This window comes from Lithobates pipiens, unplaced genomic scaffold, assembly GCF_037356315.1.
Source record: "Lithobates pipiens isolate NorthernLeopardFrog02 unplaced genomic scaffold, aLitPip1_a1.2 Scaffold_8, whole genome shotgun sequence".
Lineage (NCBI taxonomy): Eukaryota > Metazoa > Chordata > Amphibia > Anura > Ranidae > Lithobates > Lithobates pipiens.
Window position 1 is genome coordinate 109,536,177 of NW_027507903.1, and position 144,179 is coordinate 109,680,355.

The following is a 144,179-nucleotide window of genomic DNA, read 5'->3' on the forward strand; positions in this document are numbered from 1 at the left end:
ATTTTCTTTACACATATTCCAAAAACTTGTAGAAAAAAATGACATGTTCAAAAGACTCGATATGCCTCATAGATTATACATTGGGTTGTTTTCTTTCCAAAATGGGGTCATTTTTGGGGCTTTCCATTGTCCTGGTTCTCCAGGGCCTTCAAAAATGTAAGAGGTAGTCAAGAAATTATATGTGTAATTTATGCTCCAAGAATGCCTGTTGGCGCTCCCTGCATGTTGGGCCTCTATATGTGGCCACGCTATGTAAAAGTCTCACACATGTGGTATTGCCATACTCAGGAGCAGTATTAGAATGTGTTTTGGTGTGTAATTTGTGGAATGCGTATGCTGTGTGTGAGAAATAACCTGCTAATATAACAATTTTGTGAAAAAATAGAAAGAAAAAAAAGAAAATTTTGCAAAGAATTGTGGGAAAAAATTACAACTTCAAAAAACTCACCATGCCTCTTACTAAATACCTTGGAATGTGTACTTTCCAAAAAGGGGTCATTTGTGGGGTATTTGTACTTTCCTGGCTTGTTAGGGTCTCAAGAAATTAGATAGGCCATCAGTACTTCAGGTGTGATCAATTTTCAGAGATTGGCACCATAGCTTGTGGACGCTATAACTTTCACAAAGACCAAATAATATACACTAATTTGGGTTATTTTTACCAAAGATATGTAGTGGTATAAATTGGTCAAAATATATGAAGAAAAAATACTAATTTTCTAAATTTTATAACAGAAACGAAGAAAAATGAATTTTTTACAAAAAATTTCGGTCTTTTTTCTTTTATAGCGCAAAAAATAAAAAACCCAGCGGTGATTAAATACCACCAAAAGAAAGCTCTATTTGTGTGAAAAAAAGGACAAAAATTTCAAATAGGTACAGTGTTGTATGACTGAGTAATTGTCATTCAAAATGTGAGAGCACCAAAAGCTTAAAATTGGTCTGGTTATTAAGGGGGTTTAAGTGCCCAGTGGTCAAGTGGTTAAGCATTATTAAAATCATTGCTCCTGAAAAAACAGCCATTTTTAAAACTTTTTTTTGCATTAATACATGTCCCCTGGGGCAGGACCCGAGTCTCCAAACACTTTTTAGGACAATAACTTGCATATTAGCCTTTAAAATTCGCACTTTTGATTTTTCACGTTCGGGTCCCATAGACTTTAGCGGTGTTCGAATATTCGCGCAAACTTTTGGTCCATTCGCATGTTCTGCCGCAAACCGAACGGTGTTCAGCTAATCCCTAATAGAGAGTCCCACAGGAGAGAAAGCCGCAATTCATGCTCTCTGTGACGTATCCAAGATTACATTGTGCACACGTATCTTATAAACTGAAACAGCATCAGAAACTGCTACATTGTCAACAGTCTCATCAGCCATTCGCTTTCTTTTTCTTACTCTTTTTTTTTTTTTTTTTAGGCAAAATGGTCTGTACTTCTAGGTGGTAACTTTCTTCTTTTTGAATCTTGTCATTTGCCCACTTAACAAACTTATCAGCAGTCATTTGTATGGAATCAAAATCTTGTGTAATTGTTTTAAGTTTTTCATAAGTTCCCTGTACCATTTGACTAGCGTTTGAGATATCCATCTGAGTTGTTTGCAGATATTTAGACAATGGTGTGGTCAATTCAAATATTATCAGAAAAATTTGAGCTGTGATAATGGTTTCATATTTGAGTAAGGATTCTGCATAACATTTTGCTCTAACACACACCTCAGGTTTCGATGACACGCTCTCTTAGATTCTGCTCAAAGTGTTCAGTAGACTGAGAAACAAAGCAGAATCAGGATTTGAAAATTCCCCAAACACTTTTCTTAAAGCAACATCTTCTGACCACCAGCGTGTTTCCCCAATTACTGAAATTCTTCGATGGTGAGGGTCCTGGCTAACTTGTTCCCAGGTATTCATGCACTGATAAGAATCACGCATAAAGACAGCAATGTCATTCAACAAACTGAACAGTGATGAACTTTCCACTACAACCTTTGTTGTATCTGCAAGTACTAAATTCAGAATGTGTGCATAGCACCAGATGTGAATTTGCCCTGGTGATTCAGTTGACAGCCAGGAAGAGAAACAATTCTATTGGCCTTGCATATTTGCTGCTCTATCCGTTAAATTACCAATACAATTTGTAATATTAAGTTTGCATGATTTTAAGATTTCCATTAGCAACTTAAAAAGGTTTTGCCATGTTGAAGATTTACATTCAACAACTACAAGAAGCTTTTCATTGATACAATTAGTCATATAGCAAACAATTATGGAGCATTGATCTTTGGAAGTGATGTCTTGAGTATCAATCTGAACTGAAAACATCCAGGCTTCTCTTCATGGACGTCTGCGGGTGGGGGCAAGGGGGGCTAGTGCCCCCCCCTGGAGCAAGGTGTCCACACATGGGGCCAGGCTGATCCTGGACGGATGCACAGCCGGCGCTAGCATAGGGGAGGAAAGGCAGCCGCTTTAAGGTACCAGGAGAGGGGGACACTAAAGCCACGGGGTCCCTCAAGAAAAGCTGATGCTGATGCCAGTGCCTCTCACACTTTTACCCAGCTCAGCACAGGTCACACAGCGCACACCGTGACATGCAGCACCGCGCTGTGATTCTGTGAACATCAGCCGCTGCCTCCAGTTAACACTAGCTTCCATTTGCTCCTCACTCCAGGCATTTACTGCCCCTCCTCTCTCCGAGTCCCGGGTGAAGGGCAAAACAACCACGTTTCTCTCTCCAGGCTCCAGCCCCGCACTGAACAATTCCTGCAGAAATGCCTCCAGTCCAGTACAACAATCGCCGCTAAACTGGAGGCGGCAGATGAGGGGAAGGAGTCCAGTGAGACTAGGGGTAGGAGTCATCAAGCACAGGAGTGGAGGGATGAAAGGTAAATCTTACTGCTTTGCTTTGCATAAGACAGCCCACTGACATGTACACCATGGGGACCATCTAGAGATGAGGATTACATGGGAACATAGGGACAGAGTGCAAGGGAAAAAGAGAAAAGGGGACAGAAAGGGGCATGGGGGTAAGATAGAACATTACATGGGGACAGAGGGACAGAATCTGCTCTACTTGCTCAGCTTGGAATCTGTGTGCTGGTCCTCTGCTGAGCAGATCCCACACAGCCCACTCTGCTCTGTGGGTGGTGGGGCATAATCAGACTTGTGTGTTTACACCCAACTGCCCTCCAATCCCATCTGCCCAGACAGAGGGGAACAGATCCCCTTCATTTGTTTTTGGCAGATTGGATTGGATGTAGGCAGGTGTAAATGGACACAAGTCTTTTTATATCTACCACTCCATAAAGGACAATGGAGGGTCTGATCGGGTCCTTCTGAAAAACTGACAGGCAGACCCGATCAGACCAATCTGTGCCAATATTGGGGGAGGGGAGGTGATGGTAAAATCTGAATCCCCAGCCACTTTCTGGAGCTTCGGATTTTTAATGTGCTGCAGACATGTTCTTTTAACACACTCCTGGCTGCAATAGCAGCCAGAAGTATGTGTACTTTTGTAAATCCAAATGTTGGATGATCACTTCCACAACCGCTATGAGGTGTCACCCCCCCGCCACCTCGTCACCTATATGCCATCCCATAGGGGCTATTGGTTCTCTATATGATAACAATAAAGTCAGGAAAAAAAATAATAAATATATTTTAAAAAGTTTTAACTGTTTAAATAGACACATAAACAATAATAAATTTTTTAGAGGCCCCCCCCCCCCCATCACACACACATACAAAAACACGTGTGCTAAGTCACCTAGGTAGGAAAATGGTGTTTGCACTACACATATATCACTGCGCACATCAGTATGAGGGCAATAATTTTAATTCTAAAATTATAACCTACTGAGGGGAGATGGAGAGATGTAGATCCAACCAGCACGGCAGCGCCCACTCAAGCCCCTCCCCTCATTGACATTGAAAAAAAGGGGTGGAACATGGGTGATGTCTCCCCTGAAAAAATTTCTGCAGACACCCATGCTTCCCTTCTTTTTAAATATTTTCCTGGATAGGCTTTCGAATAGCTTGTATTACTTTGTATTACAGTTGTTTCTGAGAGCAAGGTTATCAAAGATCCTCTCCCTTTTCCCCCAGAAGACTGCTGTTTCTTGCTGTTTTCAATACATTAGTTTACATGATCTTTCAGACAAATGTCATACTTGCTGATGAGAAGAATGAGTTCTAAAAAATTTCCATGGTCTTATATCCTCTAAATTATAGGCAGCCTCATCTTTATCTCCTCTATAACTTAAAGAGGAAGTAAACCCTGATGGGTTTACTTCCTCTTTCATTCCCTGCAAAGGCAAAGCATAATGGACTACTATGCATCGCATAGTAGCCCATTATGTGTCACTTACCTGACACAGGAGCCAGCGAAGTCGCCGCTGTCCCCTGTAGTCCGCCGCATCCATCTTGCTGGTGGCGTCTCGCAGCTCCGCCGCTGTCATTCGGCGAAGTCGCGATGACGTCACTCCCGCACGTGCGCACGGGAGTCGACACGCGCGGCAGCTCCATTTTTGGAAATGCCGCGCTCAGTGTGCCTGCGCGCCGCTGTCTACGGCGCATGCGCCGTAGACAGCGGTGCCCGTTTTCGGGCAAATATCTCCTAAACCATATAGGTTTAGGAGATATTGCTTGGACCTACAGGTAAGCCTTAATCTAGGCTTACCTGTAGGTCAAAGTGGTTTGTAAGGGTTTACAACCACTTTAAAACTTGCTTTCCTGTAACTTTTACTACATCTACATCCCGCTGCAGTACTTGCCACCTGTTTGTCACTTGTCGTCCCCTTACAGACATTTGCTTATACAAAAGTAGATCATCAACTCCAGCACTGCTGGATTTCACAAAAAAAGGCTTTGGCACACACGTTGTACATTAGACTCTTCTCATGCTCTTCGATTCTTTGATGAACATGGCGCTTATCTGTCATTCCTTCAATAAAAGAATTTGTTTTCTGTGACTTTGAAAAAGCCAGACAAACAGAGCAAACACATAGCTTTGTTTCCATTGCAGTAGGTAAGCCAGTTCCGACTTGTTCCATCTTTACGTTTTGTAGCCTTTTTTAACACTGGATCTGGAATATCCTGTCATGGATGATATTTGAAAAAGACAGCAAGCTCATTTTTATTTGGACGAAATTACCGTAATTATAATTATATATCTATGTCTTCAGTTTGGCAATCTGAAACATCCATAATAACTTGTTTACTTGGTAATTTAGTGTGCGCCAATTCTCTATGTGGATAATTCTGATGTTTCATCAACAGATTCCGCTAAATCACCTTCTATTGTTATTTGTTCTATGTTGGGAGTGGTGCATACACCTCTCCCAAAACGCCCTGAAATTATTGCACAGTGCTGCCGAAGCCCCTGCAAAGTGCTTCAGCAGCTCCACTTTTGACCCCTTGTTAACCCCTTCTTTGGGGTTAAAAGCGCCCCACTACCGCCTGCAAAGTGGTGCTGCAGTGCCGGTAAAGTGCCGCTAAAACGATCAGCGCCTTACCACTACCCCAGGGCAGTATAGGTGTGAAAGGGGTCCTTCTACCTTTGTTCAGCATCACTTGCATTGTGCACTGAGGCACTTTACAGGCATTTTTGCTCTAAAAATAGCACCTGTAAAGTGCCTGTAAACTACCTCTTCTGCAGCCCCAGTTTGAAACCCCGAGTGCTTTCACACTTGGGCGGTGTGCTTGCAGTATGGGAAAAAAAAGTTCTGCAAGCAGTATTTTTGGGGCGGTATGGTAGCGGTGTATACACCACTCCTCCACTGCCCCTGCCCATTTAAAAGCACGTTGAAAGCAGCGCTAAGCAGGTGCTTTTACCCCTTTTTAACCCCTTGGCAGGCAAGATAAAAAAAAAAATTGTCAGGCTGTCATAGTGTCACTTACCTTTCTAGCAGTCCAGGCCCTTTCACGACATCAGGCAGAAGGGGTTTCCTACAGGCTGCTCCCAGCTTCATGGTCACATGACTTGAGCTCTTCATTTCCCTAAGCTAAATAGCAGGCTGGCCAAACGGCCATGAATCCGGCCATGGTGAGTGGCGCCGGCACAAGGAGCAACCCAGCTGCCTTGAGATTAGGTACTGGGGACTGCCAGAAAGACATGCGCCCCCCTCTGCTGAGTTGGCCACGGAGCTGGCCGCAGAGCAGGGCCAGTCCAAGCAGCTGAGAGTCAGGAGACATAACATGTGGCCCGGCAGACCCGGCCCACCAAGCACATGCCCTGTGTGCAGACTGGGCCTGCATCCAGCACATCACTTGCTTGCAGTTTCTGTACCAGCTAGCACTATATTTTAGGCCTGACACTTTAGGTGAGACACTGACTCAGCCAGGCCTAATGTGAATGCCCTTTGTGGGCAGGGACACACCCTCCCCCAGACTGGGGAGCTCCCTCAAAGGCCACGACAGCCTATCACTGCATCTCCAGCTTACTCACGAACAACTCCTCCCCAGCTGGGCTGACCCTGGATATTTAAGTAGGCCTGCCCCCTGCCAATCCATTTGGGGATTTGTAAGGGCTCCCCAGAACACCCCAGACAGCTGCAACCCACTTCTTCTCCTTCCTTTTCAGAAAATACTAGAACATTCTGGAAATAAGTGGGAAGTCTTGATGATGCTGCCTGTGAGTCACCCAGCTCTGCTCTAAGTTACTCCCAACCCAGATCAAAACACACCCAGGCTTGATGCTAGCCAAGCCTGGAAATGTACCTACTCTCAAAAAAGACATAACACTATCCTTCTAGCACACTAGAGGGTGCTACACATATTTGGTTTCTTATTTGCAGAGTGGCCATTGGTATTAAAATGAAGACTGAATACATCGTAGAAACATTTAGCTATAAAAGCAAAATTGGGGCATTTTTAATTGATACTAAACACACACTGTTTAATTTACAGTATTTCTTCTCTTTCTGCATATGGATGATGGCACTGTAATTATAAAAGAAAAAAGAAAGGAAGTTTCTTCTTTCCTAAACTATATACAGCGGTCACATGACCCAGCTCTTTCCTAGCCTGTCTGCAGGGAAACAGTGGCAGGAGGAGCTTCTATTCCTCTGATACTGGTCACATGTTCAAAAAAACAAGACAAAAAAAACAGCCTTTGGGATACAGAGTAAAAATAAATAATTAATAACAATAGACTGTTTAAATTGTCACACAAATAGTATATTAGAAATTAAGTCTCTTGGAAATTTTTAGATTTAATCCTCCTGAGATATGGCTTTAAAGGAGAATTTGTATATGCCTTTCATGTACTCTACCATAACCCCTCCACTAGAATAAGGCTACCAGGATGCAACTCCGATTTTTTTCAGAATAGGCAGTTACTCTGTTCCCCATTACTATTCGCACTAGCGATTAAACCATTAGCTACAGCAATCCTACTCCATAAAGACATTAAAGGCTACACAACAAAAAATAATACATATAAACTGAGCATGTACGTAGACGATGTGTTACTTTTCCTTTCTCAACCTAATACTGCATTCAATAAAACAAGGCTAACAGAAAATAGGAAAACAACAGTTCATAAATTCCATAGATTACAACAGGGTGCAAAGTCCTGAATTGTGGATAGGAAATTTCAGCTTAATGTTCATAAGGAAAAGAAGAAGTCCATCTCCAAGCCATTCACCAAACCGCCAGTGTAAGCAAACTCCACACACGGTGACGCTCCCTATGGTAATGCACTCACCAAAATTCTAAATGAGTATAGGCACGTCTATTAGTTACTGGCTCCTGGAATTCCTCAGCATTACACCTTCAATTCAACATTTCTTGCCTCCTCAATGCCAAACTCAGGACGACTAAGAACTTCCGACTCAAGTTTTTTGCAGAATACAGAAAACAAATCTCATAATGACTGAGTGAGTATGAACAGCATGTAATGCAGCATTTATTGATAGATTTTAATGATGTGGGTTTAATGACTCTTTAAGCCATTCTTCACACCTGTGACCTTTAGTGTGTGGTGTCAGCACATGTGTGTTGCACAAAGGCATTCCATTTATCTAAATTAAATTCCAACACGCCAGAACAGGCAAATAAATATACCTGCTATTGTGGCCCTCTGGAAGTATCAGGGGCTGAACTTGACTATCATTTTCAAGTTGACCAACATTGATGAACCATTAAACACCACTAAAGCCATACTGCTACTTTATAAATGTCCCCCTAAGTTGGTGCTAATTTCCATGAACAAACAGGAGCACGGGCAGTGTTATGACAGTATAGGAGGATGTTATGCATAGTCATTTTTGGAGGTTCACTCCATCCAAAACTTTCAGTAATAAATATTAATATTATTATTATTAAGGCGGCGTACACACGCGGGGACTGTTTGCCGAAACTAAGTTCGTCAAACAGTCCGCTCAAACTTTTGAATGAACGAACACGCCCACACACCGCACTTTTTGAGCGGACAAATACGGCAAACTTTGTTCGTCGTACTAAGTCCGCGCAACTTTTGAAATGAGCGGACTCGCCCACACACGAGGCAACAGTCCGCTCATTTCGAGCGCGTGTGCAGGTAGGCGGGGCCCGCGACGGAGACGTCGCGGGCTCCGCCGCCTGGAATGGACTTAAAGGGGAACCCCAACGCCGAAAAAAATCGGCGTGGGGGTCCCCCCAAAGTCCACAACAGACCCTTGTCCGAGCACGCTACCCGGCCGGCCAGGAAAGGGGGCGAGCGAGCGCGCCCCCCCTCCCGAGCCGTACCAGGCCGCGTGCCCTCAACATGGGGGGTGCCTTGGGGAAGGGGGGTCGCGCGGCCCCCCCACCCCAAAGCACCTTGTCCCCATGTTGATGAGGACAAGGGCCTCTTCCCGACAACCCTGGCCGTTGGTTGTCGGGGTCTGCGGGCGGGGGGCTTATCGGAATCCGGGAGCCCCCTTTAATAAGGGGGCCCCCGGATACCGGCCCCCCACCCTATATGAATGAGTATGGGGTACAATGTACCCCTACCCATTCACCTGTAAAATAAAAGTACCCCAAAAAAAAAACACAACACACGAGATAAAATATTTTATTGCACAGCTCCGGGGGTCTTCCGTCTTCGGGGGTCTTGTCCCCCTCTTCGGTTCTTCTGCCGGGCCACCGCGCCTTCTTATAGCTCTTTTGCAGGCGGTGGCCCGGTCTTCTGTCGCCGCCTTCTGTTCTTCTGTCGCCGCCTTCGGTTCTTCTGCCGGGCCACCGCGCCTTCTTATAGCTCTTTTGCAGGCGGTGGCCCGGTCTTCTGTCGCCGCTGTCGCCGCCGCCTTCCGTTCTTCTTCTTCTTGTTCTTCTTCTTCTTCTCTAGGAGATGTTGACACGTCGCTCTCTCCGGCCGGAATGCCAGAGCCGCGCTGAGCGGCCACTTATATAGTGACAATGGGGCGGTGTCACATGGTATATGTCACATGGGTTGGTCACATGGTGACCCCGCCCCCTTACGATGTCATAGTCCCCATGTGACATCAACCCATGTGACCAACCCATGTGACATATACCATGTGACACCGCCCCATTGTCACTATATAAGTGGCCGCTCAGCGCGGCTCTGGCATTCCGGCCGGAGAGAGCGACGTGTCAACATCTCCTGGAGAAAAAGAAGAACAACAAGAAGAAGAAGAAGAACGGAAGGCGGCGGCGACAGCGGCGACAGAAGACCGGGCCACCGCCTGCAAAAGAGCTATAAGAAGGCGCGTGGCCCGGCAGAAGAACCGAAGAGGGGGACAAGACCCCCGAAGACGGAAGACCCCCCGGAGCTGTGCAATAAAATATTTAATCTCGTGTGTTGTGTTTTTTTTTTGGGGTACTTTTATTTTACAGGTGAATGGGTAGGGGTACATTGTACCCCATACTCATTCATATAGGGTGGGGGGCCAGTATCCGGGGGCCCCCTTATTAAAGGGGGCTCCCGGATTCCGATAAGCCCCCCGCCCGCAGACCCCGACAACCAACGGCCAGGGTTGTCGGGAAGAGGCCCTTGTCCTCATCAACATGGGGACAAGGTGCTTTGGGGTGGGGGGGCTGCGCGACCCCCCCTTCCCCAAGGCACCCCCCATGTTGAGGGCACGCGGCCTGGTACGGCACGGGAGGGGGGGCCCTCGCTCGCCCCCCTTTCCTGGCCGGCCGGATTTTTTTCGGCGTTGGGGTTCCCCTTTAAGTCCATACCAGGCGGCGGGGCCCGCGACGTCTCCTTCGCGGGCCCCGCCTACCTGGAGACGCGCTCGTAATGAGCAGACTTTCCTCCGAGCGGGAACAGTTTGCTCATTTCGAAAGTGGCCTACACACGGGCGGACTGTTCGCTCAAACAAAGTTTCAGCGGACAGTTTTTCGGAATTTTCGAAAAACTTTGTTCGTCAAACTGTCCGCTGAAACTGTCCGCTGAAGCCCCACACACGAGCGGACTGTCCGCTGAAACACTGTTCAGCGGACAAAGTTGAGCCAACAGTCCGCCCGTGTGTACGCGGCCTAAGGATAATAGGACAAAGGACATGGCAGTGGGTGTAAACCCCCCACTGCTGTCGATGTACGGAATACACCAGTGAGTATGTAAACTCTAACAATGAACTTCCCTTGTTGGTGCTTAATCATGATAATTTAATTTCATTATCATTGTATCGGTGTGCCAATTTTTTCCAGCCATTTTTTTCCTTACTTCTCTTCTTGTTTCAAGCAGGGCCAGCACCTGATCTACATACAGAGGCAGTAGAGCAGCAGGGTAGGTGATTTGTTCCTTGAGCAGTACATTAAACTTCTAAATGAACTTAACTTATTTGTTCCCATTTAAAAAAATATGTGCCAGAAATCCAGTAGGATTGTAATATCCTGTGCCATGGGCCTCTGCTGCACTGAAACCTCAAACAATTTTGTTAGCCCTGCTGAGTTCTATAGTTCTAACACACTTTTTGGCCAAGAGTGACTATGATGCTCTTCCATACATACAGTACGGTGAATGAGCTTTGTCACTCTAGGACAGGGACATCAGAGGGAAACAAAAAGGGAAAAAAAGAAAAGGAATGCAGCCACCACATTTGTAATATATTAAATATATATATATATTTTTTGCATCAATAGATTTATTTTATGAGATGTATGTTCTAGGTGCATCATGACAAAAAGGCATTAAATGTATTGCAGTTTGTAAAACAGCCACAGCCTGCCAGCAGCTGGAGCGTGGGGACCTTGCTCTCTGTGTGAAAGCAATGATCTCTCTGCAAAGGTCAAACACGACCTCTGCTGAGTATGACCTATAGCACTGATAAGAAGGAAGGAAGGTGGGACTTTATATTAAGCATACACCCCTGAAGATATCACGATATAATGAAGATGGGCAGTACTAAGTATATTAGAACTATGAAGATAAAAGAATAGTGGTGCGCTGTACATTTTATCTTGATTTTTCTTTGGGTTCAGACATTTCCCTCAGTGCGTGCTGCAGTATGTTAGCTATCTATTCTCTGATCTGGCGCAGGAATACCTTTCTATACTATATTAGAACTATGGACTTTCCATGACAGCATTGCAAAACAACAATTAGCAGTCATTGGTTTATTGATATAAAAAAAAATATTAATAGTAAAATCATGAAAAAATATTGACATAGTAAGTTCATAATATAACCATTAAATAGAACAAAGTTCATTGGAATATATAAAATATGACAATGATAATAATTACATAATATACTAGTAACATAATGAGTTCATATTATACATATTGTATAGAACCATTTTCATAAAAGCGTTTCTCCCTGGTAAAAAACGATATATCAAATTCATTGGTACAATCCAATTGTTAAGTATGGTAATTGATGGTGTTGCAAAATATGAGCGAAAAGGGCATCTATCGGCTTGACGCGTTTCATGGCAACTGCCACTCTTCAGGAGCAAGTATGGGCTAGATGTCTATAAGTATTGAAACACATAGTTAATTTGTAAAAATAAAATAAAATAATGAGTATTTTATGTAGGAAAAAGAGAGGGAAGATAGCCCCAATTTACCAAGACTACTTACAGGAATGCCAATGAAACTGGGAGCAGGCATGGAGGGCCAAAAGGCCGACCAGAAACAACATAGATGTTGTAATTGACCGTAGATGGATAGCCAAGGGGAGACAATATTCCCCAGGGATAGGCCCCCATGGATGGAAAGAGAGAATGTGATCCACAAAATTGTAACCATCTGTGAATAAGGAAGTATATGATAAGATATATGGGATATAGCGGTGGATAGATTATTACAAAAGGTGACTAAAAATATCAAAAATATGAATGGAAAAACTAAGAAATGATGGTGCAAGGACTATCCATGATATGGACATGTCAAGGGGGTACCTATAGTGCAGGGTATTAGGGGTAACATAATAACCCCCATTGTGGTAACAGAAGTAATTAGAAAAAATGGGAAATGCCAAATAACAACGAAGCTATGGTATTGATACCAAGGACGGGGAGGGATTGGTGCAAAACATGATAGTAAATAGTGGAAAGGAAGGTTAGGGGAAACCAATAGGATACCTGGAATACAGTGAGCCTAATGAAGTCCAGTAGTGCACCATTACCATGGGGGTAGCAACCCTGAAGGGGGTATGAATCGACTGGGAAGAGTATATAGACACTCCAATAGGGTCATGGGTGTCCACCAATGCCACGGCCAATAAGAGGAAAAGGCGACAAAATGAAGAGCGGCAACCACCTCGTGGGGGACGCCAGATGGACACATCCAGCATTGCCGTGCCAATGTCAATAACGTGCGACGTAGAGCGAGCGGCGATGGAGGCGTGACGTCGATGCGCAATTGGGCTTCCATCCAATCCCCGAACAACCCGAAGGGGGGGAGAGGGAGGGCCCCAGGAGCACATCGCTACCCCCCCTCTCCTTTTCCTACAAAAAATACCCATTATTTTATTTTTACAAATTAACTATGTGTTTCAATGCTTATAGACATCTACCCCATACTTGCTCCTGAAGAGTGGCAGTCGCCACGAAACGCTTTGAGCCAATATATGCCTTTTTCGCTCATATTTTGCAACACCATCAATTACAATACTTACCAATTGGATTGTACCAATGTATTTGAGATATCATTTTTTACCAGGGAGACACGTTTTTATGAAAATGGTTCTATGCAATGTGTACAATATGAACTCATTATGTTACTAGTATATTATGTAATTATTATCATTGTCATCTTTTATATATTCCAATGAACTTTGTTCTATTTAATGGTTATATTATGAGCTTACTATGTCAATATTTTATCATGGTATTACTATTATTTATAGACAAGAGGTTATAGGACCACCCAAACAGTTGCTGAGGCTGTACCTTGTGTATCCAAACCTACAAGATTTATGGGATGTTTGTGGACTATCTCAGTACTTAATAATAGATGTCATTCAGAGGTAATGAAAAATTTATACAAAAACATTTTTTTTAACCTCCCTGGCGGTATGATTATTTCAGATTTTAGGTGCTGAAAGCGGTACAATTATTTTGCATGGAAATTTGGCGTTTTATATTGTAGTCCTGTAATTCTTAGGAATAACTTACTTAAATCTGTCCAAACCAGAGTCTAGCAGACATACCGGGTATGATAAAGTTTGAAAAACTAAATCATAAATTATAATATAATACATAACTATAAATAATTATACCAAATAATAATATAACAATAATAAAAATTATTCAATAATGTAATCAAATCAAAAACACTGAAATTTGCTCAGTTGCAGAATTGTCGTTGTCATTACTTTTCAGTATTTGATGACGGATCTCCCCACTATCGCTTAATTCTGCGAGTGATTCTAATTTGATATCGCTGTTTTCTAGTTGGTCTAAAACCATTTTTGATGTAAAGGGACAGTTTTGGTTGCTATGGACAATCTCCAGTTTCCAGGCATAAAGAACAGTTTTTATAAGATAAAACTGCATGCAGGGCACTGGACAGAACACTAGGGACAAAGGGGATGTGAAATAATTACATACAGCAATGTAATCTGTAAGATTACATTATACTGTATGTAATGCGCGTGTTTAACTTTTTGAATTTGGCGCCGTTCTCTGTCCTCGTGTGTCGCAACGCTCGCAGGGAACTGGGCTCGACTCCGTGATAGATCGAGTGAGACACGGCTCGCTCGTACAGCGCGGGGACATCGCTGGATCCAGGGGACAAGGTAAGTAAACCTCTCCCAGCATTCAGCGATGCGGTCTCGAGTCTGGTTCGGAGTTAACGCTTTTGGTACAAAATCTCCACCCCGAACCAGACTTGGGAATACCGCCAGGGGGGTTAATAACATGTAACATGTAAAAAATCAAAAAATTAAAAGCATATCCACCACAACCAAACAAAAACTATCGGGTTTCTCCGTAGGGTTTATGTTGAGAGGTGGTGTGACAGAGTTCCTCTACTAGTTTTTCGGTCAAAAACCGCTTCTTCAGGAGGGGGATCTAGAAAATAGATAAATATAGTAGGATAGAAACAAACACAGCAAAATATACATCATATTAACAAAATAATTTTACAATCAAATATAAATGAGACCAGCTCACCAGTACAACCAGTAGCAGCAGATCACGGGACCCACGAAATTTCCCCAGCGGCGAATGTGGGGGATTGTATAAGACCGGCTCTGGCATAAAGACAATAATATGTTGAGGAATAGTAGTCCACAAGGTTTAGGTGTACATAGATCATATGACACGAAAGCAAAAAATCCCGAAAAGTGCCATGCTGTTGAAGAACAGAAAAAAAAAAAGAAAATGATTGATCAGGATGATGGTACTTGTATTTATTTTTTTGAACTAATGCCTATTTGAGGCCTGAAACTCACTTTATTGCTGTATTACTATTATTGTTATTTTTATATCAATAAACCAATGACTGACACTTGTTGTTTTGCAATGCTGTCATGGAAAGTCCATAGTTCTAATATACTTAGTACCGCCCATCTTCATTATATCGTGATATCTCCAGGGGTGTATAATTCATATAAAGTCCCACTTTCCTTCCTTCTTATCAATTAATAGGGATGGAGGCGCTTGGTGGTGTCAGCCTTGCGCTCTCACACAAAGTCCCAACTGGTTGCTCTTGTTTTTTATTGACCTATAGCACTGCAATAAATAAAGCTCATGCTCCCTGCTGTTTGGAGAGATCTAGCTCTGACTCTTCAGGGAGCAAGTTGGACCTCTGCAGAGAGGCTGCTGCTTCCCCATAGAGAGCACTGGACCTTCTGCAGGGCACAGGCTTTTGTTGTTTATAAAGCTGCAGATGATTTTTAAATATAACAACCTGTCTGGCTTTACAAACCTTACATTACACCTTACATTACATATCTGGTTTGTATTGATCTGAATTAAAATAAAAGTTTCAGTTTGGCTTTAAGGTCAGTGGTAAAATAAACCTATGGTGTGCCTATAGATGGCAATTAGATCTGTCAGGAGCAAACAAATGTAATCAATTATGTAGTAGAGATTGATCGCTAAACAGAAACCGCACAAGAATAATGAATGATGCTATCGCTGTCCTTTTCATTGCATTGCATTCAAAACAGAAATAAAAATAGACATGCACAGATTCTTCTAATTGCATGGTAGTGCGTTGATGTGCATTTTGGTGCACTGCAACATATGTGTGCTGGAAGTGCATTGGGTCAATGTGCTGGGGTACCGTTGACAATGGATGGTACTACAATACACTAGTACCTGCAACATATATTAACATACATTGCAATAAAGCAAAAAAGTGTGATTCAGTGGTTAAGCATGGCAGTTCACAGAACACAGAATCCTGCAGAACACTTACCAACCAACCAGCAAAATAAAAAAAGTCAAAATTCTTTGAAAAGTTTTTAGTTTGGTTTACGTTGGATGCATTTGCAAATATATGTGAAGCTGCACTGCCACGTCAAGGCACTACAATACACTAATGTGTGTAACATGTATTAATATACATTGCAATAAAGCATAAAAGTGTGATTCGTGGTTAAGCATGGCATTTCACAGAACATAAAATCCTGCAGAACACTTACCAGCCAGGCAGCAAAAAAAAAAGTTGAAATTCTTTGAAAAGTTTTTAGTTTGGTTTACGTTAGATGCATTTGCAAATATATGTGAAGCTGCAATGCCACGTCAAGGCCCATCTGCAAAGTGCGGTCCCTAAGGCTGAATTCACCCCTATGGAGTTTTAGTGCTTTTTGCCTTTTGCAGATTTGCACTACAGTCCATTTTGTTACATACATAGCAAGAAATACATTGAGAGCCTAAACTAGTTAAAAAGATTTGTTAAAAAAGAGGTTTTGGTTGCATATAAGCGGTCCAGCGCACGCCTGCCAAAAGAAAGTACCGGCCTCACACCTCCCCTCATAGCGGGTCCAATGCACCCCTACAAAAGAAACTATGGGCCTCCAACCTCAACACCCTCACAGTTGGTCCAATTCACACCTGCAAAAAAACTACCGGCCTTCAACCTCTCCCCACAGCCGGTCCATTGCACACCTGTGAAAAAGACTACCAGCCTCTGTTGTGGAAATTTTATTGTATAAAATTTATGTGAACAGTTTAAGATGTGTGTTTTATAGATTGTCATCTGTCTCCCTATGTCTGATTTAAACAAGGAGTGCTCTAGCAGGGCGCACTTGGGTTGAATAGAGACCAGTGTTAAAAACGGTCAGTATGAAAACTTTCTCATGGGATTTGAGACGTTTTCTCTGTGTCTGTGGATGTTTGTCTTTTGGATACATATCTGCTTTAATAAGAGGACATTGGTATCTGCCTTGTTAATATACTCGTACTGTATATTGACAACATTAGTAGCAATGTCCCCACAGATTGTCTCAAGCCTGTAAGAACCAGTAGAATGAGCTTACTAGATACTGTTTACTTTGAACAGTATTAGCTGGGCTGCATGCTGACTAAGAGGGGTCGTGTGCACTTCCTTCCATGAGTGCCCTTCCCTTTACTGTATGTCATTTCCTGTGATGTTATTTTGTACTGAGGAAGTGATGGCTGTTGTGGGCAATCACTTCCTGTTTGTCATTCTTTTGTGTCCGATAAATAAAAAGCCCAAGGGTCTGTGCTCCAAACACAGAGGCTTGAGATTCCAGCTTGAAGCAGCATTGTTCCTGATTCTACCTGGTGCTATGAAGTACGTCAATGTCTTTGTACCAAAGAGCTTGATACATACGTGCTTTTAAGAGAAAAGGAATTGTTTTGTGCTTTGTGTGCATTTAGACGATGGAAGTGCACATTTTGGCGCAGTGTGGATTTGTGTACAAAAGCCAAGGGAATATTTCTACGACAGCCTCCAACCTCCCCTCACAGCCAGTTCAACGCATACCTGCCAAAAAAAGTACCAGCCTCCAACCTTCCCTCACAACCGATCTAACGAATGCCTGCAAAAGAGACAACCAGTCTCCAAACCCCCTCACAGCTGATCTAACACACATCTGCCAAAAAAGGTACTGCCTCCAACCTCCCCTCACAACCTATCCAATGCGTGCCTGCAAAAGAGACTACCAGCCTCCAAGCTCCCCTCACAGCCGCACCAACATACTCCAGCAAAAAAGACTACCAGCAATTATCCTCCCCTCATAGCCCATCCAGCGCATAGCTGCCAAGAAAGTATGGGCCTCAAACTTCCCCTCACAGACAGTCCAATGTGTGCCAACCTCCCATCATATCTGGTCCAACGCACACTTGCAGAAAAGGCTACCAGCCCCAACCCACCTTCCGAGCAAGTCCATTGCATGTCTGCAAAAGAGACTACCGGCCTCCAACCTCCCCTCACAGCCGGTCCAATGCTTACCTGCAGAAAAGACTACCAGTCTCCATCCCTCCCTCAGAGCCAGTGCAGGATACAATGCCCTAAGAGGGAGACGGATAGGCTATCCCCTTTCTTCCTTCTCCCCCCCTTCTGCAGTGGATGATGATGAGAGCTTTGAGGAGGCACTACCTAGAATAGCACCAAAGATATGAATCATCTGCCAACCTGAGATAGATCTGCCAATGAAAATCCACCATTGGGACTTTGTATCCATCCTAACAGCTGTAATATTTGCACATTGGTGTAAACTTTTGACTAAGGCTCTTGGGCCACCACAGGGAGTATTATTACCCATAAAACAAGCAGATGTGATGAAGTCCTAAATCTGAATATATCTGTATGTCCCAAATTCGACCACAAAGAAACTGTATAAACAATCTCCCCCTGCACTGATGAGCATTGACCCTTTTGGTCCTATCACTCATCGATATCATCTGAGTTCAAAAAACCTGAATAAAGATGAAAATAAGAACAGAGTGAGAATGGACGAAAAAATAAAATCTCTCAATCAGTTTTATAACAGATCTCCAGGGCCCCCAGAATTCAGATTGGAACCCCACAAAATCAACACAACACAAATTGTTACTTCGGGAAACAACAAAAACACAAATAAAAATAAAAATAAAAACATAAACAGTAGCCCTTACAATAAGAATGAGAAGAGCTCCCAGCCAACCCCTACCACCTCCAATACAATAAACTCTACCATGGTAGAATCCCCAATCACCCCCGTACAAATAAACCACAACCCAGAAACCATACCCCCCCCCCATAGTAAACCAGATTATATCATCGCCTTTTTTAGTGAAAAGTCCTCCTCCAACCCCAAACCCCAGAAAAAGAAAACTCACAGAAGAGGCTGTAGAGGAGGACGAAAGACCAACTTACGCAAACATATTAAAACACCAAAAACTGTAAAAATCTTTAATCTATCCTCATACAACCCATCACCCGCTGATATCTCATTACTCAGTCGGGGCTTAAATTTCGCACCTATAAATAGACCCAACCCTTTCACCATCTTTAAAGATCTGAACAATTACGTACGTACGTTGACTCTAAAAAGACACTTCCACATAAAACAAGAAAAAAACTCAAAAGAGACTAAAGAACTACTCGCCCCACTGATCACATCCCCACTCAATGACCATACAGGATCCATCTCCAACTCATCTTTTATCGACATCGACACTCTAGAAATCTCTAATGACGATGAAATGACGTCACAATTACTCACCCAACATCTTATCTCATCCCCCCCCATTATCCATACATCACTGAAACCTAAATCAATATTTTTTCCCACTCATTCTAAAGGCCCATACATTGAAAGTTTTTATCGAGTAGTCTATGCGGACATAATCAAACTATGTACCACCACTTCAAAATCCCCAAAAAATCAAAAATATAAAAACAATCTAACCCGCTCCGAAATTTTAGCCTTAAACAAGCTAATACATAAAGAAGACCTAGTAATCAAGCCTGCCGACAAAGGGGGCGGAATAGTCCTCCTAGACCGATCCGACTATGTGGCGGAGTCTCTCCGCCTCCTTGCTGATGATTCTACCTACAAAAAACTGACCTATGACCCAACCAATATTTTTGCAAATGAAGCCGAGGCTTTAACCAAATTTGCCCTCCAAGAAGGGATCCTTACAAAAACAGAAGCCGCCTTCCTACAAAAAAATTTCTACCAAATCCCCTACTTCTACCATCTACCCAAAGTACACAAAAATCTCCACCACCCTCCTGGCCGACCAATTGTGGCTGCTATGGATAGTGTCACCACAGGCTTCAGTTTATACATTGATCAATTCCTACAGCCCTTGGTGACACAACTGCAATCCTATATCCGCGATGGTCGTCACCTCCTAGAACTCCTGGCCCCTTACAGATGGGAAACGTCATATACCTGGCTCTCCCTGGATGTCAGTTCACTATATACCTCCATCCCACATGACTTTGGCCTAAAAGCGATTGAAAACTCCTTAATCAATGACCCCCTAATGAATATGAGGCAAGCGGACTTTGTGCTAAAGGCCGTTAATTTTTGTTTGACACATAATTATTTTACCTTCAACGGTGACTTTTACCAACAGATCCAAGGTACAGCTATGGGCGCCAATTTTGCGCCCTCATATGCGAACCTTGCGATGGGCTTCTGGGAGTCCCACTACATCTACAAAAATAATCCTTTTTCAGAAAACATAATCTTTTTCGGTAGATACATAGACGACCTTATCCTCATCTGGGATGGAGCAGCTGACTTAATCCCCCCCTTTGTTCAACATTGTAACAATAACCCCTATGGCCTATCCTTCACGTCTAATACCAACTGCGAGACCATAGCATTCTTAGACCTAGAACTGGGACACGAAGGTCATGCTATTATCTCAAAAAATTATACAAAACCAACCGCGGGCAACTCCTACCTTCACTTTAATAGCTGTCACTATCCAAAATGGATTAAAAACATCCCAAAGGGACAATTTTGGCGCCTAAGGCAAAACTGCACCAAACAAATCGACTATATCGAATCCAGTAACACCTTGAAAACTAAATTTAAAGAAAAAAACTATCCTGCACCCCTTATAGAAAACGCTTTCAAACAGTGTCTTTCAGAAAAAACTGCAACAAAAACAGACCGCCCCCCACAGAATCTCTCTAGTAGATTCATCACCACTTTTCACAATGAACATAAAACTATGGAAAGAATTTAAAAAAAACACTGGAATATCCTACAGCAGGACCCCCACCTAAAAACTGAACTCCCAGCCCGACCATCTGTCACTTACCGCAGGGCCCCAAACTTGAGGAACAAAATCGAACCCAGCAAATTAAAAACTCAATCCATTTTTCCCAAAACCCTCCAACTGATACCTCTAACTGGGATGTATCAATGCCACAAAGCACTTTGCAAAACATGCAAATTTGTCAAACACGGACAAAAAGAATTTACCACCAAAGGCAAAACCTATGAACTAAAATAATTTTACAACTGCTCATCCGATTTCGTAATATATGGTCTGAGTTGTCCCTGTGGTCTCATATATGTAGGGAGAACCATTAGGACTCTCAGACAACGTTTCGGTGAGCATCGTAGACTAATAGAAGGAGGCACAGACCCCCATAGCGTGCCCAGACACTTCGCCCTCTGTCATAAGGGGTCCACATCAGGTCTCAAGGTCTGGGTTATTGAGCAGATCCCCAACCATCTCCCTTCAGCGGAAAGGTTTAAAAAATTATGCTCCCGCGAAACCTTCTGGATCTACACTCTCGACGCACTCTCCCCAGGGGGAATCAACGAGTGTATCGAAATTGCCACCATCCTCTGATATAACCAACCCGTTATCATCTGTTGTAGAGCTCAAACTGCCCCATACCAGACACCCCTTGTCCATAGTGCGGTCTCTATCATACAACATGATTCCACAAAAAAATATCCTTCCATCTATATAGATATCCTCTCAATCTATCCGCTTGCTCTAGCTACCGATATTTATGAAAATATATTAGTATACATATTGTTTCCACCGTTACTGCATCTCTCAAGCGATTATACTCTCTCTTCTCCTTGCAAAGAATCATGCACTGATATTGGCTTGTATATGTACCCATGCATTTCTTTTAGAAAATTATTGTTATGATTTTGTATTTGTGTAATACTCCCCCTCCACTCTTTTTGCCGCCCCCCCCTCTCCCCAGGCCCCCCCCTCCCTCTCCCTTTCCCTTTTTTCCCCCCCTTTTTTTCCCTCCCCCCTCCCCCCCCCATTTTTATTTCCTCCCCTCCCCCCCCCTCGTAATCCACTCCCTCGTACCCCTTTTTTTCCTATCTCCGTGCCCCACACTCATGTATGTGCTCACACACATACACACATGTGTCCATGTAGGCATATATGTGTGCTTTCCTGATTATACTTCTGTTTTTTAATTCTCATTTTATTGTATACAATACGCTTAGAATAACATTATTAATTACATTAAAACACTGATAAGCGTACGTATCTACATGTGTATGTGTATATGTGTCTATACACATACACTATTTTTATTTTTATTCCCTTATAACACATATGTCCTGCACGTCCAATCTCCAATATAATTATATCTACACACTCCATGTATGCTCCTCTCTTTTACCTTCCTTTCTAAGTTTTTTAAGCCTTTTTACCCATTTTTAATATATATTTTTTATCTTCCTTCCATCCCCCTTTGTTTACTCATTCTTCCATCCATTCTTTGATTTTTTCCAAATAGGATTTTATCCCATAGATATCTTTACCGATATGTACATAAGATTTCACCATAGACGTTGACTTCCTCCTTATACTAAGCCGCTCCAGCTCCCTCTCTCTCCCACTTCCCTCTCCCCTCATTACTCATCCCACTTCCCTCTCCCCTCATTATTCATTGTTTTCCTTCTCATACTCGATCGTAGCCATGCCCCTTCACTTGCTCCTAGCCTGCCTCCAGCCCCGCCCACTGCCCTTAGCCTGCCCCTATTTATATCCTGAGTCCCCTGCATTTTTTTCTGATTCTGCCTGATGAAAGAGCGCGGTCGTCCGACAATCTCGACCCGCACGCTCAAGAAACGCGTCGCATACCCGCTGACGTCACAGCCCCGCGCCCTGGTCGTCTCTGCCTCCCAAGCCTCGTTTTGAAGACCGCACATCTCGTGTCCACCACAAGCCGGCTGCTTCATACAAAACACCTGCAGTGGACAGCATGTGAGAGGAACAGGAACAACGCGATGAGATGACAGATGTGGACCGGACCACTGGCTGACGTCCCAAAAATCAGATATACCAGATGACCCCTGGTGTTTAATGCTTACTTTTTGCCTACTAAATGTGAGTGCAAAATTTTATGTTTTTTACACTGAAAATAAAACCTTTTAAAAAAATCTGCACCCAGAGGCGCCCCTTTCTCTCCTTTTTCTCCTTTATCTACAGTATTATTACCCATAAAACAAGCAGATGTGATGAAGTCCTAAATCTGAATATATCTGTATGTCCCAAATTCGACAACTGAGCTGCTTTGTGACCGTGTCTGGGCTCCCCACCTGACATTGGGGGTGAGCGATTTGATCCCTGCATCCCATTGTGAATTGATTAAAATCTCCTGAAGAAGTGACTAGGTCATGAAACATGTAGAGCTGAACTGTAAGAGGTTCACCAAGGTCAAGTAGAACCCCAGCACCTGGAGGATGTGTGAATATTCTGGTGTGTATCATCTTATGCACACAGCTTTTTAAATGTGCAGTACATTTTTCTAGAGGGGGCTTACACTTTGTCTATGATGCATATCATTTACATTTTTAATGCAGATCAATCATTTTTTTTATTTAACGTGCCTTTAAAAGCCATGATTTCTCAAGTTTTCAATACCAAAGGAAAGTACAAGCCTCCAACTTCCCCTTACAGCTAGTCCAATGCACACCTAACAAAAAAAAGAAATATCTATCTCCAACCTCCCCTCATAGCTGGTCCAACACATACCTGCCAAAAGAAAGTACCAATTCCAATTTCCCCTCACAACTGGCCTGACACACACCTGCAAAATGATTACAAGCCTCCAACCTCCCCTCACAGCCAGTCCGACACATGCCTGTAAAAAAATTACCTGCCTCCAACCTACCCTGACAGCCAGTCCAACGCACACCTGCCAAATGAAAGTACCAGCCCTTAATATTCCCTCAGAGCAAGTCCAATGCACACCTGCAAAAGAGACTACCAACTTCCAACCTCCCCTCACAGTTCGTCTGACGTGTTTCTATAAAAAACATTACCTGCCTCTAAGCTCCCCTCAAGGCTGCTACAATGCACACCTGCAAAAAAGACTACTGACCTTTATTCTCCCCCTCACAGCTGGTCTGACACATTCATGCAAAAAAGACTACTGCCATCCGGCCTTCGCTCACAGCTGGTCCAATGCCTTGCTGTAGCTACCTGCATCTAATATACCCTCACAGCCAATCCAATGCACACCTGCCAAAAGAATGTTCCAGCCACCAACCTCCCCTCATAGCCCATCCAATGCACACCTGCCAAATGAAGGCACCGGCCTCCAACCTTCCCTCAGAGATGGTCCAATGCACACCTGCAAAAGAGACTACCAACCTCCCCTCACAGCTGGTCTGACTGCAAAAGGGAGTACTGACCTTGAACCTTCCTTTCACAGCTGGTCCAATGCATGCCTGCAAAAAAGACTACCTGCCTCCAACCTACCCTGACAGCTGGTCCAATGCACACCTGCCATCCAAAAGTATCATCCTCCAACTTCCTCTCACAGCTGGTCAAGCACAGACCTGCCAAAGGAAAGTACCAGCCTACAACCTCCCCTCACAGATGGTCCAACAAACTCCTGCCAAAAGAAAGTGCTGACTTCCACCCTCCCCTCACAGCCGGTCCAACACTCACCAACCAAATGAAAGTATTGGCTTCCAACCACCACTCACAGCCGGTCCAACGCACACCAACCTTCCCTCAGAATTGATCCAATGCACACCTACAAAATAGACTACCATACTACAACCTCCCCCAAAGCCACTCCAATGCACTTCTGCAAAATAGACTACTAACCTCCATCCTCCCCTCACAGCTGCTCCAATGCCCAACTGCCAAATGTAAGTACAGGCCTCCAACCTACCCTCACAGATGGTTCAACGCACTCCTGCCAAATGAAAGTGCTGGCCTCCAACCTCCATCATAGCTGGTCTGATGCATGCCTGTAAAAAGTCTACCTGCTTCTAACCTACCTTGACAGATGGTCCCACCTACACCTACCATGAGAAAGTAACAGCCTCCAACCTCTTATCACAGCAGGTCCAATGCACTCTTGTCAAAAGAAAGTATCAGGCCTCCAGTCCAGCTCACATATGATCCAATGCACTCCTGCCACATCACATTTATGAAGTCTCAATGTGAACGTAATTTTTTGATTAAGTTGCAATGTAAACCTCACATTCTGGTTGGGTTTCAGTGTGAACATTACTTTTTGTTGGAGTCTCAATGTGGATGGCACTTTCAGGAGGAGTCTCAATATGGATGTCCCATTCAAGTGGAGTCTCAATGTGAATGGCACCTTTTGGCATAGTCTCAATGTCTACATCGCATTTGGGTGGAGTCTTAATGTGGAAGTCACATTTAGGTGGAGTCTTAATGTGAATGTCACTTTTTGGTGTAGTCTCATTGTGAACGTTAAATTCTGGTGCAGTCTTAATGTGGACATCACATTCTGGTGGAGTCTCAATGGGGACATCACATATGGGTGGGGTCTCAATGTAGACGTCACATTCAAGTGGCATCTCAATGTGGACGTTGCAATTTTATTCTATTTATTGTAAGAATATAAAGTGAAATACAAAATAAAGCTTATTGGGTATACCCAGGCTTGGAATTAAACACACAAAAATACAACAAAAATGAAAAACAGCAAAGTGGTTGAAAACCAAGGCCTAAGAAGACTTAAATCAAGGTATCTGAAGTGTGCAAAGTAAAAAGCAGGTCGTTCTCCCCCAGTATACAGAGCTGGATCTAAAATGTAAACAGAAGCAAAACAAAGCATCCTATGGAGGTGTTGCAGAGGATCTGACAGTATGCCTGGACTCAGTTCAAATATCCCATACCTTGGAGAGTTTTGGACATGCCCTAGATTCATATGTAAATGTATACAATGAAACCATTTTGTTGACAATATTCTTCCAATAATCTAAGCTGGGGGCTGGGTACATTTCCATTAAAGGAGTATAGACTTACATGCGTAAAACAATAAGAGGCCTAGCAAAGTTCTTATAGCTCTAGAGGTAGCCAGTTAATGAACGAGACCTAAAATGCAAACATCAATAGATAATGGTACAGCAATAGTGGTGACTGTGCAGATACATCGGAAAACCGCTGCCCAGAATGACTTTATGCTCAGACACTCCCAAAACACATGCAGGAACATGGCAGGCAGGGTCAACATTGTGAGAAGTGTGAGGGATAAATCTTATGTAACTTTTGAGGTGTGAGATAAACTCTATGAAGAATCTTAACCCAGGGTGCTGGGTGTAATCCTGGACTCTGACCTTTCCTTCAGCCCCCATCTGCAATCACTGGTTAAATCTTGCCACCTTAGGCCCCTTTCACACTACCGCGACTTGAAAGTCATGTGATTTTGACTCGATTTTGATGAAACTTCAGGGAATGCCTGTGTAAACTTGAAGCCTATGGACCTCAACTTGCATCAAAGTTGAACCAAAGTAGTACAGGGACTACTTTGAAGTCGGTGCAACTTGAAGTCGCACAGATATGAGTGGTACTCATTGGAAATTATGTGGCATGACTTGTCATATGATTTTGCAGTCCCAATTTGCAGGTCAAGTCACACTAGTCCTAAAGGGGCTTTAACCTCTGCAACATTTCCAAAAATTGCCCCTTCCTGACTAACAACACCACAAAACAATTTATTCACGCCTTGGTTATTTTCCGCCTTGACTACTGCAAATCCCTCCTCACTGGCCTACCATTACACAGGCTATCCCCCCAGTCTATCCTGAATGCTGCTGTTAGACTATTACACCTTATTACCGATCTGTGGCTGCTTGTCAGGATTCAATAGCTAGGGAGACCAGATATATGTAGCTACACATGGAAACAGACCAAACAATGTAGCTATCAGGGTAGGTATCAGGACCTCTGGCAACAAGGAGGCGACCAGTATGAATGCTGCTGCTAGACTATTACACCTTTTTACTGATCTGTGGCTGCTTGTCAGGATTCAACAGCTAGGGAGACCAGCTATATGTAGCTACACATGGAAACAGACCAAACAATGTAGATATCAGGGTAGGTATCAGGATCTCTGGCAACAAGGAGGCGATCAGAATAGTAGCACTATAGGGGAAGGGAGAGGCAGCCCTAAATAGCCACCTGGCAGCTGATTACTGGTGTAACTAATTACTACAGCCTGCTGGCTCCTGGGAGACACCTGCTGGTGGACACTGGTGCGGCAGCAAACAGCCCAGAGCAGCTAAGTGCCCCTAGCAGGTGAACTCAATTCTAACAATGCTGCTTCTCTCTACCAATCTCTTCACTGGGTTCCCCTACCCTTTGTAGGGCTTGTATAAGCCTAGAAATACTAACCACAACATACTCGTAATTATGCTTACCTCTAAATGTTGCACCCAGGGCGACCGCACCAGTTCCCTCCACACACACACACTATACCACTGACTGTACTTTAAAATTCTGCATTCTGTATGCAGGCCAACTAATCGGCTGACCAACTAATCAATTATGAAAATAGTTGACAACTAATTTCATGATCGATTATGTCAATTAGTTGTTTCAGCCCTAGTGGAGTCTAAATGTCAATGGCAGATTCAGGTGAAGTCACAATATGGACATCACATTCTGGTGGAGTCTCAATGTCAATGTCACGTTCGGGTGGAGTCTCAATGTGCACATCATATTTTGGTACAGTCTCAATGTGAATGTCACATTCTGGCAGAGTCTCAATGTGGATGTCACACTTTGGTGGACTCTAAATGTGAATGTCATATTCAATGTCATTCACTGGGGCAGGCCTGGTAAATTTCATCTGCAATAAAAAGAGGAATCAAATTTAGCACTTTCACCTACATTTCATAGATATTATTTATACAACATCAAATTATAGAGAGAAAAGTTCAAGATTCAAGTAATGTAAGTGTTGTGATGATGTGCTTTCATAGTTAAATGAGTGGGCGGGTCACAAATAATGTTGCAACAGGAACTAGTGGTGTCACCTGCTTGGCTGTACATTGTGGCAGGGGTTTGTGAATCATAAGACCAGCTAAGCAGATTCTTTAACTAGCAATTTTGGCCAGAAAGTGTTATTTATCAGCCTTGAGATCAGACTGGAGACGGGCCACCCGCTATGTGAGGCTCATACACCAGCTTGACACCAGCTGATACATTTGCATTGGCAGGGAGAGAAAACAAGTGACTAATATAGTTGGAATATTTCTGTATATTTTTCCTATGTTGTTATTGTTTTATAGATATTCATACTGTTCCTTTATTTTGCTATATATTAGTTATGCTTAACCCCTTCCCGCCCTTTATCAGGGTCTTTATCCCCGGTGGAGCAGGTGGGACTGGCCAATCACAGGACTGATTCCCAATCATAGGTAGAGACTGAGAACTAGTCACTGTGCTGCAAGTGTGTTATCTACACAGAAAGCTCTGCCACCCATGGATGCAAATGTGTGGAGTGAGGGTGTTCAAGCCTGCACTCTTTGCACTGCACACATGCATACTTGCCTAGTGTCTCAGATTTTCTGGGACAGTCACGCTTTTTTGGAAGCTGTTCTGCTATGACTCCGCTATGTGGCAGAAGTAATCTGCAGCACTGCTGTTTCTTATTATTTAACTAAAGTCCTGTCCTTTTTTTATATCAAGCTGCTGGATAGCTCTGGTGGATTTATATAGAAGAGGCTGGGACTTTTGTTTAAATAATGGGAACCACTGTACTTCATATTACTCTGCAGCAATGGAAAGTGAAGAAATAGTCCCCTTTCTACCAAGAGATATGCTCATATCCATCAAGAGACAGCCCCATGTCCAGCAAAGAGGCAGCCCCAAATCGAGCAGAGTTCAGGGGTTAATAATAATTACTGCAGAGTTCAAAGGTGAGTAGGTGAGTAGTACGCAGGGCTTTTTTTCTCAGAGAAAAGGTGCAGGAACTAACCCTTCTCCCCTAGGCCCCACCTTTCTCTGCCCCCTACTCACCACTAGAACTGCCCCAGGACCTCCCCCTGTCTCCACCCCTACACACCTCCTAGCCCCACCCCCTTTACAAAACAGGTAACCAGGCATAATTTGAGGGGAATTTGTATGGAATTTGCTAATAAAAAGCAATGTAGTAAAATACACAAAACATTACAAATATCCAGCAATTACCAAAGTAAGCTCAGAGGCAATTCCAGACAATTTTAACAGGCCCATATCCAGCAAAGAGACATCACCATATTCAGAAAAGAGACAGCCCCATATATAAATGTCAAAAATTACATTTAAATCGTGCAAGGCTATTTAAAACACCTGAACATATTCAAAAATATGGGCATTTGTTTACACCATATGGCCATATAGTTCTAAGCTCACCCCCTTCATTATCTCTTATTGGTGTCCACCTGTATTATAGGAGGAGTCCTTATAGTTCTCCCATAAAGAGGAGTTTGTATCCCATGATTGAGCTGCAGGACCTTTTATTCTATGAATAGTGTAGGACCCACTGATAATGGGTTACTTTGACGCTGTAGTGGGCTTAGCACTATAAGGCCATATGGTGTAACCAAATCCCCATATTTTTGAATATGTTCAGGTGTTTTAAACAGCCTTGCAGGATTTAAATGTTATTTTTGTATGTGTGCCCTGTAATCTATTTTGTTCTGTTTGCAGTCCTATAGCAGCACCATCTTGAATTCTAATGCATTTTTAGGGTGTGCCCCCTAAGGCTGTTGTTTGTTCATTTGAACTAAGGGGCCAAGCCCATCCCCTGAAAAACAACCCCACACCATAATCTCCCCTCCACAAAATGATTTGGACCAGTATACAAAGCAAGGTCCATAAAGACATGGATGAGCAAGGTTGGACTGGAGGAACTTGACTGGCCTGCACAGACTCCTGAACTCAACCCGATAGAACACCTTTGGGATGAATAAGAGTGGAGACTGCATGCAAGTCTTCTCTTCCACATCAGTGCCTGACCTCACAAATGCACTTCTGGAAGAATGGTCAAACATTCCCATAGACACACTCCTAAACCCCGTGGACAGCCTTCCCAGAAGAGTTGAAGCTGTTATAGCTGCAAAGGGTGGGCCAACTCAATATTTAACCCTACAAACTAAGACTGGTATGCCATTAAAATTCATGTGCATAAAAGGTCAGGCATCCCAATACTTTTGGTAAATTAGTGTATGTTTAACCACTTGTGGACCGCCTAACGGGGATGTACGTCCTTTTTTTGAAGAGGGATATCTCGGTAACGGCAGCAGCTGCTGCCACAACCGAGATATCCATCTCTTCAGGCGGCGGTCGGCTGTACGATAACGGTGGTCTCCGCGGCGGATTCGCCGCGAGATCACCGCTATCGGCGGCGGGAGAGGTGCTGCCATGTTGGTGCCAGAAAAACAGACAATTGTATCAAATTGGTGAGTGCTCTGCGCCAACTTGCATCAAATACCTAATGTCATTTTCCTTTTCTGGCACCAATCAATGGCAGCATAGATATGGTAGTATGTTGCCATGCTGCCAGAAGGAAAATTATATCAAATACTTACCATAATTTTCCTTTCTTGGTGGAAATACATGGCAGCATACTACTATGTTTTCTGCCATGTTGGCACCAGGAAAGGGAAGGAGTGTAGTAGAATTTCATATTAACCAATATATTTAATGTTATTTATATTAATTTGCATATGTTTTATTGATATTATCTTATAGTAGTGGTCTTATCAATATTATTCAATAGTAAAGCAATAGTTAGTATACATTAACCACTTGTGGACCGCCTCACGGGGATGTACGTACTTTTTTTGAAGAGGGATATCTCGGTAACGGCAGCAGCTGCTGCCACAATCGAGATATCCATCTCTTCAGGCGGCGGTCGGCTGTACGATAACGGTGGTCTCCGCGGCGGATTCGCCGCAAGATCACCGCTATCGGCGGCGGGAGAGGTGCCACTCCCCCTTCCGCCGCTTACCGGAGCCGTCGGTAGCGGCGGAGGCGATCGGGTCCTCTTCCTAGCTGGGCATAGAGACAAGTGAGGCTAAGATGGCCCCCACTCGTCTCTATACCATAGGAGGGCGGAAGCGACGTCAAAACGTCACTTCCGCCCATACCTCTTAAAGGTATATTTTTTTTTAAATGTCAGATTTTCTTTTTTTTTTTTTTTGCATTTTAGCCCAAATATGAGATCTGAGGACTTTTTGACCCCAGATCTCATATTTAAGAGGACCTGTCATGCTTTTTTCTATTACAAGGGATGTTTACATTCCTTGTAATAGGAATAAAAGTGATCCATTTTTTTTTTAAAAAACAGTGTAAAAATAAATAAAATCAATTAAAATAAATAAGAAAAAAATAAAAAAAATTTAAAAACACCCCGTCACGACGAGCTTGCGCACAGAAGCGGGCGCATACGTGAGTAGCGCCTGCATATGAAAACGGTGGTCAAACCACACATGTGAGGTATCGCCGCGATCGGTAGAGCGAGAGCAATAATTCTAGCCCTAGACCTCCTCTGTAACGCAAAAAATGCAACCTGTACAATTTTTTAAATGTCGCTTATGGAGATTTTTGAGGCTAAAAGTTTGACGCTATTCCACGAGCGGGCGCAATTTTGAAGCGTGACATGTTGGGTATCAATTTACTTGGCATACCATTATCTTTCACAATATAAAAAAAAAATTGGGCTAATTTTACTGTTGTCTTATTTTTTTATTCAAAAAAGTGCATTTTTAAAAAAAAAAGTGTGCTTGTAAGACCGCTGCGCAAATACGGTGTAAAAAAAAGTATTTCAATGACCGCCATTTTATTCTCTAGGGTGTTAGAAAAAAAATAAAATATAAAATGTTTGGGAGTTCTAAGTAATTTTCTAGCAAAAAAAAAACAGTTTTAAACATGAAAACACCAAGTCTGAAAAAGAGGCCTGGTCCTTAAGTTATTAAATACCTCAACATAAATTACATAAGTAGATTTGTCTGAGGGCTGAGAATTCAGTAATGGGATCCAGTTTACTGGCAAAGTCCTTTATAGGTTGAAATGGATATTCTATAGATAGGCAACGCCTATCCTCATATTGATTAGTGGTTCCAAATTAATAATAACTACTGCAGTAGGGAACAGACACAAAAGATACGCTCATCATCTTTCCAAATAACCGTTCTCCTTTATTATGACGCATTTGTAGGTTCTGTATATAATTGTATTCTATTTTATATGTATTGCACAATGCCCTCACTGTGCACACGGCACTAATAATGTTTTCAGTACATGTTTTGCATTCTTTCGAGTCCTGATTAGAATTAGCCTGCCTATGTAATGCCCCTTGTTACCATAAACGTACAATTGTAATATTAATGTGATACCTACATAACCATGTGTATAAAAACCTTCAAATGCATCATAATAAAGGAGAACGATTATTTGGAAAGATGCTGAGCATATCTTTTGTGTCTGTTACCTACTGCAGTAGTTATTATTAATTTGGAACCACTAATCAATATGAGAATAGGAGTTGCCTATCTATAGAATATCAATTTCAGGTGGCTAGCTTGGCCAGCAGGGGTTCCCAGGTGACCCTGAGTATCCGAAACGAGGAGCTTGAGACAATCCGGGAATTTCTGATAATCAGCCGGCTGAGGTAAGCATTTTGAGTTATCAGACTTCCTTGATCGGTAAGGCATTTTCGGGACAAAGGATACCTATTTTACTCCCCTTAATTGAACTGTATTGATTGGGGGTTAAATGTTATGTTGTCACTATCTACTGTCCATCGGACTGTTATAAAGAAAGGGAAGAATAGTGTTGTTCACAGGTATATGTAGTACATCTGCTAGATAAAGTAGTTTAGAGGCAAGAGGGTGTAGGCACACGTAGAGAAGACTGGCCAGTCATTATGGGAATTAAATTAAGTAAGGGAATGAAGGGTAAGAGACCCTCAAAAATGCCCAGCGCAAGAGGAGGGCTATATATGAACCAAAGGTGTGGTTCCGCCTATACTGAGCCCCTAGATTAATGGTTAAAGTGGACAAGTATCCGTAATGGGTAACTGGGTTACCACCAAAGTCCACAGGGACAAAGAATCATGCAGAGTATACAGCTAGAGAAACAGCTATTTATGTGAGCAGGATGGATCAAGGGTGACAATTAACATTAGACAGAAAGGGACTGTTTGATGTTAAGTTGTGGGATGAATATGGGGTCAGGCACTACAACTAGTAAAGTCAAGAAACAGTAATGAGAGTTAAAACAGAATGCTTTATATGTTGTTAGAGAGGGAAGATGGAATGAGCACTATGGCTGCTCGTCTGATCATAGAAGGTAAAGTATGTGAAGTATGATATTACAATACATTAGATGCAAAGAATATCAGAACAAAATAAAGAAAGCAGAATTAAAAAGTGTTAAAATAAAGTGAGAGAATGATATGCATGTGTTGTGTACAAATGGGAATAATGTAAGCAATTTTAGAGATATATTTGTGTATGTTTGTGAATGCTGGAACCTTTAGTTCTATCGCTTGTGTGTGTCATGTACGCAGATGTGACCCCCCCCCCCCCCTCCTTTGTGCTCTCCTGAAAGAATGTAGCTGGGATGAGAGGTTGGTGATAAGCTGGAAGAATACAATGCCAATTTCAGTTTTTTAGACAAAACATTTATAACAAAATGTGCCGCCGGGTTAACGAATCTAATGATAAACAATGTGATCACAATTATTTTTTAATCTGTTTTCCAAACATGGTAAAATGAAGGTTACATTTAACCGTGTCTTACACAAATTGACTATCCTTTGATAGTGGACATTTATCTGTGCATATATATTAGTGTGTGATATTGAAATTATCATATGAGTATTCATTTCTAATATGAGTTTAACAATTTTATTAATAAATATAGATATATTGAAACTGGTTTAGACAACCTTTGGTTGGAAATGAAATCCAGGTTAATGGGGAAATTGGTAAAAATGGGATTAGTTTAGATTAAGATAACAATTTTTTAATTTTACATTTATTGAGTGGAAAAAAAAAAGATTAAGATGAGGTTGTTAATTTGAATACAGCTGCAATAATGTTTAACAAAGCCAAGATGAATGGGATACATAAGAAGTTTTTCTACAAAAATGAAATCTTAAAGTCTGATAATAACTTAATGTGCGGTCCATGATGTGAGAGTAATAATAAATAAAATGTAAATATAACAGACCCATCACATCAAGTCCAACACACCCTGTTAGGATAGATGCTGCCTGCAGCCAGTTGGTTTTGCCTGCAGCCAGTTGGTTTATAGTTTTTGATGGCCGAGTGCTTTCTGGTCCATCATACATATTGTTGGTCCTTTTGTTTTTATGTATTTTTTTTTGGAAATCCAAAGCAGAATGTGTGGATTGTGAAATGATGTGCCCCTTTTCCTTGTAAGTGCAGTGGGTATAAGTAGAAGAATACTTAGGGTTTATGGACATCTCTGCATGACTGCAGGGTATTATCATTTATTATAATATTGCCAGGAAAAAGTTGTCTTTTTGAAACATGAAACTGGAGTTCTTACACAAACAGCATGATAGAAAACAAGCCATTGCTATATTTATGCAAGCTGGACCCAGTAATAAAGGGTTGACCCCGATATATCAGAGCTGTAGCTTTATGCAAAGGTGCTATTAGGCAAAGTTACAGACATTATTTTGGTTGAATATTTAATTTTTAATGGTCCAGAATTCTGCATAGCAAATATATAGCTAACTAAATGTTTGTCTAATGAAAGGTTCAAAATATGAATTTGTTTTGTGTGTTTATGTACAAATATAACAATGAAAAATGCATACATTTGAATCCAGCCACCTTATTGCCTCTATTGAAGGAGGCTGGAGACAAAGAAAAACCACGTGTTAAATTGATGATGTAGGAATCAGCTGCTGTGAGCCCAGTGCAGGACACACTCCCTGGAGACCCGAGTATTTACTTTTTTGTAGTGTTATTCCCGGTTTTATACTGAGGATGATGTTTATCACCCAGAAGGATTCTCTGTATTCAGAGTCATTGGATCCTTTTTCCCCAGCTCAAGAAGCAGAGCTCCATGTTTTAGCAAAGCCTGTGAGCTATAAAAAGAGTATATATATTTATATAGATAGTCGAGATATAGAGAGCTTTTGGTTCCATTTGAAGGGCCAGAAGTTTGTTTTTACTTCGGCAGGTAAACCAATCAAGCATGCTAAGTTAATTTGATCGGCTGTTTTCAACCTTCCAGGTTCTTGCTGAGGTAGCCATACTAACATTAAAACTCACACATGGAAGCAGACCAGGCGACTCTAAGGATGCTGCATTTACAGCCCCGGACACTTGCTGGGTCTATGCAACTATGCAACTCACAGATTCCATCCCAGTTCTGGCCCAGTATAGCTGGGATTAATAATTCAACTTTAAGGACCCCAGAACGAGAAGAACAAGTGGTCCACAGAGGGCAACTTCTTACGAAACAAGAGTTTGGAAAAGGTGATCATTTATGTCTGCCAGCGACTCTTTTCCCTTCAGCTTGACACATGGACCGTGTCATCAGTCACAAGCAGTTATGGCTGCCTTAGTAAATGAGCATGGGATAGAGCCAGGGTTCACCACAGTTTGTTCTTCTTGTTCTGGGGTCCTCAAAGGGGCACATATTACTTAATTTTACTCACTTTCGCTCTTTTTTTTTAATGCACTGCTTCCACTATCAAAGGATAGTCAATTTGTGTAAGACACGGTTAAATGTAACCTTCATTTTACCATGTTTGGAAAACAGATTAAAAAATAATTGTGATCAAATTGTTTATCATTAGATTTGTTAACCCGGAACATTTTGTTATAAATGTTTTGTCTAAAAAACTGAAATTGGCATGGTGTCCTTCCAGCTTATCACCAACCTCTCATCCCAGCTACATTCTTTCAGGAGAGCACAAAGGGGGGGGGGTCATATCTGCGTACATGACACACACAAGCGATAGAACTAAAGGTTCCAGCATTCACAAACATACACAAATATAGCTCTAAAATTGCTTACATTATTCCCATTTGTACACAACACATGCATATTCAGTAATGGGATCCAGTTTACTGGCAAAGTCCTTTATAGGTCTTAAAAAATTCTCATCACCCAACATCTGCAAATTTAACCAGATGATAGCTGACCATTGTCCATACATTATGGATAAATACCACTGTTCATTTCAGAGCAAAAGGTGGAGAAATACCAGAATCATTCATGAAGGGGCAGAATCACGTGTTTTAGTATAACACTGATTAATCTGGTCAGATTAATCACACGAAAGCAGAAAAACAAACAGAGATCTTGCCCAGATGTGATTAATTACCAGGCCTTTATACGCCGCGAAGCCAATTAATCTTATAAAGTTATCGCAATGCAACTGAACTACTGCATTTTCAACATAAGTATAATTTCAATAAAGGAGAAAAAAATATTGTGTGCAATCCTGAATAGGAAACTACTGAGACTTATTTTAGAACCTGAATGTTCTGCAAGCACACCAATAAAACTTTATTACATAAGTGCTGATAGTTGTAATTTCATGCAATATTTGTAGTTTATTTTGCACTTTAACATGTGTGTTAGCCTGGAGAAGACGGGGTACAAAATTTCGCCACTACCACTTTTAAGCTGGTCATACACTATGTTAATTTTGGCTGGTTCCTGACAAAATGGACAACATTTGCTCAGTGGGTGGTTCTGTTGCCACCCACCCATCTGACATTCTTTGACATTTCTTTGATTGAAATTTTCAGCCAAACAGATGCAGGCACTGTTCGGGTATTGTGACAGCTGCTTGCGCCAGCTGTCAGAATACCATACTACAGCCACAGCAGGAGATTTGCCCATCCACACTATATAGCATGGATGGAGGAATTTTCAGGCTGCAGGCTGAACCTAAAAATCTAACTGTGTATAGCCAGATTTAGTCTATAGTTTCTCTAACACAAACACCCAAGGGATCTCACTGGGATAACACACCGTCAAAGTACTGTTTGGCTCAAACAGTGAACACCCGGTCGACACTGAATTCCACGTCCAAATAAACTGGTACATATACTATATTCTCCTCATAGCAGTCCCTCCACTGTATGTATTGCACAAAGATTAAGATATTACTCCCCTAATTCCACTTAGTTCTCATAGGAAAGTTATAAAATAGGAAATGGCAATTGTTTTTTCCAGGAAGTGAGAACATTTTTGTGGTGGTAACTGCTCCCATTTCCTCTTCCCATGCCTAGACAAGGATGATGCCACCTTGTTTCCCCCACCAACTGCCTGTACTCAACCTCCTGGTTAATGCCACCCATTCCATGAGACTGCAGGACCATTCTCCCAGCAGGCCGTTTCATGCATGTGCAGTAGGAAGCTGGCTGTGAGTCACCAGGAAGAGACAACCAACTCTCAAAACCAAGATAGTGTTGTGGAGGAACAAGAACCCTTAGAAGCATTGGCTGAATAGAAGACACCACTGGATTGCATGGACTGGTAAGCATCTGTTTCTTAAAAGTAAGCAAATACAGTATTTGTAGCTACTGACTTTTTGAGATTTTTAGATTTCTAGATTAGATTTCGATTTTATCATTCTCCAGTGAAGTTCCTCTTTTGATCAGATCTGTAGCTATATCTTCGTATATACAGTACATCTTACAACTCCATTTATTCTACTGTTTACTCTGCTTACACCTATTTGAAACCGTGTTAATCTACTGATGTTAATCCAGTAAACACAGTTTATTAACCAACTTCCCATGCCATCACTTAAAGCAGCCCTCAAAATTTCAACTCGAATGCTCGCATTTGGCAAGTGAAATTATGAGCAGTGCGAGTACGGTCAGGGCTATGCTGTCTGGGAATGTATAGCCAGTGCCTCCCCCCGCCGCGAACAGACTCACACAGAGGCATTTCAGAAGGAGCAGTCTGCCACCTGGGACCACCCCTCTCCACCTCCCTCCAGATGCTTGTCCCCGCCCCCTGCCAAGGATTGCACAGAGGGGCATTTCAGGAGGAGCAGTCCGTCGTCTGGGACCGTCCCTCTCCATCTCCCTCCTGCTGCACATCTACGGAGCGGGATGGTGCATGTCATCAAGGAAGTCCTAGGTGGGCAGGCTCAAACCCTCTCCGTCTGCCCTTAGTGTTTAGACAATGTCTGAGCCCTGTGGCTGCAGGAAAAAGGTAACTTTGCCAGTGTGCTGTGATTGAAAGCAGCACATGGAGGCGTTGAATTAAGAATTGAACAAGACGTGTTCTGGAAGGAAGGGGGGGGGGGGCAATGGGCAATTTGGAGGCATAGGTGTAATAAATTGGGGGGTAGAGTTGGAGACATAGGTCTGAATCATACTTATGCCCCCAATGCCACCCCCCCCCCCCCGATCTATTAAATCAATGCCTCAAAATTCAATGCATTGCATTGAGGCTGCATTGATGGGCACTGATCAGAGTGCATTGATGTGCACTGATCGGAGTGCATTGATGGGCACTGATCGGAGTGCATTGATGGGCACTGATCAGAGTGCATTGATGGGCACTGATCAGAGTGCATTGATGGGCACTGATTGGGCTGCATTGATGCGCACTGATTGGGCTGCACTGATAGATAGTTAAGAAGGAAGATATTCTTTGGTGCAGCTCACAGTAAGAGACAAGGGCACCTAATTTTTTTTATAAGATCAGCAGGCAACTTCTGTATTTGCCAAAAATGTTCTTAGCTTGAAAAAAAACAAATGCAGCCACAATAACTAAAGTAAGTGTAAGCTGCTATATATTACATTTATGTGATTGGGTTTTGTTATTATTTAAAGTAGTGTGTCCACATTGGAAAATATTCCTATTCTGGTGACAACTTGAAATTTGTGATTTTCTTCCACTTTCACCCTCGTTGATTGTGTTATTAATGGCAAATATAGAGCATGAATCTGCCAGGGGCTCAGACAGCAATACAAACCTAAGAGGTGTTCTAGTACCTCTCTACTCCACAAAGTTTTGCCTTTAGTTGAACTTTTAACTCTTCCATATTATATACAGGGCGGCTCTTTAATTAGACAAATTAGGCAGCCGCCTAAGGCCTTGCATGCCCAGGGTCCTTACGGCCGCATAATTTGCCTAATTTGTGTGTGGTGAGTTGGAGGGAATGTCCCCTGGTTGTTGTGTCCCCATCTTGCATCTGGGGCTGCAACTAGTTTTCCCCGCCCAGGGGCGGATTGTCACTGACCACTTGAGCACTGCCCGAGGTCGCAGGGTCAGTGAGTGGCACCATGTACTCTGACTCCTCCCCTCCGGCCGTGCACCACAGATCTCTAGCCATGTGCAGAGTTTGCAATGGTTGAGCAGCTCCCTGATCTCCTCTGCAGGATGGACGATCATGATCTGTAATGGAGGACCTGTCAGAGCTGGAGCCTGGAGCCAGCCTCAAAGGTGCAGCATGTACGGCCCTGCCCAACACTGACACATCCCAATGACATCACCTCCTAACTGGAGAGGTCCCGAGAATTACTGCTGCCTTCTTCCCATGATCTCACACACAGCCCTGAGTGATGATATACATGCCATCCCGCATATGCCACCTACTGCCATCATCATCCTTCTCATAATCCCTCTTTTCCTGGCATCCTTCCCTATGTAATACTTCCCCCTGTCAGCTTCCTACCAACTTACTTGTCATAAACTAGAAGTGACCAGAACTGTGTGACTGCGACAGAGTGAACCAGACATTAATAGGTGAAGGTAAATTTATTAAAGTAAATGCAAATAAATGTGAACACACCACCAATACAGACTAAGTGAACAAACCAAACAATCAGGCAGTGAAGATAAACAAATAAACCAGCATATGTAGCAAAAGGGAGTACCAGAATCGTAGTCAAGCCAGGCCAGGGTCATAAGTAGGAGGTCAGCAGATGGGGGGGACAAGGAGAAAGGGATCAGATTGCAACAGGTTTGGGTAGGCTCATATCTGATGGCAGAGGTGTATTGTTTGGCTGGGGCTGATTGCACCATGTCAGACCATGCTGAGAGTATAGGTTGCACAAACTGAAGTTTTAAGCCTCCCTGTCCAACAAAAGACTGAGCAGACACAATGCACTCAGCAATCATCTGTGGGGAACAGACTGAGTAGTGTTCACAAAAATCAGCAGGATCATCTTCAAAAAGCCATACTAAAGATACAACCTGATTCATATTAAAAGGAGGAGTGAAATCATCATGGCCATCTGGGATACAGGGCAGGGCCAGCTCAGTACAGATCTTGATCAAAGGCTGCACCTCCCCAAACAATATATAACCCTGATCGACCAGGGAGTGAGCCAAACGGATAGCTGCAAACAACTGGTCACTAGACCATCCCGTCAAAGCCTGGCGGCAATAATCACTACTCTCAGATGCCAGCAGAGAAAAATAAATAACCTCATCAGCATTCATGTTTGCAACCAAACTGAAGCAAAATGGTTGTGCAGCCACTTCTGGTCAGGAATGGCCCTGGTATTCTGTCATACACTAGAGGTGATCAGAACTGTGTGACTGCAACAGAGTGAACCAGACATAAATAGGTGAAGGTAAATTTATTAAAGTAAATGCATATACATGTGAACACACCACCAATACAGACTGAGTGAACAAACCAGACAGTGAAGATAAACAAATAAACCAGCATATGTAGCAAAAGGGAGTACCAGAATTGTAGTCAAGCCAGGCCAGGGTCATAAATAGGAGGTCAGCAGATGGGGGGACAAGGAGAAAGGGATCAGGTTGCAACAGGTTCAGGAGGCAGGATACAAGAATCAGGTATCAGGTAAACAGGTAAACAGGCTGCAGGTCAGGGCACAAGGACAATACCAGGGCAAGGTGTGTGTGCACTTGCCGGGTATTTATACTATGGCTGCTATCAGTCATGTGATGCCTGGCTGCAGAAGGTAATACCTGCTCCACACTGCCAGGATCCCTCCGCTGGTGGACGCCAGTACTGCGGACCAAAGATGACCACATATTTCCAGCAGGGAAAAGCTCTTCTGACAGCTCCAAACTGCCAGGAGACACCTGCTGGTGGATCTCAGTACTGCACGCCAAATGATCGATATCACCAGCGGAGGGAACCTTTCCTGACATTACTCCTGTCATCATCTCCATCCTCATCTTAATCCCCCTGTTCCTGGCATCCCACCACCCTACCATCATCTCTGCTGTTACACTGTACCCCACTGCCAGCTGCCTACCACCTTGCCTCCTGTCATCATCATCCCCCCATACCCCACCTCTGACATCCTATCACCCTGCTTCCTGTCATTATTATCCCCTGTACCTCACTTCTGACATCCTACCACCCTGCCTCCTGTCATCATCATCCCCCCATACCCAACCTCTGACATCCTACCACCTTGCCACCTGTCATCTTCATCCCCCATACCCCACCTCTGACATCCTATCACCTTGCCTCCTATCATCATATTCCCCCCATACCCCACCTCTGACATCCTACCACCCTGCCTCCTGTCATCATTATCCCCGTACCCTACCTCTGACATCCTACCACCTTGCCTCCTGTCATCATTATCCCCCCAAACCCAACCTCTGACATCCTATCACCCTGCCTCCTGTCATCATTATCCCCCCGTACCCCACCTCTGACATCCTACCACCCTGCCTCTTGTCATCATCCCCCCCGTACCCCACCTCTGAAATCCTACCACCCTACCTCCTGTAATCATCATTTCCCCGCGTACACCACCTTTGACACTCTGCCTCCTGTCATCATTATCACCCCGTACCCCACCTCTGACATCTTACCACCCTGCCTCCTTTCATCATATTCCCTCATACCCCACCTCTGACATCCTACCACCCTGCCTCCTGTCATCATTATTCTCCCCGTACCCCACCTCTGACATCCTACCACCCTGCCTCCTGTCATCATCCCCCCATACCCCACCTCTGAAATCCTACCACCCTGCCTCCTGTAATCATCATTTCCCCCCGTACCTCACCTGTGACACTCTGCCTCCTGTCATCATCATCACCCCGTACCCCACTTCTGACATCTTACCACCCTGCATCCTGTCATCATCATTCCCCCTGTACCCCACCTCTGACATCCTACCACCTTGCCTCCTGTCGCCATCGTCATCCCTCGGTACCCCACCTCTGACATCCTACGACCCTGCCTCCTGTCATCATCACCTCCCCATACCCCACCTCTGACACCCTACCATCTTGCCTCCTGTCATCATCATCTCCCCCATACCCCACCTCTGACATCCTACCACACTGCCTCCTGTCATCACCCCCCCATACCCCACCTCTAGCATCCACCACCCTACCCCTGTAATCATCCTTATCTTTATCCCCCCGTATCCCACTGCCAGCTTCCTTCCAACCTACCCCCTGTCATCATCATCTCCATCCTTATCATAATCCCCCTGTGCCTGGTATCCTACCAACCACCCCCTATCATCTTCATCCCCGTACCTCTCTGTCAGCATCCTACCACCTCATCCTCTGTAATCATCATCCCCCATACCCCACCTCTGACATCCTACCACCCTGCCTCCTGTCATCAGTATCCCCATGTACCCCACCTCTAGTATCCACCACCCTACCCTGGTTATCATCATTCTTATCTTCATCCCTCTGTACCCCACTGTCAGCATCCTACCACTCAACGTCATCAACATCCCCACTGTACCCCACTGCCTAGCACCACATCCATTGTCATCAACATCCCCACCATCCCTCTCTACTCCACCTCTGGCATCTTACCCCCTATCTCCTGTCAGTATAGGGGAGATATGATCTCAGCCTCTCCCCAATGCTGCCACCATCACCCCAAACTGCATCCTGTCATCCAACCAACAGTTGCATCACACACCATAATACTGCCCTGCCACCCAGTGAGCAAACAATCAGTGAGCGATAATGATAAGCAGTAACCCATAGCAACCAATCAGTGAGTGGTAATAATGTGCAGTAACCTCTAGCAACCAATCAATTTGTAATAACGATAAGCAGTAACCTATAGCAACCAACCAGTGAGCAGTAATAATGTGCAGTAACTTCTAGCAATCCATCAGCAAGCAGTAATAATGTGCAGTCACCCAATGAGTAAGCAGTAATGACGTGCAGTAACCGCTAGTAACCAATCAGTGATCGGTAAGGATGTATGGTAACCTCTAGCAACCAGTGTGTGAGTGGTAATGATGTGTAGTAACCTCTAGCAACCAGTGGGTGAACGGTAATGATCTAAATCCACACAACAGAGAAAATATTTAGGGACCATTTACATTTTTGTATTTTGGCAATGCGTTCTACTCATTAGCATGCATTGTAATAATGCATGGCAACGCACCTGCTCTATGTGCTGTGCGATGCAGTACCATTCATTCTAAATGGCGCCCCTGGGGTTGGGTGTTAATAAGCAAATTCTGTTGTGGAATGTAACATCTGTCTTTTTATAAACAGCTAATTTTAAATAATCCAGATTTAATTCTGAAGAAGACAGGGACCCTTGTTGAGGGCACTTGTCATGCTATAAGTTGAAAATGCTGAAAAATCTAGAGTCTGCAGGGCACTCAAAGACAATGTTTAGGCTTCTCCTGCTTCTAGTAGGGGACGAAGGAGTGTATAGAGAGATCATCTGTCTGCACTGCCTGTGAGAGTCTGTGGCTTCAGTGTTTGGGGCTGCTGCAGCATGTGATGTTACCATGTCAGCCTCTGACCATCTCTTGTATCATGTCTGTACAGTCTCTGACCATCTCTTGTATCATGTCCGCAGTCTCTGACCATCTCTTGTATCATGTCCGCAGTCTCTGACCATCTCTTGTATCATGTCCGCAGTCTCTGTCCATCTCTTGTATCATGGTCGAAGTCTCTGACCATCTCTTGTATCATGTCCGCAGTCTCTGACCATATATTAACTTGACCTTCATGTAAATGGATAAATATGGTTTTTGACTTTTGTTAAAACTTAAATACATTGCTAGTAGCAGCTGCACAAATTGTATCTATATTTGTGTGCGCGGCCTCATGTCTAAGATTTGCCTAAGGCCTCACAAAGCCAAAGCTGCCTCTGCAGGGCTTTTTTTTAGAGAATAGGTGCAGGAACTCCTCCCTTCTAAATTACCCTTTGTCTCTACTCCCTACACACCTCTGATCATCATATCTTGGCTCCATCCTTTACCCACCTCACAGTAGCACCCCTTTTAGAGAATACAGAACCAATTATCATTTTCTGCTACTAAGTAATTTGTGTGATATTTGTTAATGATTACAAGAAAGCCTGTAAAATAGATCTGTTGTAGTGAGCAAAAATAGACCCTCCAGCAACAATAGACTTCCCCCCAGCAACAATGGACCCCCAGCAGCAACAACAAATCTCCCAGCAGCCAGCATCAATAGAGCCTCCAACAGCCAGCAACCTTTCCCTCAACAGTAGATCCCTCCCAGCAACAACTGCCCCCACAGCAGCATAAGACCCCCCCACCAACAATAGACCTACCCAGCAACAAAAAGACCCCTGCGCGAAAATAGATCCCCACCAGCGACAATAGATCCCTTAGCAGCCAGCATCAATAGACCTACCAGCACACCCTAGTACCCCTTTGCTATTACATACATTCAGTGGTGGAGGTGCCAGAACTGTGTTCCCCCACCTTCCCGCTGAAAAAAAGACCTGACTAAAACACTTCAAAAGATTCTAGGTAATTTTTTTTTCTCAAATAAAGTTTTTATTGGAACAAAATAAAGAGAAAACATACAGTTTACATAGGAAAAGAAACCCCGCAACAGACCTTACAGTCGATACAGAAATACAGCATCAATTATTACGGAGTTCCAGCATGAATGTTTCAATAGCACATTCCATACACTCAACACTCAGTACTCATTGGTAATGGATAGAAGTTACTATTGTCCCCAAGCATCTCCCTGTCACTATCACCGCTAATAATGTCTGTCCCCTATGTGTGAAGTAGTTTAGCTTTCCCCACCCTTCCAGGCCTTATTTTCTAGTTCCTTGATCAGGTTATTTGAGAAGTCTGCCCAGCACTAAATCAATGGCCAAAATGCTTGGGGTGTCTAACCAGGGAGACCATAATTTGTCAAATTTATTTGGGCGTCCCCTGTGTTGGCATATTTATATATTGTTCCACCCGGAGTGTGTCCCCCATCTGTCCCAACCATTCCTTTACCGCAGAAGGGTCAGCTGCCTTCCGGTGCCTAAGGATGAGCTTGCGAGCTTGAAACAACTGTTTCTGATTGTCTCCCGTGGGAATGTCATCCACAATCCCTAGCAGACAGGCCTTTGGGTCCAGCGGCACTATGACCTGAAAATCAGTATTGATTGTGGACACCACCCCCGTCCAGAACCGATGTAGTTTGGGATTGCGCCATATCATATGTATGAGGTCACCGTGGTCCCTCGCACACCTGGGACTGTGCGAGTCCATCCTCATCCCCATTTTGAACAGTCTGGCCAGCGTATAGTGAACTTTGAGGATAATATACAGTTGGTACAAGCTTTGGGCCACATTTAGGGAACACAGCTGCACCGCCTGTAGTGCCTCCTCCCACTGATCTTCCTCAAAGGCACCCACCTCCCTTTCCCACGTGCCCGCCGCTCCCTGAGGGAAGCCCCCCAGATGGGTGTGGAGAATTATGGCATAGCTTCTAGATATGAAGGCCCTAAACAGGGACACTTCTGCCATATAGTGAAATATAGGAGTCAGCGAAAGAGCCTATAGGGCCCTGTCAGACTGTGCCCGCACTGCATGCTGTAGCTGCAGGTAGTGAAAGAGCATTGTTTTGGGGAGGCAAAACTGCTCCCTTAACTCTGAAAAAGGCCTAGGTCATTTTTATGCATCTTGTTTTAGATTCTGTTTACATCTTGGCATCCCGAATCATGGGTAGAATCGCCAGGGAATGCCAAGATGTGAATGGAGCCTTAATGGATTGTAATGGCATTATTGCATAGCTCACTCAGGTACAGGTACCACAAAGAACGTCCTGACATCCATTTATCATGTCCTCTGCAGTTTTAAATCATTGCAGTGCAAGTAGTTGTCAGGCTTCCTTGCTGCCATCTGCATTATACGCTGATCTTTCCCAGACATTCAGTAAATGTCAGGCAGGAGGAGGAGCAGAGAACGCCTGCAGCTCCAACAAACAGACAGGGTGAAAGGGAAGGGAAGACAGATGATGCTTAGGACCAAAATGAAAACACAACACACACAAATCAGACCCATGTTCCCCCCCTGACTGGTAGTTAGGGATGAAAGATTAAGCAGCATTGTCTTCCATTGAGCAGGAGGATGCTTGAGATTGATCCTATTCTGTATCTATTTAACTGTGCTTATTGTTTTTTTTTCCCTTTGTGTTCTGGAGAAGCTATAGGGTAAGTATATATTGAATGGAATGTGACATTTAATTAAGGAAACTTTCCGTCTCAGATTTACTTTAACCACCTCAATACACAATGCATTTTCACCCCCTTCCTGCCCAAGCCATTTTTCAGCTTTCAGCGCTTTCACACTTTGAATGACAATTGCACGGTCATGCAACACTGTACCTAGATGAAATTGTTATAATTTTTTCCCCACAAATAGAGCTTTCTTTTGGTGGTATTTGATCACCTCTGTGGTTTTTATTTTTTGCACTATAAACAAAAGAAGAGTGACAAGTTTGAAAAAAAACACAATATTTTTTACTATTTGCTATAATAAATATCCAATTTTTTATTTTGTTTTAAATTTTCCACAGTTTAGGCCGATATGTATTCTTCTACATATTTTTGGTAAAAAAAAATCTCAATAAGCGTATTTTTATCGTCACTGTGATATTACGGCAGACATATCGGACACTTCTGACACATTTTTGGGACCATTCACATTTATACAGCGATCCATGCTATAAAAATGCATTGATTACAGGCATACCCCACTTTTAAGTACACAATGAGGTTTATTTACTAAAGCTGGAAAGTGCAAAATCAGGCTCACTTCTGCATAAAAACCAATGAGCTTCCAGGTTTTATTACCAAAGCTTAATTGAACAAGCTGGGTTTAGAAGCTCATTGGTTTCTATGCAGAAGTGAGCCTGCTTTTGCACTTTGCAGCTTAAGTAAATAAACCCCCTTGTGCACTTAGAAGTGGGGTATGCCTGTATAAATGTGACTGACAGGGAAGGGGTTAACACTAGGGGGTGATGGATGGGTTAATTATGTTCCTAGGGAGTGATTCTAACTGTAGGGGGAGGGGATTCACAAGGGGAGGAGACGGTTCGGTGTTCCTCTGTACTGGGAACACACCATCAGTCTCCTCTCCTCTGACAGGATGTGGATCTGTATGTTTACACACACAGATCCATGGTCTTGCTGTGTTACCGGGCAATCGCGGGTGCCTGGCGGACATCGCGGTCACTGGTCACGCGAGTCTCGAGTGACAGTACGGGTGCGCGTGATTGCCACCGGCGGCAGGTACGCTCCCCCTGGTGGGCCGAAAAGGCGAATGAGAGCTGCGCCCCCTGGCCATCATATGACAGCTAGTGGACGGCAAGCAGTTAAACTCAACTTCAAGCAAACAATTTTTTTACTTTTTTTTTAGATTTGGAATTTGTCAGGAATAGTTAGGGCCTATTCACACTTGTCTGGTTTGGTGCAGCAGAAAATGCATTTCAAGTAGAAATCCCAATATTTCCTATGGTTCACATCCATGCGCTGCAGGTTAGTGCGAAAAATAAAGGAAAACACTTTGGACCCATTCAGACTTAAGCCCCATACAAACTATCAGATTTTCTGCTGATTTTTTTCCTTCAGATTTACCAAAACCATATAATATGAGGTCAAACCTTAGGAGTTTCAATTTGTATGCAATCAGGCAGGCCCTTGCACTACATGGTTTTGGTAAATCTAAAGACAAAAATCTGCAGAAAATCTGATAGTGTATATGAGGTTTTAGGCAGTCACCATGGGGTGACAGGGGAATCCCACCTGCCGAGTAATTGTCTGTTCCCGGAGGGAAGACGGTGATTATCGCTAGTGGCCATAGCAGTCGCTAAGGATAATCACAAGAGAATCCGAAATGCTGTTTGTACCCATGTTGGTCATACATCCTGCCAATTAACGGTTCAGGTCTTGATTCAAACTGTGTATGGCCGGCCTTACACATGTGTATTACTATTACACACTGCATGCACATGGAAGAGAGTAAATCCAGCCTTATGCCCCATACACAAGATCGGACTATCCAGTGGACTTGGTCTGGCGGACCAGAGTCTGCCGGACAATCCGCCCGTGTGGGGGCTCCGGGGGACTTTTTGTTCTCAAAAGTCTGGCGGACTTAGAAATAAGTTTTGACTCAAAATTGTCCGCCGGACTCGGCAGTCCGGTGGACAATCTGCCCGTCTGTGTGTTAGTGTGCCGGACTCTTGAAATGAACGGACTTGCCCACACACGGAGAAAAGTCTGTTAATTTTGTCCACCGGAAAAATTCGGTCGTGTGTGTCCACTCGTTCGGCAAGTCCGGCGGACCTCCGCTGCAAAGTCCGGTGGTTTGTCTGCTGGACTAAGTTCGCCGGATAGTCCGATCTTGTGTATGCGGCATTAGGGTTCCTTAGACTGTATTGATCTGCATCGATTAAGGCAGGCTCAGCACAAGAGCACACCATATAGGTGCGCTGCAGGGTGCTGAATTTCTTAATTTCTACACAGATCAGCATACCTCACTGCATGTCACCGCAGCATGTTGCAACATGCATATAGTTGAATGAAATCTTATTTTGTGACATTTAAAAGTAAAAAAAAAAAAAAAAGGGAAAGAGGTAAACAGTCTTTACAACATGCCCCTGCTATAAAAAATGAACAAGCCATGTTCATGTTCCTATCTTTTTTCCTGTCTGATGCTCATGTTCCAATTGTTATTGCTTTCTGTGCCCAATTCAGATTATTTCTGTCCTTTGACATCTACAAATATACCCATTTTGTCATTTTTCATGGAAGAAAGATGCAGCTCCCACAATGTAATGTTTGGTGTCTGAGTGGCCACTTGTTAGTCTGGGCACTGCCACATGGGGTTGGGAGAAGTGTGCACAGCTTGTGTACAATTTGATTAAGTTGCACTTTACTTAGGGCTTATATTATATAGGCTTATATAGGGCTATATTACATGTGACAAAATTTTTCTTCATTAATAATTATTTATATTGTTGGTATTTACTGATTAAATGAACGCCTCAGTAATATATGAAAGCAACAAGATACCATCATCCCAAATTAGTTATAGCAAAAGGAGGGGACAGCTCTACAAAATGCAATAACTCTAGAAAAATCCTGTGAGCCTGAAGAGTATGGGGACTATTGCGGTATTAACTAATTAACAAACCATTTTTTTAAAAGATTAGTTAAATTTTTATTTTCAAAAAAGGTATAAAAAAGACATATAGTTACACAAAGCTACAAACATTGACCGACGGGACATATTGATAGTAATAGATAATCAATATAGAAACAACATTGATGTACAGAAACAACTAGACCCCCATACCAGGGGGTTTTTACATAAATGTAGAGTGGACATGTCGTTCGTCCGGTTTCGCGGTGAATGACCGCTTCATCAGGAAAAACGTCATCTACAATAACTAGCACATACAAGATAAGAAAGGATTATATTACAATAATAACCAGAAATATGGATAGATACAGAAACACGCTTTAATAAATCATTACAATAAAAATAATTCTGAGAGTTTAGGTATCCAAGGTTAGTAGATATGTAAAAAACATAAAACAAGCGACAAGAAAAATATGACTCACCCCAGGATTTATTTCTGGCCTCACATCATAAAGACGGCAGAATGTGAGACACCCCTACATTGGGGGTCCCCCCTGGGAGCGAACATGGGGGGGGCAGTAAATGGAGGGACACACTAGTTACACTACGGATGTGAGGGAATAAAAAAGAAAAAATACATAATCACTTTCACTGCCTAATACGGGATTATGAACCATGGACAGTGTAGAAGGAAGAGGGGGCAGATGCAGATAAGAGCTTAGAAACGTCCCAAGATAGGCTATATACACCCGTGGTCCATGGATCATATAAGAAGTTGTGAGAGGTAATGGCATAATCTAAGCTGGTAATTAGAACATACCCATATAAATTCCAAGGTCCGTATACATTTAAAAGAGAGACAGGTAATGACACTTCAGATCTTAAAAAAAAAAAATTCTGGACGTCAACAGATGTCCTCAGCATAGAGTCCACACTGTAGTCAGAATGATTCTCTAAGAGAGGATGATAATAAGGACGTAAGGTATACTCTCAAGGAAAGTGACTAAATACATTAAAATTAGGGACAGTACGATGCCTCCATCCCTCCTGGCTTCTACTTCCCCTATAGTCTGTGTGCAGGATAAATAGATAAACTAACCTTTCCAATCCGCTGTGCAAATGTGTGTCTCTCTCGTTGGCATCGCTCTGAATACAGCATTCAAGAGCGGCACCTTACATACCCCCAACCCGGAAGTGATAGAAGCGTCATTTGACGCTGGCCGAGCGGAGTCCCGTGTGGTGCGCATGCGTCAGGGTGGTGCATGCGCGATAGCAGGTAGCTATTCGCCAGAGTGAAAAGAGAAAAAGACGGGGAGAGGACTAAAGAGGCAAGGCTGGATGGATGCCAAATATAAAACAAATGTCCATCCGCCGTGACCTCACCTATGGCAACATACTTCCGGGTCAGGTGACCCAATCCAGGTGCGCACCAAGCCACAATATGCGCGCACACAAATTCCCTCCGCCGGATATTTTGGCGATGAGGGAAGGAAAGAGGGCAGGAGCACACCCCAATTTGGGAGAGATCCCACCCCAAAGGGTCACCACATGTCCGCTCCAAGGGGGGAGGAATACCTCCTCAAGCCACCTAATACGAGGACAGCCCAGGGGGAGCCATATTTAAGTCAACAAATTGAGATAAAAAAATTTCTGAACATAGCAACTTAACAGCAGAAGAACAGTCAAAAACCGGCTACATGGGGAGGGAAATCGCCTACACCGATAGGGCCAGTAATCAAAAAGTATCCACTGAAAAACAATTATAATAATAAATAGCTTGCCAAACAGGTCAACACCTATAGATTGACATATTAACAAAAGGTATAAAGTCTTTAAGCTCTATAGTAAAGATATACCACCGAATCGTCCGGAAATCCACCCCAAACGCGGTCCCTGCAAGAAAAAAAAAAAGGGGGGGGTAAGAGGGAGAAGGGGGGGGGGGGGGAGAGAAGGAACGTCATAATGGACTCATAAAAAATATTTGTTGGAGTAAGAGCGTTCAGTCGCTCTATCCACAGGGCTTCTCGTCTCAGGATTGCTCAGTCCCAGTCGCCTCCTCTGGGACCTTGTGGGATTACCTCAAGAACAAAGAATTTTACTATTTCAAATTCAAATCTATGATGGATGCCAATATGGCGACCCACCGTGGTCATCTTACCATTGGTTGAATAATATAGGTGGTCGGCCAAAGTTGTCGTAGCTCCCTGATGGTCTTGCCTACATAAAAGGCTTGGCAGGCACAGACCATCAGGTAGACTACTCCCCTCGTTCCACAGTTAGCGTGGTGCGGGGGCAAAAAAGTTTCCCCATTGGGGAGGACCACAGAATCCAGGGGCATTTGGAGCAGTGTCCGCATTTATAGGTGCCTCGTGGTCCTTCCCTGGGTTTAGGGTAGGCTCTGTAGTGGCTACTTGTCAGCTTGTCTCGAAGGGAAGTAGCTTTCCTGAAGACCAGTTCAGGAATAGGTCTCACATATTTTCCAATAATGTGGTGTTCTGACAGTAAGTGCCAATGTTCAGATAAGAGATGTCGAAGTTGCTGATGGTGGTTTGCATTGCGTGAACGCCTCTTAATTAGAGGCTATGGTCGTACCAACCTGAGAAAGGCCTTCAATAGGGCTCTTTCTCGTAGTCGCCAATCCCTACTTTACGGGCCTCCACGTGATCAACAATCTTCTACAGTAAAAATAATAACCAAATACTCTTTACACCATCAGCAACTTCGACATCTCTTATCCGAACATTGGCACTTACTGTCAGAACACCACATTATTGGAAAATATGTGAGACCTATTCCTGAACTGGTCTTCAGGAAAGCTACTTCCCTTCGAGACAAGCTGACAAGTAGCCACTACAGAGCCTACCCTAAACCCAGGGAAGGACCACGAGGCACCTATAAATGCGGACACTGCTCCAAATGTCCCTGGATTCTGGAGGGGGGACAAGTGGTCCTCCCCAATGGGGAAACTTTTTTGCCCCCGCACCACGCTAACTGTGGAACGAGGGGAGTCGTCTATCTGATGGTCTGTGCCTGCCAGGCCTTTTATGTAGGCAAGACCATCAGGGAGCTACGACAACGTTTGGGCGACCACCTATATTATTCAACCAACAGTGAGATGACCACGGTGTGTCGTCATATTGGCATCCATCATAGATTTGAATTTGAAATAGTAAAATTCTTTGTTCTTGAGGTAATCCCACAAGGTCCCAGAGGAGGCGACTGGGACTGAGCAATCCTGAGACGAGAAGCCCTGTGGATAGAGCGATTGAACGCTCTTACTCCCCCAGGGCTTAATAAAGCCCATTCTTCCATTATGACGTTCCTTCTCTTTTTTCCCCCCCTTCTCCCCCTTCCCCCCCTTTTTTTTTCTTGCAGGGACCACGTTTGGGGTGGATTTCCGGACGCTTCGGTGGTATATCTTTACTATAGAGCTTAAAGACTTTATACCTTTTGTTAATATGTCAATCTATAGGTGTTGACCTGTTTGGCAAGCTATTTATTATTATAATTGTTTTTCAGTGGATACTTTTTGATTACTGGCCCTATCGGTGTAGGCGATTTCCCTCCCCATGTAGCCGGTTTTTGACTGTTCTTCTGCTGTTAAGTTGCTATGTTCAGAATTTTTTTTATCTCAATTTGTTGACTTAAATATGGCTCCCCCTGGGCTGTCCTCGTATTAGGTGGCTTGAGGAGGTATTCCTCCCCCCCTGGAGCGGACATGTGGTGACCCTTTGGGGTGGAATCTCTCCCAAATTGGGGTGTGCTCCTGCCCTCTTTCCTTCCCTCGTCGCTAAAATATCCGGCGGAGGGAATTTGTGTGCGCGCATATTGTGGCTTGGTGCGCACCTGGATTGGGTCACCTGACCCGGAAGTATGTTGCCATAGGTGAGGTCACGGCGGATGGACATTTGTTTTATATTTGGCATCCATCCAGCCTTGCCTCTTTAGTCCCCTCCCCGTCTTTTTCTCTTTTCACGTCACTCTGGCGAATAGCTACCTGCTATCGCGCATGCACCACCCTGACGCATGCGCACCACACGGGACTCCGCTCGGCCAGCGTCAAATGACGCTTCTATCACTTCCGGGTTGGGGGTATGTAAGGTGCCGCTCTTGAATGCTGTATTCAGAGCGATGCCAACGAGAGAGACACACATTTGCACAGCGGATTGGAAAGGTTAGTTTATCTATTTATCCTGCACACAGACTATAGGGGAAGTAGAAGCCAGGAGGGATGGAGGCATCGTACTGTCCCTAATTTTAATGTATTTAGTCACTTTCCTTGAGAGTATACCTTACGTCCTTATTATCATCCTCTCTTAGAGAATCATTCTGACTACAGTGTGGACTCTATGCTGAGGACATCTGTTGACGTCCAGAATTTTTTTTTTTTAAGATCTGAAGTGTCATTACCTGTCTCTCTTTTAAATGTATACGGACCTTGGAATTTATATGGGTATGTTCTAATTACCAGCTTAGATTATGCCATTACCTCTCACAAATTCTTATATGACCCATGGACCACGGGTGTATATAGCCTATCTTGGGACGTTTCTAAGCTCTTATCTGCATCTGCCCCCTCTTTTTTTTTCTTGCAGGGACCGCGTTTGGGGTGGATTTCTGGACGCTTCGGTGGTATATCTTTACTATAGAGCTTAAAGACTTTATACCTTTTGTTAATATGTCAATCTATAGGTGTTGACCTGTTTGGCAAGCTATTTATTATTATAATTGTTTTTCATGGATACTTTTTGATTACTGGCCCTATCGGTGTAGGCGATTTCCCTCCCGATGTAGCCGGTTTTTGACTGTTCTTCTGCTGTTAAGTTGCTATGTTCATAAAAAAATTTATCTCAATTTGTTGACTTAAATATGGCTCCCCCTGGGCTGTCCTCGTATTAGGTGGCTTGAGGGGGTATTCCTCCCCCCCTGGAGCAGACATGTGGTGACCCTTTGGGGTGGAATCTCTCCCAAATTGGGGTGTGCTCCTGCCCTCTTTCCTTCCCTCGTCGCCAAAATATCCGGCGGAGGGAATTTGTGTGCGTGCATATTGTGGCTTGGTGCGCACCTGGATTGGGTCACCTGACCCGGAAGTATGTTGCCATAGGTGAGGTCACGGCGGATGGACGTTTGTTTTGTATTTGGCGTCCATCCAGCCTTGCCTCTTTAGTCCCCTCCCCATCTTTTTCTCTTTTCACGTCACTCTGGTGGATAGCTACCGCTATCGCGCATGCGCCACCCTGACGCATGCGCACCACGCGGGACTCCGCTTGGCCAGCTTCAAATGACGCTTCTATCACTTCCGGGTTGGGGGTATGTAAGTGCCGCTCTTGAATGCTGTATTCAGAGCGACGCCAACGAGAGAGACACACATTTGCACAGCGGATTGGAAAGGTTAGTTTATCTATTTATCCTGCATACAGACTATAGGGGAAGAGAAAGCCAGGAGGGATGGAGGCATCGTACTGTCCCTAATTTTAATGTATTTAGTCACTTTCCTTGAGAGTATACCTTACGTCCTTATTATCATCCTCTTTTAGAGAATCATTCTGACTACAGTGTGGACTCTATGCTGAGGACATCTGTTGACGTCCAGAAATTTTTTTACTTTAAGATCTGAAGTGTCATTTACCTGTCTCTCTTTTAAATGTATACGGACCTTGGAATTTATATGGGTATGTTCTAATTACCAGCTTAGATTATGCCATTACCTCTCATGGCTTCTTATATGATCCATGGACTCTTATCTGCTTCTGCCCCCTCTTCCTTCTACACTGTCCATGGTTCATAATCCAGTATTAGGCAGTGAAGTGATTATGTATTTTTTCTTTTTTATTCCCTCACATCCGTAGTGTAACTAGTGTGTCCCTCCATTTACTGCCCCCATGTTCGCTCCCAGGGGGGACCCCCAATGTAGGGGTGTCTCACATTCTGCTGTCTTTATGATGAGTCATATTTTTCTTGTCGCTTGTTTTATGTTTTTTTACATATCTACTAACCTTGGATACCTAAACTCTCAGAATTATTTTTATTGTAATGATTTATTAAAGCGTGTTTCTGTATCTATCCATATTTCTGGTTATCATTGTAATATAATTCTTTCTTATCTTGTATGTGCTAGTTATTGTAGGTGACGTTTCCTGATGAAGTGGTCATTCACCGCGAAACCGGTCGAACGACACGTCTACTCTAAATTTATGTAAAAACCCCCTGGTTTGGGGGTCTAGTTGTTTCTGTACATCAATGTTGTTTCTATATTGATTATCTATTACTATCAATATGTCCTGTCGGTCAATGTTTGTAGCTTTGTGTAACTATGTCTTTTTTATACCTTTTTTGAAAATAAAAATTTAACTAATCTTTTTAAAAAATGGTTTGTTAATTAGTTGATACCGCAATAGTCCCCATACTCTTCAGGCTCACAGGATTTTTCTAGAGTTATTCAGTTTTGTAGAGCTGTCCCCTCCTTTTGTTGGTATTTACTGGTCATTTTCACTTATTCAAATAATGATGCAATGGGGTGGATTTACTAAAGGAAAATAGACTGTTCCCTTTGCAAGTGCAGTTGCTCCAGTACATTACTACTGTAAGTAAATGAGACAAAACTTCACTTTGCAAAGAACACCTAATCACATGCAATAAAAAAAACAGCATATGTGCATGCACATGAACGGATGATGGAAGAAAGCAGAGCTTCCCCTCATTTATTAGTCACTGTAGCAACTGCAATTACAAAGTGCACAGTCTTTTTGCCTTTAGTACATCCACCCCAGAAAATAATAACATTTATATTTTAAAAATGTTGCTTTTATTCAGTGTTAATTTTGTTGACGAAAATATTTTCGTCTACTAAATTAACACTATTCTAGTCAACTAAAATATGACTAAAACTAAAACAATTCAGATGATTAAATACATCTAAAACTAAAATGGCATTTTAGTCAAAAGACTATGACTAAAACTAAATCAAAATTTAACACTGCTTTTAATGGTGGGCAGTGTGGTCTGAAATGTAAATCGTAAGCTTTTGAGCCAGCAGCCAGGGTATAAGTCTTGGTTTTAATGATTTTTTTTTCAACTGGAAAGTAACACACTATAATGAGGTAACAGAACTGTATTTATCATACACAAACTTTTAATATCAAAGAAGCATATAACAAAATAAAGCAACACAGCACAAAGGTGTGCATTTATTCCAGCTTTGGTCGATTTCAAAGTATGACCAAAATACTGGTCTGAAGCAGAGCATACTCTTGTGTTGCATTGCATTGCTTCAACACCGTTATGCACGTGTTACTAAACCCACAACAGTAAAATCAGTCTGTATATGCAACAAAGCATGCTTGTTATACTCAATGTGGAACCTAAGGGGTTAATCCTCTGCACTCTGCATGTAAAAAGGCTATTTTATCCTGTCTTCTCTGATTCTCCCCTTCTTCCACAGTCCCCAATCAATCTGCTTATGCAACACAGCCTTGCGAGCACTCTGCACATACTCAGTTTGGTGTGTATTGCTAGAGAGATTTAATTTTCTTGGAAGGGTACATGTGCTCAGCAGAGGGCCAATCAGCACTTTCCAGACAGAGGGTCAGGGGTCCTGAAGCCTCATAGAATAGTCAGAGTAGAATGAAAACTCCTCCTACAAGCTTTAACCAGACACTGATAGAAGTTACAAGACTGCTATATACTGCTATATACTGCTGATGAGAAAAGATATTTAGTCGTTTGTATTTTTTTTTTAATCAGATAGTTTTTTATAAAATTTTCCATTATTCAACAAAAACTCAAAAACACTCAAACCATATGCCACAAATACCCCCACCCAAATGCAACACCCACAGAAAGGGAAAAAAAAGGTAATTTCCACATTTGTGCTCACCAGTTTACATTTCAATCTTTACTCAAAACCCTCCATCACAATATTACATCACAATATTACATCTTAATGATGCATATATTTATAAATAATTACCCCCCTCAAAAAATAAAATTCTATCTCATTATTGATTTTCCTCAGAGTCATTAGTATACTCAGCTGACTGCTCACATAAATTGGAGACTAACCACCAATGCCAAATTTTCACAAATTTTTCTCCTCCTATGTTTATGTTAATTCCTCTTGTCTTAGAATAAGATTAATTGCTTTAATCCATTGATCTATCGTTGGCGGGTATTTTGATATCCATTTTTTAATATAAGTTTACGAGCCATATACAGAGTTCTCAACCACATCACATGCATTTCAGCTGGGAGGGTATCCTCTGGTATAATCCCTAACAATGCTATTTTTGGATTAAAGTAAACCTGTGTAGAGCTTAAGGAATTTAAAGTATCAAATACACACTCCCAATAGGGATGCAGCTTAGGACATTGCCACAGCATATGTACAAGTGTACCTATATCAGCATTAAACCTTGGACAATTTGATGTAGTTGCTTTACCCCTTTACTTTAAAGTAGTATAATGGGATCTATAAATGATAAATAACTGAATCAGACATTGTGAGGAGGATAGGTATACCTCAAATAAATTCTTCAAAGCTTGTTCCCTCTCCTCATCACTAAGGCTGGGTTCACACCATCGCCACATTTATCACACAGCAGAGGTCTGGTGCCTGCTGGTTCACCGTTTCAGGTCCGATTTCAGCCTGAATTTTGGGCTGAATTCGGACCTGAAACAGCAAAAAAAGCAAATTTTTCATGCAAAACACACCGGACCTGCTGTGGAGATATGTGAACCAGCTGCATAGGGAGCCAGTCACATTCTCCTGCTATGCGAATTGAATGCGGGAAAACCCACATCCAATTCACATAAGTGTGTGCCCAGCCTCAGAGTCTCTAAGTCTCTACAACAGGACCAAAAACTACCCTTTTGTGGATTAGTTCCAGCTGTCGTTTGTAGAGAAGAATATACATGCCCTATAAGTCCCTGTTTAGAGTGTTTTACAGTTACCGCCAAGGTTAAAATTGGTGAAGGATTATATTTTAATAGGAAAGTCCTTGCTTGACTCTGCAAAGCAAGCCGTAGCTGTAAATATTGAAAAAATATTTTATTAGGCAAATGGTACCTTTCTAACAATTTATCAAATGGTTGCAAAACCTCTTTATAGAAAAGCTGACAAAAAAGCTGAATACCAGCCTTCTTCCATAAATCAAAATTTTCAAGCTTCACCACCTCAGGTAATTGCAGATTATTCCATATGGGCATATATTGAGTATATCCCTCATGTTGAGCGTCTTGTTGGATAGTAATCCAAATCTTATGTATTAAATTGTAGGAAAGCTACATTTACTATAGAAATGATAAGCTACTATTAAAGAGGAAGTAAAACTTGGTGGGTTTTACTTCCTCTTTATTTCCCTCCAAAGGTAAAGCATTATGTGTCACTTACCTGAAATCGAAGCCTGTGATGTCTCCGTTGTCCCCACTAGCAGGGAGCATCCATCTTCGCCCCTCTTTCTACCAGGACCGCAAACTCTGGCTCTGGGAATGGCTGGAGTCGCGTGACGTCACTCCCGCGCATGTGCATGGAAGCTGTCAGTCACGGCATGAACACTGTTAGAAACGGCACAATGTGCATGCGCCGTAGTCATCGTCACTCGGGTCTTTCGTAAATATCTCCTAAACCGTGGAGGTTTAGGAGATATTTCAAGCAGCTACAGGTAAACCTTAATATAGGCTTACCTGTAGATAAAAGTTGTACAACCACTTTAACTGCACTGGTGGATCTATAAGCAGTTGAGAAAATATAATTTTCTGTATGGGATCCTCACAGTCTATAGCATTCCATCCATATAGTTGCTGAAGTTGGGATGCCAGATAATAAAATCTGGTATTAGGAAAAGCAAAACCTCCTTCATCTTTAGGCAACTGCAAAATTTCCAGTCTAATCAGTGGATGTTTATATCCCCAAATAAGATCTCTAAACAAAGTGTCTATTTGTTTAAAAAATTTCAGAGGAAGCCTTAGAGCCCATTCACACAGGGGCAACTCCTGATCCGACTTCAGGTCGCCCCAAGTCGCCTCAGGTCGCCTCAGGTCGGACAACATTTAAAAAGCAATGTAAGTGAATGAGAGCCGTCTTAATGCACACTACTGAAGTCGCTCCGACTTCAGAAAAGGTTCCTGTACTACTTCTATCCGACTTGTAGGCGACCGATACCCATTGATTTCAATGGAGATCGCCTCCAAGTCGGATCTCCGTCTATACGGAGGCGACTTTGACAGAATTATTAGCTCTGAAGGGGGAACTCCATGGCAAATTTCTGAAAAAAAATTGGCGTGGGTTCCCCCTCCGAGAGCATACCAGGCCCTTAGGTCTGGTATGGATTCCAAGGGGAACCCCCTACGCCGAAAAAACGGCGTGGGGGTCCCCCCCAGATCCACACCAGACCCTTATCCGAGCACGCTACCCGGCCGGCCAGGAAAGGGGGTGGGGACGAGCGGGCAGCCCCCCCCCTCCTGAGCCGTACCAGGCCGCATGCCCTCAACATGGGGGGGTGCCTTGGGGGAGGGGGGGCGTGCGGCCCCCCCACCCCAAAGCACCTTGTCCCCATGTCGATGAGGACAAGGGCCTCTTCCCGACAACCCTGGCCGTTGGTTGTCGGGGTCTGCGGGCGGGGGGCTTATCGGAATCCGGGAGCCCCCTTTAATAAGGGGGCCCCCGGATACCGGCCCCCCACCCTATGTGAATGAGTATGGGGTACAATGTACCCCTACCCATTCACCTGTGGAAAAAAAGTACAAAAAAAAAACACAACACAGGGAAAAAATATTTTATTGCACAGCTCCGGGGGTCTTCCGTCTTCGGGGGTCTTCTCGCCGGACACCTCCGCTATCTTCTTGTAGCTCTTTTACTAGCGGAGGAGTCCGGCTTTCTTCCTCCCCGCCGCCGGCCTCTTCTCCCGACTTCGGGGGTCTTGTCCCCCTCTTCGGTTCTTCTGCCGGGCCACCGCGCCTTCTTATAGCTCTTTTGCAGGCGGTGGCCCGGTCTTCTGCTGCTGCCGCTGCCGCCGCCGCCGCCCGTTCTTCTTCTTCTTCTTCTTCTTCTTCTTCTTCTTCTTCTTCTTCTCCAGGAGATGTTGACACGACGCTCTCTCCGGCCACAATGCCAGGGACGCGCTCCGCTGCCACTTATATAGGGACAATGGGGCGGTGTCACATGGGTTGATGTCACATGGGTTGGTCACATGGGTTGATGGCACATGGTAAGGGGGCGGGGTCACCATGTGACATCAACCCATGTGACCAACCCATGTGACATCAACCCATGTGACACCGCCCCATTGTCCCTATATAAGTGGCAGCGGAGCGCGTCCCTGGAATTGTGGCCGGAGAGAGCGTCGTGTCAACATCTCCTGGAGAAGAAGAAGAAGAAGAAGAAGAAGAAGAACGGGCGGCGGCGGCGGCAGCGGCAGCAGCAGAAGACCGGGCCACCGCCTGCAAAAGAGCTATAAGAAGGCGCGGTGGCCCGGCAGAAGAACCGAAGAGGGGGACAAGACCCCCGAAGTCGGGAGAAGAGGCCGGCGGCGGGGAGGAAGAAAGCCGGACTCCTCCGCTAGTAAAAGAGCTACAAGAAGATAGCGGAGGTGTCCGGCGAGAAGACCCCCGAAGACGGAAGACCCCCGGAGCTGTGCAATAAAATATTTTTTCCCTGTGTTGTGTTTTTTTTTGTACTTTTTTTCCACAGATGAATGGGTAGGGGTACATTGTACCCCATACTCATTCACATAGGGTGGGGGGCCGGTATCCGGGGGCCCCCTTATTAAAGGGGGCTCCCGGATTCCGATAAGCCCCCCGCCCGCAGACCCCGACAACCAACGGCCAGGGTTGTCGGGAAGAGGCCCTTGTCCTCATCGACATGGGGACAAGGTGCTTTGGGGTGGGGGGGCCGCACGCCCCCCCCTCCCCCAAGGCACCCCCCCATGTTGAGGGCACGCGGCCTGGTACGGCTCAGGAGGGGGGGGGCGCCCGCTCGTCCCCACCCCCTTTCCTGGCCGGCCGGGTAGCGTGCTCGGATAAGGGTCTGGTGTGGATCTGGGGGGGACCCCCACGCCGTTTTTTCGGCGTAGGGGGTTCCCCTTGGAATCCATACCAGACCTAAGGGCCTGGTATGCTCTCGGAGGGGGAACCCACGCCAATTTTTTTTCAGAAATTTGCCGTGGAGTTCCCCCTTGAGCTCATTCTCTGCTTGGCCTCGGCAAAAGTCGCCTGGCCTGGGGCGACTTGTAAGTCGTCCCAAGTCGGGCTTGAAGTCATCACAAGTCGTTTTGAAGTCGTCCCAAGTCGCGCTGTGATCTTAACTCAAGTCGTGTCCAAGTTGCCTGACTCAAGTCGCCTACAAGTCGTGTTGCCCCTGTGTGAATGGGCTCTTACAGGACAATTATGCAACAAATGTAATAATTGTGTCATCTATATCATCTTTATCAGATTAGCTCTACTTATTATCCTTTAAGCCATATTTTCCCCATTTGCTTAAACTGATTAAATAGTTAAATTCCTCTCCACACATGTATTCACTTATGATGTAACTTGTACACCCAAATATTTAAATGTAGAGACTAGAGCAGTGGTTCTCAACTGGGGTTGCGCAGCGATCTGACTATCAGTTGCAGGCAGCTGACAGAAGGATCGCAGACACAGGCTGAGATAGGCAGGGAAGCGGCTGGCACCCTATTGGCTGTATCGTGCTGTTACCCCTTGGCCACTCCTCCTTCTCCCCTCCTGTACTTCCCGAGTGCTTGTAAGTGACATCCTCTGGGGTGGACCAGATAGGAGGAGGAGGGGCCGAGGGGGAACAGCGCACCACTGGAGAAGATATGAAACTAGCACTGAAGCCAGCAGAAGAAAGCAAGTACTGAAGTGTGCCCCGCTGTGTCCTCCCACAATGTGACCAAGAGTCTGTCCCCTACCACATGTAACATGCCATGTCCCCTGTCCCATGTAATGCCCTGTCGTGTGCTCTTCCCCATGTAATGTCCACTGTCCCATGTAATGTCCTGTCATGTGCTCTGCCTCATGTAATGTCCTGTCACGTGCCCTGTCCCATGCAATGTCCCCTGTCATGTGCCCTGTCCCATGCAATGTCCCCTGTCATGTGCCCTGTCCCATGTAATGTCCCCTGTCATGTGCCCTGTCCCATGTAATGTGCCTCATCCCATGTAATGTGCCCTGTCATGTGCTCTGCCCCATGTAATGTGCACTATCCCATGTAATGTGCCCTATCATGTGCTCTGCCCCATGTAATGTCCCATGTAATGTCCCCTGTCCCATGTAATGTCCCCTGCCCCATGTAATGTGCCCTGGCATGTGCTGCGCCACATGTAATGTGCACTGTCCCATGTAATGTCCCCTGTCATGTGCCCTGTCCCCTGTCATGTCCCCTGTCCCCTGTCATGTCCCCTGCCCCATGTCATGTCCCCTGTCCCATGTAATGCCCCCTGTCATGTCCCCTGTCCCATGTCACATCCCCTGTCATGTCCCCTGTCATGTCCCCTGCTCCATGTAGTGTGCCCTTTCCCATGTAATGTGCACTGTCATGTGCTCTGCCCCATGTAATGTCCCATGTAATGTCCCCTGTCCCATGTCCCATCCCCTGTCCCATCCCCTGTCCCATATAATGTCCCATGTAATGTCCCCTGCCCCATGTCATGTCCCCTGTCCTGTCCCCTGTCCCATGTAATGTGCCCCATGTAATGTGCCCTGTCCCATGTAATTTGCACTGTCATGTGTCCTGCCCCATGTAATGTCCCCTGTCCCATGTAATGTCCCCTGCCCCATGTAATGTGCCCTGTCATGTGCTCTGCTCCATGTAATGTGCACTGTCCCATGTAATGTCCCCTGTCATGTGCCCTGTCCCCTGTCATGCCCCCTGTCCCATGTCACTTCCCCTGTCATGTCCCCTGTCATGTCCCCTGTCCCATGTCATGTCCCCTGTCCTGTCCCCTGCCCCATGTAATGTGCCCTGCCCCATGTAATGTGCCCTGTCCCATGTAATGTGCACTGTCACGTGCTCTGCCCCATGTAATGTCCCATGTCATGTCCCCTGTCCCATGTTATGTCCCCTGTCATGTCCCCTGTCCCATGTAATGTCCCATGTAATGTCCCCTGCCCCGTGTAATGTCCCCTGTCCTGTCCCCTGTCCCATGTAATGTGCCCCATGTAATCTGCCTCGTCCCATGTAATGTGCCCCGTCCAATGTAATGTCCCCTGTTCCATGTAATGTGCCCTGTCATGTGCTCTGCCCCATGTAATGTGCACTGTCCCATGTAATTTGTCCCCTGTCATGTCCCCTGTCCCATGTCATGTCCCCTGTCCCATGTCACATCCCCTTTCATGTCCCCTGTCCTGTCCCCTGCCCCATGTAATGTGCACTGTCATGTGCTCTGCCCCATGTAATGTCCATTGTCATGTCCCCTGTCCACTCTCATGTCCCCTGTCCCATGTCATGTCCCCTGTCATGTGTCCTGTCCCATGTAATGTCCTTTGTCATGTGCCCTGCCCCAAGTAATGTCCCCTGCCATGTGCTCTGCCCCATGTAATGTCCCCTGCCGCATGTAATGTCCCCTGTAATGTGCTCTGCCCCATGTAATGCCCCCTGTCCCATGTAATGTCCCCTGTCCCATGCTCTGCCACATGTAATGTTATCTGAATGGATCAGCTCTGCAGGAAAAGAAAGCACAAGTTTCACATTAAGTAGGTACATTTTAATATTGATTCTTTTATTTAATGCTATATCTACAAATAATTTTTGTTATCAACAGCTCACTGATCATACCAATGTTCCGTGAGCTGTAGACGTGAACATTTCAGGGGTTCCTCGAGATCTCAAACTTTTTGCCAGGGGTTCCTCCAAGGTAAAAAGATTGAGAAACACTGGACTAGAGCAATTTGAGAAGCAGAAATTGTATAATATAATAATTGCTTCATTCATAGAACGTGGGAGATGACCACATTCTAATTCTGTATTATATACCTCTAATAATTAAGGCAACAAATCAGCTCCATAAACCTTAAATACTTCCTCTGGTAGCCCATCTGCACCTGGGGCTTTATTATTAGGCAAGCTGGCAGAGGCAAATTGGAGTTCCTGTAATGTCAAAGGCCGATCCAACATCTCTCTGTCAGCCGCCGATAATTCTGTTAACATGATAGAATTAAGAAATAATTGCAGTTCAGTTTCCCTATAGGATACTTTACTACTATACAGGTTTTTATAGAAATCAAAAAACAATGCTGAGATCTCCAAGGTAGTCCGTACAGTTTCAGTTGGAGAGATTTGTAATTTTACTGCTTGTGTCATTGGTTTCTGAGCTTTTACTATTGCTGCTAAAAGATGGCCCATGTTTTTCCCATCCTCAAAATAAGATTACTGAAGGAAAAAAACCTTTCTGTTCTGCTTTTTTACTAGAGATATCAGCATATCTGTTGTTTTGTATCCACTTCTGTTGTGTTTTTTTGGTAGGATTCGCTATGTATTGAAGTTTGGCCTTTAAAACTAGTGATGGACGAACTTCCGACGGGACGTTTCGCGAACGCGAAACGCGAACGGACACAAACGTTCGCGAAAACGACCGTTCGCCGCGGGCTCCATTGACTTCAATGGGAGGCGAATTTCGCAAACCTTTAGGTCGAATTTGCGGCCACGGGGTAATTATTAGGGGGTAGCACGTAGTCCCACCACCTGGACAATAGCATAATACATGTATGAGGTGAATTTGGGATCGATAACTACAAGCATTTTTTTTTTATTTGGGAAATTGTTCTGACAATTCAGGACTATGGAGCTAATGAAGGCAATGGAGGAGAGGGAAGGTCAGGGACCAGGGTAGGCAAACAAGAGGGTGCAGGAGATACAGAGCACTGACAGCAGCACCGTAATACAGAGCACTGACATCAGCACCGTGACATACAGCGCTGACAGCAGCTCCGTGACATACAGCGCTGACAGCAGCTCCGTGACATACAGCGCTGACAGCAGCTCCGTGACATACAGCGCTGACAGCAGCTCCGTGACATACAGCGCTGACAGCAGCTCCGTGACATACAGCGCTGACAGCAGCACCGTGACATACAGCGCTGACAGCAGCTCCGTGACATACAGCGCTGACAGCAGCTCCGTGACATACAGCGCTGACAGCAGCTCCGTGACATACAGCACTGACAGCAGCTCCGTGACATACAGCGCTGACAGCAGCTCCGTGACATACAGCGCTGACAGCAGCACCGTGACATACAGCGCTGACAGCAGCTCCGTGACATACAGCGCTGACAGCAGCTCCGTGACATACAGCGCTGACAGCAGCTCCGTGACATACAGCGCTGACAGCAGCTCCGTGACATACAGCGCTGACAGCAGCTCCGTGACATACAGCGCTGACAGCAGCACCGTGACATACAGCGCTGACAGCAGCTCCGTGACATACAGCGCTGACAGCAGCTCCGTGACATACAGCGCTGACAGCAGCTCCGTGACATACAGCACTGACAGCAGCTCCGTGACATACAGCGCTGACAGCAGCTCCGTGACATACAGCGCTGACAGCAGCACCGTGACATACAGCGCTGACAGCAGCTCCGTGACATACAGCGCTGACAGCAGCTCCGTGACATACAGCGCTGACAGCAGCTCCGTGACATACAGCGCTGACAGCAGCTCCGTGACATACAGCGCTGACAGCAGCTCCGTGACATACAGCGCTGACAGCAGCTCCGTGACATACAGCGCTGACAGCAGCTCCGTGACATACAGCGCTGACAGCAGCTCCGTGACATACAGCGCTGACAGCAGCTCCGTGACATACAGCGCTGACAGCAGCTCCGTGACATACAGCGCTGACAGCAGCTCCGTGACATACAGCGCTGACAGCAGCTCCGTGACATACAGCGCTGACAGCAGCACCGTAAGCAGCCCCAGGAGGAAGTCAGCACAGCACAGGGATGGTGTGATCCCCTCATAATAAGAACCCCCAGGAGGAAGTCAGCACAGCACAGGGATGGTGGGAGCCCCTCATAATAAGAACACCCAGGAGGAAGTCAGCACAGCACAGGGATGGTGGGAACCCCTCATAATAAGCAGCCCCAGTAGAAATATGACACCGCTCAACCTCTTCAAAGAGGAGGGTAGGGGCATATAGTACGGTGTGCTTTTTTGGGTCAGGGAAGTGAGCCAAATGAATTAAGAAGGTCTGTGTGCTTGATTCCAAAAATTGTTTATAGACATATACATGGTCTACTGATCACATGTGTTGAATTCCTCCGAGATCCATGCCTCATTCATTTTTAGAAATGTGAGGTAGTTAACACTGTGGTGAGCTAGGCGAGTACGCTTATCGGTCACAATCCCCCCTGCTGCGCTGAACGTCCTTTCGGACAGGACACTGGATGAGGGGCAAGCCAACAGTTCGATTGCAAATTGGGCAAGCTCTGGCCAGAGGTCAAGCCTGCCCACCCAGTAGTCTAGGGGTTCATCACTCCTCAGAGCGTCCACATCGGCCGTTAACCCAATGTAGTCGGACACCTGACGGTCTAGGCGTTCCCTGATGCTGGATCCGGATGACACCTGTCGATGGGTCGGCTGAAAGAATGACCTCATATCCGAAGTCACCAACACATCTTCAAACCGGCCTCTTCTTGCAGGCGCTGTTGGATTGGTACCCGCAAATCCTTCTCTGGGAGTGGGAATTGCTCCTCTGCCAGCGCACGCAAAAGCAGAATGCAGCATTTCTCGAAGCAAGGCCTGGAAGTGCTGCATTCTGACAGCCCTCTGCGACGGCGGTAACATTTCCGCCATTTTGTGTTTGTACCGGGGGTCTAAGTACGTTGCCACCCAGTACTGGTCCTTGACCCTCATGCTTTTTATACGGGGGTCCCTATTAAAACACTGGAGCATGAAGGCCCCCATTTGCACTAAAGTGGAAGCGGTGTGGTGGCCTGGCTCCTGCTCATCATCCAGGATAATGTCGTCCTCTTCATTCTCCTCTCCCCATCCTCGCACAACAGGGATCCCAGAAAGGTTTAAAGCATGCTCTTCTTGCTCCTGCTCATCCGCCCCGGCACCATCCTCCTCTGACTCCTCATCAGACTCCTGTTGTTGACTTGTCTCAGATAGAGTAGCCCCCCCTGGGAATTCATCCAGCATTGCGACTTCCTCATCTTCCCGCTCCTGCTCCTCCACAGCCTGATCAATGACACGACGCAATGCACGCTCCAGAAAGAAGGCATAAGGTACCATGTCACTGATGGCGCCATGGCTGCGACTGACCAGTTTGGTGATCTCCTCAAATGGCCGCAGAAGTCTGCATGTGTCGCGCATGAGCAGCCACTGGCGCGGTGAAAAAAAACCCAGCTCCCCAGAACCGTTTCTTTCGCAGAGTTCATACAGGTAGACGTTAACTGCACGTTTCTGCTGGAGCAGCCTATCAAGCATATAGAAGGTTGAGTTCCATCGCGTCGGGCAATCGCAAATAAGACGTCTGACCGGCAGATGGTGTCGCCGCTGAATGTCAGCAAGGCGAGCCATGGCCGTGTAAGATCTTCTGAAATGGGCCGAGATTTTCCTTGCCTGCCGCAAGATGTCCTGGACCCCAGGGTATTTGACAAGGAATCGCTGCACGACCAAGTTTAAGACGTGTGCCATGCACGGCACGTGCGTGATTTTGCCCTGTTTCAATGCGCTAAGCAGATTGGCACCGTTGTCACACACCACTTTACCAACTGTCAAATTGAGCGGTGTTAGCCACTCATCTGCCTGTGAACGCAAAGCTGAAAGGAGTGCCGGGCCAGTGTGGCTCTTTGCTTCCAGGCACAACAGACGCAGCACGGCATGGCAACGTCTCACCTGGCATGTGGAATAGGTTCTGGGGAGCTTGGGCGGTGCAGTGGAAGAGACGCTAGCAGCGGAAAAGGAGGAGGCAGCTGAGGAGGAGAGGGAGGAGGATGGAGTAGGAGGAGGAGAAGAAGAGTCAGGCCTGCATGCAATCCGTGGCGGTAAAACCAAATCTACACGGGTGCCACGGGTTACATGCTTGACGGCCGTCAGAAGGTTCACCCAGTGGGCAGTAAAACTGATATACCTTCCCTGCCCGTGTTTGCTAGACCACGTGTCTGTGGTCAGATGTATCTTGGCACCGACACTGTGTGCCAGAGATACATTCACTTGCCGCTGAACATGGCCATATAGCTCTGGGATGCCCTTCTCTGAGAAATACTTCCTTCCTGGGACCTTCCATTGTGGTGTTCCAATGGCCACAAATTTGCGAAAGGCCTCCGAGTCCACCAGTTTATATGGCAGTAGTTGGCGGGCTATGAGTTCTGACAAGCCAGCCGCCAACCGTTGGGCAAGAGGGTTATCCGGCGTCATCATTTTTTTACGCTCAAACATTAGGCCCACGGAAGCCTGCCTTTTTGCAGAAAAATGTGAGCTTGGCGTGATGGAAGGTGGAGTGGAGGACAATTGTGAGGAGAGAGGAGAAGGAGAAGTAGAAGACGAGGCTGGACGGTGAGAGCCTGCAGTGTGGCTTTGTGTGTTCCGTTGCTCCCACTGGGCTCGGTGATGGCTGCTCATGTGCCTTCTTAAGGCGGTCGTCCCTAGGTGAGTATTGGGCTTACCGCGACTAACGCGTTGACTGCAAAGATTGCAGATGGCAACGCTATTGTCAGCAGCGGACACGTTAAAAAAAGCCCACACTGCGGAGCCATGTGCCGGTGTCCTGGGAGCGCCAGATGTGACCGTACATGGTCGATGACTCGCTCCTGATACATTTGCAGTCTGCTTTGTCCCTGCTGTGCAATGTAAGTCATTGCTGCTTCTCCTCCCTATCTGCTGGTCCATATCTCCCTCTGAACTCCCCTCCTCTTCCTCTCTTGTGGGCACCCACGTGACATCACTAGACACGTCATCATCAACGTCACCTTCCCCACCGCTATAAGTAGAGTAGGCAGCAACACCGGGGACCAACCTCCTCCTTGGGCTGATCTGGGTACTGGCGTCAGACTGCTGAGTAGCGCTTGTTGCTACCTCCTCTTCCTGATCCAATACCAAGAGTGGCTGCGCATCAGAAATGTCCTCTTGATATGGATCGGAAAATAATTCCAGTGACTCAAGCGGAAGGTATGTGGTGGTGGTGGTGGTGGTCGTGTTGTTGGTGGTAGTGTCTTTGGGGGTGCACATAGCAGAGAGTGAAGAAGAGGGTGCAGATCGAGAGGATGAGGAGGGTGCAGAAGAGTAAGGCTGAGCGAGCCACTCAACCAAGTCTGGTGCATCCTTTAAAGTAATTGAACGCACCTTCTGCAACTTCCCACTTTGGCTCAAGCCTGTTGCTCCTGCCCTACCCCTACCACCCCTGCGGAAGGGCCTGCCTCTTCCTCTGCATGTCATTTTTTAAATGACCCTGTGACAAAACTCTTAGTCCCTATACCGCTGAAGGACTGCTGCAGTATAGGTGAGCGGTCAGCAGTGGTGCACGTCAACCCTATCTATTGTGGACCTATAGCGGTCCTTACAGAACAGCAGACTGTACCGCACTCAAGCCTATGTACCGTAGCACCCTATACCAAGTTACCAGTCCTTATAAGAACTTTTGTGGACCAAGCAGGTTGTGTATTAGTGTTTAGCAGACTGTACGTCAGTCCCTATACCGCTGAAGGACTGCTGCAGTATAGGGCAGCGGTCAGCAGTGGTGCACGTCAACCCTATCTATTGTGGACCGATAGCGGTCCTTACAGAACAGCAGACTGTACCGCACTCAAGCCTATGTACCGTAGCACCCTATACCAAGTTACCAGTCCTTATAAGAACTTTTGTGGACCAAGCAGGTTGTGTATTAGTGTTTAGCAGACTGTACGTCAGTCCCTATACCGCTGAAGGACTGCTGCAGTATAGGGCAGCGGTCAGCAGTGGTGCACGTCAACCCTATCTATTGTGGACCGATAGCGGTCCTTACAGAACAGCAGACTGTACCGCACTCAAGCCTATGTACCGTAGCACCCTATACCAAGTTACCAGTCCTTATAAGAACTTTTGTGGAACAAGCAGGTTGTGTGTTAGTGATTAGCAGACTGTACGTCAGTCCCTATACCAATGAAGGACTGCTGCAGTATAGGGCAGCGGTCAGCAGTAGTGCACGGCAACCCTATGTATTGTGGACCGATAGCGGTCCTTACAGAACAGCAGACTGTACCGCACTCAAGCCTATGTACCGTAGCACCCTATACCAAGTTACCAGTCCTTATAAGAACTTTTGTGGACCAAGCAGGTTGTGTATTAGTGTTTAGCAGACTGTACGTCAGTCCCTATACCGCTGAAGGACTGCTGCAGTATAGGGCAGCGGTCAGCAGTGGTGCACGTCAACCCTATCTATTGTGGACCGATAGCGGTCCTTACAGAACAGCAGACTGTACCGCACTCAAGCCTATGTACCGTAGCACCCTATACCAAGTTACCAGTCCTTATAAGAACTTTTGTGGACCAAGCAGGTTGTGTATTAGTGTTTAGCAGACTGTACGTCAGTCCCTATACCGCTGAAGGACTGCTGCAGTATAGGGCAGCGGTCAGCAGTGGTGCACGTCAACCCTATCTATTGTGGACCGATAGCGGTCCTTACAGAACAGCAGACTGTACCGCACTCAAGCCTATGTACCGTAGCACCCTATACCAAGTTACCAGTCCTTATAAGAACTTTTGTGGAACAAGCAGGTTGTGTGTTAGTGATTAGCAGACTGTACGTCAGTCCCTATACCAATGAAGGACTGCTGCAGTATAGGGCAGCGGTCAGCAGTAGTGCACGGCAACCCTATGTATTGTGGACCGATAGCGGTCCTTACAGAACAGCAGACTGTACCGCACTCAAGCCTATGTACCGTAGCACCCTATACCAAGTTACCAGTCCTTATAAGAACTTTTGTGGACCAAGCAGGTTGTGTATTAGTGTTTAGCAGACTGTACGTCAGTCCCTATACCGCTGAAGGACTGCTGCAGTATAGGGCAGCGGTCAGCAGTGGTGCACGTCAACCCTATGTATTGTGGACCGATAGCGGTCCTTACAGAACAGCAGACTGTAACGCACTCAGGCCTATGTACCGTAGCACCCTATACCAAGTTACCAGTCCTTATAAGAACTTTTGTGGACCAAGCAGGTTGTGTGTTAGTGATTAGCAGACTGTACGTCAGTCCCTATACCAATGAAGGACTGCTGCAGTATAGGGCAGCGGTCAGCAGTAGTGCACGGCAACCCTATGTATTGTGGACCGATAGCGGTCCTTACAGAACAGCAGACTGTAACGCACTCAGGCCTATGTACCGTAGCACCCTATACCAAGTTACCAGTCCTTATAAAAACTTTTGTGGACCAAGCAGGTTGTGTGTTAGTGTTTAGCAGACTGTGCGTCAGTCCCTATACCGCTGAAGGACTGCTGCAGTATAGGGCAGCGGTCAGCAGTGGTGCACGTCAACCCTATCTATTGTGGACCGATAGCGGTCCTTACAGAACAGCAGACTGTACCGCACTCAAGCCTATGTACCGTAGCACCCTATACCAAGTTACCAGTCCTTATAAGAACTTTTGTGGACCAAGCAGGTTGTGTATTAGTGTTTAGCAGACTGTACGTCAGTCCCTATACCGCTGAAGGACTGCTGCAGTATAGGGCAGCGGTCAGCAGTGGTGCACGTCAACCCTATGTATTGTGGACCGATAGCGGTCCTTACAGAACAGCAGACTGTAACGCACTCAGGCCTATGTACCGTAGCACCCTATACCAAGTTACCAGTCCTTATAAGAACTTTTGTGGACCAAGCAGGTTGTGTGTTAGTGATTAGCAGACTGTACGTCAGTCCCTATACCAATGAAGGACTGCTGCAGTATAGGGCAGCGGTCAGCAGTAGTGCACGGCAACCCTATGTATTGTGGACCGATAGCGGTCCTTACAGAACAGCAGACTGTACTGCACTCAGGCCTATGTACCGTAGCACCCTATACCAAGTTACCAGTCCTTATAAAAACTTTTGTGGACCAAGCAGGTTGTGTGTTAGTGTTTAGCAGACTGTGCGTCAGTCCCTATACCGCTGAAGGACTGCTGCAGTATAGGGCAGCGGTCAGCAGTAGTGCACGGCAACCCTATGTATTGTGGACCGATAGCGGTCCTTACAGAACAGCAGACTGTAACGCACTCAGGCCTATGTACCGTAGCACCCTATACCAAGTTACCAGTCCTTATAAGAACTTTTGTGGACCAAGCAGGTTGTGTGTTAGTGATTAGCAGACTGTACGTCAGTCCCTATACCAATGAAGGACTGCTGCAGTATAGGGCAGCGGTCAGCAGTAGTGCACGGCAAACCTATGTATTGTGGACCGATAGCGGTCCTTACAGAACAGCAGACTGTACCGCACCCAAGCCTATGTACCGTAGCACCCTAGACAGACCAAGTTACCAGTCCTGATAAAGAGCTTTGTGGAACAAGTGAGTTGTGAATGATTAGCAGACTGCAGCAGAAGGGCAGCAGTCAAGTATAATATTCTTTCTATATTTGGAAGAAAGAATATTATACGTGTACAAGCCTATTACCGTACCACTGATACCAGTCCTGAAAAGAACCTTTGTGGAACTAATAGTAACAGCAAGTCTTTAAAATTATCCTCACTGCCTGACACACTGCTTCCTGCCTGTCCCTATACAAATTGGCAAAAAAGAGTAGGCTGGAACGATTAGCTGGAACAGCTCTTTTGTGGACCTGATAGTAACAGCTAATGATGATGATGATGATGATGATGAAGAAAGACTAATCTGGCTGAGCTGTCCCTAAAATAGCAGCATACAGCGCTCTGTCCCTTTATCTAAACTGACAAAAGAAACTCAGGCTGCTGACCTAACACCTATACCAGTCCTGAAAAGAACTTTTGTGTACCAAATAGCTAGCGTTTTCTCTGTCCCTACTCCACACAGGATCCTTTCCCTACAGTGACAGAAGAAAGAATGTAAAATGGCCACCGGATCGGGTGTATTTATAGGTTAGGGGGAATGTCCAAGTGTCCATGAGCTGTCATGTCTCAATTGGTTGTCCTGTAACACATGATAAACGTGTCACGAAAGGTTAAAGTTCTTGTATACATTAAACACGTAAGTCCGCCGGGGCGAACGACGGAAAAAGGCGTTCGAACCCGCGGACGGCGAAAGTCGGAAATTCGCCGCGAAACGACCGCCGGGCGAACCGTTCGGCCATCACTATTTAAAACCTCTTTGATCACTAACTAAGCAGTTAGTATTTACTAAAATAATTGCATTTTCATATTATATGTACTGTGAGAGACCAGATATAGTGAATGCAGAGTCATGGGTTTAGTAACACTTTAAAAACAAAGTTAAAAGCCCTGCTTGATTCTGGCTATGCTCAATGCAACTGGAAAGCCCTGCACCACTTGCTTCTTATAGGTTTTAATGAACCCTACAAGCAGCACTTATGACACTCGACTCCTGCCCAATTGTGTATCTGTAAAGGACGTGTTTCACTGACATGCTGTGCACTGCGCCCAACAAAACAGCATAGCACAAATGCAAGCTGCAGGACCTCTGTTAGCAGACCAAAATAACAAATTTAACCACTTCAACCCAGGAAGGTTTTACTACCTTCATGACCAGTTCATTTTTTGCGATACGGAACCGTGTTACTTTAACTGACAATTGTGCTGTCATGCGACACTGTACCCAAATAAAATTGATGTCCTTTTTTCCCACAAATAGAACTTTCTTTTGGTGGTATTTGATCACCTTTGCGGTTTTTATTTTTTGTGCTATAAACAAAGAAAGAGTGACAATATTGAAAAAATATATACATATATATCTATATATATATATATATATATATATATATATATATATATATATATATATATATATATATATATATATATATATATATATATATATATATATATATATATTATATATATATATATATATTTTTTTTAACGATCTGCTATACAATAAAACATATCAAATTTCTTCATCAATTTAGGCCAATATATATTTTGCTACATATTTTTGGTAAAGTTATAGCGTCTACAAACTATGGAATATTGTTATGGCATATTTATTTATTTATTTATTTATTTTGCTAGTAATGGAGGCGATCAGCGTTTTTTAGCAGGACTGCAATATTGCGGCGGACATCTAACTGACATTTTTGACACTTTTTTGGGGACCAGTGACATTATTACAGTGATCAGTGCTAAAAAAAAATCACACTGTTACTGCACTAATAACACTGGCAGGGAAGGGGCTAACACCAGGGACGAGCAAAGGGTTAAGTGTGTCCCTAGGGGTTGCTTTCTAACTGTGTGGGTGTTGCTCTAACTGGGTGAAGACAAAGATCGATGTTCCTGCTTCATCTTTGTGTTAGCAGGAACACAAGGTCTCCATCTTCTCCCCTGTCAGAACCCTGTCTCCATCTTCTCCCCTTGTTTACAGCAGATCGCTGTTCTGCCTCTCCTGGGAATGATTTCAGGTGGAATCCCTTGTGCTCAATCAGCGTGGGAATGCGCCTCCGGCAGTGCGCACACACCCCCAGTGGCTATTGCAAGAAACGATGTACAGGTACGCCGTTTCGCACAATAAAGCCAACCTGCTGCAGTACATCTGCAGTAGGCGGTCGGCAAGTAGTTAGAAAAAGAAAGTTGGCAGGTGGTTTATATGTAATTAAGGTGCTTACATATACTTAAGCCAATAAATGAACCTGCTGTTTGCATTGTGTACTCTGAGAAAGTAAAATACCAAAAGTAAAAGCATAAAACATCAAAATGTACAGTCCTTATGTAGTGCTGACATCCTTGTTTATTGATGTGATTATACATGCTTTAATGTGAGGTATATGGACATTACTGTGGTTTTCTACTAGAGCCATCTAGTGACCAAATATGGGCAACGCACCTGTTTATCATTACCTCAGAACAACCTAAAGACTTGTACAGGAAGTGACTGTTTGTTTGGATTTGGAAGGTTGACCTTGTTACCCAGGAGTCCATGTGACCTACCCATGAACACTCTCTTACGCAGTGCATGCTGGGTAGGGAATAAAAGGGACCGGGGCAGCCATTTTAGGTGTATTGGGACCACGTTACCTGCCTGTGCGGATCTGTGGAGGGGTGTCCCGAGAGACAGCGGCCGATAGCTATCGCAGAGCACCAGGCTGTTTGTTTTTGTGAGGTGACCTGACGGAGCCTGAGAGACGGTGGCCAGATTGAGAAGGTCCAAAGACACTCAGCGGAGAATCAGAGAACCGGATCGTTTCAGCGGAGCGGTACAGAGCATCTGGTCCAGCTGACGGAAAGACAAGCTACAGTCACCGGACCAAAGTGATCATGCGCAACTCTGATCCAGTTGGTGAGCAGGTTACGGCCCGCCATTTGTTAACTTTTTCATGCAGTTAGACTCACTTACAGGCCTCACTGGAATCTGCAGTTCCACGGAGGCGTAGCAGAGCCACTGACACTGAGCAGGCTTAAGGCCTATTTACTTTGGCGCCTCAGCGCATGTAAATAAGTTACTGGAATTACACCAGGAGCATTTCAGCTTAATCCTCCATATTACTTTGGATTACAAATACAAAGGAGTGACTACTTAAAGTACTTTAAGTGAGGCCTCACATATAGCCTTTAAAGCAGAGGGAGCTCCCAGGTTCATATAAATATATTTTCATACATATGTTATATTCTGTTATATTGAAATATATTGTGCTGTCGTCCTATGATGACAGCACAATTACTGTAACCACCTGTCTAAATATTTTACAGTAAACTATATTTCTGGTTAAGTATACAGTTGTGTGGCGTATTGTTTTTCCCCACCAGATGGAGCCAGCGGATCCTGAGAGTACAATACAAGTACTTTGCATTGTTTTATATTGTACTGAATTACACCACAGCTGTGCCAAGGGGATTGAGTCAAGTTAGTGGGGTTTCTAGGTAGAGTGCAGGCCCAATCAAATTCAGCAGCTCCTTTGGGGGTAAGTGCTACACTTAGTTAGGGCAGCTGTAGGACTAACAGCATCTATCTGATTTATGTAGCTTCGGGAACAAAAAAGCCTTCTTTATGGTAATAAAATTCAGAAAGTTTCCATCAACTCTGCTAATACAGTGCCTTGCAAAAGTCACCCCCCCTTGGCATTTTTTCGTGTTTTGTTGCCTCACAACTTGGAATTAACATGGATTGTTTGAGGATTTGCATCATTTAATTCATAGAACATGGCCACAACTTTGAAGATTTTTTTTATTGTGAAGCAAACAACAAATAGGACAAAATAACAGAAAAAGTAAATGTGCATAACTATTCACCCCCCTAAAGTCAATACTTTGTAGAGCCACCTTTTGCGGCTATCACAGCTCCAAGTCGCTTTGGATAAGTCTCTATGAGCTTTCCACATCTTTCCACTGGGATTTTTGCACATTCCTCCTTGCAAAACTGCTCCAGCTCCTTCAAATTTGATTGTTTGCGCTTGTACACAGCAATCTTTAAGTCTGACCACAGATTTTCTTTTGGATTGAGGTCTGGGCTTTGACTAGGCCATTCCAACACATTTACATGTTTCCCCTTAAACCACTCAAGTGTTGATTTAGCAGTTTGTTTTTGGGTCATTGTCCTGCTGCAAGTTGAACCTCTGTACAACAGGAAACAAATAAATCAAGTACGGCGCTGTCACATCCTATCCAGTTCCTCCAGAATACCTCTGCACAATATATATTGCTTGTTTCATCCACTCTGGGTGTTGCTGCTCTTATTAAAGTCCACTGGGTGGCAGACAAACCTAAAAAGCACAGAGAAACAGAGCGCACACCAGCCCTAGTGCATTAAAGTTTATTTAACTCAGTAAAAGGTTAAAAAAGCCAGGTATGTCACTCACAAACATCCGTTGAGTAGTAGCATTGGTATTTACAGCCTCCACTGTTGCCTCCTTCCCCGATTTTAGGCTCCCTGCAGTAGCTAGCAATACGGATGGTTAAGTACTCGGTTCGCTTGCTGGCTGCAGGTACACTCTCTCTCCACGCCTCACACGCACGGACCTGCCGGCTCTGGATGACGTCACTCGCAACGGGGGCGGATCTCTCAACGTGTGTACTGACTCTGATGCTGGCTATAACTGTTCCCAAGACAGTCTTGGGAACAGTTATAGCCAGCGTCAGAGTCAGTACACACGTTGAGAGATCCGCCCCCATTGCGAGTGACGTCATCCAGAGCCGGCAGGTCCGTGCGTGTGAGGCGTGGAGAGAGAGTGTACCTGCAGCCAGCAAGCGAACCGAGTACTTAACCATCCGTATTGCTAGCTACTGCAGGGAGCCTAAAATCGGGGAAGGAGGCAACAGTGGAGGCTGTAAATACCAATGCTACTACTCAACGGATGTTTGTGAGTGACATACCTGGCTTTTTTAACCTTTTACTGAGTTAAATAAACTTTAATGCACTAGGGCTGGTGTGCGCTCTGTTTCTCTGTGCTTTTTAAGTTGAACCTCTGGCCTAGCCTCAAATCACCCACAGAGTGGTACAGGTTTTGCTCAAGTATATCCCTGTATTTAGCACCATCCATTTTTCCCTCAACTCTGACCAGTTTCCCAGTCCCGACTGTTGAAAAACATCCCCACAGCATGATGCTGCCACCACCATATTTCACTGTGGGGATGGTGTTCTTTGGGTGATGTGATGTGTTAGGTTTGCGCCAGACATAGCGTTTTCTTTGATGGCCAAAGGGTTCAATTTTAGTCTCATCAGACCAGAGCACTTTCCTCCATACATTTTGGGAGTCTCCCACATGCCTTTATGCAAACTCAAAATGTGCCATTTTGTTTTTTGCTTAAAGCTTTGTCTTTTTTCTGGTCACTCTGCCGTAAAGCCCAACTCTATGGAGCGAATGGATTATTGTTGTCGTATATACAGATACTCCAGTCTCTGCTGTGGAACTCTGCAGCTCCTCCAGGGTTACCTTAGGTCTCTGTGCTGCCTCTCTGATTAATGCCCTCCTTGCCTGGTCCGTGAGTTTAGGTGTGCGGCTGTCTCTTGGCAGGTTTGCTGTTGTGCCATGTTCTTTCCATTTGGTTATAATAGATTTGATGGTGCTCCTAGGGATCATCAGAGAATTTTATATTTTTTATAACCTAACCCTAACTTCTCAACAACATTGTCCTTTACTTGTTTGGAGAGTTCCTTGGTCTTCATGGCAGTGTTTGGTTAGTGGTGACTTGTGCTTAGGTGTTGCAGCCTCTGGGGCCTTTCAAAAAGGTGTGTATATGTAATGACAGATCATGTGGACACTTAGATTGCACACAGGTGGACATCATTTCACTAATTATGTGACTTCTGAAGCTTTTTATGGGCTTCATAACAAAGGGGGTGAATACATATGCACATGCCAATTATCAGTTTTTTATTTCTGGAAAATTGTTTTATGTATATATTTTTCTAATTTTACTTCACCAACTTAGACTATTGTGTTATGATTCATCACATATAATTCATATTAAAAAAACATTGAACTAAAGGTTTGTAATGTAACAAAATAGGTAAAAAGCCAAGGGGGCGAATACTTTTGCAAGGCACTGTATTAGCTTAACCCCTCCTGTAGCTTCAATCGTCTATCAATGGCAGACTGGTGGCCCTTTATTTACCCAGTACCGTTTATGAACAGCACTGGATAATAAGCTGCCAAATGGCAGATTTTCCATGTGATCGCTGTGTACCCAGCCATCATTAGACAGCTGGGTACATAGAGACACTGTACCCAGCTGATCCCAGGGAATAGGCACCATGCAATCATGGTGATTGGTCATCACAGTGATCGTATGGTACTATTTACTGTGCTGATTCCTCCCCATCTCCTTACAACAGCGGAAGGAGAGAGATTATGTAATTATCAATAAAGACAGAATGAAGAGATCAGCAGCTGCAGATTCATTCATTCTGTTTCTGTGGCAAAAAAATTAGATCACCCTGGGGTGTCTACTTTATGCATAGTTGTCATTTTTAGGGTTTTCATACTATTCTGCTATTTTTATTTTCACAGAAAGTTTTTGGTCTTTTTTCCTTTTTATAGAAAATAGTAAAAATCCCAGCGATTATTAAATATCACCAAAGAAATAATCACAGCACTGAAAACTAAAAAAATAGACTGGCAATGAAGGGGTATTACAGGCTAGTATAAAAGTGGTTAATTTTGGGTTGTCACCAGAACAGGAATAGAGGGGAAATCTTCCCATGGAGACAGTAGTTCTGGTGACCCTGTCGACAACCATGAATTCTCTCACTTCAGAAGGAGGTTTCCTCTCATTTCCTTTTTTTGGCCATGGGACAGGGAGCAAAGGGAAATATCCCCAATAGAATACAGATGGCAAAAAAATTGACAGGGGTTATAACCCTCTGTATCCAAAGTGAAAAAGTGTCACCTTTAGTTTTACTTGAATGCTTTTTCTGCAGTACTGTTTACCTTTAATAAAGTGGAGCTCCACCCAAAAGGGGAAGTGGCGCTTTAAGAAATCCTCCCCTCCTTCTCTGCCTAACTTGGCATGTAAATTTTCAGGGGGGGGGGGGGGGTACCTAGTTTTGACAGGTACCCACTCCCACTTCCACTAGGATCGCCTAGGCACTCCAAGCGTAAGTTCTCCTTTCCCCCTCAATGCAGTCTTCTGGGACACGTTACAGGTACCAGAAAACTGCGGTAACATTCACAAAGTGCAGCTCGTGCATGCACAGTAGGCAGCTGGCTGCAAAGCTGAAAGCCATACAGCCAACTGCCCACAGTTAGGATACTGGCACCAGGAACCCAGAGGCTAGCGAACAACTAGCCACGGTGAGGACAGCTCTGGATCCTTGGGCAGGTAAGTGTCCATTTATTAAAAGTCTGTAGCTATAGGATTTGTAGATGCTGACTTTTACATTTTTTTTACAGACTGAACCTCCTCTTTAAGCTCATTTTAAACTATTAGCCCACTGCCACCAGCTATGTCAAAATTTACTCTAAGCCCTTGTACACACGGTCGGAGATTCCGACAACCAAATCCGTCGGATTTTGTCCGAAACTGTTGCATACACACGGTCGGACGAAGTTGTCGGAAAATCCGATCTTTCAGAACGTGATATCGTTATTTCGTTACGACGGGACTACATTCAGGCTAGTAGCCAATAGCTTTGGTGTAGGAATTTGATCTGAGCATGCGTGGCACTTTGTCCAATCGGAATTCTCTACACATGATCGGAGTATGTCCGATCGGAGCATTTTGTCAGAAAATATTTCCGGCAAGTTGGAAAATTTGGTCCGACGGATATTCAGACGGAAACAGTCCGATGCAGACCACACACAGTCGGAATATCCGACAAAACGCTCCGATCGGACACATTCCGTCGGAATCTCCGACCGTGTGTACAAGGGCTAACAGCTGTTGACAGTGTACAAAATGCATTGTCTTTGTCTATCCATATTGGAAAAAAATAAACCTGTTTTTAAAAGCAATAGGAAAATTTCACAAAAAAAAAAAAATCTTCATTCAACCTTGGCCCTCTAACAAGATTCTTCCTGAGAAGTTGGATCTCATCAGAGGTTCCAGAACTTGGTGATTGACGATTGACTTCAACCAATGGCTGCCTTCTATATGATAAGATAAATAATGTTATTTTGGTATAATGCTTTAAACAATCTAAGCGGAAACCTGTAAGCATGTAAATATGAAAGACATATAATTACGTACTTTACAAGATTATTTTACAAATCTGAAATTTGCTGCAGATATACACTGTATGCATTTAGAGGTACCTGCAATATACCTGCAGCAATTATAAAAGGCTTTTGGACACAGCAGAGTGCCAGGCTGTTTTGACAGGTAAAGTTTCAACACTAGTTTATAGTTCCAAACAGAGAATCATGGAGAAAGAGGATCCCAAATTAGGGAAGAGATTTCAATCATAAGCAGATACTGAAGAATGAATTAGAGTAAATTATATACCAAAGTGTGAACACCTTTAAATGCTTTGGCATTTAAAGGATTTTAATAAAAGTCACATTAATTTAGAAATGACTTTTTTTCCTTAAGAATTTATTCTGAGAATATATCTAGGAACCTTTCCTGGATTTTATAAGCTTGCTTGTTAGCAGCAATTTGCCCTGAAAAATACTCTTTTCCATCTCCTTATTAAACATGTGACTTGTATCTCCGTAAGTTCATCCATCTCCAGACAATTTTGTAGATTCCCTGCGGAGCGTGGTTTTGAAATGTTGCGCTGTGGGGTCTTAACGTTATTAATGGCAGTGAATTAATTGTGTTAGCAGCATGTTATTTGGAATTGGTATTTATGGTGGTATAAAAAGGAAGCTTTTGTGCCGCAATCGGTGACAGGGAGGGTATGTCTGATTGATATGGTTAATAACAGCTACTTTACATAGAGCAGAACTCCTTCTTGTCTGAATGATATAGAATATTTGTGTTCCCTTTAACTCTGCTAGGAAGTTTAGTATCGATAATAATACCTTATTTTTAGAATGCAGAAAAGTAAAACAAATGTAAACAATAATCTCCATCTTGAATGTGCTGTTTTGGTGCATTTATATGCAATATAATTTCAAAAGGAAATTAGTAACATGGTTCAAAATTATCTTTTAGGAAAATAGAGGTTGGTTCGCATAGCATAGGATCGCTTTAGTAAAGAGATATTTTTGCTTTGGTTTATGGCAATGATGGCTGGTGCTAAAAAAAATTCGGGAGGTGCAAACAAACTGACATTTTTTTTGAAAAATAAAACATCAATTGCAGCCACTGTGCCATCAAACACAGCCATTGTGCCCATCAAATGCAGCCACTGTGCCCATCAAACGCAGCCACTGTGCCCATCAAACGCAGCCTGTGCCCCATTAAATGCAGTCTGTGCCCCATTAAATGCAGCCTGTGCCCCATTAAATGCAGCCTGTGCCCCATCAAATGCAGCCTGTGCCCCATCAAATGCAGCCTGTGCCCCATCAAATGCAGCTTGTGCCTCATCAAATGCTGCCTATCAAATGCAGCCTGTGCCCCATGAAATGCAGGCTGTGTCCCATGAAATGTAGCCTGTGCCCCATCAAATGCAGCCTGTGTCCCATCAAACCCCCCCCCCCCCCCTCTTTCTCCGCTGGAGGTCCGGACCAGCACATCGGCACTTACCTTGCTGAGGCGTGTCCTCTCCTGCTGTGTGGGCACTGGCAGCGGCAATGGAGGAGTCCGCTCCTCATACTTCCGATTTTCTCTGTCTGGTCCAATGGGAGAGAGAAAACAGGAAGTTACATCTAACTCGGATGTCAATAGAACCGCCTGGCCATAGTAATAGATACTAAGAGCGCTGGGCGAAAGCTACACTGTGCTCCGGAAAGCGCTGCAAGGCGGGACAAAAGCCTGCAAATGAAGCGCCGTATCTGCAATCTCGTGATGGCATAGACATAGCACTTCCCATAGTGCACTGTGTCCGGTGTCGAACACAGTGCACTCAAAGACCTTTTCTTTCTTTTTTTAAAGGGGCAGTTTTAAAAAAATGTTGTAAATAATTATTTTTTTGACTGCCTGCAGGGTGGCGGCGCCCGTGAGCCCCCTATGGATGGGCCACCACTGGTTTATGAGTTGATTAGTGAATAGTAAATTAGTATTCCTACAAATACAGTATGTAGGGCCATTACCATAGGAGCTGCTGGATAGGACAGGTCCTTTGTTCTTTGCCTCAACCTTCTCAAGAACCTCAACCTCTCTGACACATCAGGTTGACTATACAGGCAGTCCCCAAGTTTTAAGCATTCAAGTTACAAACAGTTTGTACTTACAAACAAAGATAGAAACAGGATGTGAGAGGAAATCTACCACTAGGAAGGGAAATTCACTCCTGTAAAAGTTATCATTGGAAAAAAGGTGTCTCCACTGAAGCTTTATCACCAATCCTTGTTTCCACAACAACCCAAAATTTTCAAAATCCAATTGAAACAGTTACAGAAAGTGAGGTCAAATCTTCTGAACAGGGGCACAGACAGCAAAACAAGCATTGCAGGGGTGTTAACCCTTTCTATATTCTTTCCAAAAATGTAGAATTTTTTTTTTTTGGGCTGGAGTTACACTTAAAAAAATATGCCTGTTCCAACTTACATACAAGTTCAACTTAAGAACCGGCCTACAGACCCTATCTTGTTTGTAACCTGGGTACTGCCTGTGCAAACATACAATATCACTGGAAATCACAGAAAGTAAAACTTATTGCCCAATAGTAGTGATATATCAAAGAAAACAGGCACCAAACCAGGTAGTAAAAACAAACTTAATATATTGTCACCCAATATGGCTGGTAACCAGGCAAGCATAAAATAGATCAATAATGATAAAAACACAATTAACTTACAAAGTTATTAAAAGTAGAGACACGGCAACATGATATTTGGTGACCAGATCAGCATAAACAGTAGTAAGGCCACCTCAAGTGCAGCAATGAGCAGTAGTAAAGTTTAAACCACTAAGTGCTGGAACTATACTGCCAAAGCACATTTATGGTGGCGCTGCTAGTCCTACAACTACTGGGTATACACTGTCCAAAAGAAACGGAGGATGGTAGCTGAGGGGCAAGGGAACAAAGGGGACTTGCAGAATAATTAATATGGGAATAGCAATCTTTTGAGATGTTCTTCTGCTAGTTCTGCTTTAAGAGCATTTTATGCTTTATGACAGCCCCGGTTAACCTGCATGCAGAATAGGTACAGTATAGGTATGGTATAGTCTCGGCACAGGTTCAAGATAGATGTGAGTTAGATGCAGTAAAGGTTCAGTATAATTCAGTATAGGGTTGGTATAGGTGCAGCCTAAGTTTGGAATAAGTGTGTAATACAGTAGAATGCAGTATGGGTGCGTTATGGATTAGGTACATTTGATATCCTGCTCTCACTGACTTAGTCACACTGAGAGCAGGATAAAGTTTTAACCTTTCCCCATACTATTCAAAACTAAGCCCTGGTTCATACCAGTGCGGCTTTAAAATGGTGCCACTTCAGCGCGATTTCAGAGCCACAGATTAGTGCGATTTAGATCTCCTATTTCATTGCGACTTGTGTCTTCATTTACAGAAGTCAATGAAAGTCGCAAAGAAATCACAGAAAGGTAGAGCAGGAACCTTGCAGTCACAACCTTGAACCTTGAGTCAACGATTTGAAAGTTTCCATGGCCAAAAATAGGGTATGACTTGTCGTGCGATTTTGAACTTTCACATAGCATGACAAATTGCATTGGTGTGATCAAGGGCTTAGAAAAAAAAGGATTATGTATAGGTATACTTTAAGTGCATTACTGTCAATTATAAAAACAGCAAGTAGTTAGACTTAGGCCGCGTACACACGGGCAGATTGTCTGCCCAACTTAGTCCGCTGAAACGTGTTTCAGCGGACAATCCGCTCGTGTGTGGGCTTCAGCGGACTTTTTCAGTGGACAGTCTGACGGACTAAGTCTTTCGGAATTTCCGTAATTTTGTCCGTCCAAACTTGGTTTCAGCGGACAGTCCGCTCGTGAGTAGGCAAGTTGGACGGACTAAGTATGACGCATGCCCAGAAAGGATTTACAGGGCGGACAGGGCGGAAGCGCTCGGTCTTGTAAAACTAGTGTTCGTATTGAAGCTAGCATATTCGTCATGCTGCTAATTTTGTGGTTTTTTAATATAGCCCATTCTTTTCTTCTTCATAATGCAAGAAAAGTGAAGTAGCTTTGCTGCTTATATTCACACAGAGTTATACCAAATGTTTTTATTCATCCTCATCCTATGATTAATCTTCCAATTTTAGAAAAATATTTAAAAAAAAAAATTAAAAAAAACAAAAAAAAAATCCAAATATATATATATATTAAAAAAAAAAAAAAAAAAAAAAAAATATATATATATCTAAAAAAAAAAAAAAAAAAAAAAATATATATATATATATATATATATATATATATATATATATATATATATATATATATATATATATTTAAAAAAAAAATAAAAAAAAAAAATATATATATATATATATATATATATATATATATATATATATATTTTTTTTTTTTAATTATAGAATTTATCTATTACTATATATTTTTGGAACTACTATTGTCAGTTAAAAATTATTATTATTTTTTTTTGTGGGGGGGGGGGGGGTTTGAAACAAGATGGACTTGCATTTTTTTTGGCCAAGCAGGACTATGTAAGTAGAGATAGATAGATAGATAGATAGATAGATAGATAGATAGATAGATAGATAGATAGATAGATACATAGATAGATAGATAGATAGATAGATAGATAGATAGATAGATAGATAGATAGATAGATAGATAGATAGATAGATAGATACCCAAACCAGCATTTTAGCTTACACATGATTGCATGTTCAAAATCAGCAGAGCTTCCCCTCATTTCAAATGTTAAGCCTCAAATTTACAGCGACTGCACTTCCAAGTGCACTTGCAGTGCTTTAAAAATTGCACTTGAAGTTAGCATATTTTTTTTTTCAAATATAAATTTTATTTATTTCCGGCATAAAAGTACCCCATAATACAAACAGAAATAACAACCAGACCGAATAGAGCCCGGAATACAAAGAACAATGTGATACAAAAAAGAATAGGAGCAATCCAAGCAATGTAATGAGCAAGACATGTTAAAACAAAAAGGTACACAGGATGTCCTTACTGTCGTCTGAAGTAGAGATTGGGGTTGTGAAGGCTCATTGAGGAGGTACAGAAACGGGGTACAACACCTGAGTCTCGCCCCACTAGTCACGGGGAGAAAACCCAGGGCTGCCGGAGGGGTATAGGGGGAAGAACTTGGGAGGGACGGGGACAGAAGAGGGGGGAGAGAAAAAGAGAAAAAAAAAGAAAAAAAAAAGGGAGGAGGGGAGGGGGGAGCAAGAGGAGAAAAGGAGAGGGTGACAGACTGGAGAAGTAAAAATCAATAGACATGGCGGTGGTGCATTCATCGGACCCACAGGAGGGGGGGTTGGGGGAGAATCAAGGTTTAAGCAAGGATTGGCCTTCAGCGGAGAATATGAACAAACACCAGATGTCCCAAGTTTTTTTGTATTGTTCTTGTTTGTGTTGTGAAGTGAGAATTAGGTCTTCCAATTTCCGTATGTCTTCCACTTTCCGCAGCCAGTGTGCCACTGTCGGAGGAGAGCTTTGTTTCCAATGAAGGGGGATACATGCCTTAGCTGCATTTAGCAGATGGCACATAAGTGATTTCCGATACTGTTTAAGGGGTGTCACTGAGAGATGGAGCAAAAAGAAGGCGGCGTCCATCGGGATGGGGTAGGCCGCAAACCTCTGAGAGATGCAACGCACCCCCTCCCAGAACGACAGCAGTCTGGGGCAAGACCAGAACATATGCAGCAGTGTACCCTCCTCCTCATTACAGCGCCAGCACCGATCCGAGGACGAAGGGTAGCATCTGCTCAGCCTGGCGGGGGTCAGGTACCAACGGGTGAGGACCTTGAAGTTTGATTCCTGAATTTTGGTACAAAGAGAAGATTTGAGGGCCAGAGTGACTATGTGGTTCTTTTGTAGCGGTGAGAATTGACAGTCAAGATCTCGCTCCCATTTGGCCAGACAGGGCAAATCAGGCTGGTCTGCAAGCGAGGATAAGAGGGCATAGGTCTGAGACAATACATGGGTCAGGGGATCCATCGTCGAGCACAATTGCTCAAATGACGTCAGATGTTGTGCAAATTCCCGGGGGTGTGGTAGTGAATGCAGGAAATGGTGTAATTGTAAGGCTGGCCAGAACGGGAGACCATACGGTCCCGACGGCGCCGTAAGTTCCGTCAGAGAGGGCCATTGGCCCCCCACTAAAAATTTGGCTGCATGGTCGTGGGCGGAGTCAACTAACGCTGCATAGGTAGAATAGTGGAGACCCGGCTCAAAACTCGGATGACCCAATATGGGGAGCAGGGGAGAGAGCGTCGAGATAAGAGAGGCTTTGGTGGCGGCCCTATAACTATGTCTCAGCGTCGTCCCAATAAGGGGGTGCAGTTTCAGGGATGTCGGTAGGGCCCTATAACACCACAGTGCTCCTTTCAAGGGTATAGTGGTCTGTGACTGCTCGATCTGCACCCAGAGTTTGGATGCCCCGTTACGTCTCCAGTCAACAATCCTTCCCAAATGAGAAGCCATGTAGTAGTTGCGGATGTCGGGGAGCGCTAGGCCCCCCTGATGCTTGGGAAGTATCAGCTGCGCGTGGCGCAGTCGAGGCTTCTTACGTGCCCAGACAAATTTAGAAAAGAGGGACTGTGCTTGCCTAAAGAAGAGTGGTGGTACATGTATGGGTAGGGCCTGAAGGAGGTATATAAATTTGGGCAGGATAGACATTTTTAGGAGGTTGCATCTCCCAAACCAGGAGTGCAATCCTCCCTGCCACTGCTCCAGTAGTAACCGAGACTTAGTCAGCAGAGATGGAAAGTTAAGGGCAAACGTCCGGGCAATAGTAGCCGGAATTTTTGTACCTAAGTACGTCAAAGCTTTGTCGGTCCATTTAAAACTAAAATTGGCCTGCAGGTCAGAAAGAGTACGGGGCTGGATTGCTATGCCCATCGCTTCGGACTTAGTAAAGTTTATTTTCAGGTGGGAGATCTCACCATATAGGTGGAACTCCTTGAGAAGGTTCGGTAGGGAAATGCTGGGATTGGTCAGGGAGAACAAAAGATCGTCAGCATACGCCGATATTTTATAATGGGAGGTGCCTGACCGTATTCCTGATATATCAGGGTTATTTCGGATAGTACATAGAAACGGTTCCAGAGAGAGGGCGAAAAGCAGGGGCGACAGGGGGCATCCCTGTCTCGTCCCATTTCGAATGGGGAAGGGGCTCGAAAGGACTCCGTTAGCTTTGACTTGGGCTGTGGGGGTTGAGTAAATATTAGTGATCCACCGCAACATTTTGTCACCCAAACCTATGTGGCGAAGGACAGAGAACATATAGCGCCAATTTACCCTGTCAAAAGCCTTTTCAGCATCAGTATTAACCAACACACAGGGGATTTTTTGGGGGCTTCTGCAACGTGGAGTAGATTTAACACTTTAATAGTGTTGTCTCTTGCTTCTCTGGTAGGTATAAAACCCACCTGATCCAGATGAACAAGAGACTGGATGTGCTGTGCTAGTCTGGTGGCCACGATCTTGGAGAAGAGTTTTAGATCTAGGTTGAGGAGGGAGATCGGTCTATAGCTACCACAGTGGCTCGGGTCCTTCCCGTCTTTAGGGATCAGAGATATGTGTGCGCGCAGAGTGTCTCCCTGGAAGGATGTGTCCGCCCCTAGCGCATTAAAAAAGGTCACCAGACGCGGCCCAGTATTGGAAAAAGGGCTTTATAGTACTGGGCGGTAAGACCATCCGGCCCAGGCGCCTTATCCGCTTTCAATGTGTTGACTGCCCCCTGCAGTTCCGCTAAGGTGATGGGCTCTTCTAAAAGAACCCGCGTCTCCTGCGGAAGTGAGGGGAGTTGAGAATTTGCGAGGTAATCGGTTATTTGTGATTGGCTACGGGAGGAATCCGGCAGGTTATAGAGACCCATATAGAAGTCCCGAAAGGAGGCTGAGATCTGCGTTGGGGTAGATACCCTCTGGCCCTGCGAATTAACCACCTGTGGGATATATGAGGCCGATTTGGTATCCCTAACTGATCTGGCCAACAGTTTCCCGCATTTATCACCACTTTCGTAGGCCATGCGCCTGGAGAATTGTACCGCCGCCTTCGCTTTATAGCGGAGAAGTTCTGTTACTTGCATGCGGAGCGCCAACAACTCCGCTTCCAAGGGTTGCGTAGGTACCTGTTTATGTTGGGCTTCCACCGAGGCCAACTGGGCAAGCAGGTGTGTGAGTTGTTCAGTTCTTTGTTTTTTAAGGCGGGCCCCATGTTTGATAAATATACCTCAGATAACCGGTTTATGGGCCTCCCATAGAATTCCAGGGTCGCAGCCCGGGGTGGCATTGTCCCTAAAATACAGGTCAAGCTCTTTAGCAACATCGGCAAAAATCTCGGGTATTTGTAGCAGGCTTTCGTTGAGCCGCCAGAAAAGAGATCTAGGTGATGGGTGGTCACTGAGGGAGTAAGTCATATAAATAGGGGCATGATCCGACCATGTGATCTGCCCCAGAGAGGTAGAGGACACTAAGTGCAGTTGGTCGTGCGGTACCAGGAAGAAGTCTATTCTAGAATAGACTCTGTGTGGTGTAGAGTAGAAAGTGTAGTCTCTTTCATCGGGGTGATGTAGGCGCCACACATCCCACAACCGGGCGTCGCGCAGTGTTTGAGCAATCCGTTTCCGACAGGAGGGCGATATCACGGAGTGTCCCGAGGATGTATCTGAGGAGGGAGAGAGCGGGACATTGAAGTCACCGCCCAGGATCAATTGGCCCGACTTAATATCCATTAAGCGTGATAAGGTGCGTTTGAGAAATCTGTCTTGGAGGACATTGGGTGCATAGAGAGAAGCTAGTGTAAATTGCATATCTCCTATCAGGCCTTGCACAAAAAGAAAGCGTCCCTCTGGGTCTGTGGCAACCGCTCGGCATTGCCAAGGCAGTTTGCCCGAGATCAGGATGGACACCCCCCTAGATTTGGAGGAGGAGTTGGTGGAGTGGTATACCCTGGGGAAGTGTCTGTTCCGGAGCAGGGGAAGCCTGTCATCCCTAAAGTGAGTTTCTTGAATAAAGACGACGTCTGCACGCGCCTTTTTAAGGTCATGCAACAGCATCCGCCTTTTCTCGGGGGTATTCAGACCTTTGGCATTCAGAGACACAATTTTGATGGAATCCACCGCCATGTCTAAGGATGAGAACGGGTAGGGACGGTAGGGGTTGAAAGGACAGGTAGGGGGTGCGGGATAAAACTGGAAAGAGGTAAGTGGGGAAGGGAGGCAAGAGGGGGGAAGGATGGGTGAGAGAGAGGTGGGGGGCTAAGCCCGGGAGCACCTCAGCACCCCGTATAAGGAACGGGGCAAAAAAAAAACTAAGGTGAAGACACTGTCTTCGTATGCGTATCGCCCCGACTTCTGGGGGAACGCTACGGCCTACGTGGGGTGGGGGCAGACAAAAGACCGGAGTGAGGTCCCGGCCTCCCTGTCCACTTCGGCGAGAAGAAGCTTAATAGCCAATACATATTAGTAAAACACAACATAACATTTAGCAACCTGTAAACCTAAAAGTAGAATAATAGAGAGCAGGCAGCATGTAAGAAACATAAGAAATGGGAGAGGAATGAAAATACCCTGTTACCCGTAACACCGACCACAGTAATACCTCCCGACCAATGAAAGAGAGAGAAAAAACCAACAAAAAAAAAACAAAAAACAAAACCCCACCCACCCCACCCCCACAGGGGGGGGGGGGGAGGGGGGGATAGGGAAACAAAACCCCTCCGCATAGAAACCCGGCGGGCACATCCCCCCCTCCCCCCCCCAGCAGCGGACCCCCCCCCCCCCCCCGGGACAACCATAGAAAAAGTCACCGCCAGTTCAGTAAGATAGTTCACGCTGAAAGAGCACCTGCAGTTCACCTCCAAAAGTCACCCTAATGACCGTACCGATGAGTAAAGTAGGGCAGGACCTCCCAAAGCAAAACCCAGGCAGCAGCCAAAACCTCCCCCACAAGTTCCATGAAATCATGTGCGGCAGTGTCTCATGGCTCCGGAACAGGGCACAGTCCACCTAGAAAATAATAGCAGAGGAGTGCGGAGCCCTCAACCAACTCCCCACCGCTCCGCCACCCCTCTCCACGGCCCCCATCTCCTCCAGCATAAAAAAGCAAGGCACCCCGAGGTCCGGGCAGGGAAACTTCAGCGGGAACATAGTCGTGTCACGTATAGGCACCCAAGCCAACTCGAAGGGGAATAGCAGGAGGCAATACTACCCACCACCCCCCCTCCAAAAAACCGCCAACGCGGCGGTGAGGGCGCCCGGCACCAACCGCATTCCCAGAGTGGAGAGAGAGCCGGTACAGTGTAGGGAGGCAGAAATACCTGTGGAGGGCGGTGATGAGCCGGGGTGACATCCATCAGCGAAAAGAGAAGAAGAAGAACGTCAGTCGATAGTTGCGCGGTCCCCCGCGTGTAGACGATCGTTGCCGGCACCATAACCACCGGAGGATGACCCAGAGTGGCGGCACAGAAGAGAACAGGGAGCAGTTCCGTCGGGGTCGAGGAGATCCAGGAGGCGAACGTCGCTCCCATCAACATTAAGCGGTAAGGCTGCCGCAGCCGGCAAGGGAAAGGAGGAGTCGGTCCACGGTCCCAGCAGATAGGTCCCCCCGCAGCGGCCGACCAAGGCAGAATCCGCCGCAGGCCGCCCGGAGGCACACACAGCGGGAGGGGCTGAGCATCATCGGGTCGGGAGAAGCAAAATAGGTACAGTACATGGTGTCACAGAGGCAACAGGCGAGAGTCTAGACTTCCCGGTCGCTGTCTTGCGAGAGTGCTCTGGGGCGCCTGCTCCCCCTCTGTGTTCTACGCGGCAACGGGGCAGAAAACCTCGAGACCACTGGACGTCCCTGCACACGGGGCAGGTACGCCAGCCAATTCGGGACATCAATAGGGTCAGCATTGAGGAAGATAAAAAGTTCAGGTAGGGCCTCCGGTGTCCGCAACATAAAGGAGCGCTGATTCTTAATAAAGGTCACAGAAATAGGGAACCCCCAACGGTAAGTGGCATTGCAACGCCTGGCCAATTCCAGAAGTGGCTTCAATAAAGCTCTGCGGTATAAGGTCGGCCTGGAGACGTCTGGCAGAATCTTAATTCGGGCCCCGTCAAAATCAAAGTCACCCGACTCCCAGGCTCTGCGGGCAATAATATCCTTGTGCGTATAGTGGTGCAGACGGCACAGCACATCCCTGGGTCGGTTCGGGTCCAAAGATTTAGGGCCCAAGGCTCTATGGACTCTATCTATTTCCACCGTTTCCGGGAGGTGATCACCCGCAAGCTGTCGGAATATTGCCGTGACCGTGGCCAGGAGATCCCCCGGCCCAGTGGCCTCCGGAAGGCCGCGGAGCCGTACGTTGTTCCGGCGACCTCGGTCCTCCATTTCTTCCATGCGCAGCTGTATCTCCACCGCTGCATGAAAATGGTCCTGTTGCTGCGCCTCAAGAGTAGCCACCCGCTGCTCCAGGGAGGTCGTGGATCGTTCTCCCGCTGTAACCCGGGTATCCAGATTCCGTACCTCCTGGCGGACAGCCGCAATCTCCGCCCTGTGTGCCGCTTCCACTCTCCCGACAAGCGCCTCAATGTCAGCCTTGGTCGGGAGTGATTGCAAGATGGCCTTCAAGTCCGGGTCCGTCTGGAACACCGGTAAGGCTACGGAGCCGCTCACCTCCAGGGGCGGTGCAGCCGGGGAGCCCGGGTACAGTAGCGGGCTTTGCGATCTTTCGGACCCGGAGGGTCCCTCCAACACCACCGACGCCGGAGAGTCCGGGCCATGCGACTCCGCCATCTTGGGTCCCGAGGGCCCCGCACTCGCACGGTGGAACAGCCTCTGCAACTCACCGGAGATTTGGGAACCGGGAGTTCGGTCGCACTTCTGCTTAGCCCGTTGAGTGGCCCGCTTCTTGGATGACATTATACAGGTCACAATGATAAGAATTAGCCAGTGTGGACACCAGGAGGCCGGGAGCTCAGTAGAAGCACGTCTTCACCCGGCCATGTCCAGACCACGCCCCTGAAGTTAGCATATTTATATTAACATGAACGTGTGTTTTGTAAATAACCCCCAGAGTCTTTTGACATGTACCTGCCTACTTACAAATAAACTCTGTTTTTTAAGCCAAAATAACAAAAAAAAACATACAATATTTTTGGAAATAATAAATATTTATTTTTCGTCAGAACAAAACTAAATCAAGAGGGAGGCAACACTGGAGACAATTTTGACGTTTGTGAAGCCTTTTGTCCCCCAGGCACACATCAAGTGAGTGGCCACCAAAATTCAGAACCTGTGTAACATGTAAATAGGGAGCACAACATGGTCCTAGAATCCCAAAGACCAGGAACAGCAGCAGATGAGATCTATGTCCCCAGACTGTGGTACTACAACAGCCTGCGTCTTCTTTCAGAGCAGACTGAAGCCAGGCAGTCACTTCCAACTCTTCCGTCTAGCCTTCCCTCCACGCTTCGCTGGAGGCTGTGCCTCTGGTGGTGGACTTGTGGTAGGAGGAGGAGGAGGAGGAGGAGGAGGAGGAGGAGCAGTAGGGTCTGTGTTATACAGTTTGGTGGTCGGTGTTAGCTCACCCTTCAGACCCCGTTGAATGGCATCAAAAAAAATGGCTTCACACAAGTTGCGCTGTGCCTTCTCCATTTCTAACAACCTGCTTGCTAAATAAGTACCGTAGGCCTCCTCAGGATTGGGGGGTTTGCTCAGCACTTGGGTGGCTTGGCGTATAAGTGCCAAGGACTCCTCCTCTGTACGTGTCATCCTCCTGGGCCTTTTGCTGGCTAGGCGGAGGGGAGGGACCTGGCTTTCGGTCCGACTCCTGCTGGGCCCAGCTAGCTCCTGTGTGTGGCTGGTCCCGGCCTCCTCCTCCATACCACTGGTCCCGGCCTCCTCCTGGGTGAGCTCATCCTGTGTAAAAAAACAAAGAAATCAATAAATAAAATATGTCTATATTTTGAAATCATCAATCACTAACAATTTTACAGTTCTCACTTGCAAATACATTTGTCTTTAAATACAAAAGGCTATCATTTTGACACCATCATTTTTCCATCAGTTCACCAAGATTTGAGCCACATTTGTGGAAACTACTGTATACTTATATCTAATTTAATTTGTGATGAAATCCTAGATTTGGAAGCAATTCAAACATTGAACTTTACATCATTAATATTTGAGCAATCCTAACTTTAGAAACTAAAATATACCTGGCTCCAGCTGGGCGCATCAACTTCGTCCAGCAAGGAAGGGTCTGGATCTTCCAGGGATGGCTCACCTGAGGCGGAGGGAAGGGTGGAGGGAAGGGTAGACGGAAGAGTGGAAAGTGACTGCCTGGCTTCTGACGTGTCATCCAGAAAACGCAGCCTGTCATAATACCACAGCCTAGGTACATAGACCTGACCTGCTGCTGATCCTGATGTTTGGGAGTCTAGGATCTTTTTGCGCTCCCGCCTATACACGCTACGCAGGTTCTGAATTTTGGAGTTCACAAAGTCAGTGTCTGCCTGGGGGACTCGGGTTCTCACAAACGTCAAAACTGTCTCCAGTGTCTTCTTCCGGGCAGGACGGCTGGAATATTGTGGGTGTTTGGAATCCCAAAGGCTCCTGTGTGATTCTATTAGATCAATAAATGTGGAGAGGAAGGCCTCCTCCTTAAAGGGGTCTGGGTTATACTTTTGCATTTTGATTTCTGAAAAACAAAAAATAAATAAAAAAAATAATAAAAAAAAATAATGTCAGACCAAATGCACACTATTTATATTGTGACAATGTAGGCAAGACACACACTACACCCACCCACACACACACACTACCACACATGCTACCCCCCCACACACACACTACCCCCCCACGCACCCACACTACCACACACGCTACCCCACACACACACACACACTACCCCCCCACACACCCACACTACCCCACACACACACACACTACCCCCCCACACCCACACTACCCCCCCCCCCACACACACACACACACTACCCCCACACACTCCCCCCCCCACACACACACTACCCCCCCATACACCCACCTCCCCCCCCCACACACACACACACACACACTACCCCCCCCATACACCCACCCCCACCCCCACACTACCACACAAAACACCAACCCCACTCAACCACCAACCCACATAAAAATCAATTAACCATCAATAAGGTGAAATTTCACTATATACATTCCTAACGCAGGCTTAAAATTAAAAAAAAATAAAAAGATAACTATCTTACCGTCGCGTGTAGCACTCGCTGCTTCCGTTCGGACAAGCGTACGGCCTCGCGGTAACGCTTTATATACAGCGCATGCGTTCAAGCTCCGCCTGCGTCGCCCGCCCCTGACGTTCCGTGTGACCGTATTTCCCCGCCCCTTTTACCCTCGTTCCGCTGTGGGAGATTGATAGGTGAAAATGGCGGACGGAAATTCAGTGAGCAGCGCGGAGGAAAGCCCTGAACCCCATGCTTCCGGAGCAAGGAAGAGATATAAGGCCACAAACATGGCCTTTGAAGAGATGGTGGAGATCGTGGATATATTAAGAAGGGAGGATTATGATGGGGAAAATGGCCCGTACCCCAAACCCAATATCCGCAAAAGCGGCATCATGGATATGGTCGTCACAACTTTGCAGAGCAAATTTGGGGTACGAAGAGGCAAGGACCAGCTCCGGAAACGATGGTCCGACATCAAGTCCAGGGAGCCGGACCAATATCATCGCATCAAAAAGGCCCTGAAAAAAAGTGAGTAAACTCCGCGTTTATCGTGACTGTTGGACATAATCGTTCGTATAGGTATTATATGTAAATCTGGCGAATTTGATCGTGTCTGGCGGACATAATCATTCGTATAGGTATTATATGTAAATCTGGCGAATTTGATCGTTCGTGTAGTTAATAGTTCATGTAATGAGCGCATATGCTTGTTCGTATATGTGGGCGTAAATAGCATGAATTTGTATATGGTGTAAATTTATCTGGTGTTGGATTAGATTTTAATTACCGTATATACTCGAGTATAAGCCGAGATTTACAGCCTCTTTTTTGAGGCTGAAAGTGCCCCCCTCGGCTTATACTCGAGTCATCGCTGTCTGCCCGCTCGATCAGCGTGTCGAGCAGACAGACAGCGGCCATTCTATAATTCAAAAGCCGCGCCTCCGGCTCCGCCTTCGCCTGTGATAGGCGGAACACTGAATTTCCCAGCAGCCTGTGTTCCGCCTATCACGGACATCGTATCATCCTCGTACTACGGACGAGGATGATACGATGTCCGTGATTGGCGGAACACAGGCTGCTGGGAAATTCAGTGTTCGGCCTATCACAGGCGAAGGCGGAGGCGCGGCTTTTGAATTTTACAATGGCCGCCGAGGCGCCGACGAAGAGGGCACGGGACGGAGGCAAGGCAAGGCACGGCACGGGACGGGACGGAGGCAAGGCAAGGCACGACACGGGACGGAGGCAAGGCACGGCACGGGACGGAGGCAAGGAGGCAAGGCACGGGACGGAGGCTCGGGACAAAGGCTCGGGACACAGGTAGGCTGGACACACACACACACACACACACACACACACACGGATGGATGGATACACACACACACAGGGATGGATGGATGGATGGAGACACACACACACAGGGATGGATGGATGGAGACACACACACACAGGGATGGATGGATGGATGGATGGAGACACACACACACAGGGATGGATGGATGGATGGATGGACACACACACACACAGGGATGGATGGACGGACACACAGGGATGGACGGACACACAGGGATGGACGGACACACAGGGATGGACGGACACACACACAGGGATGGACAGGCATGTCTCACCCTCGGCTTATACACGAGTCAATAAGTTTGCCAGTTTTTTTGGGGGTAAATTGGGGGCCTCGGCTTATATTCGGGTCGGCCTATACTCGAGTATATACGGTAGTTATTAATTTTTTTGTATTGTTCTTGATAAACTGAATTGTCACACTCAGTTTAGGATATACATTTTTAATAAAGTTTCATAAATTTATTCAGTGCAATGTAGTCTCAATAAAAAAATGAGATAGATAGATAGATAGATAGATAGATAGATAGATAGATAGATAGATAGATAGATAGATAGATAGATAGATAAAATGCTGGTTCAACATCTGGACTGGGAATCATTTAGTGTAGTTTGGGACATCATAGAACATTTTTGGACATAATCACACACAGGTACTCCAGGGGATGATTCGAGTGTGTCCGTCTGTGAAACTTGGACAAAAGATATAAAGTATCACAGTTTGGTTAAAGGCTAGGTTCACATTGCTGCAATGTACGAGATCAAATATGATTTGCACCGCACTGCAGTGCAAATCACATGTGATCTCTGTGTGATGCGATTTCAGCCATACATATAGTATGGCTGAATTCGCATCGCATCCGGCCCAAACTTGTACATGGCCCTTTTTTTAGTCCACAGCCGAATCGGATCACATGGGTGTTCACACCATGTGGTCCGATTCCTGCCCGAGTTTAAAGATTGCACTGTGATATGAGAACTAATTTGGAGGTGTCAATAAAACTTTACACTGACACTCCCAGCAGGTCACATAGGGCAGTGTGAACTGCCTCCGGGAGGCATGCGATGCGTGAAACCACAGTAGATTTGCAGCGTTCGCACATCGCAGCAGTCTGAACACAGCCTAACTAAAAAAATGTCATTTTAATGATGTATTAAACTAGGAGCTTGTAATAACCAGCTAATAATTGTACACCACTTCAAACCAATGTTTCATATTCAAATTTCTGAACTCAAATATCACTATGCTTAAAAGTATACCTTTTTTTTTGTTTTTTTCATTCTCATAGGGGAACAAAGACTCAGACAAGAGGCGGAGCAGCCCAGGACCCCCCGACCTCACCAGCCTGATTGGGCAGTTAGCCCAAGCCCCGTGTCCGTGATGGAGCTGCCCACCCCATTGTCCGTGAGGGAGCTGCCCAGCCCCGTGTCCGTGAGGGAGCAGCCAAGCCCCGTGTCCGTGAGGGAGCAGCCAAGCCCCGTGTCCGTGAGGGAGCAGCCAAGCCCCGTGTCCGAGCTGGATCAGCCCAGCCCAGGGCTAGATGTGGAGGAGGAAGAGGTGGTGGAGATACACACCCCACAAAGTGAGTGTCTGACAACCCAGCTTAAGGTAAACAATTATTGGCTGTATATGTTAACCAATTTTTTATCTACACATGTTTTTAGGTGATGATCTGGTTGTGGAAGGACAACAAGCCGCAGAGCCATTTACGACCGACAGTGCCCAGAGGCTGATTGGGCAGATCATGGCCTGGAATGGCAGGATGGATTTAATGGAGAACAACATCCATGCCATGCAACAACAACTGGTCACTATGAGGCAGGAAATGAAGAACATGATCGATGTTTTAGGGAGAATCTAAGCCCTTTTTCCCTAAAACGAAAGATCATGTTCTTCATTTCCTTCCCAAAATTTTTTTAATGTTTTTACAACATTGTTTTTAGAGGCCAAATTTTGAAGATGCACACGGTCTGTCAACATGTGCTATGTGCCATCAGAGGATCGCAATGTACGCATTTGGTGTTTGCAAACCCTTCCTCATTCTAGTATGTGAGAGGAAGGGATTGCACCCACCAAACACGTCCATTGATCACTCATGATGGTACATAGCACATGTTGACATTACCAATTTTTGGTGTGCATCTTCAAAATTTGGCTTTACCCCTTGTTTTCTGTAAATAGTTAAAAATTAGATTTTATGTATTTTTTTTATAATTTTATTTTATATATAGATATATCTATATATTTCTATGTTTCCCAAAAAAAAAAAAAATTACAAAAAAAATAAAAAACAAAAAGAAAAATATCTAAAAAAGAGGCACTGGTTGGAATGTGCACTATTAAAAATTCCAAAAAAAAGATGTGTGTGTGTGTGTGTCTACTTCTTTCAATACTCAATACCAGTTTGGGAAGTCATTTTGTGTTTTCTGTCACAAAGGGCCTTATTTACTATTGGCAAAAACCACTTTGCAATACAAATGCACTAGGACAGGAATATGCAATTAGTGGAAATCCAGCTGTTGCAGAACTACAAGTCCCATGAAGCATAGCAAGACTGACAGCCACAAGCATGAGACCCAGAGGCATGATTGACTTGTAGTTTTGCACCAGCTGGAGGTTGGCCAATTGCATATCCCTGAATTAGGAGAATGTAGGAGACAAGCACCATGAAAAGCAAACAAGAACCAAACTTAAAAATTTGAACAGACAATACATATTTCAAGAAAAATAATTTTTTATTGGTCAGCTGGCATTGGAATAGCCCCCCTACCATTAAAATAGCTGACATAGCGGTCACGCACCTCACGTGCTGTTTGGGGGGCTAAGCCAGGAAGGGCATGATCCAGCCCTGTGAGTTCTGGTAATATTAGTCCGGCCTCAGGCCCAATAGGTTGCAGGTACTGGTTCCCTGAAAGTTTGCGGAGAAAATTGTGCAAAATGCAGCAGCAAAGAATCACATAGTTCAGTTTATACTCTGCTAGGTTGATCGCTGTCAGTAACAGACGGAACCGGCTGGCCATAATGCCAAAGGCACTCTCCACAACCCTTCTTGCTCTGGCCAGCCGGTAATTAAAAACCCTCCTCTCCGGGGTGAGGGTCCTTTGGGGGAAGGGTTTCATCAGATGGTCACTCGAACGCTTCATCAGCTAGAAACACAAACGGTAGACCCTCCACATTCTCGAGATCTGGTGGCAAGTCCAGGCCACCAGTGATGAGACGGTGGCAGAACTCGGTCTGCCTAAAGACTCCTCCGTCAGACATCCGGCCGTTCTTCCCCACATCCACATAAAGAAAGTCACATTGTGCTGACACCACCGCCATTAGCACCACACTATGGAACCCCTTATAATTCCAATAGTAGGACCCCGAATGGGGTGGGGGCACAATCCTCACATGTTTCCCGTCGATCGCCCCTCCGCAGTTGGGAAAGTCCCAACGGGCAGCGAATTGGGAAGCCACAGTCTGCCATTCCTGTGGCGTGGAAGGAAACTGGGGAGTCAAACACAGGAAAAAAAAAATTTGTCATTAAATAAAAAACAATTCATAACAAATAAAACTCAAAAACATTTTGGAACAACAGTTAAACAGAAATATTGCAATTTTTTTTCTGCAAAAAAAAAAAAATAGACGGCCCAATTCACAGATTAATCAGCCCTCTGATGGACCAGGGGACATAAGTTAGGTGGGTGAGTGGGGTGGGGGGACTAATTAATGAGTAGACAATACCTGCAACCAATTTGAGTGGGGTGGGGGGACTAATTAATGAGTAGACAATACCTGCAACCAATTTGAGTGGGGTGACTAATTAATGAGTTGACAATCCATATATATATATATATATATATATATATATATATATATATATATATATATATATATATATATATATATTATATATATATATATATATATATTTATATATATATATATCTATATATCTATATATCTGTATATCTATATCTATATCTATATATACACACACACACACACACAAAGGGTGTATACAAAGAGTATAAAAAGGGTGGGGGGGCCAGTAAAATAGTACAATGGAGCTGACAATATGAATTATAGAGAAAAACAGTCTCGGCTGTGGGTGTATAGGGGCCCAGGATTGAATGCTGAGGACGTTAGTGAAAGCAAATATGCACGTGGGACACAAAAAGGTAAAAAGCTCAAAAAAAATGACACAAAAAAAAAAACATCAAAAAAAAAAAATGCATGCATTCATATAAAGGGGACATTCACATCATATTCCTGTCATGGATATTAAAAGTCATGATGAAATGAATACAAACATACAATGCATATAATGCATATAATGCAATATTAAAAGAACAAACTTACCTTCATATATTCCTTCTGCAGGACCCGAATAATGGCAGAACAGGTCTCTGGAATAATGATCCCCAGAGCCTGGGGGGAGATGCCTGTCGAGAACTTGAGGTCCTGAAGGCTTCTCCCTGTCGCCAAGTAGCGCAACGTGGCGATGAGCCTCTGCTCCGGAGTGATGGCTTGCCGCATGCAGGTATCCTGCCTGCTGATATAAGGGGTCAGCAAAGCCAACAGACCGTGAAAAACGGGGTCCGTCATCCTGAGATAATTCCTGAAATCATCAGGATTATTCTCACGGATCTCACGGAGTAAAGGCATATGCGAGAATTGGTCACGCTGGCGCAACCAATTCTTTGTCCATGAACTCCTCCTCACCCTGTTCACAGACTGGGCTCGGGTCAAAGTATTAACCCCAACACCAAGCCCCAATATAGCACGAACTCGTTCCCGAGTACGTCCACTCTCCATGGCTTTGAAACGGTCGGCTCGACAAACAAGCTCAACTGAACACACTGAAGAACAGCCAGACCTATGAAGAACGACCTGAAACCCAGAAACGAGCGGACCAGAAGCGCCTAACAACAGGTTCGACTGATCCACGCGTACCGAAAGACAGATACAAACCTCACAGGTAGACTGCGCCGCAGTAAACGGACAAATTAAGCTGAAGTCTGAAAAGCGCGAATCCTCTCTAACCAAACTTCTACTAACGCAAAGTAAGCAGAAGGAGCCCAAAGGGTGCTTTGCTGTGTCTTGGACTTCCTATTTCTAGTCCCGTCGTACGTGCCGTACGTCATCGCGCAAGCTTTCAGCGGACTGTCTGTTCATCGTGTGTGGTCAAGTCCGTTCATTCAAAAGTTGGACGGACTGTCTGTCGGATTGTCTGACGAACTTAGTTGGGCAGACAATCCGCCCGTGTGTACGTGGCCTTAGATTTTCTAGAGCACTGTTTATAAATGATGCTGCAAAAAACAGGCACAGGTAGCCAGTGCACCCCCTAAATATCTATTATTGAGTTATCATTAAACAGTGCAGATCACAGGCAAAATATACAGAGCCAATCAGAATGGCTTTGTACCTTGCGATCACTTTGAACCAATCACAGCTATTACAAGTGTAAACTTCAACTGTGTTTACAAATATACAGCCCTCCCCTACCTTTCATAATTGAGGAGAGTAAGAAAGGAGGAGTACAAGAAGGAAGAGATTGGCATCAGCAGATTCAAAGTGGGAGGTTTTAAAGTGAAGGGGGTTTAGAGTGCCACTGACTAAAAGTAATTAAGTGTGTGTGTGTGTGTGTGTGTGTGTGTTGGAGTTTAAAATGCCACTGACCACCAATAACTGGGGGGAAGGGAGAATTTTATTGCTACTACTTGGCTTTAGTGGATAACTTTAAACACTTTTACTTTTTTTTATTCATTAAAAAAAAAAAAACTATTTTAAAACTAAAGCTTTATTTCACAACCAAACAATACATTTTCTGAATAACAAAAACACTGGAGAGTAAAATGCACCAATTTATCATGTGCAACTTTTCAGTGAAAATACACTACAGTTCCCCACACTCCACTTTTTTTTTTGTTTTTTCCCCCTCTTTCTCTTCATATTTTCTGATCTCCCCTTTCTGCATATTTGATGTAATCGATCTCTCATACTGTTGGGAACATCATTCCCCAAGTTTTCATTTATTTTTTCCTCCACATATGGGGGAATGGAGGGCATTTCTAAAAAAAATCCAGGTTTTGCTGCCCTGGTAGTGGTTACTTCTTTTTCTTTAGGCCTAAGAAGAGCATTAGGCGCCCGCACTGAATCTAGTACCTGTCAAGATGACTCAGGGTTTTGCTTTCTACATCATAATAATGATTTCCCTGAATACTGGTTATGCTGAGTACTATTGCTGTTCATTTTACTCTGCTTTCTCAGGGGACATTTTTCATTTATAAGACCACATGCTTTGAGCCATATCTGTAAATTTATACTGATGCCCTGTAACTTGTTTCTCCATCTTGGAATTGGCTATGTATGTGTATGATGTCTTAAATACACTAATGCCGTGTACACACGAGTGGAATGTCCGACAGAAAAAGTCAGAAGGGAGTATTTCATCGTATATTCCGATCATGTGTATGACCCATCGGACTTTTTACGTTGAAAATTCTGACGGACCTAGAAATAGAACATGTTCTAAATATTTCCGACGGAACCAATTCCCATCAGGAAAACCTCTCGTCTGTATGTTGTTCCGACGAACCAAAATCGACGCATGCTCTGAAGCAAGTACGAGGCAGAGTGGTAAAACTAGCATTTGTAATGGAGCTAACACATTCCTCATGCAGCAAATTCTGTGATCTTTTGATGCAGCACATTCTTTTGTTATTTATAATGCTAGAATAATGAAGTTGTTTTGCTGCTCATATTCACACAGAGTTCTCACAAACTTATTTCTTCATTATTTCTCCTGATCTCATCAGGGCCTGACTGGGACAGAAATGTGGCCCTGGACTTCATCCACACCGGCCCAGGGCACAACACATCAGGGTACAGTACATCAGGGCACAGCACATCAGGGTACAGAGCCAAGGGCATCAGGGCACAAGGCACATCAGGGTACAATACATCAGTGTACAACACACAAGGCCACATCAGGGTACAGGGCACAGCACATGAGGGTACAAAGCCCACCACATCAGCATACAGGGCACATCAGGGCACAACACATCAGGGTACAGGACATCAGGGTACAGAGCCCAGCATATTAGGGTACAGCACATTAGGGTACAGGACATCAGGGCAGAGGTCACAGTGCATCAGGGCACAACACATCAGGGTACAGGGCACAACACATCAGGGCACGTCAGGGCACAGTACATCAGGATACAGGACATCAGGGCATAGGACATCAAGGTACAGGGCATATCAGGCCATGGGGCCCATCAGGACATAGGACATCGGGCACATCTGGGCATGGGGCACATTAGGGCACGGGGCACCTCAGGGCATGGGGAACATCAGGCCCCATGTCACATGAGGCCACATGGCACATCAGGGCACAGGGCACTTAGCACATCAGGGCACATGGCACAATAGGGCACATGGCACATTGGGGCACATCAGGGCTCTGAGCACATTATGGCACATGGCACATCAGAGCTCGAGGCACATTATGGCACATCAGGACACACGGCACATTATGGGGCACATTATGGGTCACATAGCACATCAGGGCACGGGACACATTAGGGCATGGGGCACAGTAGGCCACATGGCACATCAGGGCATGGGGCACATAGCACATCAGCGCATGGGGCATGTCAGGGCATGGGGCACATCGGGGCACATCAGGGCTCGGGGCACATCAGGTAACATGGCACATCAGAGCACATGACACATTATGGGGCACATCAGGGCACATAGCACATCAGGGCACGGGGCACATGAGGGCATGGGGCACATCAGGCCACATGGTACATCAGGGCACATGGCACTTTAGGGCATGGGGCACATAGCACATCAGAGCACGGGGCACATCAGGTCATATGGCACATCAGGGCACGGGGCACATAGCACATCAAGGCACGGGGCACATTGGGGCACATCAGGGCTTGGGGCACATTATGGCACAGGGCACATGGCAAATTATGGGGCACATCAGGACACAGCACATTATGGGGCACATCAGGGCACATGGCACATCAGGGCATAGGACATTGGGGCACAGCACACATCAGGTCACAGGACCAGTAGGGCATAAGACATCGGGGCACCTCAGGGCATGGGGCACATAGCACATCAGGGCATGGGGCACATGATGGGGCATATCAGGGGGTACATTATAGGGCACATTAGGGGGCACATTATAGGGCACATCATGGGATGTTACTAGCAAGATGCAAAGTAGCGCAGGAAGCATCTGTCTATAATAAGTTCTCTCTCATGTCACGCAGCGCTCCCCGACGGCCCCTCCTCTCTTCTCATCTATCCCAGATGATCTTACAAGCCAATGGGGATAGACGAGAAGAGTGGAGGGAGCAGGGCTGCGTGACATGAGAGAGAACTTATTACAGACAGGCGCTTCCTGTGCTACTCTGCATGCATCTCAATCTACCCGTCAGGTGCCAGCTGTCGGCGGTTGACGGGTAGATCACTGCTCACCGCAGATGCGGCTGAAACTGGCCCACACTGGCCATCGGCCCACCAGGAATCTCCCGGTATTCCTGATGGCCAGTCCTTCCCTGGATCTCATGAATAATAATGTATTTTTTAAAAGCCCGATCTCCATAATAATGTTTACAATTATTTTTTATAGTCATCTTTTATTTTTATTTTTATTTCATCAAGATCTCCTTTTTTTGGATTATTGAAAAAAAAATTCTAGTGATCTCCATATATAAATTTTTTTTGTGTGTGTCAAGTTACCACAATAACATTATTATTTTTTATTAACCTCAAGGAGGATGGTGTCCCTTGTTAATTTGACATTGTCTTTTAGAAATGTACCTGCCTACTCACAAACAAACACATAGGCAAGTATTTTCAGAAAATAAAATCACCATTTATTCTGGGTAACAAAATAAAGAGGAAGGTAAGGCTGGAGAAACTGTAGAAATTTGCGAAGCCTTTTGGCCCCCGGGGCACACATCAAAGTCTGTGGAAAAGAAAATTGTTAGCTTCAGGAGTCCATATAATTGGGAGCATTATCTGGTGTAGGAATCCCAGAAATTAGGACCAACAGCAGATGACATATTTGTCCCTAGGCTGTGGTACTACACCAGCCTGCGTCTTCTGTCAGACCAGATTGAACCCAGGTCATCACTTTTTTCTCTTGGCTGCAGCCTTCCCTCCACACTTCCCTGCAGCCTTCCCTGTACCCTTCTCTGCAGCCTTCCTTGGAGGCTGTGCCTCTGATGGTGGACTTGTGGTAGGAGGTGGAGGAGGAGGATGGGCTTGCTCATATACATGGCTGTTCTCAGTCAGTTGGCCCCTCAACCCCTTCTGAAGGGCCTCAACAATAATTTCCTCACAGAGGAGGCGTTGGCCCTCCTCCAATTTCAGCAATCTAGTTGCTAGATAGCAGCCATAGGCCTCTTCAGCGTTGGGGTCACTCCTTGGGACATTGCTTGCTTCCCTAATGAGGCTCAGTGCTGTCTCCTCTGTCATCGTCCCCTTCCTGGGTCTTTTGGTTGTAAGACAGATGGAGGCACCTGGGATTGGGTTAGGCTCCTACTAGAGCTGCACGATTAATCATAATAAGGTCGCAATCTCGATTCACCCCCCCCCTCGCGATCTCCAGGCTGGATGACCCGCGATTTTGATATTCCCGTGATTTTGATATTCCCGCCAGTTCCACGTAACCAGCGGCGCCGTGTAACACTGATGTCAGCAACCTGAACTGATGTCAGTCATTGGAGAGCGGGATGCGGAGCAGTGCACACACCGCTGGAGTGGAAGTTGTGATGCTTGGGCATGGGCGGTACACTGTGGCCGGGAAATGAACACAGCACAGCAGTAATGCGCACTGTGTGTGCACGCCGCGGATCTGTTTTCCAATTCCAACACGTGAGTGAGCTTCCTCCTTCCTTCCACCACATGTATATTGTATATTCATGTATTGTAAGCCTGTGTGTGAGTGATTGAACCAAGGAGGAGTGGACCACTGTCCCTTATTATGATTATTATTACCACAGCAGCACAGTCACACTCACATTCTGAGTCAGCTACGCTACCCAATGCCCATATTATGAATATTACCACAGCACAGCACACACACAGTAACAGTGACATTCCGAGTCAGCTACGCTACCCCATATTATGAATATTACCACAGTGACAGTCTGACTGAGTCAGCTACCCCCATATTATGAATATTACCACAGTGACAGTCTGACTCTGACTGAGTCAGCTTAGCTACTGCCATATTATGAATATTACCACAGTCAGCTAGTGCGACCCAAAGAGTCTCAGTCTGGGCCTCTGGGGGTAGCTGACTGACTGTGCTAATATTTATAATATGGGTACGGTAGCTGACTCAGACTGTCACTGTGACTGACTGTGGTAATATTCATAATATGGGTACTACTAGGCTAGCTGACTCAGACTGTGGTAATATTCATAATATATTAAGGGACAGTGGTTGTTGCCAGTATTTTAAGTCCAATCCTCACATGCCTCTCTTTAATAGCCTAGCCTGTCCGACTGTCATCTGCAAGCAGTTTGGGGCCCAGCCATGACACCACCAGGTTGTGTGACTTAAAAAAAAAAAAATACACTGTTTGTTGCCTTTTAAATGTCAGTGCAATAGTGCATGCATGTGCAATGTGCATATAGCTAGCTGCAACTTAAGACAGTGTTTTCAAATTAAGGCAAATGACAGTGTGCACTCTCAATTTGTTTTCTCTAGGTACATACAACAAGAACATTGTCAACAGATTTGTCTGCTTCTGTCCACCACACCACACCCAGTTGACTATAACAGAAAGAAAGAGAGCTGCAGCAGCACCTTAGCAATTTGGAGAATATACACAGGACTCTTTAGCCCAGATGGGGTCTTCTGTATCAGCACAATCACTGGTGGTGCCTGCCTGCCTGCAGTGCCTGGCCGTAGAAAAATGAGTGAGGCAGAGGCCGGTGCAGACAATGCAGATAGTGCAGAGGCTGCCACAGGCACAGACGCAGAGGTAGAGCAATGCGCAAGTGAGTGTGATAAAATTAAAAACCCACATGTTTTTGTTCCAAAAAGAGGAGCATATTTCCAAGTTTGGGCTTATTTCGGATTCAAACTAGAAGATGACACTCAGCAAACCATCTACTGCAAGCAATGTTTAGCCGTTGTTTGTGCACCAAAGGGTAACACCACCAATCTGTTTAATCACCTGAAACGTAATCACATACGAGAATATGAGACGTTAGGGAAAAAGAATACTGCTCAATCACAAAGTACCTGCAAGTATATGAAACAAACATCAATTAAAGGAACATTATTTAATGCAACACCGTACCCGACAAACTCTCTCAGACGCAAAGAAATAACAGAAGCAATCACATTTCACCCGGCTAAAGACATGGCTGAAAAAGAGGAGTTTAAAAAACGAATTCATACCCTTGATAAGCACTTTCAAGTGCCCTCTCATACTTATTTTTCACATGTTACAATCCCTGGTCTGTACGTCAAATGTCGTGAAAGAGTTGCAACGGAATTGCGAGATGTACTTAATTTTGCAGCAACTTCAGATTCATGGTCCAGCAGAGCAATGGAACCATACATGAGTTTAACAATCCATTTAATTAATGATCATTTTGAGATGACAAGTCGGTGCCTACAAACTGGGTTTTTCCCTGAGGACCACACTGGCGAAAGGTTGGCGCAGGGATTAAAGGATGCTCTAATCAACTGGAAATTGGAGAAGAAGAATCTTGTGTGCATCACTACAGACAACGGAAGCAACATTGTAAAGGCCATATCCATAAATCACTGGACACGATTGCAGTGTTTTGGCCACAGGCTTCATCTCACAATAGAGAATGCAGTGAAGGACCCACGAATTGAGCGTGATATGGGTTTGTGCAAAAAGCTTGTCGGGTGTTTTAGCTATAGTTGGAGGAGGAAGAGGGAGCTTTCTGAGGCACAAAAACAACTCTGTTTACCAGACCACAAGCTCAAGACAGTGTGCCCAACAAGGTGGGGATCTAGGCAAGCTATGGTGAGGAGGATACTTGAGCAGCAAGCTGCCATCACCCATGTCCTCTCTTCTGACCGCAAGGCTAGGCAACTCTTGCCAACATGGCAAGACCTAGAGATCCTGGAGGCTGTGGACAAGACTCTCACCCCACTGGCAGACTTCACAGATGCTCTTTCCAGAGAGCAGTATGTCAGTGTCTCTTCTGTGAAAACTGCTATACACCTATTTCAGTCTCCTGTTTTGGCTGTTAAGGAAGATGACTCTGATCTTATTTGCACAATGAAATCAAAGATAATGGGGTATCTGGAGTAAAAATATCAGGACCAAAAAACACAAGACCTTCTCGACACGACCCTTGATCCCAGGTTTAAGATGACTTACGTTAATGAAGATAACAAAACTGCTGTCCAGAACAGACTAAAAGAGGAGATGTCAAAACTAACAACAGTTAAGGAAAGCCCCCCCACAACTCCTAGTGGTCAATGTCATGCAAAGAAGGCTAGAAAGAGCTTGAGTAGCTTTTTCAAATTGGCAAGTGAAGAGGCACCAGATCCAGTCTCAGGCTCACAGCAACAACAATCCGAAAGCTTGTCCTTGGAGCTACACTCTTATCTGTTCTTAGGCAACACTGACAGAGAAGATGATCCGTTAGTCTGGTGGAAGACTCACAAGGAGCAGTATCCGAGATTGTCTGCACTGGCCAGAAATACCTTTGCATTCCTGCAACCAGTTCCCCTTCTGAAAGGGTTTTTAGCACAGGGGGCAACATTGTCACTTGTCGCCGTTTTGCACTGAAGCCACAAAATGTGGATAGGCTCGTGTTTATAGCTAAAAATCTTTAAATCTGTTATCTTTATCTGACATTACAATTACATTTAAAAACATTCAGGTAGTATCATGATGATACTACCTACCTGAATGTTTTTTGAATGTAGTTGTAATTTCTTTCTTTCACGTTGTTTTTCATTACATTCATTGTCATTTCTTTAAAATTTGTTGGATTGAAGCCAGAGTACTACTATGGCTTATTTTAGGACTGTTCCCCAATCCCCCTTGGATGGGACTTTTAAGGCCACAAACACTGAAGTGCGTTAGAAAATGTATTTATTTTTACATAAACATAGATCACACAACAATGATCAATGGTTAAAGACTTAGTACCCGTTCACACTACCGCGACTTTTCAGGCGACTTAGTCGCTCAGACTTAGAAAAAGGTTCCTGTACTATTTTTGGGGTGACTTCAGGCGACTTGCATTGACTTCTATACAGAAGTCATTTTGCAAGTCGCCGCTGAAGTTGTGTGCAGGTCGCGTCTGTGAGTCGCACTGCAAGTCGCGTCGCCCCTGTGTGAACGGGCACTTAAAGGCATAACCACTAGATGTGGTATAATAATACATGTGACAAACAAAGCAAAACAAATTATCTTTTTAAACATTGATCATTGTATGTGATGATCTATCTTTATATAACAATAAATCAATTTCTAACACACTTCAGTGTGGTCTTAAAAGTCCCATCCAAAGGCCAAGGGCAAGGGGGAAGGAACAGTCCTTTGTTCTATACAATCCAGGGATGTGGCCAGTAACCACTACATTCACAACCTGAACCTGGGGTAGCTTTTTCAAAGCTGCACAAAGTGAAGGGGCACCAGTTCCAGCCTCAGGCTCACAGCAACAATAATCCGAACACTTGTCCTTGGATTTACACTCTTATCTGTTCTTAGGTAACACTGACAGTGAAGATGAACCGTTACCTCAATGTTTTTTGAAGTAATTGTAATTTCTTTATTTCACATTTTGTTTGATTGAAGCCAGAGTATTATGGCTTAAGTTATTTTAGAACAAAGGACTGTTCCCAAATCCCCCTTGGATGGGACTTTTAAGGCCACAAACACTGAAGTGCGTTACCACGTTAGAACATTTACTTATTTTTATATAAAAAGATAGATCATACAACAATGATCAATGGTTAAAGGAATAAACCACTAGATGGGGTATAATACATGTGACAAACAAAGCAAAACAAATTATGCTTTTTAACCATTGATCATTATGTGATCTATCTTATGTGAAATTGATCATTATGTGATCTATCTTATGTGAAATAAATCAAATTTCTAATGCACTTCAGTGTTTGTTTGTGGCCTTAAAAGTCCCATCCTGGGGGGGGGGAGAAGAGTCCTTTGTATGTTCTATACAATCCAGGGATGTGGCCAGCGGCCACTACATGCAAAATCACATTCATGTGTTATCCAGTGTTATAGTGATGATCTCCCTTTTCTGTATGGCTTATTTTATAGCCATTTGGTTTGATAACCTAATGTTCTCAGAGATTGTAAATTTTTCAAATAAAACAGTTTTTTGAGAATCGTGATCTTCATTCTAAGCAAAAGAATCGTGATTCTCATTTTTCCCAGAATCGTGCAGCTCTAGCTCCTACTGGGCCCATTCACCTTCTGGCTGACACTGGGCCCACCCTCCTCCTGGCTGACACTGGGCCCACCCTCCTCCTGGCTGACACTGGGCACGGTCTACTGCTGGCTGACACTGGGCTTAAACTCCTCCTGGCTGACACTGGGCATAGCCTCCTCCTGGCTGCCATTGAGCGCGGCCTCTTCCTGGCTGCCACTTTCCAGACCCTCCTTCTGGCTGAGCTCATCCTGTGTATAAAAAAGGGACATAGTTTTAGTTTTTGGTTCATTAATCACACACAAGTTTCAGCTCATGACTTGCAAATTGAATGTTAATAAATAGAAAAGACTATCATTCTGACCCCAGCATTTTTCATTCTTGTCACAAACATTTTTGGCCCCTACTGTCTATTGATATGTATACATCACTTTTTTTAAAATCATTAAGTTGTTATCAATTATAAGATCTAGTTAACATCATTAATATTAGGGCAATAAATATGTCTAAAAATAATATACCTGGCTCCAGCTGGGCACATCCACTTCTTCCAGGATGAAAGGCCCATGTTGTTCCTCGTCAGCCTCTGCTGGGGTTGAGGGAAGGGTGGAGGGAAGGCTGCAGGGAAGGGTAGAAAGAGATTCCCTGCCTTCAGTCTGGTCGTCCAGAAACCGAAGTTTGTTGAAGTACCACAGCCTGGGGACATACACTTGCGCTGCTGATGCTCCTGATCAGAGGGATTTCTGGATCTTAGTATGCTCCTTCTTATACATGTTCCTCACAATCCCAGTTTTCTTTTCCAAGAACACAGTGGTTGTATCAGGACCCGTGTCTTCACAAATTCCAGAAGTTTCTCCAGCATTGACTTCCTAGCTTGTTTATTATAATATAAGCTGTGTTTCACCCCCCACAAATTCCTCATCTCCCTGTACTTGTCAATGCAACTGGCCATAAATTCTGGGTCCTTAAAGTGATTCATATTTTCTGTAAGACAATACACAAGGTTAGTGGGCACAGTAATTGGTCGTAGTAAACATAGTTCGCTAATTAAATACAATGTTTTGGGCAGATACAGGTTAAATACATTTGGTCATGCCTAAATATCTGTGTGCTAAAGTATACCTTTTGTTTCATTCTCATAGGGGACCAAAGACTTGGAGGACACCACTCAACAGAGGACACCAGGAGCCCCCCACCTGACAAAGAAGGGGAACTCCCAAAAACACCACACCCCGAGGATCTAGAGGAAGGAGAGATGAAGGAAGTGGGCGAACTTGTCACCACAACAGGTGAGTGTCTGACACCCCAGCATCAGGTAATATATATGTACTGTATGCCTGCATATTTATAATACATGTTTTTTTCCAAAATGTTTAGGTGATTTGCTGGTTGTGTAAGAGCAAGCTCCAAAATTCACAAGTGTAAGTACACAACTCCTAATCCAGGACATCATGACATGGAATCGTGAAATAAACATCATAAGAAACAAACAACATTTTCTTGAACAACAAATGAAGAACATGATTGATGTGTTGGGGAAAATTTAAAAGATCTTCAAAATGCAACCATTTTAAGAATTGTTCTAAAAAGACTGTTTTTTTTTTAATTATTAAAAGCCAAATTTTTAAGATGCACGCGGTGTGTCAACATGTGCTATCTGCCTTCAGGGGATTTCAATGTAAGCATTTTGTGGGTGCAACCCCTTCCTCCCAAATGAAATAGGTGAGAGGAAGAGGTTGCACCCACAAAACAAGTGCATTGATCCCCCATTATGGCAAATAGCACATGTTGACATTAGGCATGGGATCAGGAGGTAAATACCCATTTTCACTCCCAAATTGTGTGCATCTTCAAAATGTGGCTTTTACAGGGGTGCCATCAGCCCATCAGATGAAGGAAATATCCAGACATTTAGGACATACTATAATTGTCTGATATTGTCTTCTGGTTTTCTATGTTGAACTTTGTAAGTTCCAGAGTTTTGTATGTTATGTTATTAAACATGCCTATTTTGAACAAAAAAAATAAAATAAAAATTTTTTTACACAAATATTTTATAACACACATGTCTGAATGTGCACGGAGTAAAAACTTTGCTCATCAACAATGTGTGGCTGGGGAACAATTACTATTCTCTCTCAGGAAGGGGGAGTGGCCGGATGTGAACGGTGTACAGCATGTGAGTGTGTGAGGAGATGTGAGTAAGCCGCCCCTACGCTGTCTCTCCTACGTTGAAAGTTCCGACGGCTGCTGATTGAAGAGGAGGTGCCGAGCGAGCGGTGGGAGAACACGGCGAGTGCTGAGTCTGTCTGTGGAGCCTCGGGCGGCGCTGAGGAGCCGAAGAGCGCTCCGGGAACGGCCGAACCCGGCCGAGGTTGTGCAAGCCGGCGGAAGGAGGTGAAGGAGTGGAGAGCGGAGACACCGCTCTCAGAGTGGCAGGAAGCGGCGCAGCGCCCCCGGAAGGGCCGGTATCCTGTGTGGTGAGATGGGGGGCTGGGAGGCATAGTACGTGCGCCTAGTGTTTTGAGGTGCTTTGTGGCTCCTGGTATCCTGTTATCTCCTCGTTTATTTGCCAGAGACAGACCTGATTAAGCTGGCCTGGGGGTATATAGAGACGGTTGGTATAAAACAGGTCAGCTTTTTTTTTTTTTTTCTCCCCTTGCCCTATTATCTACTGTTACAAGCAATCAGATGCTGAGGATATCAAGTTCCTAGGATATATTATATCGCATATATTGAACTGAACTGTATACATCTTCCAGATGAGCGCTGCAGATACTTGGGATATAAACTGCTTCTATGCTTGTTTTAAGCAGCGCTTTCTTATTTGTCTCTTTGAAATAAGCGATATATAAAGTATTTCTCTTTGGATGAATATCATATCAGCTAAAAACTCTATAATCATATATATAGCTGCATATCTCCTCTAAGGGCCGGCACCTAGCAGCCAGTTTAAAAAAAAAAAAATTAGCGTTGTATTGTCATTTAACCCCGATAACCTTATAATTAGGGATTTTCTCTCCTCCCTCTTGTTTTTTTTTTTTTTTTTTTGCTCATCCCCGTATGCACCTTTCTTCCTCCTGGAATTTGGAAGGGCTGCATTAGTTCTTCCCCTTTTTTTTTCTAGTTGCTTTCTCTCTCTCTCTCCTCATTATAACCTAACAAGTGAGTTAATATGTCGAGGCGACGAGGAGAGGAACCAGCGCAGGACAATGTGGGGTCACAACAACTGCGCTCCTGCTGCTGCTGCTGCGGCAAAGTTAGAGCGGTATGTTCATACACCCGGTCAAACCCCAATAAAGGCAGGACAGACAGTCCAATCAAAAAACTCACAGGGGGTCCCCGCTGATAGAAAAAGCCAAGGTCAGCCATCTACAATGGCTGTGGTAGCCGGTGGACCCAAGAGTAAAAGTAATAAAACTCAGGGGGATACCCAAAGTGATTCGGAACTTACATTTAGCACTAGTATACCTGCGGAGGAATCCCCAACACTTAAGGATGTTTTACAAGCGGTTAATGCATGTAAATCTGCACTGGGTGAAATGGCCGCTCAATTAACTGGAATGAAGGAGGAATTGGCAATGGTCCGCCAAGACATTCAAAAGGTAGTGGAGAGAACCACTGTTTTGGAAACAAGGATAAGCCAGTTGGAGGACGACGTTTATCCAATACAGTTAGAGATTAAGAGTATGGGAAAGCAATTGGGCAGTTATGCCCTTAAAATGGACGAAATAGAAAATAGATCTCGACGAGATAATATTAGGATGATGGGGTTACCTGAGAAAAGCGAAGGCCCTGATCCCATAAAATTCCTGGAGGACTGGTTTATTGAACTCTTTGGTAGGGAAAGCTTCTCACCCTTTTTTTCGCTGGAACGGGCCCATCGGGTTCCCTTTAGGGCTCCGCCCCCAGGAGGCCGTCCTAGACCTATGCTGCTGAAGTTTTTCAACTATAAAGATAAGGTGACATTGATGCGTAAAGTGAGAGAGATGGGGGACATCTTTTATAAAGGCATGAAGATCTCACTTTATCCAGATTACTCTCTTGAACTGCAGAGACGCAGGGCGGAATTTCGTGGAATTAAATCTACATTACAGATATATAGAGTACCATATGCACTTTTATACCCAGCGAGACTGCGGGTGACGACGCCGAATGGGACTCAGATATTTGATTCCCTGGGGCATCACTATGGTTGGAAGCTAACAAGGAGACCCTGCAGAGAAATCATGGGGAAGGGGAGGGAAACCAGCGGGAAGGGGTAGGAGGGGGGAGCGGGAGGGGAGAGGGGAGAGGGAGTAGGAGAAGAGGGGTAAAAAAGGTTATAAGAAAAATAGGGAAAAATAGGGAGGGGAACAGCAGTTTGATAAAAAAAATAATGAGAAGTGGGAGGTAAATTTGAGGAATGTTGGTAGGTAGACAGAGGGGGCGGCACATGGGTGAATGGAGGGTAAGGTCACGTATAATCCCCCTAGGGAGCACCTAGGTAGGTGGTGGAAGGGGAGGGTGGTAGGGCTGGGAGGGGATGGGGGGAGGGAGAGGTGGGGGGGAGGGGGGAGGGGTAAAATGTTTGTAAAATTTTATGAGAAGGTAAAAAATGAATATTACACGATAGATGATCAAAAGAATGAGATTAACACTAGTTTGCACATGGATAAAGATACACACCCAAGGGTTAAAGTTAATCTACAAGTATATAGAGCACTGAAATGTCAGAAGGAGGAGAAAAGTATATGGGTGCACTTGGATTATGGTGATACTTGTGGGGTTTTTTTTTCTTTTTTTTTCTTCTTATATATAATTGCCCTGTTTACCTGCTCCGCTACCCTCTCCTTGGGCCAGTTTTCTCCCTTTCGCTTTTTTCTCTTCTCTTTTATCTGATAGATGATACAGGTTAAAACACTTAATATCGGGTCATGGAATGTGAGGGGCCTGGGTAGTGCGATTGCCTGCAGGAGACACACTTGACAAAGTTGTCTATATCGCAAATAAAAAACAGGAAATTTCAACAGCAGTATCACTCAGTATATACTTCTTATTCAAGAGGAGTGAGTGTGCTAATAAAAGAGGGAGTGAGTTTCTCCTGCAGGCAGGCCAGTATCGATGAACTGGGCCGGTATATTTTCCTATACGGCGTATTGGAGGGTAGATGTTGTATCTTGGCAAATATTTATATCCCTCCACCGTTTAAAATGGAGGTCATGTACAGATTAATGGAATTTATCGGGGACAAGGAAGATACCCCAATTATAGCGTTGGGTGACTTTAACGAAGTCCTTGATGAAGAGATTGACAGGTTTCCCCCCAGGATGAGATCCAGGAATACGGGAGTAACCAGGTTGAGTGGTTTTTTGAAGGAAATGGGATTAATGGATGTATGGAGAGAGAGAAACCTGAGAGTTAAACAATACTCTTGTTTTTCAGGATCGTATCATACCCTCTCTAGAATAGACCTGGTCTTAGGAAACGCAGAATTAGTACAAAATATAAGGAATATAGCATATATGCCCAGAGGAGTCTCTGACCATTCATTGATGGTGGTGACCTTAAACACCGGGGAAAATAGTACACAAGGAGGATGGAAAATCAGCCCATTCTGGCTTGAAATAATAAAAGACGTTGAGGAGATCTCGTCAAAAATGCAAGAGTTCATAGGGTTTAATACGGGTACCGCTCCAATTAGTGTAACATGGAATGCCCTAAAGGCTTTTCTTAGGGGCATCCTGATCCAGCAGGTAGCAAGAACCAAGCGAAAAGCAAGGGTCTGGGAGGAATGTATCAGGAAAGAATTGATTGAGGCCGAAAATAACTATATAATAGACCCAACCCCAGAAAATCAAAAAATATGGTTAACCAAACAACAAGGGTATAAAATAGCAGTTACAAAAAAGGAAGAGAGTAAGCGTATATGTCAGAGGCAGCGTTATTTTGGGGAGGGGGAGGGGGTGGGTAGAATGTTGGCCAAGCTGGTGAAAACAAACTCACCGCCGTCAGTTGTCACTAGAATTAGAACTAGGATGGGGGTATTGTCCCTAAGTGGTGAAGATATAGTAGAAACCTTTAGAGCTTACTATCAAGAACTGTATCAAACACAGGGGATGCGGGAGAAAAGGGAAATGGATAGCTTCTTGGAGGGAGTGGAACTGGTGACCCTTACCCAAGAGGAGAGGGAAGTTTTAGACGCCCCGATAACCCTTAGTGAATTACAACAAGCAGTGTATGGGATGGCTAACCAAAAGGCCCCGGGACCTGACGGGTTACCGGGGGAGATTTATAGATACTATGGAGAAACGCTGCTCCCAGAACTGCATAGGACATTAAGGGGTGCCGCGGAGAAGGGTAAATTGCCTTCCTCGATGACAGAAGCTATCATTATCGTGATTCCCAAACCAGAAAAGGATCCATTAGAGGTAGCCTCTTATCGGCCGATATCGTTATTGAATTCGGATGTCAAAATATTAGCTAAGGTTTTATCAAATCGATTGAATCAATTTATTATTAAATTGGTTCATCCAGATCAAACGGGATTCATCCAGGGAAGAACTACTGGTATGAATATTAGAAGGGCTTTCTTGAATATGCAGACTCCGTCAGAGAACATGGGGGCAAGAGCTATAATGTCTTTGGATGTAACTAAGGCATTCGACAGCATAGAGTGGGAGTACTTATGGTGTGTATTGGAGAAAATAGGATTCGGGCCCTCCTTTATAGGATGGATCAAAATGATGTATCACGCCCCTAGTGCAAGGGTAAGGGTTAACAACAAGCTTTCCGAAAAGATTGAAATGAGCAGGGGGACAAGGCAAGGTTGCCCATTGTCTCCTCTGCTCTTTGCGCTTGCTATGGAGCCATTGGCAATAGCTGTTAGAGCAGATCCGGGGATAACAGGGTTCCAAATAAAGGGAGAGAGACAGGAAAAGATCGCTTTATATGCGGACGATGTCTTTTCTTGGGGGATACCAATCAATCCCTGGGCCAAGCAGTTAAATTAGTAGAAGGTTTCGGAAGGTTTACGGGGCTTGTCATAAACTGGGGGAAATCAGAACTGCTCCGAGTTGACCCCCTAGATGATGTGATTGCGCCAGGGGCTCCCCAGGTGAAGGTGGTGGAAGCTATTAAATACCTGACAGTAAATCCCGATCAGTATCTTAATAAAAATTTAATGCCTTTACTAAATAAATTCAAACAAAAGTGTGACGTCTGGAGCCGGCTTCCTTTATCGGTGGCGGGCCGGTGTAGCCTGATTAAAATGATATGGCTGCCTCAATTGCTGTACATTTTGCACAATGTTCCAGTATGGATATGTAAAAAATGGTTTAAGAAACTGGAAACCCTCTTTCGGGAACTCATCTGGAAGAAGGGCACAGCTAGGATCCGGCTTCAGACGTTACAGCTCCCAATAGATAGAGGGGGCTTAGCAGTGCCGCAGCCTAGGAATTATTATCTGGCAGCGCAGCAGCGCAGCTGCAGCATCTGGCGGGCTGCGATTTGGAAACTGGTAGCAATTTAGTAAGAGGGATTATGATGATAGGCGCCCCCCACAATACAGTGGCCGAGGTATTAGAGGCTGACTCCTTTCAGCACAAAAATTCCGTAACTCTTATGATGGGTAAAGTGTGGAAAACTGTAAAAATATTAATGGGGTATACGGGTTTGTCAGAATCTACGCCACTGTGGGATAATAAAAATCTCCCGGAATTAATTCCAATAGGAAAGATTAAAAATTGGGAAAGACAGGGTATAACGAGGCTGATCCAACTCTATGACGGTAATACCCTAAGGTCATTCTCGGACCTAAGGGAGGAATATAACTTACCACAACAATCCTTCTTTAGATACCTTCAGCTGAGACACGCGCTGGCAGCCCAGTTTGGGGTACATATGCCAGTATGGGATAAAGTACTTTTGCTTCGGGAGTTACCTACAATGGATAAGACCAGCGGGTGTATATCGGCAATATATAAACAATTATGTTTAAATGTCAACCAGGAAGGGGACCACTTAAAACAGAAGAGGAGATGGGAAGAGGACCTGGGGGAAATATCAGACGAGCAGTGGAGGAGAATAATGGAATTAGGGCCAATGACATCAGTCTCCCCCTCACAAAAAATCTCGCATCTGATGTTGGTGCACAGGGCCTACTATACCCCTAAGAGATTATACCAATTCGGTAGGAGAGATGATGATAGATGCCCTAGATGCCAAAGACAGGGAGATCTTATGCACATGGTGTGGCGTTGTCCGAAGTTGTTTCGATACTGGCGGGGAGTGGTGGAAACTATAAATAAAATCTTTGAGGTAAAATTGGAAATGGACCCGATGATCTGCGTGCTGGGATATAGGGAGGCGCGGGGAGAACAGAAATGCACTACGGTGGCAGTTGTGCGCTGCCTATTCCAAGCACGCAGAATAATAGCACAAAGGTGGCAGGCGGAGAGGCCTCCATTGGTGAGTGAATGGATCCAAGATATCTGTGAATTAATTTGGAAGGAGAAGACAATATATGTAAAAAGGGGGAACCTGAGAGAGTTTGAAAAAATATGGAGACCATGGGCTGATGAGATGGGATACCCCTTGGATTAGAAATGAGTCGGAGAATCAAGGTCAAAATTAAGAAAGGGGAAGTAGATCTTAATTTATGCTATGAGTAAACCGCCTAATGGTGAAGGTAGTAGGAAGGTGGGAAGGGAAGGAAGGAAGGGAGGTAAGGGGATGGGGAGTTGGAGAGGAGGGGGAGGAGAGGAGAGGAAGAGGAAGGGATGAGGAAGGAAAGAGAAAGAGAAGATTGCAGTAGTCTAGTAATGTTAAAGGGAAAGGGAGATAGGTTAATGATTAAAAGGATGCTAATTTATAGAAGATAAGGATAACAGTAAATTGTATGAGAAATTAATCTTGTAATAGTGATATATTATTGCCTTTTTTAAAGAGTTTACGTACACTAAGGGGAAAAAAAAAAAAAAAAAAAAAGAATAAAAAAAAAAAAAATGGAATAAAGATTATTAAATGTATTATTAAATGATTATTAAATGTAAAAATTAAAGACAATGCTACAATGATGTGAAGACGAGGAAGATGCAATGAAATGAAGTTGATTGGGGCCTCGTGAAAAACTCGCTGACGTAGCAAAAAAAAAAAAAAAAAAAAAACAATGTGTGGCTTCTTCTTTCAATGTCAGTACCAGTTTTTTAAGTAATTTTGTGTTTACAGTGACAGTGGGGCTTATTTACTAAAGGAAAATCCACTTGGCACTACAAGTGCACTAGGAAAACCTAGGAGACAGCCACAAACAGACACAAGCAATAAAGAAAATTCAAGATTTTATCAGATATTGTTTTTTTTTATTAAATTTTTTTGTAGACATTGTGTGGCATAGCAATGGCCCCCCTACCCATAAAATAATTTACACATTTCTGCTGAACTTCACAGGCGCTTTGGGGTGCCAAGCCAGTACGGCCAGTATCCGGGCCTGTCAGGGATTAACAGGAAGTCTAGCATCAGGCCCAACTGAGGCAATATAATTTTGGCCATTTTTCCTTAAAAAATTGTGCAATATGCAACAGGATAAGATGATATGGTTGATTTTGTAGTCCACCATATGGATTGCTGTCAGAAATGGACGGAACCAGCTGGCCATTATCCAGAAGGTATTCTCAACGACTCTTCTCGTTTGGCCAGTCGGTAGTTAAAAACGCTCCTGTCCGGGGTGAGAGTCCTTTAGGGGAATGGCCTCATCAGGTGCTTCGCCCAGACCAAACGCTACATCAACAAGAAAGACGAACAGGAGTCCTTCCACGTTGTCTGTATCAGGTGGCAATACCAGGTCACCAGTCTGGAGACATTAGTAAAACTCAGTCTGGGCAAAGACTCCTCCATCCGACATCTGGCCATTCTTCCCCACATCCACATAGAGGAACTCATATTGTGCCGACAGCACCGCCATTAACACTGTACTATTAAACCTCTTATAGTTATAATAGTAAGACCCTGAATGGGGTGGTGGCACGATGTGGATGTGCTTCCCATCTATAGCCCCTCCACAGTTAGGAAATTCCCAACGGTCGGCAAAATGGGATGCCACAGTCTACCAGTCCTGTGGCATTGAAGGGAACTGTGGAGCCAAAACAGAAAAAAAATATAAGTACTTTAGCACATAACATTGCAAGAAGATTGAACAAAAACATTCTTGGCCGACATCAGTATAACTTTTTTTTAAGGAGTATTTTCAGACAAAAATATAAGGTCCACTTATCATATCCCCCCCCCCCCCCCCCCCGATTGCCCAAAAAAAAAATAGCCTCTGGCACTTTGCCTAAATCTAAGGACAAAAATAACATTTGTACACATTTTAGGGGGTGTTTTGGGTAAAGCACTATAATGGAGCTGACAAAATACATTGTTAAGTGACTAGGCTATAGGTGTACATGGGCCCAGGATAGCATGCTGGGGAGGTTAGTGAAGGCAAATATGTATGAAGGCCAAAAAAGGAGCATTAAAAGCTTCCAGCATGCATGAGGATACAGGGGGCATTCACAGCATATTACAATCATGGTAATTAGGGAACGATTAAATAAATACAATACATTAGCAAATATTAAATACACATAATGTGATGTTAAAGGAGAAAACTTACTCTAATATAGTCCTTCTGCAGGACCTGAATGAGGGCAGAACTGGTCTCTGCAATAATGATACCCAGAGCCTGGGGGGAGATGCCTGTAGAGAACTTAAGGTCCTGTAGACTTCTCCCAGTCACCAAGTACCGCAAGGTGGCGACTAGCCTCTGCTCCGGAGTGATGGCTTGCCACATGCAGGTGTCCTGCTTCGTAATATAAGGGGTGAGCAAAGCCAACAGACGGTGAAAAACAGGGTCCGTCATTCTGAGAAAATTCCTGAAATCATCAGAATTCCCGCTGGAGTAACCAATTCTTGGTCCATGAACTCCTCCCCACCCTGTTCGTGGACTGGACTTGGGTCAAAGTATAAACCCCAACACCAAGCCCCCACACAGCACAAACTTTACGACGAGTACCCGCTACATGGTTTCAAAACGTTTGGCTGGTCAGAACGAGCTTAACAGAATGCACTGAAGAACAGCAAGGTCTAGGAAGAGTGAACTGAAAATCAGCAATGAGCAGTCAAGAACACACTGAAAAACAGATACGAACTGACTGCATGCACTGAAGACCCAGATACAAACCCACAAGCACAAACTGAACAGCAGTAAAATGATCTGAAAAAGCAGGAGTCTGAAAAGCGCAAATCGTCTCTAACTAAACTTCTACCAAGACGAGATTAGCAGAAGGAGCCCAAAGGGTGGCACACTGGGTATTGAACTTCCCTTTTCTAGTCCCATCGTATGTGTTGTACATCACCGCATTCTTGATGGTCGGACTTTGGTGTGATCGTGTGTACGCAAGACAGTTTCAGCGGAACTCCGTCAGAAAAACCTTCAGAGTTTATTCTGACGGGAAATCCAGTCGTGTGCACAGGACATAAAACTGATTTTTATGTGCACATAAACACCTAAGGGTCGATTTACTAAAGAAAATAGATTGTGTACTTTGCTTAGTAAAGGAGCAGAAGCTCTGCTGATTTTCATCATCCAATCATGTGCAAGCAAAAATGCATTGTTTTTAATTTTCCGTGCACGTAATTGGGTACTCTTTGCAAATTGAAGCTTTACCTCATTTACCAAGCTCTGGAGCAACTGCACCTGCAGGGTGTCATTGCAATGTGCACAGTCTCTTTGCCTTTAGTAAATCAACACCAATATATTAACCAATGTTTTGTTCAAATATAAAAAATTAGGTTGTACCGAGTAAACAGATATCCAACATATCAAATCTTATGTCCCTTTAGTGCTGGGCTCCAGTGACTGACATAATATCTTTGAGCCAAGCAGGGAGGATTGTTGGACTAGTAGTCTCTTGAGCAGCTATTCTGATGATGTGATATTACCCCTGGACTACACATCCCAGAGGTCCCTCTGCGACACAAACAGACCTCTGGGAGGAACTATGAAAGGGCCAGTGGACCAGCCCTGCGTCCCTTCTTCCTGGGCCTGATCGAATGAGCGCTTCTCGGCTGCTAGGCGAGAAGGCAATGGCCTACTACGCGGTGACTGAGTGACTCCAGCCTGGCCCCAAAGGGCCCAACTCTGCTTGCTGTTTGCAAGACATCCAAGCGGCACCACATCATCAGACGGATCCAACAACCGCCCGTGTCCATCAGCTGGTGGGTCACCTCCGTTCATCTCCCAGAAGGACATCTAATCCAGGACCGCTGTTGAGGAGGTTTCTATTTGGCTCTGCAGTCAGTGAGAGAGCAGTCGCCCATCGTTCACAATCCTTACCTGGTTATCTTGCTTGAACACTCTGTACAGACAGCTTGCCCATGGAAACACTTTATTGCATTACATAAGACACTGTACATAAACATCCATATCCTGAACTACTCTAAGGAATATCACTAGCCAGTTTAAGCTGTCCTGCCTATCATCACATCACTGTGCCATATTTTGGATATAATTCAATGAGCTCCAACTGCCGGTGAAGACTACTGCAAGCCTGCACTCTGGAAATTCCTATTCTATCTGGTCTCTCATTCGAATTTAAAGGTTGAATCTGCTGCCCTGGAATTCCCCTTTAGCTTGGTATCATATTGCATTAACTAGTAGATTCTTTACAACCCCTTCAGTCTTTTCTCTAGTTGGTATTTCACTGTATATGTTATACAAAACCTAATAGAATATCTATTTGACTTGTGTTGGAGTGCCATTTAAAGGTACTTGCAAGAAGATGTCTGAACCCAGAGTGTCAGATGGGTTGGAGTGTTCACAGGGTCAAGGCAGTGCAGATGAACAGGTAAATTAAAGCAGCCCTCGAGAGGGCAGTGTTATACTTATAATTGTGTGTGCCCGTGGAGGAGTGGCAAACTTTGGTACCCAACATTTTTCATAGGTGTAAGCCCTTACAGGGCATCATTTTAGAATTACCTGTGAATAATGGCCCTAGAATTATTGCTCTCACTTTTCAAGAGACTGCAAAACTTCTCAAAAATAGGGAACAAAGACTATCGCAAGCTCCAAGAGTGATCTTCTCATGAAGCTGGAGTTGGCAAAGACAGACCCACGTCTACCTGGATTAATCTAACTGGACACTGCTCATGGTGTCAATTCAGTGATGTCTAAGCTGCCATACAGCCTGCAAGAGAAATGGGCACAACAAGGCTCAAGGTACAAAAGAGACTATAACGTATCTTTTCCTCCATTCGCATATTTTTGCAGGTTCATCAGTCTGGATGAGAAACGATCCCAGATTCAGCTTCATTGAACCCAACTTGCCTGCTTCATCATCATCATCTTCATCAAGGTATGATATCATAGCAACTAAACGTAGAGACTTTAATAGAGCAATATCTGTTAAAAGGACAGACATCTCACCACCCGTATCCTCTTCTTCTGACAGAAATAAAGACCCTAACCATCAGTGCCCTATTCACAAGAAGCCTCACCTCACCTACTAAATAAATGTCGTGGGCTTAGGGCAAAGATGTTACAAGAGCGCAGGGAGATTCTTCAGAAGCTTGGAATATGCTACAGGTACTGTGCTTGTTATAGACATTTTGCTAAAGACTGTAAAGTTGTCATCAAGTGCACAGAATGCAGTAGCGACAGATATGTTACAGCTATGCATCCGGGCCCACCCTCAGACAATTCACAGCAGCCTCCTACCTCCAGCCCTGTCTCAAGTCATGGCAGGGAGCAATAAGGTCATGCTCCAGCCACAGCTAACGTTTCCTCTTCATGCACAGAAGTCTGTGGAGAAGGCTTAGATCACAAATGCTCTGCTAAGATATGCCTAGTCAAGATATACCCAAAGATTCAACCCAAGGAAGTTATTAGGATATATGCCATAATAGATGAACAGAGCAACAAATCCCTGGTTAAGCCTAAATTTGTGATCTTTGAGATAGAGGGACACGCATCCCAGTATACTCTTAGAACCTGTTCTGGTCGTGAAGAGACCTTTGGTAGAAGGGCCGATGGGTTCATGGTCTCTCACATCAATAAGAGAGAGGGCATACCCCTAAAGCCCCATACACACTATCAGATTTTCTGCTGATTTTTTCCTTCAGATTTACCAAAACCATATAATATGAGGTCAAACCTGAGGAGTTCCAATGTGTATGCAATCAGGCAGGCCCTTACACTATATGGTTTTGGTAAATCTGAAGACAAAAATCAGCAGAAAATCTGAATAGTGTGTATGGGGCTTACTAAGCCTTGAGGCGATTCAGTTCGCATTGTGCGCTATACAAATATTTCATTCATTCATTCATTCAATAACATTAGTCAAGTGTGACCAGATACCAGACAAAAAAGAAGAAATTCCTACTCCAGAGGCTGCATATCACCATCCTTACTTGAGGCACCTTGTTAATGAAATTCCTGCAATGGACATAAATGCTGAAATCTTGATCTTGCTAGGAAGAGACATTCTCAGAGTACACTAAGTACGCAAGCAGTGCAATGAACCTCATGAGGCCCCATACGCACAAAAACTCGATCTAGGCTGGGTATTCGTGTGCGACGTATATGCTTGGATAGAATGTGTATGTCATCGGAGATCCACTCCTTCAAAACGTATATGTTAGGAAACGGCCGTGCATCCCACTTCAAACAGTGTCCTCCCCATTATGAAGTAAAAGAGAAGACTCTTGACATCATCCAAGTACCTGATGTCACTCCTAACCTTTGTGATGACAACCTAGGTACCACAGTGTTTTGTACTACAATCGATGGCAACAAAATAGCCTTGGCAGTCGAAGACAGAGAGTTCATCACAATAATGGACAAGGAATTCTTCCAGGATAAGTCTAACAGCTGGGTTGCACCATTACCTCTTTGTGCTGCAAGGGTTAAACTCCCAACCAATCATGAACGGGCTTTATCCAGATTCAACTCACTTCACCGAACACTAAAGAACAGGCCTGAAATGAAGGACCATTTCATCTCTTTTATGAAAAGGATCTTTGACAATGATCACAACCGAACCAGCTCCACCACTTCAAAGACACGATGAGTGCTGGTATCTGCCTTTCTTCGGAGTGTATCATCCACATAAACCAAAGCAAATTAGGGTAGTATTTGACTCCAGTGCCAAGCATTCAGGTGTATCCCTGAATTATGTTAAACCTAACCAACAACCTTGTAGGTGTACTTATGAGGTTTAGAAGAGAGCCAGTTGCCATAACTGCTGACATTGAACAAATGTTTCATTGCTTCACTGTGCGTGAAGACCATAGGAACCTCTTAAGGTTTCTGTGGCACAGTGACAACAACATGGACAATGAGATGATCGAATACCGCATGATGGTACATTTTTTCGGAAATAGTCTTTCACCCGCTGTTGCAACATATGGTTTACGAAGGACTGTTCTTGACAGAGAAAAGGAGTATGGCGTGGATGCTTGACACTTCATCCAGAGAGACTTCTATGTGGATGACGGAGTTAAATCTTTACCTACAGACTAAGAAGCCATAGACCTGCTCCAAAGGACACAAGGTATGCTTTCCAAGGCTAACCTCAGATTACACAAGAGTTCCACAAATAGTGTTGCTGTTATGAAAGCCTTTCAACCTTGCGATCATGCCACAGGGTTTAAAGACTTGAATCTGGGAATGGACATACCACCTGTACAGAGGAGTCTGGGCCTAAGGTGGGACTTATTAAAAGACTCCTTCAGTTTTCAAGTCAGCTTTGCAGACAAGCCATTTACCAAACATGGTGTTCTGTCAGTAGTGAACAGCCTATACGATCCATTGGGATTCGTAGCTCCCATCACCATACAAGGTAAATCCTTATTGTCAAAGTGGGAGTCCTGGAAACAATCTCTACATGCCTTAGATGGAATCCATATACCACACTGCTACACTTCTGCCTCCCTTGCCACAAGTCAAAGGAAAAAGCTTTGCATCTTCTCAGATACATCTACTGAGGCCATAGCAGCTGTCGCTTACCTCAAGGTAAGAGATTCTTCTAATCAAGCCCACATAGGGTTTCTGTTTGGGGAACGCTAAGTTAGTGCCCTGGTAAGCTACAGACAATATCATCTTTTGACCGCATAAATACTACAACCTATTCATCTGTTTGTATCCTGTCATCTGCTGTAACCTGATGTTCACAATAAAAGTATAAAAAGTATATAAAAATCTTTGTGGATGGAATCAGTATTTGGTGAGTTCAAGCTATCTAATGAGGATTGTTCTCAGTGATTATATCTTATACAGGCCAGGCATAGAGTCTCACAAGGGTAAATCACTTCACAACAATCGGAGTCAGAATACCTGAGGTTGTGAGGCCTGAAAATTGTGATTTATGGGAGAAGGCTGGCATTTTGCTTCTGTGTCAACTTTTTGACAATGGGGTTTTGCAACCATTTTATAAATTGGCAGAAAGGTATCACTTGACTAATAAATTATTCTTTCAACAATTACGGCATGCATTGCAAAGTCAAGCAAGGACTTTACTATAATCCTTTACCAACTTTAACGCTTGCAGTAACTGTAAAATGCTCTAAAAAGGGACTTATAGGGAGTATATATTCTTCTTTACAAATGATACCTAGAACTAATCTACAAGAGGGTAGCTAGGGACGGTGTTTTAGAGATCTAGAGACATTTAGTGATGACAAATGGGAACAAACTTTGAAGAATTTATTTGAGGTATCCCTGTCATCTTCACAGTGTCTAACTCAGTTATTCATTATTCATAGAGCCCATTATTTTCCTTTTGGAGCTGTATTTATGGGGTAAAGCATTTACACCTAATTGTCCAAGGTGTATTACTAAAACAAGTACACTTATACATATGCTGTGGTGATGCCCCAAACTGCATCGCTACTGGGAGTGCATATTTGACACTTTAAATGCATTACTATGGATTATACCAGAAGATACCCTCCCAGTTGAAATGCATGTGACGTGGTTAAGGACTATGTATATGGCATGAAAACATATATTACAAAAATGGGTATCAAAATATCCGCCAACAACAGATCTTAATCTAAGACGAGAGGAACCAACATTTAAACATAGGAAGAGCCCTAAAAACTTTGTGAAATGTTTGCATTGGTGGCTATCCTCCAACTTGTTTGAACAATCAGTTGAGCAAACTAAGGATAATAATGGAAACCAACAATTATATGGGGGGGGGGGGGGGGTAATTATGTATGGTTCATAAAGAAGTAATAGAGTGAAGGAGGGACTTGAGAAAAGATTGAAGCATGGACTGGTGAGCGCAAATATGGTAATGGTGTACTTTATTTTTTCTCCCTCTTTTAGGTTTGAGAAGGTGTATTTGAGTAGGGGTATGTGTGGGAAATGTATTTTTTTTTTTTTTTGTATTTTGAAAAAATCTAATAAAAAAGTATTTGATTAAAAAAAAAAAGTGTTACAGTGCTGAAAACTAAAAATTGGCCTGGGCAGGAAGGGGGTAAAAGTGTCTGGTATTGAAGCGGTCAAGAAATGTTTAAAAATTGGTTATATACTATAAGTGTTGCAATCTTTATAGATTATCTTTAGCGGTTTCTCTAAATAAGAAAACCGTGTATCTTACAGAAAGTGCTGAATGGTCTTTATAGCTATAAAAAGAAAATCCATCTGTATGTCAGTTATGTAGCTAAAACAAACCAATGTCTGGTATTAGCCTCAAAATTAAGTAACAAGATACACAAGGAAACTGGGGAAAGAAACAAAGGGACTTTGCGATACCAAGAGAATGTAGGACAAATATATCAAGCATAAAAACAAATATTTGTTTGGAAAATATTAAAAATAGCTCTTATAGAATACATTCTAGGGGAGGTGTAAAATTTTCAAACACAATAATTATACAAGAAAAATTCATAAAGCATAATTCATTGATCCTGATTGCATGCTTCCATAGCCCCAATGCTTTTTTGACCCATGCAGTCTTCCTCAGGGGGATGGAGTTTGTTTAGCAGCTCAGAAAGCTTTATGATTGAGATTTACATAGAAAACATTTTGCATGATGCTGGAGATCCACAGAGGAAAGGAGGAAGCAGGAGGAGGTTGCACTCTGACTCTGGTGGTCGGCACATGCCTGGACCCCCTCCAATGCTTGAGGGTGTGTGAAACAATTTTTTCCTCTGTGAGGTACAATCCATCCATTTGGGAGCTACATAAATCAAATTTTGAGAAACCCCTAGGCCGTTGGGCTGTTTTTTTTATCTCTCGTGCTTTGGACACAAATACTAGGTACGAGGCGCGCTCCTCCTGCTTCCTTCTTTGCTCTGTGGACTTCCAGCATCATGCAAAATGTTTTCTATGTAAATCTTAATCATAAAGCTTTCTGATCTGCTAATCAAATGCCATTGCCCTGAGGAAGACTGCAAGGGTCAAAATGCATCAGGGCTCTGGAAGCATGCAATCAGGATCAATGAATTATGCCTTATGATTTTTTCTCACATATTTAATGTGTTTGATAATTTTACACTGTCGCTAGACTGTATTCTATAGAGGCTATTTTTAATACTTTATAAACAAATATTTGATATTATGCTTGATATATTTGTCCTACATTCTCTTGGTATTGCAAAATCCCTTTGTTTCTTTCCCCAGTTCCTTTGTGGATTTTGTTAGTTATAAAAGGAGGTTTCTGAGCCGATTCAAAATAAATAGTACATAACTGATTGTAAGGGGAAAAAAATAGGATTGTACAAACATTTGGATTTGCTGTTTATTTGAGATGTTGGGTTTCTGGCCTTGATTGCTACATCTCTGAAACTTTAGCTACCATTAATGTACATTCATGCAGTGACTACCAATAATGCATATGCCTTGTTATTTTGTTGAATATACTTCTAAGGTTGACTGACATCCTAGATACTAAACAATTTTTACATTTCAGCCTACATATTTTTAAATTGTTTGGGCAATATCTTTAATTCCTTTGAAATCTGGTTTTGATTAGCCTTTGAAAACCATATAAAATCATTTTGATGAAGTTAAATACATTACCCAGACAAGAAAAGGTTACACATGTAAGATCCACTTCCCATTATCTAAACTGATAGGGCTGACCTAATCCTGTCTGGGCTTTTCATATCACACATGTAGCAAAGTGTCAGGTGGAGAGTGAAATCCTTGAGAAGGATGAGAAAGTCTTTTACAGTGAGCAGACTACATCGGGAGGAGGAAGATGGTGTGAATTTCATGAATTACGTATCATTGATTTAATATGACAAATCACTCATAGATAAACATCTGGAAACTCACAAAATAATAGCTTCAGGTGCAAAACACATAGCATACCTGTTGTTATTTACAAGATCACTACTAATGTGTTACTTTTAAAATGGTGTGGAATGGCTTCTAAAAGAAGTCAGTGAATAATATGACACAATAGTCTGCCCCAAGTTTCTACATACTGTACATGCATTTGTACATTTGCATCTAATTGTTTGAATCTACACCTTAAAGACCAATGCAGATGCAACAGGCATCCCCAAACATCTCAGTACTTTGACCCATTCATTCATTTTAGGTTGTTCAACAACCCAAACACGTATTATATAAAAATAATGGAATCGATAACTCTTTAAATAATAGTAATATGAATAATAATATTTGTGAATACTGTTGACCCTTCCTCCTGGTATCAGCTGCTGCCATTTTGGATGTTAAAATGCTGAATTTTTAGTCATTTTTTGCTGAATTTTTCCAGTCTTTTCCTTTTGGATTAACTCTTTGGCTTTCTATCAGAGTCTTTAATGGCTCTAGAAGAGTGTTTGAGGCGGGGAAGTGCGCTTAGTATAAGAACACAAAATGTACATATATCCTTCCCAGAAGGAGGAGGGTGGAAGGTCACAGACATACCATGCAAAGTATGCTGGTAAATGAGGACAGTAACACAGCACAGCTGACCATCCAATCCTGGGTAATACTGGCTCACCATCAGCCACCTTACCTTCAAAACTAAAGACTGGCCTGAAGCTATACAATAGGCTCAAATGATTCATTGACCCCAAGGATCTTCCATCATTTATCAATGACCTATTGACCATGGGCATCAATATTGACCATTGTTGGTACCTCTGATGTACATACTTTTTGTTTTTAAAATGGAAACTCTTCTCTGTTTAAGAAGATTCAAAACACAAAGAGACAGAAGGAAAAAAAACACTGTCTGCTTCCCTTTTTATTATCTGTATATATTAAGTGCAGCACATTGCTTATTAATCCGGGTTACAATCCACCTACTCACATATTTTTCTTCCCCATTGATGACTGATCTGTCTAGCACAAGCAAAGATGAAGCCTCCAGGGAAGCTCAGAGTTTCCATTCTCCCGACATGTTTTTTTTTTTTTTTAACTGCCATAGGCAACAGGGACTTTGACGCAAACTTGACATAGAAACACTTCAGAAGAGGTATTTTTGGTAATACACTGTAGCACCCTCCTAGCGCAGGATTCATTTTTGGCTCCTTCTGTAATCAAGGGAGCCGGGATTGTTTGTCCTGGTCTAATCAGGGTTTCACAAGCTAGGAGTTTGATTACTTCTGGCCTTTGGAAGAAGCTTCCAGAGCTTAGGGAGGGAGATGAAAAAAAAACAGCCTGAATATTTATCATGCTCCAGCCAATCCCTGGACAGGAGTGTCCAGTAGGGGACTGTAAAGGTGATCATATGACGTTCAGCAGGATAACCCCCTAGTGCTTGTGTCCCTCAGACACAGGGCTTCCCCGATTACAGTAAACAGCCAATGAATTTGGCTGTTTACCACATTATCGGCTGTGACTTTGATCACATGGCATAACAGACTCATCGGCACGCTCCACGCGTCCCTTGGATACAGCGCTTCCCCAATCAGGGTAAACAGCCAATTTCATGACCGGCCCTGTCCAATCACAGCCAGTCACAATTGTAAACACTGAGGAGCAGTTACTATCTGATCTCTGCTCTCTCCTCACACCGATCATGTGAGGAGAGAGCAGGGATCAGTAAGTGAGCTGTCAGTGTAGTCTATTGTCTATTATATACTGTATACTGTGCACAAGATGCCCCCCCAATAAAGAGGACCTGTCACACAGCCCAGCCCATCAATCAGCTCATCTGTCAATCAGCCCAGCCAATCAATCAGTCCATCTGTCAATCAGCCCAGCCAATCAATCAGCCCATCTGTCAATCAGCCCAGCCAAACAATCAGCCCATCTGTCAATCAGCCAATCAATCCATCAGCTCATCTGTCAGTCAGTCAATCAATCAGCCCATCTGTCAGCCATTGGTACCGCAGTACAGCCATTGGTACCGCCACACAGGCTACCAGTACCACCATCGGTACCACCATCAGGCCCACCATCTATACCACCACACAGGCCCACTACCAGTATCGCCATTGGTACTGCCATCAGGCCCGCCATCTGTACCACCACCACCACCTGTACCGACATCAGTACCGCCACCACCAGCACCACCCGTACCACCATCGGTACCGCCACACAGGCCCACCACTAATAACACATCAGTACCACCACTACCACCAGCATTACCATTACATAGGCCCTCCAATAAGCACTACCATAATGTAGTAAAGGGTTTATACACTTTAGGAAGCATATACCATTCTTACCATATCGGATGATGAGAGCAGTGGGGAGCTCCCATCATCTGATTCTGGTTTGGAATACGAGCAGGTGGAGGATAGTGGATCAGAGTCCGAGTCCGCGGAGGAAACCATTCCTCCCAAAGAATGAGATCGGAAACCAAGATCAGGACCGAGATCAGGAGATCTGCCCACCACCAGCAGCGACAGACTCCAGGAAGAGGAGCCCAGTACAAGTACTGGAATCACACACCCAACCCAAAGAACCCAGCCCCAGTCATACCTTCCCGATGCCCCCCTTATGGTTGCCTGCCAACTCAGGATCCGCTATCATCCCCCCTTTCACCGCACAGCCAAGTGTGCAGCCCAACACTATGAATTTTTCTTAATTCAATTATTTTTGTTTATTTCTCCCACGAGATATTCTGCAGAATATGGTGGATCGAACGAATCTGTATGCATCCCAATTTATTGCTGCCAACCCCAATTCTTGCTGCTTCTTTGCTGCTTTTTCGCTTATATTGCAAAAAATAAAAAAGCCATTTGTGATTAAATACCACCAAAATAAATCTTTGTTTGTGAGAAGAGAATGAGAAAAATTTTGTTTGGATACAGTGTAGCATGACTGAGTAATTGTCATTCAAAATGTGAAAGCGCTGAAAGTTGAAAATTGGTCAGGGCGGGAAGGTGCATAAGTGCCTGTGATTGACGTGGTTAAGGAGAAGACTGTCCTCTAATTGCTAAGTACTAAGTATCTCATGCTTTAACCCCTCTTCTGTTAACATTACTTTAAGCAAAAAATCTTAAAAATACATCCCCTAGACTGTGTTATTGGAGCCAGTGGGAATGGACTGGTGCTTGCAGTGATGGGCAGCCACTGTACTTTTATGGAAGATCCAGTCAATACCCATGGCCCCTCAGGGGTAGACCTACAACACTCATAATCCAGTAATGAACCACCTGATATAAAGAATTTGCCCCAATAGACAAATTATTTGGTATCATTAACAAAGGGTGTGACAATTGGACAGTCTCTCAACTATGATGCAAAGATTCACGAGGGAAAAGGTCCTTGAACAGGTAAAACGAGTCGAGATAGGTGGGTATTTGCCCACAAAAAAGTATTCTTAACTCAGATCAGGTATTCTCATTCTAAGGCCGCGTACACACGGGCGGACTGTTCGCCCAACTTTGTTCGTCAAACAGTACGACAAACAGTCCGCTCAAAATTTGCATGAACGGACTTGACCACACACGATTAACGAACAGTCCGCTGAAAGCGTGCGCGATGACGTGAACGGCACGTACGACGGGGCGAAAAATACGACGTCCAATACACTGCAATGCAACCTTCGCCGTGTAAATCCTTTCTGAGCATGCGCGAAACTTAGTTTGTCGAACAAGCCTACACACGAGCGGACTGTCCGCTCAAACCAAGTTTCAGCGGACTGTCTTACGGGAATTCCGAAAAACTTTGTTCGTCAGACTGTCCGCTGAAACTGTCCGCTGAAGCCCACATACGAGCGGCCTGTCCGCTGAAACACTGTTCAGCGGACAAAGTTGGGCGAACAGTCCGCCCGTGTGTACGCGGCCTCAGAGTGTGTGTCCAGGCCTGTCTTGCCTACACAGAGAGGCTGCCAAGCCACACTGACGCCTGAGAGTCGGAGGGCCAGTTCACACCAGAACGTGGTGCAGGAGACCCGGGTTCCGTGAGTGTTTCCCACACAAGTTCAAAATGCACTTAAGTTGGGATTTGCTGCCGGTGTCAATATTAAGTTAATGACACCCCAAATGAAGGTTGCAAATGCAGTGTGTTTGGCTGCACCGGGTTGCATGGTACAGAAGTATCATGCAATGTGGTTGCAGTGAGTTTCCAAAGTAGTACATGTACTTTTTTTGGTGCAGTGCAATTCTAGTCCATTCAAAATGAACTGCATGTGAATCATAGTTACATACATATTTACATATCTAGTTCAACCAAGAAAAGGGGGGGGGGGGGGAATCATGCAATCCCATATAAACAATCCTATACCCACAGTTGATCTAGAGAAAGGCAACAAACTCTAGCAAAGCATGATTCAATTTCCTCCCGCAGGGGGAAAAAATTCCTTCCTGATCCCCTGAGAGGCAATTGGATATTCCCTAGTAGTGATGGACGAACTTCCGATGGGACGTTTAGCGAACGCGGACCGCAAACGCGGCCGATAGTTCACGAACCATAACGTTCGCGGCGGGCCCCATTGACTTCAATGGGAGGCAAACTTTGCAAACCTATAGGTCAAATTTGCAGCCACAAAATAATTACTAGCTGTGCAAACATAGTCCCACCACATGGCCAATGACATAACACATGTATGAGGTGAATCTGGGATCGACAAAAACAGGCATTCTTTTTTTATATGTGAAATTGTTGTGACAATTCAGGACTGTGGAGCGCATGAAGGCAATGGAGGAGAGGGAAGGTCAGGGTAGGAAAAGAAGAGGGTGCAGGAGATGATCACCAGCAGTGTGACATACAGCAATGACACCTGCACCGTGATAGAGTGATCTGACACCAGCACCGTGATAGAGAGCACTGACATCAGCAGCGTGACATACAGCAATGACACCAGCACCGTGATATACAGCACTGACACCAGCACCGTGATAGAGAGCACTGACATCAGCAGCGTGACATACAGCAATGACACCAGCGCCGTGATATACAGCAGTGACACCAGCACCATGATAGAGAGCACTGACATCAGCAGTGTGACATACAGCAATGACACCAGCACCGTGATATACAGCACTGACACCAGCACCGTGATAGAGAGCACTGACATCAGCAGCGTGACATAAAGCACTGACACCAGCACCGTGATATACAGCACTGACACCAGCACCGTGATAGAGAGCACTGACATCAGCAGCGTGACATAAAGCACTGACACCAGCACCGTGATATACAGCACTGACACCAGCACCGTGATAGAGAGCACTGACATCAGCAGCGTGACATACAACAATGACACCAGCACCGTGATATACAGCACTGACACCAGCACCGTGATAGAGAGCACTGACATCAGCAGCGTGACATACAGCAACGACACCAGCACCGTGATATACAGCACTGACACCAGCACCGTGATAGAGAGCACTGACATCAGCAGCGTGACATACAGCAATGACACCAGCACCGTGATATACAGCACTGACACCAGCACCGTGATATTCTGCACTGACATCAGCAGTGTAACATACAGCAATGACACCGGCACCATGATATACAGCACTGACACCAGCACCGTGATAGAGAGCACTGACATCAGCAGCGTGACATACAGCAACGACACCAGCACCGTGATATACAGCACTGACACCAGCAGCGTGATAGAGAGCACTGACATCAGCAGCGTGACATACAGCAATGACACCAGCACCGTGATATACAGAACTGACACCAGCACCGTGATGATCTGCACTGACATCAGCAGTGTAACATACAGCAATGACACCATGATATACAGCACTGACACCAGCACCGTGATAGAGAGCAGTGACATCAGCAGCGTGACATACAGCAATGACACCAGCACCGTGATATACAGCACTGACACCAGCACCGTGATAGAGAGCACTGACATCAGCAGCGTGACATAAAGCACTGACACCAGCACCGTGATATACAGCACTGACACCAGCACAGTGATAGAGAGCACTGACATCAGCAGCGTGACATAAAGCACTGACACCAGCACCGTGATATACAGCACTGACACCAGCACCGTGATAGAGAGCACTGACATCAGCAGTGTGACATAAAGCACTCACACCAGCACCGTGATATACAGCACTGACACCAGCACCGTGATAGAGAGCACTGACATCAGCAGCGTGACATACAGCAATGACACCTGCACCGTGATATACAGCACTGACACCAGCACCGTGATAGAGAGCACTGACATCAGCAGCGTGACATAAAGCACTGACACCAGCACCGTGATATACAGCACTGACACCAGCACCATGATATACAGCACTGACATCAGCAGCGTGACATACAGCAATGACACCTGCACCGTGATAGAGTGATCTGACACCAGCACCGTGATAGAGAGCACTGACATCAGCAGCGTGACATACAGCAATGACACCAGCACCGTGATATACAGCACTGACACCAGCACCGTGATAGAGAGCACTGACATCAGCAGCGTGACATACAGCAATGACACCAGCACCGTGATATTCAGCACTGACGCCAGCACCGTGATATACAGCACTGACACCAGCACGTGATATACTGCACTGACATCAGCAGCGTAACATACAGCAATGACACCTGCACCGTGATAGAGTGATCTGACACCAGCACCATGATATACAGCACTGACACCAGCACCCTGATAGAGAGCACTGACATCAGCAGCGTGACATAAAGCACTGACACCAGTACCGTAATATACAGCACTGACACCAGCACCGTGATAGAGAGCACTGACATCAGCAGCGTGACATAAAGCACTGACACCAGCACCGTGATATACAGCACTGACACCAGCACCGTGATAGAGAGCACTGACATCAGCAGCGTGACATAAAGCACTGACACCAGCACCGTGATATACAGCACTGACACCAGCACCGTGATAGAGAGCACTGACATCAGCAGCGTGACATACAACAATGACACCAGCACCGTGATATACAGCACTGACACCAGCACCGTGATAGAGAGCACTGACATCAGCAGCGTGACATACAGCAACGACACCAGCACCGTGATATACAGCACTGACACCAGCACCGTGATAGAGAGCACTGACATCAGCAGCGTGACATACAGCAATGACACCAGCACCGTGATATACAGCACTGACACCAGCACCATGATATTCTGCACTGACATCAGCAGTGTAACATACAGCAATGACACCGGCACCATGATATACAGCACTGACACCAGCACCGTGATAGAGAGCACTGACATCAGCAGCGTGACATACAGCAACGACACCAGCACCGTGATATACAGCACTGACACCAGCAGCGTGATAGAGAGCACTGACATCAGCAGCGTGACATACAGCAATGACACCAGCACCGTGATATACAGCACTGACACCAGCACCATGATGATCTGCACTGACATCAGCAGTGTAACATACAGCAATGACACCATGATATACAGCACTGACACCAGCACCGTGATAGAGAGCAGTGACATCAGCAGCGTGACATACAGCAATGACACCAGCACCGTGATATACAGCACTGACACCAGCACCGTGATAGAGAGCACTGACATCAGCAGCGTGACATAAAGCACTGACACCAGCACCGTGATATACAGCACTGACACCAGCACAGTGATAGAGAGCACTGACATCAGCAGCGTGACATAAAGCACTGACACCAGCACCGTGATATACAGCACTGACACCAGCACCGTGATAGAGAGCACTGACATCAGCAGTGTGACATAAAGCACTCACACCAGCACCGTGATATACAGCACTGACACCAGCACCGTGATAGAGAGCACTGACATCAGCAGCGTGACATACAGCAATGACACCTGCACCGTGATATACAGCACTGACACCAGCACCGTGATAGAGAGCACTGACATCAGCAGCGTGACATAAAGCACTGACACCAGCACCGTGATATACAGCACTGACACCAGCACCATGATATACAGCACTGACATCAGCAGCGTGACATACAGCAATGACACCTGCACCGTGATAGAGTGATCTGACACCAGCACCGTGATAGAGAGCACTGACATCAGCAGCGTGACATACAGCAATGACACCAGCACCGTGATATACAGCACTGACACCAGCACCGTGATAGAGAGCACTGACATCAGCAGCGTGACATACAGCAATGACACCAGCACCGTGATATTCAGCACTGACGCCAGCACCGTGATATACAGCACTGACACCAGCACGTGATATACTGCACTGACATCAGCAGCGTAACATACAGCAATGACACCTGCACCGTGATAGAGTGATCTGACACCAGCACCATGATATACAGCACTGACACCAGCACCCTGATAGAGAGCACTGACATCAGCAGCGTGACATAAAGCACTGACACCAGTACCGTAATATACAGCACTGACACCAGCACCGTGATAGAGAGCACTGACATCAGCAGCGTGACATAAAGCACTGACACCAGCACCGTGATATACAGCACTGACACCAGCACCGTGATAGAGAGCACTGACATCAGCAGCGTGACATAAAGCACTGACACCAGCACCGTGATATACAGCACTGACACCAGCACCGTGATATACAGCACTGACACCTGCACCGTAAGCAGCCTCAGGAGGAAGTCAGCATAGCACAGGGATGGTGGGAGCCCCTCATAATATGCACAGCAGAGGTACAGCCCCAGGAGGAAGTCAGCACAGCACAGGGATGGTGGGAGCCCCTCATAATAAGCAGCCCCAGGAGGATGTCAGCATAGCACAGGGATGGTGGGAGCCCCGCATAATAAGTAGCCCCAGTAGAAATATGACACCGCTCAACCTCTTTAAACAGGAGGGTACGGGCATATAGTACGGTGTGCTTTTTTTGGACAAGGAAGTGAGCCAAATGAAGAAAGAAGGTCTGTGTGCTCGATTAAAAAAATCGTTTCTAGACATATACATGGTCTACTGGTCACATGTGTTGAATTCCTCCGAGATCCATGCCTCATTCATTTTTAGAAATGTGAGGTAGTTAACACTGTCGTGAGCTAGGCGAGTACGCTTATCGGTCACGTTCCCCCCTCGGACAGGACACTGGACGAGGGGCAAGCCAACAGTTCGATTGCAAATTGGGCAAGCTCTGGCCAGAGGTCAAGCCTGCCCACCCAGTAGTCCAGGGGTTCATCACTCCTCAGAGCGTCCACATCGGCCGTTAACCCGATGTAATCGGACACCTGGCGGTCCAGGCGTTCCCTGATGCTGGATCCGGATGACACCTGTCGATGGGTCGGCTGAAAGAAGGACCTCATATCCGAAGTCACCAACACATCTTCAAACCGGCCTCTTCTTGCAGGCGCTGTTGGATTGGTACCCGCAACTCCTTCTCTGGGAGTGGTAATTGCTCCTCTGCCAGCGCACGCAAAAGCAGAATGCAGCATTTCTCAAAGCAAGGCCTGGAAGTGCTGCATTCTGACAGCCCTCTGTGACGGCGGTAACATTTCTACCATTTTGTGTTTGTACCGGGGGTCTAAGTACGTTGCCACCCAGTACTGGTCCTTGACCCTTATGCTTTTTATACAGGGGGGTCCCTATTAAAACACTGGAGCATGAAGGCCCCCATTTGCACTAAACTGGAAGCGGTGTGGTGGCCTGGCTCCTGCTCATCATCCAGGATAATGTCGTCCTCTTCATTCTCCTCTCCCCATCCACGCACAACAACAGGGATCCCAGAAAGGTTTAAAGCATGCTCTTCTTGCTCCTCCTCATCCACCCCAACACCATCCTCCTCTGACTCCTCTTCAGACTCCTGTTGTTGACTTGTCTCAGATAGAGTAGCCCCCCTGGGAATTCATCCAGCATTGCGACTTCCTCATCTTCCCGCTCCTGCTCCTCCACAGCTTGATCAATGACACGACGCAATGCACGCTCCATAAAGAAGGCATAAGGTACCATGTCACTGATGGCGCCATGGCTGCGACTGACCAGTTTGGTGATCTCCTCAAATGGCCACAGAAGTCTGCATGCGTCGCGCATGAGCAGCCACTGGCGCGGTGACAAAAAAAAACAGCTCCCCAGAACCTGTTCTGCCGCAGAGTTCATACAGGTAGACGTTAACTGCACGTTTCTGCTGGAGCAGCCTATCAAGCATATAGAAGGTTGAGTTCCATCACGTCGGGCAATCGCAAATAAAACGTCTGACCGGCAGATTGTGTCGCCGCTGAATGTCAGCAAGGCGAGCCATGGCTGTGTAAGATCTTCTGAAATGGGCCGAGATTTTCCTTGCCTGCCGCAAGATGTCCTGGACCCCAGGGTATTTGACAACAAATCGCTGCACGACCAAGTTTAAGACGTGTGCCATGCATGGCACGTGCGTGATTTTGCCCTGTTTCAATGCGCTAAGCAGATTGGCACCGTTGTCACACACCATTTTACCAACTGTCAAATTGAGCGGTGTTAGCCACTGATCTGCCTGTGAACGCAAAGCTGAAAGGAGTGACGGGCCAGTGTGGCTCTTGGCTTCCAGGCACAACAGACGCAGCACGGCATGGCAACGTCTAACCTGGCATGTCGAATAGGTTCTCGGGAGCTGGGGCGGCGCAGTGAAAGAGACGCTAGCAGCGGAAAAGGAGGAATCAGCCGAGGAGGAGAGGGAGGAGGATGGAGTAGGAGGAGGAGAAGAAGAGCCAGGCCTGCATGCAATCCGTGGCGGTAAAACCAAATCTACACGGGTGCCACGGGTTACATGCTTGACGGCCGTCAGAAGGTTCACCCACTGGGCAGTAAAAGTGATATACCTTCCCTGCCCGTGTTTGCTAGACCACATGTCTGTGGTCAGATGTATCTTGGCACCGACACTGTGTGCCAGAGATACATTCACTTGCCGCTGAACATGGCCATATAGCTCTGGGATGCCCTTCTGTGAGAAATACTTCCTTCCTGGGACCTTCCATTGTGGTGTTCCAATGGCCACAAATTTAGGAAAGGCCTCCGAGTCCACCAGTTTATATGGCAGTAGTTGGCGGGCTATGAGTTCTGACAAGCCAGCCGTCAACCGTTGGGCAAGAGGGTTATCCGGCGTCATGATTTTTTTTTTACGCTTGAACATTAGGCCCACGGGAGCCTGCCTTTTTGCAAAAAAACATGAGCTTGGCGTGATGGAAGGTGGAGTGGAGGACAATTGTGAGGAGAAGGAGAAGTAGAAGACGAGGCTGGACGGTGAGAGCCTGGAGTGTGGCTTTGTGTGTTCCGTTGCTCCCACTGGGCTCGGTGATGGCTGCTCATGTGCCACCTTAAGGCGGTCGTCCCTAGGTGAGTGTTGGGCTTACCGCGACTAATGCGTTGACTGCAAAGATTGCAGATGGCAACGCTATTGTCAGCAGCGGACATGTTAAAAAAAGCCCATACTGCGGAGCCATGTGCCGGTGTCCTGGGAGCGCCAGATGTGACCGTACATGGTCGATGACTCGCTCCTGATACATTTGCAGTCTGCTTTGTCCCTCCTGTGCAATGTAAGTTATTCCTGCTTCTCCTCCCTATCTGCTGGTCCATATCTCCCTCTGAACTCCCCTCCTCTTCCTCTCTTGTGGGCACCCACGTGACATCACTAGACACGTCATCATCGACGTCACCTTCCCCACCGCTATAAGTAGAGATCTCGGAGTAGGCAGCAATACCGGGGACCAACCTCCTCCTTGGGCTGATCTGGGTACTGTCGTCAGACTGCTGAGTGGCGGTTGTTGCTATCTCCTCTTCCTGATCCAATACCAATAGTGGCTGCGCATCAGAAATGTCTTGATATGGATCGGAAAATAATTCCTGTGACTTAAGCGGAAGGTATGTGGTGGTGGTGGTGTTGTTGGTGGTAGTGTCTTTGGGGGTGCACATAGCAGAGAGTGAAGAAGAGGGTGCAGATCGAGAGGATGAGGAGGGTGCAGAAGAGTAAGGCTGAGTGAGCCACTCAACCAAGTCTGGTGCGTCCTTTAAAGTAATTGAACGCACCTTCTGCAACTTCCCACTTTGGCTCAAGGCTGTTGCTCCTGCCCTACCCCTACCACCCCTGCGGAAGGGCCTGCCTCTTCCTCTGCCTGTCATTTTTTAAATGACCCTGTGACAAAACTCTCAGTCCCTATACTGATAAAGGACTACTGCAGCAGAAGGGCAGCAGTCAGCAGTAGTGCACCTCAACCCTATGTATTGTGGACCTACACTAGTCCTTACGGAATAGCAGACTGTACCTCACCCAACCCTATGTACTGTAGTACCCTATACCTTACCAGTCCTTATAAGGACCTTTGTGGAACAAGTAGGTTGTGAATGATTAGCATACTGTACCTCAGTCCCTATACTGATAAAGGACTACTGCAGCAGAAGGGCAGCAGTCATCAGTAGTGCACCTCAACCCTATGTATTGTGGACCTATACCAGTCCTTACGGAATAGCAGACTGTACCTCACTCAACCCTATGTACTGTAGTAACCTATACCTTGCCAGTCCTTATAAGGACCTTTGATGAACAAGTAGGTTGTGAATGATTAGCAGACTGTACCTCAGTCCCTATACTGATAAAGGACTACTGCAGCAGAAGGGCAGCAGTCAGCAGTAGTGCACCTCAACCCTATGTATTGTGGACATATACCAGTCCTTACGGAATAGCAGACTGTACCTCACACAACCCTATGTACTGTAGTACCCTATACCTTACCAGTCCTTATATGGACCTTTGTGGAACAAGTAGGTTGTGAATGATTAGCAGACTGTACCTTAGTCCCTATACTTATAAAGTACTACTGCAGCAGAAGGGCAGCAGTCAGCAGTAGTGCACCTCAACCCTATGTATTGTGGACCTATACCAGTCCTTACGGAATAGCTGACTGTACCTCACTCAACCCTATGTACTGTAGTACCCTATACCTTACCAGTCCTTATAAAGACCTTAGTGGAACAAGTAGGTTGTGAATGATTAGCAGACTGTACCTCAGTCCCTATACTGATAAAGGACTACTGCAGCAGAAGGGCAGCAGTCAGCAGTAGTGCACCTCAACCCTATGTATTGTGGACCTATACCAGTCCTTACGGAATAGCAGACTGTACCTCACTCAACCCTATGTACTGTAGTACCCTATACCTTACCAGTCCTTATAAGGACCTTTGGGGAACAAGTAGGTTGTGAATGATTAGCAGACTGTACCTCAGTCCCTATACTGATAAATGACTACTGCAGCAGAAGGGCAGCAGTCAGCAGTAGTGCACCTCAACCCTATATATTGTGGACCTATACCAGTCCTTAAGGAATAGCAGACTGTACCTCACTCAACCCTATGTACTGTAGTACCCTATACCTTACCAATCCTTATAAGGACCTTTGTGGAACAAGTAGGTTGTGAATGATTAGCAGACTGTACCTCTGTCCCTATACTGATAAAGGACTACTGCAGCAGAAGGGCAGCAGTCAAGTATAATATTCTTTCTATATTTGGAAGAAAGAATATTATAAGTGTACAAGCCTATTACCATACCAGTCCTGAAAAGAACCTTTGTGGACCTAATAGTAACAGCTACTGATTAAACTGACTGTCCCTCACTGCCTCACACACAGCTTCCTGCCTGTCCCTATTTAAACTGACAAAACACAGGCTGCTGGAACAATAACTTGAATAGCACTTTTGTGGACCTAATAGTAACAGCTAATGATTAAACTGACTGTCCCTGCAGCACACAGCGTCCTGTCCCTCTCTCTACACTGACAAAAGGCAGGCTGCTGCAACAATCAGAAGCACAGCAGTGCCTCAAACCTATATCCTGAACTACACCTAACACCTATACCAGTCCTGAAAAGAACTTTTGTGGACCAAATAGCTAGCGATCAGTAGCACAGCAGTGCCTCAAACCTATATCCTGAACTACACCTAACACCTATACCAGTCCTGAAAAGAACTTTTGTGGACCAAATAGCTAGCGATTTGGGTCACTGCAGTCTCTCCCTGCTCCACACAGCAACCTCTCCCTATAGTGACAGAAGAAAGAATGTAAAATGGCCGCCGGATCGGGTCTATTTATAAGTTAGGGGGAATGCCCAAGTGTCCATGTGCTGTAATGTCTCAATTGGCTGTCCTGTACCCCATGATGGATGTGTCATCATAGGTCAAAGTTCTTTTACACAGTAAACACGGAAGTCCACCGAGGGAACAACGGCAATAGTCCGCCGATTGGGCAGACGGCGAACAGCCGAAATTCGCCGCAAAACGACCGCCGGGCGAAAACCATTCGGCCATCCCTATTCCCTGGATCAACTTTCCCTATAAATGTT

General features: G+C 44.9%; 1 long non-coding RNA gene across 1 annotated transcript; it reads left to right on the plus strand.

The window, feature by feature from the left end:
• The first annotated feature begins 7,581 nt into the window (after positions 1-7,581).
• On the plus strand, positions 7,582-112,562 carry LOC143963137 (uncharacterized). The gene is made up of 5 exons (XR_013270889.1): positions 7,582-7,869; positions 10,665-10,706; positions 36,819-37,065; positions 111,687-111,833; positions 111,922-112,562. It is a non-coding gene; the product is annotated as an uncharacterized LOC143963137 (long non-coding RNA).
• Positions 112,563-144,179: the final 31,617 nt, after the last annotated feature.